Source organism: Cannabis sativa, chromosome 4 (assembly GCF_029168945.1).
Source record: "Cannabis sativa cultivar Pink pepper isolate KNU-18-1 chromosome 4, ASM2916894v1, whole genome shotgun sequence".
NCBI classification, from domain to species: Eukaryota; Viridiplantae; Streptophyta; class Magnoliopsida; order Rosales; family Cannabaceae; genus Cannabis; species Cannabis sativa.
The window spans coordinates 31,075,375-31,219,553 of NC_083604.1; positions in this window are offsets into that span (position 1 = coordinate 31,075,375).

Consider the following 144,179-nt stretch of genomic DNA (forward strand, 5'->3'; position numbering starts at 1 on the left):
AATACAAACACAAGGAAGGAGTTTGGGGCTCAGATCTTGGTGATACTCTGCTACAGAAAGGATACAAGAGTTAGAGATCTGAGTGGAAGGAGTCATTTAATTCTGTTGTACCCACTGTAATGTTTCTCAAACTTTATATGTGTTTCTTTACATTGTTTTAGAAATTCATATTTAGGATGTTAAACAACATACATGGTAGTAAATCTAGATCCTTGTAAAATAATTCCAACAGACAGACCTTTGCTCAAAGGTCAAATGGTGAGAACAGACAGATCCCAGCAATCAGTGGCCTGGGGGTAACTAGGGATCTTTGGCTCAACAACAACCCCCACTGTACGACCATTGGCTGGCCAGCCATCAGCAGGAGTACCCATGGTTGGCCAGGGTACAACACATCCTCCCCAAGGGAATCGAGGTGCGCAGAGGTTGATCTTCGACCGACGAGGAATGAGACTGCGTGGAAACACCAAAAATGGCAATTCAAGAAGTAAAACCTATCACTTCGGGCATCTAGATCCACCTAAACTCCAGTAATTTGTATGATCTACCCCTGATCAACACACATTCAATACCAGTCAACCAAGGAGTCATGGGCGGTCAGATGTTGCCCAATACTGATCTAGCCAGCCATGGAGGCGTCACAGGGAGTCAGACCCTGCCCCTTATAGGTTTGGCCAGCCATGGAGGAGTACTGGGCGGCTAGATACTACTCAATGTAGGTCTGGCCGGCCAAGCACAATATCTGGGCATAAACCTGTCCAGCCTAGGCCAACTCTATACTTGGGGATTGTCGGCCAGGTGATACGAACCACACCAACTTGTGATGAAACCCGACACCAAATATGGAACAGCCACCAAGAACAAACGATGTTGGAATGGAACCTCGACCCAATGCTTAGCAAAGCACGAACCTTGGTATAAGGAAGACGCCACAAACGGGGATGGAAATCCGTTTGATAAGTCAAGTTGAACGTCACAAGGATACCTCCTTGATAAGTTCACAAGTTTCTTCAAGAACTCTAGAAGATAAAATCTCACAATTTGCATATATGATAATCTGATTTTTACAATGGAAAGGTAGTCCCTTTTATAGGACGAAAATGACACCTACAAGACCTTTGGACTTCAACATTAACACACCTAAGACCTTTGGTCTTTCCAATAAAAGCATACTAAATAAGACTCTTGGTCTTCATAATGAAAGCTCCATAATGAAGACCTTTTGACTCCACTCTTGTAACTCCCACACAAAAGAACTTGTAACTTCCACTCTTGTAACTCCCACACAAAAGAACTTGACACATATAAATGTGACAACTACGACCATATGATAAAAACGTGACACATAAAATTAAATAAAACGTGACACATATAATGAAGCTTCAAAATTCAGTCCACTTTGATGAGTATGACCAATCTTTGTTCTCCTTCCGTGTTGACCACGGTCTCTTCTTGATTTAAGACTTTGTGTACTAGGCTGTTAAGCTCTTCCTTGAATCTCTTAGCTCGTGCCCTAGTCACTGGACCCACTGGAATTGGACTTGATACTTGGTCCTTGATGTCCTCATCATTCCCCCCTTCTTTAGAAGGATTTGTCCTCAAATCTTCACCTGTATCAAATGGACTTAAATCAGAAACATTAAATGTAGCACTAACATTATATTCACCTGGCAAATCGAGTTTGTAGGCATTGTCATTGATCCGTTCAAGTACTTGAAATGGACCATCTCCGCGAGGCAGCAATTTAGAACGCCTTTGTGTTGGAAATCTCTCTTTCCTCATGTGTAACCATACCCAATCACCTGGTTCAAAAACTTGCTTGTGACGACCCTTGTTAGCCTGCTTAAGGTATTGTTCAGTCCTCCTTTCTATGTTGAGTCGGGCCCTCTCATGGAATTTCTTCACAAATTCTGCCTTCTTCTCGCCATCTAAATTCAAATGCTCAGAAACAGGTAAAGGTGATAAATCCAAAGGAGTTAGAGGATTAAAACCATACACAATTTCAAATGGTGAAAATTTAGTAGCAGAATGCATTGCACGATTATAGGCAAACTCAACATGTGGCAAACAATCTTCCCAAGTCTTAATGTTTTTACTTATGATTGCCCTTAACAAGGTGGATAGGGTCCTATTAACTACTTCTGTTTGACCATCTGTTTGAGGGTGACAAGTAGTAGAAAATAACAATTTTGTCCCAAGTTTTCCCCACAATGTTTTCCAAAAGTAACTTAGGAACTTAGCATCCCTATCTGATACAATTGTTCTAGGCATACCATGTAATCTCACAATTTCCCTAAAGAACAAATCTGCAACATTAGATGCATCATCAGTTTTATGACAAGGGATAAAATGAGCCATTTTAGAAAATCGGTCTACTACCACAAAGATTGAATCCCTCCCACGCTTACTTCTTGGTAGACCTAACACAAAATCCATAGAAATGTCAACCCATGGTGAACTAGGGATAGGTAGGGGTGTGTAAAGGCCATTTGGCTGCACTCTTGATTTAGCTTGCCTACAAGTGACACACCTACCACAAATTCGCTCAACGTCCCGTTTCATATGGGGCCAAAAGAAATGCTCTTGCAACATAGCTAGAGTTTTAGCAACTCCAAAATGTCCCATCAACCCTCCCCCGTGGGACTCTCTAACAAGCAAATCTCTCACGTAACAATTAGGCACACACAATCTATGTTCCCTAAATAGAAAATCCTCATGCATATAAAACTTTCCTTCGGCGAGCCTTTTCACAAAGAGCATAAATTTCCCCAAAATCATGGTCAGCAGAATACAACTCTTTTATATGTACAAACCCAAGCAATTTAGCATCAAGAGTAGAGATTAGAGCATACCTGCGAGAAAGGGCATCAGCAACCACATTCTCCTTACCTTGTTTATACCGAATGACATAAGGAAAGGTCTCAATGAACTCAACCCATCGTGCATGTCTCTTGTTGAGTTTGTGTTGGCTTTTCAAATGTTTCAAGGATTCATGATCCGTGCGAATCACAAACTCCTTTGGCCACAAATAGTGCTGCCATGTTTCTAAGGCACGCACTAGTGCATACAATTCTTTGTCATAAGTGGGGTAATTGAGGGCAGCCCCACTTAGCTTTTCACTAAAGTATGCAAGCGGTCTCCCATCCTGCATAAGAACAGCGCCAATACCAAGCCCAGAAGCATCACATTCAATTTCAAAAGTGTTAGAAAAGTTAGGCAAAGCAAGTAAAGGAGCATGCGTAAGCTTGTATTTCAGCAGCTGAAATGCCTCCTCTTGAGCTTCACCCCATTTGAATGACACATTTTTTTTTATTACTTCTGTAAGTGGAGCGGCAATTGTGCTAAAATTTTGCACAAACCTCCTGTAGAAGCTAGCAAGTCCATGAAAACTTCTAACATTACCTATCGATGTAGGGGTCGGCCACTCTTGGATGGCTTTGATCTTTTCCTCATCCACCTGAATACCTGTAGCACTTACAACAAAACCTAGGAATACAAGCTTATCGGTGCAGAATGTACACTTGCTAAGGTTAGCGTATAAACTTTGTTTCCTAAGGATTTCCAAAACAGATTGCAAATGCAACACATGGTCATGCAAATTCTTACTGTAAATAAGAATATCATCAAAATACACAACAACAAATTTGCCAATGAAAGCACGCAATACATGATTCATTAAGCGCATGAAAGTACTAGGTGCATTAGTTAATCCAAAAGGCATGACTAACCACTCATACAAACCATGTTTAGTTTTAAAAGCAGTTTTCCATTCATCCCCTTCTTTCATACGTATCTGATGATACCCACTTTTGAGATCAATTTTTGAAAACACACAAGAACCATGCAATTCATCTAACATGTCATCTAAACGAGGAATGGGATGTCGATACTTTACCGTTATATTGTTGATGGCTCGACAGTCAACACACATCCTCCATGTTCCATCCTTCTTTGGAACTAGAATCACTGGAACAGCGCAAGGACTCATGCTTTCTCTCACATGTCCTTTCTCCATCAATTCTTCAATTTGCCTTTGCAATTCCTTTGTTTCATCAGGATTGCTTCTGTAGGCTGGTCGGTTTGGGATGGAAGCACCTGGAACAAAATCAATTTGATGTTCTATTCCTCTAATAGGTGGTAACCCATGTGGTACCTGCTCAGGAAATACATCATCGAATTCCTGCAAAAGAGACACAATGGTACTTGGCAGCGAAGAATCAAGTTGGTTAGCATTTAAAAGAGTCTCCTTATACACTAGTAAAATCATGGGCTGTTTTGTGCACAATGCTCTCTTAATCTCACTTTTTTTTGCATAAAAGTGTTGTTTTCTCTCACTTGATTCCACACTTTTCTCTCTTTTTCTCTCACTCTGTTTCCTCTCACTCATCTTTCCACTCTCTTTTTGCTCACTCAGTTTCTTTTTGTCACTCAATTTTCGCAACCTCGCTTGATCTTCATACACTTGTTTTGGTGTCAAAGGCGCTAGAGTGATTGCCCGCTGACGGAAAGTAAATGAGTACTTGTTGGTGAAGCCATCATGTTGTACTCGTCGATCAAATTGCCAAGGCCTTCCTAGAAGGAGGTGTCCAGCTTGCATTGGAACGACGTCACACAGCACCTCATCTTCATACTTGCCAATGCGAAATGAAACAAGTACTTGTTTTGTAACCTTCACTTCACCACTATCATTCAACCATTGCAACTTGTATGGAGAAGGATGCTTAAGCGTTGTAAGCCCAAGCTTGTCAACCATAGAAGCACTTGCAACGTTAGTACAACTACCTCCATCAATAATGACACTACATACCTTGTCCCTCACATGACATCGAGTGTGAAAGATGTTCTCCCGCTGCACTTCTTCTGCCTCTTCTTTTGCTTGCAAATTCAGGACTCGCCTTGTAACTAGTGCAAGCATCTCTCCAGATTCTGGGCCATATTCATTGTCAGAAGCATCTTCCAATGGTGGCATGTCAGCAAGATCATCTTCATCTTCAGAATCTATTTCTCCACTTTCCCGAATCACCATAACTCTTTGGTTTGGACACTGGCTGGCTATATGTCCCCGCCCCTGACATTTGAAACACCTTATCTCACTAGAATGAGACTTAGTTTGAGTTGTTTTACCTTGAGGTGGCGTGGCTGTAGTGGATGGTTTTGGTGTAGATGATGAACTGGGTTGGTCATCCTTCTTTGGATAGTTCGACCTCCAAGGTGTTGTACTTGGCTTGTGTGTGCTCGGCCTTGATCTCGAACTTGAACTACCCTTCTTGAGCTGTCTCTCAACTTTGATTGCCATGTGAACCAAATCTTCTAACTCCACATAATGGTGTAGCTCGATTGGGTCAGCAATCTCTCGGTTCAACCCATTTAAAAACCTCGCCATTGTTGCCTCCCGATCCTCTTCAACATTGGCTCTAATCATAGCCATCTCCATCTCCTTGTAATACTCATCAACACTTCTGTAGCCTTGACAAAGGCCTTGCAACTTAAGATAGAGATCACGATAATAATGAGGTGGTACAAACCGTCGCCTCATTACCCTCTTCATTGCCTCCCATGTTTCAATAGGGCGATCTCCACTCCGTCTCCTGTTAGTGCACAACTGATCCCACCAAACAATAGCATAATCAGTAAACTCAATGGCAGCAAGTTTTACCTTCTTCATGTCTGAATAGTTGTGACAATCAAAGACTAACTCCATTTTCTTCTCCCACTCTAGGTAAGCTTCAGGATCACTCTTCCCTTGAAAGGCTGGGATTCTCATCTTTATATTCCCCAAATAATTGTCTACTTGGTTCCTATCTTCTCTATTTCCACCATACCTCCTATTGGTACCCGTCGACATCCTATCAACCTCTTCATCAGAAACTACTCCTTCGAAATCTCCTACATTTTCATTCCCCCTTTGGTGTACTCTTCTCCCCCTTGGTCTCCGTTGTGCTCCTTCTTCCACCCTATCCAACCGCTCATGTATTTGCGCACACTCCTCCCTCAACAATCTCCTCATCTCCCCCATAATGGCTTGAAGTTGTAGATTTGGAACTGTAGGTTGTGGATTGTTATCACCCGTGTTTTGTGACATGATTAAAAATTCTGCAAAACAATAAAGTTAGACAAGTATAGAAAGGACCTCACTACACTCCTTCACGTGTTCCACTCAAAGAAAACTGGTCACTCAAAGTCACTCGTGTTTCACTCAATGATGGCTTTTACCCTCAAATAAACTCACACCTCTGCCTTTTCCACTCTTTATCTTCTTTAAGCTCTTTGAAAACTAGTGAAATGGAGGTTCAAGCAGTCAATTCTACCCAATAAAGCAAACGAAAACCGATGAAAAAGTGGCGAAAAGTGGTGATTTTTTTTTTTTGGTGATTTTGGAACACTAGAGTGGGGTTTAGGCAAAAGGGCCTTTAGACTATGAGGAACAAGAATATAACAAAAAAAAAATTAAGATGGGTTTCCAGACTCTTTTTTATTTTTTTATTTTATTTTTTTTTTGCTCTTGGAACCCTTTCCTCTTCCTTCCTTTTTCCTTTACCTTTCCTTTGATTTTTTTTTTTTTTGAATACCAAAAGCCAACCTGAATTCAAGTACGAATTAATACCAAAACGCTTCAATAACAATGCTTCCAAAACTCTTTGACACTAGAGTAAACAATGGGAACAAGGGAAAACAAATGAGTTGAAATGAAGACAGATTAGGACTTAGCAATATCAAACAGATTCGAATTTCAAGGAATTTCACAAGGACAAGAAAAAGAAATAAGGAAAAGGTTGAACAAGGAAACGAGTGTGACAAAGAAATTAACAACAATGGTTACGGATTTGAGTTTTTTTTTTTTTTTGAAATATTGAGACACTAAAAGAATTAAAAGGATAAGCCAAACCGGATGAACCTTTGCTCTGATGAGGAACCAAATGATGAGGACATCAAGGACCAAGTATCAAGTCCAATTTCAGTGGGTCCAGTGACTAGGGCACGAGCTAAGAGATTCAAGGAAGAGCTTAACAGCCTAGTACACAAAGTCTTAAATCAAGAAGAGACCGTGGTCAACACGGAAGGAGAACAAAGATTGGTCATACTCATCAAAGTGGACTGAATTTTGAAGCTTCATTATATGTGTCACGTTTTATTTAATTTTATGTGTCACGTTTTTATCATATGGTCGTAGTTGTCACATTTATATGTGTCAAGTTCTTTTGTGTGGGAGTTACAAGAGTGGAAGTTACAAGTTCTTTTGTGTGGGAGTTACAAGAGTGGAGTCAAAAGGTCTTCATTATGGAGCTTTCATTATGAAGACCAAGAGTCTTATTTAGTATGCTTTTATTGGAAAGACCAAAGGTCTTAGGTGTGTTAATGTTGAAGTCCAAAGGTCTTGTAGGTGTCATTTTCGTCCTATAAAAGGGACTACCTTTCCATTGTAAAAATCAGATTATCATATATGCAAATTGTGAGTTTTTATCTTCTAGAGTTCTTGAAGAAACTTGTGAACTTATCAAGGAGGTATCCTTGTGGCGTTCAACTTGACTTATCAAACGGATTTCCATCCCCGTTTGTGGCGTCTTCCTTATACCAAGGTTCGTGCTTCGCTAAGCATTGGGTCGAGGTTCCATTCCAACATCGTTTGTTCTTGGTGGCTGTTCCATATTTGGTGTCGGGTTTCATCACAAGTTGGTGTGGTTCGTATCACCAGGGTCCGTAGAGCATGGTTGATCTTCACCATACACTCACCTAGAGTATGGCCAGATAGCCCTTGTTCCTTCAAAATCAGCAACCTCCCCAAGGAGCACTAGCCAATCAAGTCCCCACAGCAACAAATCCTTCTGTGCAAGCACAGTTGGACCAACTCAGGGACATGATCCAAGGCATAGCTGGCCCGAAGCCTTCATACCTCTAACTTGATCAGTCAAGGGGATCACCTTTCTCAGCATATAAAAATGCCCTACCTCTACCGAAGTTTAATTTTCTTGTGTTGAAGATGTACACCGGGCGAGAGGACTCACTGGCTCACATCAAATACTTCGAGATGCAACTCAACCTCCAAAAGGTCACTGGTGATGTGCACTGTCACATATTCCCAGCCACACTGTCAGAGACGACCAAATAGTGGTACTTTAAGCTCACCCCAGAAAGGTTCAACTCCTGGGTTGAGTTCTCACGAGAATTTGACACACAATTCTCATCCTCAAGACTTGTACCATCACAGTTGAAAGACCTTGTCGAAGTCTAACAGTGACAAGGGGAACCTCTGAAAGACTATATTCAGAGATTTATGGCCGAGGCTACCAAAGTCAAAGGCCTTACTAAGAAAGTTGATATACAGCCATACTGGGGGGCATACTCCCACTAAGCGACTTTTGAAAGGATATCAAAAGGATATTGTTGGGAATATTTTACCAGGATCTAGATTTACTAACGAATATGTTGATTAACATCCTAAATATGAATTCTCTAAAATAATGAAATTAAACACATAAGGGTTTAAGAAAACCTTACATTGATTGCAGCAGAATATAATGACTCCATCCATCCAGGATCTCTAGCCCTTGATTCGTTTCTATAGTAGAGCATTATCAAGATCTGAACTTGGATCTCTTTCTCTCCTTTGGGTTTGGTTACCACCGTCTTACTCACTATGATTGAGTACTTGACCTGATATGTGTGGGCATGGCACTCATTCACTCAAGGTTTGGAATATGGAAGAACAATGAAGGATGCTGAAATCAATCACTAAGGAAGGAACTCTCTCATCTAGGTTGGTTGAATAGTCAAGCGGATAAGAGTTGGATGAGTGAGAGCATCATGTTCCTTTTATAGTGTTTCAACTAGGGCTGAGGGCTAAAATGTATGGATTAAAAAAGAATAAAAAATTGGGTAAAAATAACACTAGCCAATAAAGGGACCTTTCTCTAGTTACAATTTTGCCACTTTTCCAACCACGTATTCTTCTTCCAATGTATACTCCATACATCCAATACTGGTAAACCTTGTCAATGCCCTGGAAAGGACATAACACTTATCTAAGGTGTAAGTATACCTTATCGTTGGTTATTATGCCAGTCTAAATCCAGTGAACTGACATGTCATGGGAATTAAACTTTTGAACATATAATCATGATTATATTCCACTGTGCTGATGACACTATAATCATGAACAAATATATACATATTTCTATATGTTCTCGACTTAAACAATTTATACATTAAACATAATTATTAAATAAATCATATGAACCATGCAATATAAAAGCGATTATTGATATTTTATTAATTAGTAAATCTGATTATATTGAAATGGGTTTTATTTAGGTCACAAAACCCAATAAACTCCCACTTGCACTAATATAAAACAAAAAGTACATTTCAAATAATTTTAACACCTTTATATCCAAATCAAGTGTAGTATGTAGTATTCTCTCTGTAATAGGATCTGACAGGTTGTATTCAATACAACCTTTCCTCCACCATTACATTTCCTTAATCACAAAATCCTTGATATTGTGAAATTCCTCTCTATATGTCTACTCCTCTAGGGATACTGGATTCTTTACCTTTTGGTAACTACTTTTGTGTCAGTCAGGAAGTAACACTAGTAGTAAGTAAATTGTTGGTACAATGCCAAAAACTGTACAAAACTTTCCATAGACTAAATAATTATCTTTCCTGGAACTTTAACATTCAGTCTCACTAGTAGAGTTAGAGACTCCAGATCGGTTTTTACACTTCTCCAAAATCACTACATCACCCCAAGAGTAATCACCATCTTATCAAAAGACTTTCTAGCATCGAGGCAAGTCTAGAAACCTGATTTGGTGTAGTCTAAGAGTATTGAAATACCACCCTTATCGACAGACATATAGCTCCTCTTCTTGATCTTAAGATTTACTTAATTATCTTCCAATGATCCTTTCCTAGATTAATCTGATACCTACTCATTATACCACCCAACAATAGGTGTCTGGTCTAATGCATATGTTAGGCGAAAATTAGTCTAAGTTTCGGGTCATATTAGGCGAAAATGGTCAAAGTGTTTCCTTATGGAGAGGTGGAACTAAAAGGTGAAAGCCCCGAGACTTTCAAAGTCAACAGGCAGTGGTTAAAGCAATACTTGGGAGGTCAATTTGACCAAGCCAAGTCCACCAAGATTCTGGCGCCACTGTGAAGAACTCGGTCAACGTCTAGCTGAGCGACGATAAAGATAGCGCTATTGGGAGGCAACCCAATTTATTTTGTATTATTTTTTCTTTTGAATTTTTAGAAGACAATTGCAAGTATTTTGTAGCATTTAATTTGTTTCATTACATTTTGATTAAATTTTGTACTATTTTCAGTGTAATCAAAATAGTGAAAATAGTGAAAAAAAATAGAAAACATGAAAAAAAAAATAGTGGTTTGCTACAGTGGTCGCGACGGGGCACATTGCCCATCGCGACGGCACCACACAAAGGCACAGTCGAAAAAAAGGGCCAGGCTACAGTAGTCGCAACAGGGACATTGCCCGTCGCGACTGGGAAAAGCAGGAAAATAATCAAAAATTCTATGCCTATTCCCGTCGTGACGGGGCACCTTGCCCCATATGAATGGTTTTAACCATAGTTCTCTTGGCTTTGCTTCTTAGTTCCTTATTCTGACTATCCATTACTTGTCTAAACTAACAATGGATTTTATCACATCTGTCTCCCAAGTCATACCAGGGTGAGTTCCTTGAAACCCTCTCACTATGACGAGGTACCATGACTTTTTATCTAAGAACACTAAGTGGTATTGTCCTCATCAGTTGTGTCAACACAATAGAGGCAATGGGATCATCTTATGTCGTATAAGATGATAGAACATTTTGGAATCAAGAAAAAAAATATCTCCTCTATTTTGCTACTTTGTTTTCAGACTTAGTCTTAGAAAAGTAGTATTTGTTGAAATAAATACTTTCTTATCTTAATGACAATAGGATGATCCACCCCTAATCACTTAGAATAGCTATCAAACAAGCAAACCTTAGTTAACAGTTCTAGCTTTTCTGAAGATCACGATCAGGTCATCCATGAATCTAGTAATGATTTACACTAAGTACACAACCATTCCATCATTCTGTAATTTTCCTATCACTAGGGTATTTCCCTAGAAGGACCTAAAAATCAAAACCCCACCCGATTTCTTCCCTTTTCTCAGCCACCACAACCCTCTTCTACCATAAATCATCAAATTTGTTTATTCTTTCTTCAATTCTTCCATCTATATCACCAAAAACACAGTTTTTTTCTCATAAATCTTCCTTTTCCTTCAAAAATCACACCACAAATTACCCTTTTCACCCAAATCCGAAATTGCTACTATTCATCATCTTCAACCTTGAGTTTTCCATGGATTTGCAACAATGGAGGTGGGTGGACGGCATTCTCAATTAGTAAATCTATTACTTTTCAAAACTTTGATTAATTAAGCGAGTTTCCCAATAGTTTGAATAGTTTTCTATAGCATTCGGGAATTCGTTGATTTCTTTTGAGGAATTGTTGAATATTGTGAAATATTATTGTTATTGGATTATTGTGGTATGATTTTGGTGAACAATTCAACTTTTAGAAAGTGAAGAAATTAAGGGGAGGTGCTGCCGAATTTTTCTGAGAAAATTTTTTTTGGTGGTAATTTTGAAGTTTGTCATGGGTTCCAAGCGTACTAGAACTGGGCAATCGGGTGCTTCATCGTCAAAATCGCCAACACCGGCGTCAAAGTCCACTTTTGAAAAAGATAGATTTGTCAGTTTGAAAGCACAAGAAAGATACTTTGAATTGCAAAAGAGAGCTTTCATTATGGATCGAGGTATCGAATATGATGACAATCCCATCCCGAATAACCCATTATTCAAGACCATGAGGCAACAAATTCAGAACCGCCACTAGGAGAAGTTTGTGCATGTTCCAGAAAGAATCAATCAAACTCTGGCTCTTGAATTTCTAGCCAATAGGCCTGAGGAACAAAACGGAAGGGTAAGGGTCTGCAAAACAAATGTGCATGTAAACATTGACACCATCCATAAAATGTTTGGCATACGACTAGTGAATGAAGAACACTACAAAATGTTTATGGAAGAAAAGTTTGACCCTGTGGACTTGGCTGAAACAGTTGGTTTTCCGGGGTTAAGATTGCATGAAGTGGATGTAGAACCGCAACTACTTTAGCGCTGTGAATTGAACCAAGTGGCTCGTGCTTGGATGTTTTTTGTGAGTGCTAGGCTTATGCCTAGTAAACATTTATCGGATTTCCCATTGGATAGGCTCAGGGTTGTTTATGCAATAATGTAGGGGATTACTGTGCCAGTTGGGGGTATAATTCTGTAGAGCTTTGATAACATGGTCGCAGGAACTACACATGCTGGAATTGGCCTAGCGGGAGTTGTAACTGAATTGTGTGTTGCTAATGGTGTGCCCCAATATCCTTACAATAATCAAGTACAACCACAACGGAATATTGATTGGACAATGGTGTGCAACCTTAAGCCACCACATCCATATGGTCAACCACCACTTCCTCGTCATAATCAACAGCAAGAAGTTCATGTCCCCAAAGAAGAGGAAAATCCTAACGAAGAAATGCCTCAAGTGGTGCCCACTCCCACTCCTCTTGATGCGGGGATGCAACATATCCATGCTCAACTCAACTACATTATCCAACAAAATAATCATATCAAGAGTTACATGGTGCAAAGGAGTGAATTTGATGAACATCAAGTAAGGCAGTTCAATCATTTGATTTATTCGTGGCATCCTGGGGTCAAGGACCCAAACTACTTCGCATACCCTCCTCGCTTTTATCCGTACGATCAGCCACCACCGCCAAACCCCTTCTGATGGGGTTTCAGGTAAGTCCTTCTCACCTTGAATATAATACCACATTGGGGACAGTGTGAATCTTTAGTTTGGAGGGAGGGATTTAAAATTTTATTTTCTGCATTTTTAATTTTCTGCTTTAATTTTCTGTTTTTAGTTAGGAATGGGCAGAAAGCTAGAGGATGATTGTGTGCTGCTGTTTATTGCAATGTACTCTGAAATTGCAAAATAACTGTGTGCTTAATTCTGTTAACTCTTTGGATTAGTTTGGATGCTTGTATAACATGTGTAAGAATGAAATTTGATGATTTGTGAAATATGTTATAACTGTTTTACTATAGTTTGTGGTAAGATTGACTGGATAGCTTAGAACTTGCATGTCTTATTCTTTTTAGGCGAAATCCATGACAACATTCAATATGAATATGATTTAGGCATTTGTTGGATCGTTTGAGCCTTTCAAGCCTACCATGAAATGATTATCCTTAGTTAACCCTCTTGAGCCTAAATTTGTTTTGCTCTTCACCTGTTGAACCGAAATATGTATCCACACTGTTAATTTTGTCCTCACTATTTTATCAATGATATCATAAGCTATATAATTAGTTTGGGGGAGCAAAATGCATGGTGTGAGAGAAGATAGAAAAAAAAAACTTGCAAGATTGAGAAAAATAGATATTTGGTAAGATCAATATCACTGAAAAAAAATAATAAAAATAATAAAAGAAAAAAAGAAAGAAAAAAAAAACATGATTCAAGAAAAAAAAAAAGTAATAAAATTTAGTGATGTTGGGAAAAGAAAGAAAACAAAATTTTCTCAATCATAATTAGTTGTGGGAACACATTGGGAAATTTGAAATTAAAAGAAGCTTGTGGGTTATTTTTGTGCTGATGATATCTTTAGCCAAAATTGTTTTTCATTTTCAAAATATCTGAGCCATACTTTCTAAACCTCAAAAAGCCCTATTGATTCCGAAAGGATGTTGTCAACATTAGTGGAAATAGGTAAGAATGCAAGCATATGAGTTATCGGGTAGTGGAATGGTTTGAAAGAGTAAAACCATTATAACATTGTTTCGATTGTGAAGTCATCTTGTGTTTGTACAGTATGTGAAAAATTGAGCATCTAAATTAATTGTTAGAGTTGGTGGAATTGAAATTCTAGTTTGAGCAATGGAAGAGAGCAGCACATGAGCAGTAGTATTGTGATTATCTCATAGCATAGTTAGTAGTATTTATCTTACTCGAGGGCGAGTAAGAATCTAGTTTGGGGGAATTTGTTAGGGTATAATTAGTCTAAGTTTCGGGTCATATTTTCGATTAGTTTTGACTCTTTGTTTCTAGTTTAGGGCTATATTACGCTTGATTCTTTTGTTTTCAGGTCCTCGGGTGTTTAAAGAAAGTATGTAGAAGAATTGAGGACAAGTGGTGAAGGAATTGAGAAGAAAAACCATGAAAATGTGTGCTGCCTAATCTCGTCGTGACGGGAAATGTTCCAGTCGCGACGGGGATTGGCAGAAAGAATCTCGAAAAAAGGATGTTTAATTCCGTCGCGACGGGGGCATTGCTAGTCGCGACGGGGACCCCAGTGACGGAATTTTTGGGCAGTTTCGTAATTTCACGAAGTTTAAAGATGAGACTTGGTTTAAATAGAGAGAGCTCAAGAAAATTAATGATTATTCAGATTGGGAGCCCTAGAAACAAAGGAGGAGGCTAGAAGAGCTGCTTGTGGCGACTCAGATCAATTGCCTCAACTAGTTCTTTCTCTTCTCTTTAATTCTTCTATGATATTTTCTGTTTCAATGTTAATTATGGATTTGATTATGGATGTTTTGAACTAAACTCCTATTAAGGGAGAATGATGAATGTTGTTTTAAGTTTTTCCTAGTTAATGAATAATTGCAATTCCTCCATCTTGATTGTGAAATCATCTATATTTGTGCTTAATTCCATGTGTAAGATTGATCACCTTTTACATGTTTTATGATCTCAATTCAAAATTTGAAAAGTGAGAATTGAGAATGCTAAAATTGGATAATCTAGGTTTTGATGTGAAACGAAAGTATTTGCATAGCCTTTGTGACATTTAGATTATTCCTTAATGGTGAATTCATGTTAGTTTAATTATGAGATTAGTTAAAGAGCATGTGATTTAGAACCTAAAAGATCTAAAAAGAGTTAGGTTAATTTATAATCTGTCATTCACTTCAAGAAAAGGATAGCAATTACGCATTAACGATTGGTAAACAGACAATAGGATTCTTCTCCCTATTTTTCTCATCTAGATTAATATTCTTTTGTTATTTTAAGTTTCTGAAAAATTTTATTGAATTCATAAAAAGTATTGATTAGCCAGATAAAATCATAAGTATAATTTAGTAGTAATTAATCCAATTCCCTGTGGTTTGACCTCACTTGCATGAGCTTACTACTTGACTGCGTATACTTGCATAGTGTTCATAATTTTCGTAACATCATACGAAGCATATCTGAGACCTCTCATTGTTGATCCTAAGGAATTCTTTCATCGGCCTTTATCTTTTCTGGAATAGTTATAACTTTTGCTTAAATAAAATCTATGTCTAGAATTCGAAAAGCTTCTATAGATTAAGTCATTAGAAAAATGCTACAACATCTTACTAAAGCAAGTTGCTCGCACTAGAGTAATTAAATCACCAGGTACACCATAACCCATATGTTTAGGTAATTTTAAACCTTTAATACTAGGAACAGGAAGTTTCGTTAAGTCCATTGAATAGAATTTTTTTCAAAAGTTCCTTTCTTGTCCTTGTAATAGAAAACTTTTTGTTACTCCATATGAATGGTTTTAACCATAGTTCTCTTGGCTTTGCTTCTTAGTTCCTTATTCTGACTATCCATTACTTGTTTAAACTAACAATGGATTTTATCACATCTGTCTCCCAAGTCATAACAGGGTGAGTTCCTTGAAACCCTCCCACTATGACGAGGTACCATGACTTTCTATCTAAGAACACTAAGTGGTATTGTCCTCATCGGTTGTGTCAACACAATAGAGGCAATGGGATCATCTTATGTCGTATAAGATGATAGAACATTTTGGAATCAAGAAAAAAAATATCTCCTCTATTTTGCTACTTTGTTTTCAGACTTAGTCATATTCTTAGAAAAGTAGTATTTGTTGAAATAAATACTTTCTTATCTTAATGACAATAGGATGGTCCACCCCTAATCACTTAGAATAGCTATCAAACAAGAAAACCTTAGTTAACAGTTCTAGCTTTTATGAAGATCACGATCAAGGCATCCATGAATCTAGTAATGATTTACACTAAGTACACAACCATTCCATCATTTTGTAATTTTCCTATCACTAGGGTATTTCCCTAGAAGGACCTAAAAATCAAAACCCCACCCGATTTCTTCCCTTTTCTCAGCCACCACAACCCTCTTCTACCATAAATCATCAAATTTGTTTATTCTTTCTTCAATTCTTCCATCTATATCACCAAAAACACAGTTTTTTTCTCATAAATCTTCCTTTTCCTTCAAAAATCACACCACAAATTACCCTTTTTCACCCAAATCCGAAATTGCTACTATTCATCATCTTCAACCTTGAGTTTTCCATGGATGTGCAACAATGGAGGTGGGTGGACGGCATTCTCGCTTTGTAAGTCTATTACTTTTCAAAACTTTGATTAATTAAGCGAGTTTCCCAATAGTTTGAATAGTTTTCTATAGCATTTAGGAATTCGTGGATTTCTTTGGAGGAATTGTTGAATATTGTGAAATATTATTGTTATTGGATTATTGTGGTATGATTTTGGTGAACATTTCAACTTTTGGGAAGTGAAGAAATTAAGGGGAGGTGGTGTCGAATTTTTTTGAGAAAATTTTTTTTGGTGGTAATTTTGAAGTTTGTTATGGGTTCCAAGCGTACTAGAACTGGGCAATCGGGTGCTTCATCGTCAAAACTGCCAACACCGGCGTCAAAGTCCACTTTTGAGAAAGATAGATTTGTCAGTTTGAAAGCACAAGAAAGATACTTTGAATTGCAAAAGAGAGCTTTCATTATGGATCGAGGTATCGAATATGATGACAATCCCATCCCGAATAACCCATTATTCGAGACCATGAGGTAACAAATTCAGAACCGCCACTGGGAGAAGTTTGTGCATGTTCCAGAAAGAATCAATCAAACTCTGGCTCTTGAATTTCTAGCCAATAGGCCTGAGGAACAAAACGAAAGGGTAAGGGTCCGTAAAACAAATGTGCGTGTAAACATTGACACCATCCATAAAATGTTTGGCATACGACTAGTGAATGAAGAACACTACAAAATGTTTATGGAAGAAAAGTTTGACCCTGTGGACTTGGCGGAAACAGTTGGTTTTCCGGGGTTAAGATTGCATGAAGTGGATGAAGAACCGCAACTACTTTAGCGCTGTGAATTGAACCAAGTGGCTCGTGCTTGGATGTTTTTTGTGAGTGCTAGGCTTATGCCTAGTAAACATTTATCGGATTTCCCATTGGATAGGCTCAGTGTTGTTTATGCCATAATGAAGGGGATTACTGTGCCAGTTGGGGGTATAATTCTGCAGAGCTTTGATAACATGGTCGCAGGAACTACACATGCTGGAATTGGCCGAGCGGGAGTTATAACTGAATTGTGTGTTGCTAATGTTGTGCCCCAATATCCTTACGATAATTAAGTACAGTCACAACGGAATATTGATTGGACAATGGTGCGCAACCTTAAGCCACCACATCCACATGGTCAACCACCACTTCCTCGTCGTAATCAACAGCAAGAAGTTCTTGTCCCCGAAGAAGAGGAAAATCCTAACGAAGAAATGCCTCAAGTGGTGCCCACTCCCACTCCTCTTGATGCGGGGATTACCCAACAAAACAATCATATCCAGAGTTACATGGTGCAAAGGAGTGAATTTGATGAACATCAAGTAAGGCAGTTCAGTCATTTGATTTATTGGTGGCGTCCTGGGGTCGAGGACCCAAACTACTTCGCATACCCTCCTCGCTTTTATCCGTACGATTAGCCACCACCGCCAAACCCCTTCTAATGGGGGTTCAGGTAAGTCCTTCTCACCTTGAATATAATATCACATTGGGGACAGTGGGAATCTTTAGTTTGGGGGGAGGGATTAAAAAATTTTATTTTCTGCATTTTTAATTTTCTGCTTTTATTTTCTGTTTTTATTTAGGAATGGGGAAAAAGCTAGAGGATAATTGTGTGCTGCTGTTTATTGTAATGTGCTCTGAAATTGCAAAATAACCGTGTGCTTAATTCTGTTAACTCTTTGGATTAGTTTGGATGCTTGTATAACATGTGTAAGAATGCAATTTGATGATCTGTGAAATATGCTATAATTGTTTTACTATGGTTTGTGGTAAGATTGACTAGATAGCTTAGAACTTGCATGTCTTATTCTTTTTAGGCGAAATCCTTTACAGCATTCAATATGAATATGATTTAGGCATTTGTTGGATAGTTTGAGCCTTTCAAGCCAACCATGAAATAATTATCCTTTGTTAACCCTCTTGAGCCTAAACTTGTTTTGTTCTTCACCTTTTGAACCGAAATATGTATCCACACTGTTAATTTTGTCCTCACTATTTTATCAATGATATCATAAGCTATATAATTAGTTTGGGGGAGCAAAATGCATGGTGCGAGAGAAGATTGAAAAAAAAAAGAAAACTTGCAAGATTGAGAAAAATAGATATTTGGTAAGATCAATATCACTGAAAAAAGAAATACTAAAAATAATAAAAGAAAAAGAGAAAGAAAAAAAAACATGATTCAAGAAAAAAAAAATAATAAAATTCAGTGATGTTGGGAAAAGAAAGAAAACAAATTTTTCTCAATCATGGTTAGTTGTGGGAACACTTTGGGAAATTTGAAATTAAAAGAAGCTTGTGGGTTATTTTTGTGCTGATGATATCTTTAGCCAAAATTGTTTTTCATTTTCCAAATATCTGAGCCAAGCTTTCTAAACCTCAAAAAGCCCTATTGATTCCGAAAGGATGTTGTCAACATTAGTGGAGAGAGGTAAGAATGCAAGCATATGAGTTATCGGGTTGTGGAATGGTTGGAAAGAGTAAAACCATTATAACATTGTTTCGATTGTGAAGTCATCTTGTGTTTGTACAGTATGTGACAAATTGAGCATCTAAATTAATTGTTAGAGTTGGTGGAATTGAAATTCTAGTTTGAGCAATGGAAGAGAACAACACATGAGCAGTAGTATTGTGATTATCTCATAGCGTAGTTAGTAGATTAGTAGTTAGTAGTATTTATCTTACTCAAGGACGAGTAAGAATCTAGGTTGGGGGAATTTGTTAGGCTAAAATTAGTCTAAGTTTCAGGTCATAATTTCGGTTAGTTTGCACTCTTTGTTTCTAGTTTTAGGGCAATATTACGCTTGATTCTTTTGTTTCAGGTCCTCGGGTGTTTAAAGAAAGTATGTACAAGAATTGAGGACAAGTGGTGAAGGAATTGATAAGAAAAACCAAGAAAATGTGTGCTGCCTAATCCCGTTGCGACGGGAAATGTCCCAGTCGCGACGGGGATTGGCAGAAAGAATCTCGAAAAAAGAATGTTTAACCTCGTCGCGATGGGGGCATTGCCAGTCGCGACGGGGACCCCAATGACGGGATTTTTTGGCAGCTTCGTAATTTCATGAAGTTTAAAGATGAGACTTGGTTTAAATAGAGAGAGCTCATGAAAATTAAGGGTTATTCAGATTGGGAGCCCTAGAAACAAAGGAGGAGGCTAGAAGAGCGGCTTGTGGCGACCCGGATCAATCGCCTCAACTAGTTCTTTCGCTTCTCTTTAATTCTTTTACGCTATTTTCTGTTTCAATGTTAATTATGGATTTGATTATGGATGTTTTGAACTAAACTCCTATTTAGGGAGAATGACGAATGTTGTTTTAAGTTTTTCCTAGTTAATGAATAATTGCAATTCCTCCATCTTGATTGTGAAATCATCTATATTTGTGCTTAATTCCATGTGTAAGATTGATCACCTTTTACATGTTTTATGATCTCAATTCAAAATCTGAAAAGTGAGCATTGAGAATGCTAAAATTGGATCATCTAGGTTTTTATGTGAAACGACAGTATTTGCATAGCCTTTGTGACATTTAGTTTATTGCTTAATGCTGATTTCCTGTTAGTTTAATTAAGAGATTAGTTAAAGAGCATGTGATTTAGAACCCAAAAGATCTGAAAAGAGTTAGGTTAATTTATAATCTTTGATTCACTTCAAGAAAAGGATAGCAATTAGGCATTAACGATTGGTAAATTGACAGCAGGATTCTTCTCCCTATTTTTCTAATCTTGATTAATATTCTTTTGTTATTTTAAGTTTCTGAATTTTTTTGTTGAATTCATAAAAAGTATTGATTAGCCAGATAGAATCATAAGTATAATTTAGTAGTAATTAATCCAATTCCCCGTGGTTCGACCTCACTTGCGTGAGCTTACTACTTGACTGCGTATACTTGCGTGGTGTTCATAATTTTCGTCACAGCATACGAAACATATCTGAGACCTCTCAGTGTTGATCCTAAGGAATTCTTTTATCGGCCTTTATCTTTTCTGGAATAGTTAAAACTTTTTCTTAGATAAAATCTATGTCTAGAATTCGAAAAGCTTCTATAGATGAAGCCATTAGAAAAATGCTACAACATCTTACTAAAGCAAGTTGCTCGCACTAGAGTAATTAAATCACCAGGTACACCATAACCCATATGTTTAGGTAATCTTAAACCTTTAATACTAGGAACAGGAAGTTTTGTTAAGTCCATTGAATAGAATTTTTTTCAAAAGTTCCTTTCTTGTCCTTGTAAAAGAAAACTTTTTGTTACTCTATATGAATGGTTTTAACCATAGTTCTCTTGGCTTTGCTTCTTAGTTCCTTATTTTGACTATCCATTACTTATTTAAACTAACAATGGATTTTATCACATCTGTCTCCCAAGTCATAACAGGGTGAGTTCCTTGAAACTCTCCCACTATGACAAGGTACCATGACTTTTATCTAACAACACTAAGTGGTATTGTCCTCATCGGTTGTGTCAACACAATAGAGGCAATGGGATCATCTTATGTCGTATAAGATGGTAGAACATTTTGGAATCAAGAAAAAAAATATCTCCTCTATTTTGCTACTTTTTTTCAGACTTAGTCATATTCTTAGAAAAGTAGTATTTGTTGAAATAAATACTTTCTTATCTTAATGACAATAGGATGGTCCACCCCTAATCACTTAGAATAGCTATCAAACAAGAAAACCTTAGTTAACAGTTCTAGCTTTTATGAAGATCACGATCAAGGCATCCATGAATCTAGTAATGATTTACACTAAGTACACAACCATTCCATCATTTTGTAATTTTCCTATCACTAGGGTATTTCCCTAGAAGGACTTAGGTAACTGCTAGTAACTAATCATAAACCTTATACTATCATCAATTTGCAAATCGAATTTCTAGGGAGGTAAGTTTGAATACAATTCAAAAATTTAATTTAATGATCTTTGAACTGCATATCCACCAATTATTTCTCCACCCCTATCAGTTCGTAAGATCTTTAACCACTTACATTAATGGTTTACCACCATTGCTAGAAATTCATGAAATTTCTCAAACATTTAAAATTTCTTTGCATAAGGTAAAATATAGAGTGATCGTCTTAAGAACATAACAAAAAACTCATATCCACCCCTGAATGTACATCCATATGTCAAATACAGATGATCCTACTTTCAAGTGGGTATAGGTATATTTACTCTTTGCAGAGGATGATCTTGTCAAAACCACAATGAACAAGATACAAATGTCATAGATATATTAGAATGTGGTTGTGGTCTTTTGATGGCTTAAGTCTAGTTACAATAAATAGTTCTTAGAATAATCCAAGTGGATTCTGGTCACAAAATACAAAACTCATATTCCATACATAAACATAAAGTTTAGATCCACTGACAGAAAATGGATATTAAACTTGTGAAAGTCATACTGTAATGTTTAATGTATTCTAGGAAACTGAAATTAAAAAATTTCTATTTGGAATCTAAAATTTAAAGTCAAAGACTTAAATTTATACCAAATATACAATGAGTAATTATTCTAGCTTTGACCACCGCTACTATTCTAACTCTATGTTTAATTTGCCTAAAGTAAACCTATACAAGTAGAAGATTTCTAAGATCGATGATCTATATCATTTCGGGATAGAATGTCAAGAATATAGTCATCTGTGCTATTCAATTTTATGAGAGAAAGTAGAATGACATAATGATATATTATTTAAGCAAATTCTAAATGCAAAAGCTAAGAGGAAAAATTAAAGGATAATTTTGATTAAAATAAGAATCCAACGATGTCCCGGTAGGTAAGAATCAAAGTTATTCTTATTTTATAAATCTCTTCATTGTTTCATTTCTGTAAACACTAGTCTAAGTTATCATCTTTGGATGTACAACTAGATGATGCATTTACAAATATTTATCTGTTGAGATCTAACAATATTATGTTTGTCTAACGGATGACAATCCTTTGGAATTTGTCCCATTAAAAACAACAAGCTAAGTTATACCAACAATGAAGATTCAAAATTAAACTACAACAATTAATAACAGAAAACAACATGGTCCAATATAAATTCATACACATTTAGAAAGTATCATACAATTAACAAGTAAGAAAGACATGTGAAAATATAAAACAAACACATCTTAAATAATTTCCAAGGTTTCCAACAAACTAATACAGTGCTTCGTTTTGAGTCAAGTGTCAAAGATATCATTCATTGAATAGAGTAGTCAACTCATCTAAAATGGAAACCATTCTAGCAACCTTTTATTCGATCGAAAAGAGAATCAGATGTTGCTTCGTTTTAGTCGAGAGTCAAGGTCATTCCTATTTCATGAGCTTCTACCATTGTTTCATACATTGTAAGTCCTACTCATAGAAGCCACTATTCGGATGGACGTTACTAAGAATATCAACACTTACAATAATACTTATCTCTCGAGATTCTACGGCGTTAAATTGCTAATGAACGTCCATCTATTAGGGATGTGATGAGAAAACTAAGGCTAAAGATACAAGTAAAGTTCCAGTTGTGTAACCATACCCAATACCTATAGCACTCACAACAAATCCTAGGAAAACAATCTTATCAGTGCAATGCATTTACTAAGGTTAGCATATAGTTTATGTTTTCGAAGCACATCCAAAAATGATTGCAAATGTGAAGCATGATCATGCAAACTCTTACCATAAATTAGAATATCATCAAAATACACAACAACATATTTTCCAATGAAAGCACGCAAACTATGATTCATTAATCGCATGAAAGTGCTAGGTGCATTAGTTAGTCCAAAAGGCATGACTAACCATTCATTCAATTCATGTATAGTTTTAAATGCACTTTTCCACTCATCTCCTTCTTTCATATGTATTTGATGATGCCTACTCTTAAGATCAATTTTAGAAAACACACAAGAACCATGCAACTCATCTAACATATCATCTAAACTAGGAATGGGATGTCGATATTTTACTGTTATGTTGTTGATGGCTCGACAGTCAACACACATCCTTCATGTTCCATCCTTCTTAGGAACGAGAATTACTGGAGCAGCACGAGGGCTCATGCTTTCTCTCACATGCCCTTTGGTCATCAATCCTTCAACTTGCTTTGTATTTCTTTGGTTTCATCAGGATTAGTTCTATATGTTGGGCGGTTTGGGAAAGAAGCACCTGGAATAAAATCAATTTGATATTCTATTCCTCGAATAGGTGGCACACCATGTGGTACCTCCTTGGGAAACCCATCCTCGAATTCCTGCAAAATAGAAACAACAATACTAGGCAGCGAAGAATCAAGTTGGTTAGTGTTTAAAAGAGCCTCCTTGTAAACGAACAAAAGCATTGGTTGTTTTGTACGCCAAGCTCGCGTACTCTCACTTTTTTTTGCATACAAATTATTTTGTTTTCTCTCTATTTTTTTCTCATTGATAGAACTCTTCTTTCTTTTCTCTCTCACTTGCTTCGATTATTTTCTCTTTTTGGCTCTCTTTTTTCTCATTCTTTTGCTCACTTAAGTTCTTTTTATCACTCATTTTCTTTTTATCACTCAAATTCTTTTGATCACTCAAATTTTTAAATCTCACTTGGTCATCATAGACTTGTTTTGGTGTCAAAGGAGCTAGAGTGACTGTTCGCTGACGGAACATGAATGAGTACTTGTTGGTAAACCCGTCATGTTGGACTTGCCAATCAAATTGCCAAGGCCTTCCTAGAAGAAGGTGTCCAGCTTGCATTGGGACCTCATCACACAATACCTCATCCTCATATTTTCCAATTCGGAAAGATACCAAAACTTGTTTGGTAACTCTCACTTCACCACTATCATTCAACCATTGCAACTTGTAAGGACGTGGATGTTTAAGCGTTGGAAGTCCCAGCTTCTCAACCGTGGATGAACTAGCAACATTAGTACAGCTACCCCCATCAATGATCACACTACATACCTTATCTTTCACATGACAACGAGTATGAAAAATGTTCTCACGTTGTACCTCTTCTTCTTCTTCTTCTTTTGCTTGCGAGTTTAATGCTCGTCTAGTGACTAGTGCAAGCATGTCACCGTATTCTGGCCCATACTCTTCATCTTCTATAGAAGCACCTTCCAATGGTGGCATATCAGGAAGCTCTTCTCCATCTTCAGAATCTACTTCACCATTTTCGCGAATCACCATAACTCTCGTATTTCGACATTGGCTAGCTATGTGTCCTCGCCCTTGACATTTGAGACACTTTATCTCACTTGAACGAGATGAAAGAGGGGCTGCTTTTCCTTGAGGGGTTGTAGTTGCGGTGGCTGGTCTGGGTGCAGAGGATGAACTAGGTTGATCCTCTTTCTTTGGGAAGTTTGACCTCCAAGGCGTTGTATTTGGATTGGGTGGACATGGCCTTGGCTTTGAGCTCGAACTACCCTTCTTGAGTTGTTTTTCAACATTGATTGCCACGTGCACCAAATCTTCCAATTGCACATAATGGTGTAGTTCAACGGTATTAGCAATCTCTCGATTTAATCCATTCAAAAACCTTGCCATTGTTGCCTCCCGATCCTCTTCCACATTGGCTCTAATCATAGCCATCTCCGTCTCCTTGTAATACTCATAACACTCTTGTAGCCTTGACGATGACCTTGCAATTTGAGGTACAAGTCTTGATAATAGTGAGATGGTACAAAACGTTGCCTCATTACCCTCTTCATAGCCTCCCAAGAGTCAATATCTCGTTCTCCATTCCTCCTCCTGTTGATGCACAACTGATCCCACCAAACAATAGCATAGTCAGTAAATTCAATGGCAGCAAGTTTTACCTTTTTAGTTTCAGAATAGTTGTCACAATCAAACACAATTCTATCTTCTTCTCCCACTCCAGGTATGCTTCAGAATCACTCTTCCCTTGGAATGAGAGAATTTTCATCTTTATATTTCCCAAATAATTATCTACCTGGTTCCTAGCTTCTCTATCCCGACCATACCTCCTATGGTTACCTGTTGGTATCCCATCAAACTCTTCATCAGAAATTATCCCTTCCCCATCTAATTCATTATCATCCCTTTTGTGAACCCTATTCCTCCATTGCCTCCGTTGGTTCCCTCTTCTACTCTATCTAACCTTGCATGTATTTTTTCACACTCCTCTCGCATCATCCTCCTCATCTCCCCCATCAAAGCTTGAAGTTGTAAATTTAGAACCGTAGGTGGTGTAGTTTCATTACCAGTATTTTCTTTTGGAGCTTTTGACATGATTGAATTCTGCAAAATAATAATTACACTCATTTCACTCATGTTTTCACTCAAATTCAATGGCTTTTACCCTCAACTAAGCTCACACCTTTGCCTTTTTCCACTCATATTCTTCTTTGAGTTCTTTAAAAACTAATCAAACAATTCAAGAGAGGATTCAAGCAGCCATTCCAACCAAACAAACCAAACAAACACTGATAAAAACTGAAAAAAATAAATGATGATTTTTGGAGCACTTGTGTGGGGTTTTGGCAAACAAGCCTCTAGACTATAGAGACTAAGAAAATACCAAAAAAAATGAAGAGAGGTTTCCAAATTCTATTTTTTTTTTTTTTTGCTCGGTTTCCTTTTCTTTTTTTTTTTTTTAAGAAATTCAATTTTTTTTTACTTGCTAATGACACAAAGAAAAAAAAAAAGAAACCAAGTAGACAAGCTTTATGAAACAATTTTGGGAAACCAATGAGAAACAAAAATAAGGAAACAGATTTGTGACACAAATAGGGAAACTAGAATTCAACAATAACAAATTGGAGTTTTTTATTTTTATTATTTTTGAATTTCAATAACAAAAAGGGAAACTAATTGTCAGAAAAATTTGGAGACACGAAATTAGCCAAAAAAATTAAGAGTTTTGAATTTTCGATTTTTTTTAAGAAGAAAAGAAAAGCAAAGACACGATGTTTGACACGAGAAAATTATCAGAATGTGGTTCTAACAGTTTTCAAATTTCACAAAGAAAAACAAAAGAGATGAAACACGAATTGACAGTAAATAGAACACAAGTTAAACAAGATTATAGAACATGAATTGAAAAGAAAAACACAAAAGATAGATAGGCCAAACCAAATGAAACGAACCACACCAACAGTTGTGATGAAACCCGATACCAATAATGGCAGCCTCTAAGAATTCTCAAAATTTGGATGTGGAACCGTAACTGAATGCTTAGTTAAGCATGAACCTTGGTATGAAGGAAGATGCCACAAACGGTGGTGGAAATCCGTTTGATAAGTCAGGTTGAACGCCACAATGAATACTCCTTGATAAGTTCGAATAGTTCTCTCAAGAACTCAAGAAGGAAACCTCTCAAAATTTTATTCCAAAATAATCTGATTTTTCAAAGTGTTTACAAGGCTTTATATAGCCAACTTATAACCAAGAAAAAAGGAAACTTAAAGAAAGACAACTTTCCAAATAAAACAAAGACAAAATAAAGGAAACAAAATTAAAAAGGAAAGCTGCCAATTGCCTTGGAAAACGTGATCAGCTTAATTTGGGACTAAATTGAGTCTACTTTGAGAAACACAAATTTTTGCTCTCCTTCAGTGTTGACCACGGTATCCTCTTGTTTTAAAATTTTGTTGACTATGCCTCCAAGAACAGCTTGAAGAACATAAATAATACAATTAAGTTGAACCTAACCATATCAAGATTAAGATCCATACCTAAGATCAACCATTGATATGGACTTTGAAAGATGTAACGGTAAGTTTATGATATCTTATGCAAGATCAATATCGGCTCCTTCCAATGTATACTCCATACATCCAATACTGGTAAACTTTTCCAATGTTCTGGAAATGACATATCGCTTATCCAAGATGTAAGTATACCTTATCGCTGATTATCATGCCAGTCTAAATCTAGTGAACCAATAAATCATGGGAATTTAAATTTTAAACATATAATCATGATTATATTCCACTGTGCTGAGGACACTATAATCATGAATAAATATATACATATTAATATATGTTCTGGACTTAAATAAAATTTAAACATTAAACATAATCATGAAATAAATCATGTGAACCATGCAATATAAAAGTGATTTTTGATCTTTTATTAATTAGTAAATATGATTATATTGAAATGGTTTTCATTTAGGGCAGAAAACCCAATAGATATCCACAAACAAAGTGAAGGAGTTGCTCGATAGAGTAGACGGCTTTATCAAATAGAAGAAGTCATATAACAGGCCCAGGCGAGACATGTCAATAGCAAGCAGTCACGAGGCACCCAGCAGCCTCTTCACCCACAAGAGGCGTAGGCAGGCAACAACAATACTGCCTAAACCTCTAGTGGTAAAAATACTAGAAATAAGCACAACACTAAAAACTCTTGGAGGAACAGTGGCAAAAAGGGAAAGTTTAACACTTTTCCATGCCATAGAAGAATAAGGAGGAAAATTATACATGCTCCACTCTCTTGACGGAGAAGCCTGAGACCATCTTTATGGCCACTCAAGGGACAATCCCATACCGAAAGCCATTTCCAATGCCACCAATGTGGCAAGACATCTTTGGGTCATAATAGGTGGCCCCCACAGCGCTGGTGAAACTGGCAAAGCTAGGGAGCACTATGCTTTGACACTCAAAGGCAAAATCCTAGTTGTCGAAGACTTGAGCTCTAAGAAACATAAGCCCATAGAGCCAACGATCTCCTTTAGCGAGAAGATGCAGCACCGGTCAGTTTCTCGCATAATGATCCCCTAGTCATTACTTTGCAAATCAAGAATATGAATGTGGCTAGATGTATGTGTTGGAATTTTATGCCCTAAATAAAACCCATTTCAATTTAATCTGATTTGTTATCAATAAAAGATTAGAAGACATTTATGTTTACATGTAGTTTTCATGTTTATGGTTTAATGTATACAATTTCTGTTAAATCCAGAACATATAGTTATTCACAATTCCAGTGATGTCAACACAGTGGAAGGTAATTTTGATTATATGCTTCAAAAGATAATGTCCCTATATTCATCAGTGCACTGGATTTACAGTGATGTATGTCAGTTTCGAATGTATGGAGTATACATTGGACTGTGACCCATATTGATCTTGGTAAAGATATTATAATCTTACCGTTATATCTTTCTAAGTCAATATAACTGCTTGATCTTAGATCAAAAGATCTTAATCCTGACATGGTGAGGTTTGATCTCAAGAGTGTTATTTGTGTTCTTTGATTTATTAGTTAAGCCTACCTTTCGGTCCGGATGATATGTACATTTTGGGAACATGATAGTGCAATTGAGTGGGAGCGCTAAACATAGATATGGAATCTATAGCTTCTATCTAGACATAGAACTGAAATGATGATTTCCTTCGAGCTTATCTTAATAGAGATAAATGGAAGAGCTCTTATTTCAGTGATTATATTAGTTTACTGAAATATCATTTTTAGGAAGCTAAGTGTTTTAAAGATAAAATACATTGAGGGGTGAAACAATAAATTTGTCCCTACTCGGTGTAAATCATCAATAAAGGATCTTTGATTATTGGGATTAGAACGATGGTTAAATGTTTATAGCGTTTCTATATTGTGGAACATATAGAGCGTTCTATATAATTGAGAGTGGAATTCCAAGTTCTGTAGTGGTTCAATGAGGAATTAATAAGTTTGGGAATTTACTTGGTAAATTCTAGATCTGCTTATTGGAAGCTCGGTTGTATAGGCTCATGGTCCACATAATAGTTGAGACAATACTGCTTGTAAGACTCAGTTAATTGATTTTAATTAATCAATTATAATTCTAAAATTAGACTATGTCTAGTTTATGAATTTTCACTAAGCTAGGGCTTAATTGTGAAGAAAAGAGATTCTAGGGTTTATTTGTTAATTAAGAGACTTTATTAGGTCTAATTAATAAATATGTTAAATGCCAATTTTATTTGATAATTAATTTTAAATATTAAATAAATAGTTTTGGCATTTAAGTGGATGAATTGGAAAATATGGCATTTTTGAGAAAATAAGATAAATAGTTGAAAAATGGCAAAATTGCAAAGTGGTAGGGCCCACATCCGTGGCTGGCCACTTGGGTCTATTTTACAATTTATTTTATCAATTTTTTTAATGCCAAATATATCAAACCTAAACCTAGTTAGATTCCTATAAATAGATAGTGATGATCTCAAAATTGGAAGCTTAATAATTCACTTGCCTTCAATCAAAATTTTGAGCCACCTTTTCTATCTCATTCGAATCCTTCTCTCTCTCTCTTTCTCTCTTCAATTTCGAACCCTATAATGATAGAGTACATGCCCAAACATAACAAGTTGGTACTCAATCATAGTGTGTAAGATTGTGAAGAATCCAAATCAAGTGAAGGAGAATTGGGCTCAGATCTTGGTAATACTCTGCTACAGAAAGGATACAAGGGTTAGAGATCTGAGCGGAATGAGTCATTTAATTTCGCTGCAACCAATGTAAGGTTTCTCAAACTTTATATGTGTTTAAATTACATTGTTTTAGAAATTCATATTTAGGATGTTAAATAACATACATGGTTGTAAATCTAGATCGTGGTAAAACTATAATCCAACAACTAGCCTTAGAGCCATGGTAATGATTTAATTTCATGAAATATGATTTTAAAACGATGTTTGTGTGTATTTGGATGGTTTCATGATGGTTTATGTACAAATTTGATGATTGTAGGGAAATCTCAATGTATGTTGTAAAATATTTTTTGTTTCGTTCTGGAAATATTTTTACTGGAAAGTAGGCAAAACATTAATGAATTTAGGCTTTTACAGAACTCAATTTGGATTTTTTATGAGTTATTTATGATTTGTTGAATTTGGATGAAAATATCTGAAACTAGGTTGCACAATTAGGCGCGCACGAGGGGCTTTACTCGGCATTCACGCGGCTTTAGACAAGCCCTGTCCGATGAATCTCAGACACGAGCTGTCTGAAGCCTGTGTCACGCCGAGTTCTCTCGCCCATTGAGGTTGCGTGCAACCTCCTGTCTCAGTCCAATGCCCAATTCCGCGCGCGCAATGATTGCATACCCTTGTGCCCCAAACTTGTTTTTGTCATATTTTTTGATTCAAAGATCATTTTTCATTGAAAAAAAAAATCAAATTTTGGTAGAATTTTGTGCAAAATCTGAATTTTCTATTAGAAATCTAATTGTCAGAATAAAATTAGTTTTTTTTTAATTAATCAAAACTAGTTTTAGATATTAGCAGTCTTTGAATTTGAAAATTTGATTTTTCCACAAAACTAGCCTTCTGGTTAATTTTCAAATTTTTGATTATTTTATTTATAAGATCAGATATTACTTATTTATTATTAAAATTTGAAATGATCTTATTTTGATACTAAATGTTTTAATTTCAAATTTGCTAACTAAATCAGATTTTCAAAATTTATCATTTTTGAAATATATTTTATTAAACTAAATTATAAGATTAGAAAAATATTAGTTTTTGATATTTTATCTTATTAGATATTTATTTTAATTAAAATTTATTTTTGGCAAAATAACATGAAATTTTGAAAAGTTTGTTAATTTAGGTTTGAATAGAAATTTTAGGGTTTGCTAACCATAAAAATTTTCAAACTTAGGATATTTTGTTTTATTTAATTATTAAATAAAATTGATAATATCCTAACCATAAAATATCTTATTTTTCAAATTATTTATTTTTGTTATATTTAATTCATGAAATTATAAGATTAAGAATATAATATTAGAAATATCTAAATTTTAAATTTAAATATTATATTATACTATCTTATTAGATATTTAATTAATTTAAATTATTTAAATAAACTGAAAATTTGAAAAATTGGTTACATATTTGAATTTCAGTTAGAATTTAGGATATTTAGGAGATTTGTTAGATTTTAATTTTTTTCCAAATATTCTCTAACAACCTCAATTTTAAATTCTAGTCAAGATATATTTTAATATTTTAATTTTAAAATAGAAATATCTTAACCTACTTTCCAGTTATCTGTTACATGTTTGTATTGTTTGTTTATTTATTTATTTATTCAAAAAAAATTTACAAACCTATTATTTATTTGATCTAAATTACTATGATTAACTTGTTGACATATCCAATGATCTGATTTTAATCATAGCCCAATTGTCAATAGATCTTATAAATAATTAGTAACAGGTAAATTTTGCAATTTCTTTCATCTGTGTAAACTAGTAACATGATAGGGCCCATCCAAATCATTTGACCTGTATGAGCCTATATGTTTGCTTTTAGGTTTAGATGCATATAGGAAGCCCATTTAAGTTTTATTAATTAAATAGACTAGGTTGCTAAAATAAAATTTCACATTAGGTAATTTTATTTAAGCCCAATTAGTATTTAGCTTATTCAATGAATAACAATTATTTATTTAATGGTTAAATTCCTCTCCTTTGGGCCTTGTGTGAGAGTTAGGAGGCCAATAGTAGTGGGTACGACATACTGAACCCAGGTCTCCCTCACACGAACAACCCCAATTGTGAAGGCCCATTCTCCTTATTTAAATAAGGGAAATTTGATTTTCTATACTTAGAAAATCTTAAAATTTTTTCCCTAAACCAAAAATTTAAACCCTAAAAAAACTATACCTTTTTTTTTCAAAACCCCAAAAATACCCTCAAACTCTCACAGCATCTCTCTTTCTCTCTCTATCTCGGCATCCCACACCCCAGGTCCGATGGTCGGACCATGGGGTCCGATGGGGTCCGACCAATCGTACCCATCGGACCCCATGGTCCGACCATCTGAGCCGGTTTTTTTTTTTTTTTTTCTTCTTCTTCATTTGATTTGAGAGAGACTTAGAGAGAGGGGGTCCGATGGGTCCGATTGGTCGGACCCCATCGGACCCCATGGTCCGACCATCGGACCTGGGGCTTTTTTTCCTTTTTTTTTGCTTTCGATTTGATGGACCGGCGGTGAAGAGGGGGCCTGGGATTCGTGGGCTTCGACCGTCGGTGATGGGGGGCCTGGGATTCGTGGGACCGGCGGTGAACTGGGCTTCGACCGTCATTCGGGTTGGAGTTGGGATTCGTGGGTGAGGGTGGTTCGGGTTGGGGTTTTCGTGGGTGAGGGTGGTTCGGGTTAGAGTTGATCGTGGGTGAGGGTGGTCGACGACCGTGGGTGAGGGTGGTTCGGGTTGGGGTTGATCGTGGGTGAGGGTTTTCGTGGGTGAGGGTGGTTCGGGTGAGGGTGGGCGGTTGGGTGAGATAGAGAGAGAGAGATGATGCAGAGAGAGAGAATTGTGAGGGGGGTATTTTTGGGGTTTTGAAAAAAAAGGTATAGGTTTCTTAGGGTTTAAATTTTTGGTTTAGGGAAAAAATTTTAAGATTTTCTAAGTATAGAAAATCAAATTTCCCTTTAAATAATTGTATTAGGCTAATTATATTAGTCTAACCTAATTAAAATTAAATTAGCAACATAATTAGCTTTAGAATATATGAAATTTATTTTTCATTTGATTATTTTAAAGTTAATTTTAGAAAAATGCTTTGTTAATGAGATATATTCTAGATAGTTATTTCTACTAACTAATTATATTTTCTAATATTTAATTAATTATGAAAATATATTTAAGTTGATACTTAATTATTTGATTCTTTTATTTAATACATTTAATTAAATTAAAATTACATATTTAAGTTGATTTTATTCTAGACAATTTAATATTAGTTATTTTTAGAATATTTAATTAGATAGAAAATTATATTTAAGTTGGAAATTTTAATTTCAGAACAACTTAAATTAGAATAATTTTCAAAATATATTTTATTAATCATTTTCCCACCAATTTTGATATTGCATTTATCTAATGCAGATAATTTTGAATTTTTTTTAAAAATAGATTAAAGTTGAAAATTAATTATTTTAATTAATTTTAGATCAACCTAAATCAAGTAAATTCTTCAATTAATGATTAATTAAAAGAAATAGACTAAAATATATTATATTTTAATTAGAAAATATGTAATTAATTAGTGAAATATCTAGATAGTTATTTTTTGTATGCTTGAAGTATTTTTTTTAGTTATATTTTATTAAATAAAAAATTAATATTTAAGTTGATTGTATTCAAGATACTTAAATATTTGATAATTTTCTTAGAAATTTAATTAAATAGGAAAATTATATTTGTGTTGAAAATTAATTTATTAATTAATTTTGGACCAACATAAATTAGAATAATTTTTCAAGATTTATTTATTTTATTTTAGGAAAATTTCAAAAATGTATTTATTTTAAATACATTGGATTTCAAATTTTTCTATATATATTTATAGAAAATTAAATTTGAGTTGAAAATTAATTTTAATTAATTTAGGATCAACTTAAATTGAATAATTTTTGAAATATTTATTGAGAATTATTAATAAGATGGAAAATAATTTTATTTATTTTCATATCTATCTAAGTATAATTCTTTAAATATTAAATTAAAATTTATATTTAGAATTTTCTAAATTGGTAATTTTAATTGAATAAATATATATTTTAAAATAAATAGATTAAAATAAATATTAGATGAAAATACACTTTAAATAATGAGCTTTATTCTAAGGATATTAGATCTCCATTGTTGGTTCTACATAGTACTTGTTTTAGTGAGTTATCATCCCTAATAGATGAACGTTCATTAGTAATTTAATAACGTATAATCTCGAAAGATAAGTATTATTTGTAAGTGTTTTATTCTTAGTAACGTCCACCCCCATGGTATCACTGTTGACTGACAACAAGCTCTCTGGAGCTAACTTTATCAAATGGAGAGAGAACATTAATATTGCTCTCATTGGTGAAAATTCCTTGTTTGTATTGACTGAAGAGGCTCCTGAGCAGCCAGGTGAGAATGCGACCAAGGCAGTCAAGGAAAAGTTCGAACGTTGGCTAAATGCTAACAACAAAGCTTGATACTTTATGCTGTCTGGCATGGTCGAAACCTTGAAAACAAGGTTTGCCAATACTTTCACAGCTGCAGATATCATGAACCAGTTGACTGAACTATTTGGGATGGCGGCAATTTAAGCTCGCTTTGAGGCGACCAAGAATTTTATCAATGCACGGATGAAACCTCATCAGAATGTGCGTGATCACCTCCTCCAGATGACTAGTTACTTCCAAGAGGCTGAGATTCATGGAGCTGTTATAAATCAGACAACTCAAGTGAGTTTGATCTTGAATAGTTTGACTACAGCTTTTCTGCCATATACATCAAATTATGTCATGAACAAGTTGGAGCTTGACTTCCATGAGTTAATCAACAACCTTCAAACATTTAAAAATTTGATTGGAGGAGCTAAAGCTCCTAGTTCTGGCACTTCTAATGGTATGACCAAGGCTGAGGCAAACATTACTTCTACTTCGAAACCCAGCAAAAAGAAGAATTGGAAGAATAGCAAAAGCCTCTTAAAACTGTTAAAACGGTTAATAAGAAAAAGGCTGCTAATCCAAATGGAAAGCAAAAAGGAAAGTGCCTCTATTGCAACGAAAAGGGCCACTGGAAACCCCAGTGCCCTAAGTTTCTAGCAAAGAAATAAGGTATTGTTGGGTTTTATGCCCTAAATAAAACTCATTTCATATAATCAGATTTACTTATTAATAAAGATCAGAAATAACATTTTATGTTGCATGGTTCACATGATTTATTTCATGATTATATGTAATGTATGAATTCTTTTTAAGTCCAGAACATATGAGTTGGTTAAAGATTATAGTGTTGTCAGCACAGTGGAATATAATCTTTATTATATGTTCAAAAGTTGATTCCCTGATTTGTCAGAACACTGGATTTAGACTGACATGGTATAATCAGCGATAGGTATTCTTACACCTTGGAAAAGTGTTATGTCCTTTCCAGGACATTGGCAAAGTTTACCAGTATCGGATGCATGGAGTGTGCATTGGAATGGACCGATATTGAACTTTGATTAGATATGTTGAAATTTACCGTAATATCTATTCAATTCAATATCAACTGTTGATCCTAGATCACATGATCGAAATCCTGATATGGTTAGGCTCAATTTCAAGAGTGTTACTCGTGTTCTTTGATTTGTTAGTTAAGCCTAGTTTTGTATCAGGGTAATACGTACATTTTGGGAACACGGTAATACAATTGAGTGGGGGAGCGCTAACATAAATATGGAATCTATAGCTTCTATTTGGCAAATAGAAGTTAAGGATGATTTCCTTCGAGCTTAACCAAACGAAGATAAATGGTGGAGATCTCATTTCACTTAGGTGAAATATCATTTATACAGGGTTAAGTGTTTTAAGGATAAAATACATTGTAGGGTGTTACGGTAATTTAATTCCTGTACAGTGTAAATCATCTATATAGAGGATCATTGATCACATTAGGGTTATAACAATGGATAACTAATGACGTGTCTATATCGTGGAACATATAGAGCGTTTCTATATGACTGAGAGTGCAATTCCAAGTTCTAAGTGTGGATTCAATGAGGAATTAATAAGTTAGGGAATTTACTTGGTAAATTCGGTTCGACTTATTGGAAGCTCGGTTATATAGACCCATGGTCCCCATACTAGTTGAGGCCATACTGCTTGTAAGACTCAGTTAATTGATTTTAATTAATCAATTATAATTCTAAAAGTTAGACTATGTCTACTTTATGAATTTTCACTAAGCAAGGGTAAAACAGTAAATAGAGAGTTTAAAGGGTATATTTATTAATTAGGAAACTTTGATTAGTTTTTATTAATAAATAAAATAAATGACAATATATTATTTAATAATTAATTATAGTTATTAAATAATTAGATTTGACATTTATGAAGTTGAAAGAGAGAATTGGCAATTTTGAGAAAATGGGAAACTAGAAATGATGAAATAGGAAAGTTTGAAAAGTGGAAGGATTTGTTTCCCTCAATGAATGGCCGGCCACTTAATGCTCCTATTTCTCATTTTATTTTTCATTTTTTAAATGCCAAATAATTCAACTTTAACCCTATGTGGTATTCTATAAATAGAAGGTAAAGGCTTCAGTTTTGAGACAGACACTTTACAGTTTATTCTCTCAAACACTATGAAACCGCCACTCTCTCTCTTTCTTTCTTCCTTCTCTGTTTTTCGAATTCCCTTGAGTGATGAGTAGTGCCCACACACATCAAGTGGTATCTCAATCATAGTATGGAAGACTATGGAATTTCTGCATCAAAGAAGGAGAAAAGAAGATCCAGGTTCAGATCTTGGTGATGCTCGCTACGTAAAGGAATCAAGGGCTAGAGATCCGAACGAAGGAGTCATATTATTCCGCTGCACCCACTGTAAGGTTTTCTAACTTTATATGTGTTTATTTTCATTGTTTTAGAATTCATATTAGGGTGTTAATCCAACATACTTGTTAGTAAATCTAGATCCTGGTAAAATAATTTCCAACAACTGGCACCAGAGCCATGGTAATGATTTACTCTCATGTAATATGAATTAAAACGATGATTGCATGTTTCTGTGTTGATTTGGATGGTTTCATGTTGGTTTATGTGCTTATGTGATGAATGTTAATGTTGTACGAAATTTTTCCATGAAATATATTTTTTCAATTTTTGAAAATATTTTATTTGGATTCCTTGTGAAAAATTGAGCAATTTTTGTTTTTACGGAACTCGATTCCGATAAAAATTGAGAAAGATATGAATTTTGAAAAATCGGGATTGAAGGTTGTCAAGGGTGGTGCTCATGCGCACCAGACCCTCGGATCAGCCTCCCCATCCGCGCGCGTCCCTCGGTCCATCACCCTGCAGCTGACTGAGTTTTCTCGGTCAGGCACCCTGCAGGCGCCGAGCTTCCTCGGCGTGAGCACCCCATCCGAGCGCGTGACAGGCTGCTAGTAGCCTCTCCTGGGCTGCAGATGCAGCCTACTGGGCTGCTTTCCCAAATTGCGAATTTTTGGGGGTTTTCCCCAAAAATCCAATTTTTTTTCATGGGATTGTTTCCCAAAATTCATTTTTCCAATTTTAAATATTTCTAAATTGAAATGTTTCCAATTTTAAATATTTTCAATTTGGAATTTTTCCAATTTTAAATATTTCTATTTTGGATTGTTTCCAATTTTTAAATATTTCCTATTATGGTCAGATTTAAAAATTTGTTAAGTTCTTTAATATTTATTTATTATTTAATTATAAGATTAGATATTTTGATATTTAAGATATTTTAAATTAAAAGATAACTTTGTCTTTTTATTTAAAATATTATATTAAAATTATCTTATATGACAAATTAAATAATTAATAAATTTGAAATTAACATAGATATTTTTATAGATATACTTACCATAATGTTTTCAAATTCAGAAATTTGTTATTTTGTTAAATATTTAATTATTTATAAATTATAAGTTTAAAAATGATATTTTTTCCATATATATTATTTTTTTCCTTATTAGAAATTTATAAATCATATCTTAAATATTTAAATAACATAGATATTTTTGTAGAGATTTGAATATTGCTTAATTTGAGATATTTTGACATATAATTATGGTAATTATTATTTAACCAAATCTATTTTAAAATTGGTTTATTTTATTAAATTATAAGATCTGAAAGTGATATTGAAGATTCTTTCCTTTCAAATCATTGATCTTATTAGATATTTAATTTAATTTGATTCAAATAAACCTAGATATTTTAAAATTAGTTTCCTCTATTTGGTTAGTTTAAGAATAATAATTTAATTATATTAATATCTTGATTCACATCTGTTACATGGACAATGTTTGTTTGTTTATATTGTTTATTCAAAACTTTTTAACAAACCTATTATTTATCTGATCTAAATTGCTATGATTAACTTGTTGACAGATCATGATCCAATGATCTGATTTTAGTCATAGTTCAATTGACGATAGATCTTATAAATAATTTGTAACAGGTAAATTTTGTACTTCTTTCATCTGTGTAAACCTAGTAACATGATAGGGTCCATCCAAATCATTTGACCTGTGTGAGCCTATATGTTTGCTTTTGGGCTTAGATACATATAGGGAGCCCATTTAAGTTTTTACTAAGTAAATGGACTAGGTTGCTAAAATAAATTTTGACATAAGGAAATTTATTTAGGCCCAATTAGATTTGGGCTTATTCAATGAATAACAATTGTTTATTTTAAGGTTAAATTCCTCTCTTTTGGGCCTTGTGTGAGAGTTGGGGGCCATAGAAGTGGGTACGACATACTGAACCCAGCTCCCCCTCACATGAACTACCCCAATTGTGAAGGCCCATTTGCCTTATTTAAATAATTGTATTAGGTTAATTATATTAGTCTAACCTAATTAAAATTGAATTAGCAACATAATTAGCTTTTAAAATATATGAAATTTATTTTTCATTGTAATGTTTTAAAGTTAATTTTAGAAAAACACTTAGTCAATGATATATTGTAGATAGTTATTTCTAGTACTAGTTATTATTTCTAATATTAAATAGGAAAATATCATTGATTGTGAAATTAATTGTCTCATAATTAATTTTGGTACAATCTAAGTTTAGTATATTTTCCTAGTATTAAACTAGAATTAATAATTAAGTTTCCTCTTTACTTAATTATTTATTTCTTGAATTTAATACATTTAATTAAATTGAAAATTTCAATATCTAAGTTGATTTTCATCATGATACTTTGATATTGTTATTTTCATGTTATTTAATTAAAGTTGAAAATTATTTTAAGTTTGGAATCTTATTTCAGAATAACTTAAGTTTGAATAATTTTCAGAATATATTTTATTACATTTTATTAATCATTTCCCAAAATTTCGAAATTACATTTCTTTAATGTAGAAATTTCGAATTTTACTTGAAAAATAGATTAAAGTTGAAAATTATTTATTTAATTTTGGACCAACTTAAATCAGTGACTTTTTCATTTGATGGTTAATTAAAATGAATGAACTAAAATATATAATAATTAGAAATTGGATTAATTAGTCTATGAAAGTCTAGATAGATATTATCTGTTTTGCTTGAAGTATTTTTCTAGTGTATTTAATTAAATAGAAAATTAATATTTAAGTTGATTTTTTAATCATGATACTTAAATATTTGAAATTTTTCTTAGATATTTAATTAAATAGGAAAATTATATTTTTTTGTTGAAAATTAATTTTATTAATTAATTTTGGGCCAACATAAAATTAGAGTAATTTTCCAGGATTTATTTTATTTTATTTTAAAGCATTTTCGAAAATGCAATATATATTTATAGAAAATTAAATTTGAGTTGTAAATTAATTCAAATTAATTTTGAAACAACTTAAATTGAATAATTTTCTACATATTTATGGAAATTATTACTAAGATGGAAATAATTCACGTTATTTTAATATCCATCTAAGTATAATTTATAAATATTACATTAAAATTTATATTTAGAATTTTTCATTCTAAATTGGAAATTTTAATTGAATGAATATATATTTAAAATAAATGGATTAAAATAAATATTAGAAGAAAATACACCCTTCATTAAAATAATGAGATTTATTATAAGGATATTCGATCTCCATTGTTGGTTTTACATAGCTATTGTTTTAGTGAGTAATCCTCCCTAATGGAGGAACGTTCATTAGCAAGTTAGCACCGTTTAATCTCGAAAGATAAGTAATCTTGTAAGTTTTTTATATAGTTTATGACCACCCTAATGGTGGCGACTGTATAAGACTTGCAAGAATATGAAACAATGGTGGAAGCTCATAAGATAGAATAGCCTTGACTCTCGCCTAAACGGGACAACGCGGATTCACATCTTGATCGAATAAAAGGTTGCTAGAATGTTTGACATTTTAGATGAGTCGACAACTCTATTCAATGGATGATAGCTTTGACTCTCGCCTAAACGGGACACTGATATCAGTTTGTTGAAAACCTTGGAAATTATTTAGGATTGTATGTTTTAGTATTTTCACTTGTCATTCCTACTTGCTATGTGCTTCATAATTTCTGAATTGTGTATGAATTTGTATTGAACCATGTTATTTTCTGTTATTAAATTGTAGTTTAATTTCGAATCTTCATTGTTGGTCTAACTTGATTTGTTTTTCTAATGAGATAAATCCCTAATGGATTTTCACCATTAGACTAACATAATAGTGTTAGATCTCGAAAGATAAATATTGTAAATGCAACATCTAGCTGTTCATCAATTGATGACGCCTTAGACTAGTATTTTACAATATGAAACAAGAAGATTATATAAATAAGATTACTTTGACTCTCGCTAATCGGAGCATCGTTGGATTCTTATTTAAAACAAAATTATCCTAATTCCTCTTAGCTTATTCATTTTGAATTAGCTTAAAGACATATCATTGGATGAATGGTCTATAAATCATATAAAGTCTTATTTTCTCTTAAGAAATTAGATGACGCGTATGATTATATTCCCGAAATTCTATCCCAAAATGATATAAATCCTCAATCTTAGATATCTCCTACTTGTATAGGCAAATCATAGAGTTAGATTAGTAGTGGTGGTCCAAGAAAGAATTACTAATTATACAGTTACACTTTCACAAGTGTTTAATGACCATTTTCTTTCAATGGATTTAAACTGTATGAGTTTAGTATTCTGTGACCAGAATCCACTTGCACTATTCTAAGAACTCTTTGATGTAACTAACTTAAGTCATCAAAAGATACAACCACATATTTTATAAATCTAAGGCATTTGTATCTTGTTCATAGTGGTTTTGACAAGATTATTCTCTGCAAAGTGTTAATATGCCTATATCCACTGAAAGTAATTTCATCTCATTCGCAGATGGATGTACATTCAGGGGTGGATATGAGTTTTCTTTGTATTCTTAAAACGATCACTCTAGATTTTACCTTATGCACAAGAAATTTAAAATGTTTGAAAAATTTCATGAATTTGTAGCAATAGAAAGTGGTTAAAGATCTTGCGAACTGATAGGGGTGGAGAAAAAGTTAGTAGATATGCAGTTCAAAGATCATTAATTTGATTTTGAATTAAATCCAAACTTACCTCCCCAGAAATTCGAGTTGCATATTGATGATTAGTTACTAGTCGTTGCCTAAATCCTTCTATGGAAATAAAATTTCAGAATGATGCAATGGTTGTATACTTCATGTAAACCATTACTAGATTCATGGATGACCTAATCGAAGTCTCAAGAAAAGCTAGAACTGCTAACCCTGGTTTGCATGTCTGTTAGCTATTCTAAGTGATTAGGGGTGGAGCATCCCATAGTCATTAGATAAGAAAGTGTTTGTTTAAACAAATACTGCTTTTCTAAGAAAATGACTAAGTCTGAAAATAAAGTAGCAAATAAAGGAGATATTTTTTCTTGATTCCAAAAGTGTTCTATCATCTTATTTTACAAGATGATCCCACTGCCTCTGTTGTCTTAACACAACTGAAGAGGTCAATACCATTTAGTTTTCTTTGACATAGTTCACAGTACCTTGTCGTAGTGGGAGAGTTTCAAGGAACTTTACCTTCTCATGACTTGGAAGACACTAGTGATTAAAATCCATTGTGAGTTTAAACAAGTAATGGATTGTCAAGATAAGAAACTAAGAAGAAAGCCAAGAGAACTATGGTTTGATCCATTCACATGGAGTAACCTAAAGTTTTCTATTACAAGGACATGAAAGGAAATTTTCGTTCATAAGTCTATTCAATGGACTTAACAAAAATTCCTGTTCCTAGTATTATAGGTATGAGTTTATCTAAACCTATGGCTTGTGGTATACCTGGAAATTACTTACTCTAATGCAAGCATGAGATGCTGATGCATTTTCTTTCCAATGGAAATCTATAGAAGCTTCACAACTTCTTAGATATAGATTTTATTTATCTAAGGAAAAGTCTCAACTATTCCAGAGAAGATAAAGCCATGAAAGAATTTCTTAAATCAACAGTGAGAGGTCTCAGATATGCTTTAGTATGCCTTAGACCAGACACCTGCTGTTGAGTGGGAGTAATGAGTAGGTATCAGATTAATCCAGGAGAGGAACATTGGAAGACAATCAAGTAAATCTTAAGATTAAGAAGAGGAACTATATGTTAGTCGATAAGGGTGTGTTTGAAACTCTTAGACTACACCACATCAGATTTCGAGACTTGCCTGTGTGCTAGAAAGTCTGCTGATGAGATGGTGATTACTTTGGGGGTGGAGTAGCGATTTTGGAGAAGTGTAAAAACCTATCTGAAATCTCTTGGTCTACCAGAAAGAGACTGAATGTTAAAAGTTGCAGAAAAGATACTTTTTCAGTCTAAGGAAAGTTCTATACATTTGTGGCAGTGTTCCAACTTGCCTTAACTACTAGGGTTACTTCCTGTATAACAAAAGAGTAGTTGCCCAAAAGTATAGAATCCAGTATCCCAAAAGAGTAGACATATAGAGAGAGGAATTTCACATTATCAAGGATTTTTTGATTAAGGAAGAGTAATGGTGGAGAAGAGGTTGTGTTTAATTCAACCTGTCAGATCCCATTACGAGGAGTATACTACTATTACACTTGATTGGTATATCAAGGTGTTAATGATTATTTGAAATGCACTTTTTGTTTTATATTAGTGCAAGTGGGAGTTTGTTGGGTTATATGCCCTAAATAAAACTCATTTCATATAATCAGATTTACTTATTAATAAAGATCATAAATAACATTTTATGTTGCATGGTTCACATGATTTATTTCATGATTATATGTAATGTATGAATTCTTTTTAAGTCCAGAACATATGAGTTGGTTAAAGATTATAGTGTTGTCAGCACAGTAGAATATAATCTTTATTATATGTTCAAAAGTTGATTCCCTGATTTGTCAGAACACTGGATTTAGACTGACATGGTATAATCAGCGATAGGTATTCTTACACCTTGGAAAAGTGTTATGTCCTTTCCAGGACATTGGCAAAGTTTACCAGTATCAGATGCATGGAGTATGCATTGGAATGGACCGATATTGAACTTTGATTAGATACGTTGAAATTTACCGTAATATCTATTCAATTCAATATCAACTGTTGATCCTAGATCACATGATCGAAATCCTGATATGGTTAGGCTCAATTTCAAGAGTGTTACTCGTGTTCTTTGATTTGTTAGTTAAGCCTAGTTTTGTATCAAGGTAATACGTACATTTTGGGAACACGGTAATACAATTGAGTGGGGGAGCGCTAACATAAATATGGAATCTATAGCTTCTATTTGGCAAATAGAAGTTAAGGATGATTTCCTTCGAGCTTAACCAAACGAAGATAAATGGTGGAGATCTCATTTCACTTAGGTGAAATATCATTTATACAGGGTTAAGTGTTTTAAGGATAAAATACATTGTAGGGTGTTACGGTAATTTAATTCCTGTACAGTGTAAATCATCTATATAGAGGATCATTGATCACATTAGGGTTATAACAATGGATAACTAATGACGTGTCTATATCGTGGAACATATAGAGCGTTTCTATATGACTGAGAGTGCAATTCCAAGTTCTAAGTGTGGATTCAATGAGGAATTAATAAGTTAGGGAATTTACTTGGTAAATTCGGTTCGACTTATTGGAAGCTCGGTTATATAGACCCATGGTCCCCATACTAGTTGAGGCCATACTGCTTGTAAGACTCAGTTAATTGATTTTAATTAATCAATTATAATTCTAAAAGTTAGACTATGTCTACTTTATGAATTTTCACTAAGCAAGGGTAAAACAGTAAATAGAGAGTTTAAAGGGTATATTTATTAATTAGGAAACTTTGATTAGTTTTTATTAATAAATAAAATAAATGACAATATATTATTTAATAATTAATTATAGTTATTAAATAATTAGATTTGACATTTATGAAGTTAAAAGAGAGAATTGGCAATTTTGAGAAAATGGGAAACTAGAAATGATGAAATAGGAAAGTTTGAAAAGTGGAAGGATTTGTTTCCCTCAATGAATGGCCGGCCACTTAATGCTCCTATTTCTCATTTTATTTTTCATTTTTTAAATGCCAAATAATTCAACTTTAACCCTATGTGGTATTCTATAAATAGAAGGTAAAGGCTTCAGTTTTGAGACAGACACTTTACAATTTATTCTCTCAAACACTATGAAACCGCCACTCTCTCTTTCTTTCTTCCTTCTCTGTTTTTCGAATTCCCTTGAGTGATGAGTAGTGCCCACACACATCAAGTGGTATCTCAATCATAGTATGGAAGACTATGGAATTTCTGCATCAAAGAAGGAGAAAAGAAGATCCAGGTTCAGATCTTGGTGATGCTCTGCTACAGAAAGGAATCAAGGGCTAGAGATCTGAACGGAAGGAGTCATATTATTCCGCTGCACCCACTGTAAGGTTTTCTAACTTTACATGTGTTTATTTTCATTGTTTTAGAATTCATATTAGGGTGTTAATCCAACATACTTGTTAGTAAATCTAGATCCTGGTAAAATAATTTCCAACAGGTATTTCTATCTATGCTATAAACTCATGTGTTTTAGAGAATTATTATCCCCTTGGGTTATTAATTCTGGATCTACTAACCGTGTTTATTTTCTTCTTATTTCAGCTCCAGCAGCTTAAACTTGGATTGCTATCTTAGCGAGTTGAGTCGGATGAATGGACAAAAGGGTGGAGATTGTCCACGATGAAGATGAAGCTCGAAATCTACTTTTATTTTTGATTTAATTGTTTCAGTTTATGAACAATTTAGTTTCAATTATTTGTTTGGGATTTTATTCCCTATTTCATATTTATGCAGAAAATTCATTATGACTTTTTTTTTGAGATTATTAATAAGTTTTCTCTTTAAGAAATGAATTGCAATTATGGATCTTTATCTTGTGTATGTCAATACCAATTATACTTATATGTTTATCATGTTTTGTATGTATTTGTATTTTATTATTGATACCAAATCTATGGTATATTCATCTCTGTAAAGAGATAATACCAAATAAACACTTGGAGTTTAAAATTCAATGTTTATGAATAATTGTTAATTCTTAAGCTTTTGTTTAATAAAAAATCTTTTGATTTGATAGGGGTGGAAGAAGTTAAAAAGCAATATATGCAGTTCAACGATCTTTTACATCTATTGAACTCTAGATTATATTCATAACTCCACAAGATCTCTACACATAGGGGGTGGAAAAAGCTATTGATATATGTACTTCAAAAAAAATTTCTTTGAACTCTAGACTATACTAAATACACCACAGTATCTCTATGGCACACATATTTTGATTAGACATTGATAATATAATGAACAAATTAGCAAATTATTAAAACTTATTCTTGATCCTGTATTTTGTTCCAATTTATATGTTACTGTTGTAATAGAAATTGATACCAATAAAGTTCTTGGACATAGTATCACAGTACCTTATTTGAGTGGGAGAATTTTAAAATTCTAAGCCCATCTTTATTTGGATGACACTTGTGATAGATTACTATGTTATGATCATGATATGAACTTTAGAATATAACTGAGAAAGTAAATATAACCATTCATATGGATAGAAATAACTTATTAGAATTTTGAGGATAAGATAAGAGAATTTTGCAAAGTCTATTCGAATGACTTGGGCAAAATACCTAATCTTCATGAAATGTTTTATGGTATCTCTAATGATTACTTAATCTTAAGCAAGTATTTTACACTAATGTTAATACTAGAATGTTATGTTGATGACTTAGTCTAGAAGGAACTTATAGTTTCAGACTAAGATAATATGTCATAACAAGATATCCCTAAAAAAACAATAGTAAGAGGTTAAATGTACTTCTATGTATGAATTTAACCAGACTCCTATTGTTGAGTGGGAGCCATCTAAGATGTAATCAAACAAGGAACATTAGGAGACATTCAAGAAAGATCTCTAAAAGTGACCTATATGTAAGATCGTAGGGATGTATATTAGAATCCTTATATCTACACCAACTCAACCTATTCAAGATGGTGGTTACTCTTGGGTGGAGGAATTGTTCTAGAAGGATGTAAAAACCCATCCATGATAATTTAAGCTCCATTAGTGAAGCTACATAACTATGTTGCTTTCGAAAAGTACTGGAAAGTTATTCAACTGAAGAAAGTTCTTAACTGGTTTATCTCTACTCCATTTTTGGATAGAATTAGAAATGTTTTCTGTATATTCAGATGCACTTTATGAACAATATAGAATTCAGTATCCCTAGATGAGTAATGAGTAATGCATATAGAATATGATGTTGCATAATATTTTATGAACACAAAGGAAGTAATGGTGGAGAAAGCAGTAGCTTACCACAGCCTTACAGTTCCAGTAATTTGGGTTTAGTCAAGTATACAACACTTGATCTAGATATGAAGACAATTGATTTATTGAAATGCACTACTTGTTTTATGTTAGTGCAAGTGGGAGTTTGTTGGGATTTTATGCCCTAAATAAAACTCATTTCAATTTAATCTGATTCGTTATCAATAGAAGATTAGAAGTCATTTATGTTTACATGTAGTTTTTATGTTTATGGTTTAATGTATACAATTTCTGTTAAATCCAGAACATATAGTTATTCACAATTACTGTGATATTAACACAGTGGAAGGTAATTGTGATTATATGCTTCAAAAGATAATGTCCTTTGATACATCAGTGAACTGGATTTACAATGATGTGATAGTCAGCGATAACGTATACTTACACATTTGATAAGTGTTATGTTCTTTCCAGAACATTGCAAAGTATGCTAGTTTTGGATGTATGGAGTATACATTGGACTAGGACCGATATTGATCTTGGTAAAGATATTATAATCTTACCGTTATATCTTTCTATGTCAATATCAAAAGATCTTAATCCTGACATGGTTAGGTTCGATCTCAAGAGTGTTATTTGTGTTCTTTGATTTGTTAGTTAAGCCTACCTTTTGGTCCGGGTGATACGTACATTTTGGGAACATGACAGTGCAATTGAGTGGGAGCACTAAACATAGATATGGAGTCTATAGCTTCTATCTGGACATAGAAGTGAAATGATGATTTCCTTCGAGCTTGGCTTAATAGAGATAAATGGAAGAGCTCTTATTTCAACGATTATATTAGTTTACTGAAATATCATTTATAGGAAGCTAAGTGTTTTAAGGATAAAATACATTGAGGGGTGAAACGGTAAATTTGTCCCTACTCGGTGTAAATCATCTATAGAGGATCTTTGATTATTGGGATTAGAATGATGGTTAAATGTTTATAGCGTTTCTATATCGTGGAACATATAAAGCGTTCTATATTCCAAATTCTGTAGTGGTTCCATGAGGAATTAATAAGTTTGGGAATTTACTTGGTAAATTCTAGTTCTGGTTATTGAAAGCTCAGTTGTATAGGCCCATGGTCCCCATACTAGTTGAGACAATACTTCTTGTAAGACTCAATTAATTGATTTTAATTAATCAATTATAATTCTAAAATTAGACTATGTCTAGTTCATGAATTTTTACTAAGCTAGGGCTTAATTGTGAAGAAAAGAGATTCTACGGTTTATTTGTTAATTAAGAGACTTTATTAGTTTTAATTAATAAATATGTCAAATAGAAATTTTATTTTATAATTAATTTTAATTATTAAATAAATTTTATTTGATAATTAATTTTAATTATTAAATAAATAATTTTAATTTTATTTGAGAAAATATGATAAAGAGTTAGAAAATGGCAAAATTGCAAAGTGGTAGGGCTCACATCCATTGTTGGGTTTTATGCCCTAAATAAAACTCATTTCAATATAATCAGATTTACTTATTAATATAGATCAGAAATAACATTTAGTGTTGCATGGTTCACATGATTTATTTCATGATTATATGTACATAATGTATAAATTCATCTGAAACCCTTTTCACATACTTGATCCTGGTTATTGTGCTGTCAACACAATGGAAAGTAAACATGACTATGTGAATAAAGTTTCCTAGATTTATCAGACATAGGGTTTTACTGATATGATAATCTACAATAGAGTTTACTTGCATTTGGAGAAGTGCTATGTTCTTTCCAGAGCATTGGTTAAAGTAAAGCTCAGGTTGGATGCATGGAGTATGCATCGGAAGGGACCGATATTGAACTTTGACTTAGATTTATTAAACTTACCGTAATATCTATTCAAGTCAATATCGCCTAGTTGATCCTAGATCAAATGATCTTAATCCTGATATGATTAGGCTCAATCTCGAGAGGCTATTCGTGTTCTTTGATTTGTTAGTTAAGCCTACTTTTAGGTCAGGGTGATACGTACATTTTGGGAACACGGTAGTGCAATTGAGTGGGAGGGCTAACATAAACATGGAATCTATAGCTTCTATCTGGCGAATAGTAAGCAAAGGATGATCTCCTTCGAGCTTGACCAAACGAACATAAATGGTGGAGTACTCATTTCACATAAGCTGAAATATCATTTATACGGGGTCAAGTGTTTTAAGGAATAAATACATTGTAGGGTGTAACGGTAATTTAATCCCTTTACAGTGTAGATCATTCATATAGAGGATCAGTGATCAAATTAGGATTATAACAATGGATAACTAATGATGTGTCTATATGGTGGAACATATAGAGCATTCTATATAACTGAGAGTGCAATTCTAAGTTCTATGCGTGGATTCAACGAAGAATTAATAAGTTAGTGAATTTTAGTAATAAATTCTTGATCTACTTATTAGAAGCTCGGTTATATAGACCCATGGTCCCCGCACTAGTTGAGATAATATTGCTTGTAAGACTCATGTAATTGGTTTTGATTAATCAATTATAATTCTCAAATTAGACTATGTCTATTTGTGAATTTTTCACTAAGTAAGGGCAAAATCGTAAAGAAAGAGTTTTAGGGGCATATTTGTTAATTATGATACTTTGTATGGTTCAATTAATAAATATGATAAATGACAATATTATTTAATAATTATTTATAGTTATTAAATAGTTAGAATTGGCATTTAAATGGTTGAATTAGAAAATTGGCGTTTTTGAGAAAATCAGATGCAGAAAAGATAAAACTGCAAAATTGCAAAAAGTGAGGCCCAAATCCACTAGTATAGGGCCAGCCACTTTTGTAGGAAATTTAAACTGATATTTTCATTATTTTAATGCCAAATAATTCAAACCTAACCCTAGTGGAATGCTATAAATAGATAGTGAAGGCTTCAGGAAAATTACACTTAAATTTTCTATTTTTCCTTCAGAGAAAAACCTGAGCCTTCTCTCTCCCTATCTTTGGCCGAACCCACTCTCTCTCTCTTCCTCATTGAGATTTCGAAATACTTAGTGTATGAGTAGTGCCCACACACAGCAAGTGATACCTCAATCATAGTGAGGAAGATCGTGAAGAAAGACTTTCAGCAAGAAGGAGTTTCAGCATCAAAGATTCAGAGAAAGAGATCCAGGTTCAGATATTGATAATGCTCTGCTACAGAAAGGAATCAAGGGCTAGATATCTGAACGGAAGGAGTCATTATATTCCGCTGCACCCAATGTAAGGTTTACTAAACTTTATATGTGTTTATTTTATCGTTTTAGAAAGTTCATATTTAGGGTGTTAATCAACATACTTGTGAGTAGATCTAAGATCCTGGTAAAATAAATTCTAACAACTGGCCTCAGAGCCATGGTAATTGATTTACTTGCAAGAAATTTGGACTTTAAAACGATTGTTTGTTTGTTTTTGGATGGTATCATGTTGTATTGAGTGTTATTTGATGATTGATTGATGTTTGTAAATTTTCGTGAAAAATAATTGCGATTCTGTTTCTGGAATTATTTTTATTGGATAGTATGGAAAAAAATTAAGCAAGTTACTTCTTTACAGAACTCAATTTCGATTTAATTTGAATTAGTTATGATTTTTTGAAGATTCGAAAAAATCGGAGCTGTGCTGAAATTTTCCTGCGATCGCGAAAACTGTCCGTACAGCTCACAATTTTTTCGTTTTTCTTCGTTTTTTCATGCTTTTTCATGGAATTAACTTCCAATTTTTTGTGTAGTTCTATATTTATAGTATTACTATTCCTAATTCAATTCTAATTATCATTTTGAATTAATTTAATATTTTTTAAATTTAATTCATGATATTAGTGTAATTTGAATTTGAAAATAGTTAGTATCTATCTTTTTGCTTAATTATCTATCTTATTTTTAAATTTGATTATATCTTATCTTATTTTTAAATTTAAGGTCAGATTTTAAATTTTTTAAATTAAATCTTTTTTTTTAAATAATTTGACCTTATTTAAATTTAAAATAAGATAACAATAATCATGTAATTTTAAATAGATGTAAGATATTTTGCTAACTTTTAAATTTTGTTATTTTATTTATTTAAATTACATTTAAAATCTGAAAAAGATATTCATTTATCTTTTTTTATTTTTTATTTAATTTTTATTTGTAAAATAACATTTAATTTTTAAAAGTAGTTAGCAAATTTTGAAATTATATTTAGGTTGGTTGAAACTTAATTTTTCAAAATTGTAGGTTTAATTTTAAATTTAAATTTTTTTTTTAAATTTCGAATATTTCAAATTTTATTTTAAATTTTTGAAAATAAATATTTTATTTATTTTATTAATTATTTCGAAATTAATAATTTAATTTAAAATTAAATAAATCCTACATCCAACTATCCAGCTAACCTTGTTGCAGGAGTATGTGTTTTAGCTTGTTTGTAAGTTTTCAAAACCTATTATTACTTGATTGCAAATAGTCATGGTTACTTTTTGCCAAATCTAATGATCTGATTTCTACCCTTAGTGGGTGTCCAATCCAATGTTGGTTCCTAAACCCAACAAGAAGTGGAGAGCGTGCATCGACTTCACCAACCTGAATAAAGTATGTCCAAAGGACTACTTCCCACTGCCCAGAATTGACTAGTTGGTGGACGCCACATCTGGCCATGAAGTTCTGAGTTTTATGGACGCATATTCAGGTTACAATCAGATAAAGATGTATTTGCCCAATTAGGAGCACACCACCTTCATGACAGACTTTGGCTTGTACTACTACAAAGTCATGCCCTTTGGGCTAAAGAACGCAAGGGCCACTTACCAAAAGCTGGTGAACATAATGTTCGTAGATCTCATCGGACGCAACATGGAGGTGCATGTGGAAAACATGCTTATCAAGTCCGAAAAGGCTAGGGGCCATGTGGAGGACCTAGCAAATGCTTCAAAATCCTTCACAATAACATGAAGCTCAATCCCCTCAAATGTTCTTTTAGTGTTGGCTCGAGAAAATTCCTTGGCTTCAAAGTCAACGCCAAGGTAATAGAAGCAAATCCAGACAAGATCCAAGCCCTTTTGGACATGAAGTCGCCCATAACTGTCAAGGAAGTACAAAGCCTAACTGGACGCATTGCTACATGTTAGGCTATTTTTAGCCTAAGTTTTGGATCACATTTTATAGTTGTTTTTCTTCTTTATTATTATTTTTGGAATAGAATTACGCTTGTTTTCTTTGGTTTCAGGTTTCTACACTTGGAATGTATAAATTGGATAAATTTCGGAAAACAGTCATCTATAAAATAGAGAAAATTTTGAAAGAGAATAAAGCTAAAACTTTAAGCCTAAATTCGACTATGTTTTGATCCGATTTTGGACAAAGTCAAAACATAAAAGTTTTAGATCTCTTTTTTATCTTTCCAACGCATCTTGAATCAGCTTATTTGGAGTTTTTATAAGAAAGTTATGACCATTTTACTGAAAGAGGTCGAAGCAGAAAATTCTAGTCGCCGCGGCGAGATTTCCATGGCGGCGGCCATAAAGTCTGGGCAGAAACGTGGTTTTTAGAAGCTCATCAAGCCGCGGCAAGATACCCTGTGGCCGCGGCGAGCGTCCGTACGGTCAGGGGTATTTTCGTCCGACGAACTCTAAAAATTAGATATAAATAGAAAACTGCGATTGGAAGTCAGGGGAAGCGATTTGGAGACCTAAAACACAGTAGAGAGCGGCAAGAAGAGCAGAGTAATTCAAAGTGAAGATCTAGAATTCATCCACCAATAGTTTCTTTCTCTATTCCTCTTTAATTTATTTATGTTGAATATTGTCATAGGAATGGTTATGGATTTATTTCTGAACTAAATTTCCCATTTAGGGAGGATGATGAATGTTGTTTAATGTTTTTGCCTAGTTAATGCATAATTGCCATTCCTCCATTCTTTTTTGTGAAATTATCTTTATTTGTGTTTAATTCCATGTGTAAGATTGATCACCTTGTGCATGTTCTATGATCTCAATTCAAAATCTGAAAAGTGAGAATTGAGAATGCTAAAATTTGATAATCAATGTTCTATGTGAAACGAGAGTATTCACATGACTTATGTGGCAAGTAGATTATTGCTTAATGCTGATTTTGTGTTAGTTTAATTAAGAAATTAATTAGAGAACATGTGATTTAGAACCTACAAGATCTGAAAAGAGCTAGGTTAATTTATAATCTGTCATTCACTTCAAGAAAAGGATAGCAATTAGGCATTAACAATTGGGTAAACAAACAACAGGATTCTCCTCCCTATTATCTCATCTTGCTCAACTTTCACTTGTGTTATTTAAGTTTTTTGAATTACATTCATTCTTTCGAATCATAAAAACTTTTGATTTGCCAAATAGAATTATAAGTATAGTTTAGTAGTAATTAATCCAATTCCCTGTGGTTCGACCTCACTTGCGTGAGTATACTACTTGATTGCGTGCACTTGCGTAGTAATTAACAATTTTCGTAACACTACACTAAGAAGATTTGTGTCTAAATCTACGAACAAATGTGTACCCTTCTTCAATATTCTCAGAGGTAACAAAAAGTTTGAGTGGACAGAGGAATGTGAAAACACTTTCCAGGAGCTGAAGAAGCAATTAGCACAACCATCGGTGTTGTCTAAGCCCCTAGACAATGAAGAGCTAGGTGTGTACCTAGCAGTCACAGAGCACGCTGTGAGTGCTATCCTCACAAGAGAAGAAGGCAGGTGTATAGCATCCTATGAACTACATCAGCAAAAGGCTAGGTGACGTAGAGAGTCAATACCCACTCATGGAGAAGCTAACCTACAGCTTTCTCTTGGCCTCTAGAAAGTTGAGGCCCTACTTCCAGGCACACCTCATTAAGGTGTGCACTGATCAACAACTGCAACAGGTTTTGTACAAACATGAAGCATTAGGCCGACTACTCAAATGGGCTATAGAGCTTGGCCAGTTTGAGATCACATACCAGCCAAGAACAGCCATAAAGGGGCAAGCCCTTACAGACTTCGTGGCTAAGTGCAACAACTCAACTCTTGAGGTCTCTCAAGACTCAGGAGAATAGCAAGAGCCAGAGAAGAAGTGAGAGCAAGTTCAATAACAAAATCCTGAAGATCTAACATGGAAACTCCATGTTGATGGAAGTTGCTGTTGGAATTATTTTACTAGGATCTTAGATCTACTCACAAGTATGTTGATTAACAACCTAAATATGAAGTTCTAAAACGATAAAAGGAAAACACATATAAAGTTAAGAAAACCTTACACTGGTTGCAGCGGAATAATATGTCTCCTTCCACTCAGATCTCTTACCCTTGAATCATTTCTGTTGCAGAGTATAATCAAGATCTAAGCCCAAATGTCCTTCTCTTAGATTCAATCCTTCACAGTCTTCCAATCTATGATTGAGGTACTGTTTGCTGTGTGTGGGCACTACTCTCTCACTAGGATGCAAAATTGTATCTCTCTTGTATTGTTGTGTATTGTTCTTTTAGAGGAAGAAGAGATGGGCGGCTATATATAGAGAAAAGGGAAGCTCAACTTTCTGAAAGAGGCAGTTTCCTGAATTATAGAGTAATTGCTTAATTTCCTTATTTGGTGTGTGCCACCACTTTCTATTTATAGATAGCTGCTAGGTTTAGGCTAGTAATTATTTGGCATTAAAAAAATGAAAATAATAATTTAGAAATACACACACAAGTGGCCGGCCATGGGTGTGATGGGCCTCACTTAGATTTTGCAGTTTCCACAATTTTATTTCTATTTTCCCAAAAATGCCAATTTTCTAATTCTAACCATTTAAATGCCAAAATTAATTATTTAATAACTAAAATAGATTAATAAATAATATTGTCATTTAATATAATTATTAATTAGACATATAGAGTCTCTTAATTAATAAATAAACCTAGAATCTCTTTTCTTTACAATTTCACCCTTGCTTATGGAAAATTCATAAATCAATTATTGAGTCTTACAAACAGTATGGTCTCAACTAGAATGGGGACCATGGATCTATATTTCTGAGCTTCCAATAAGCTAAACCGAATTTACTAGCTAAATTCCCTAACTTATTAATTCCTTGTTGAATCCACTCTTAGAACTTGGAATTGCACTCTCAGACTTATATAGAGCATTCTATATGTTCCACGATATAGATATGCTATCTCATTTAACCATCGTTATAATCTTAATGTGATCAAAGATCCTCTATATAGATGATTTACATCGAGATGGGATAAAATTTATCATTTTCACCCCTCAATGTATTTGGCCCCTTAAAACACTTAGATACCTGTAAATGATGTTTTAGTGATCTAATTTATAGTCACTGAAACAAGAGCTCATCCATTTACTTCTATTTAGCTAAGCTCGAAGGGAATCATCACTTGCCTTCTATACACCAGTAGAAGCTATAGTTTCCATATTTATGTTCAGCGGTCCAACTCAGTCATACTATCATGTTCCCAAAATATACGTATCACCTTGACCCAAAAGTAGGCTTAACTAATAAATCAAAGAACATGAATAGCACTCCTGAGATTGAGCCTAAGCATATCAGGATTTAGATTCTTTTAACCTAAGATCAACTAGTGATATTGACTTGGAAAGAAGATACAACGGTAAGTTTATAATATCTTGTCTAAGTTCAATATCGGCCCAGTCCAATGTATACTCTATACATTCGAAACTAGTATACTTTACCAATATCCTGGAAAGAACATAACACTTACTCCAAGTGTAAGTATACTTCATCACTGATTATCACATCAGTGTAAATCCAAAACACTGATGAATAGGGACTTAGTCTTTTGAATCATATAATCACAATCACATTCCACTGTGTTGACAATACTATAATTGTGAATAAATATATGTTCTGGACTTAACTGATTTTGTGTATATTAAATATATATATTAAACCATAAACATGAAAAATCCATGTTAACCTAAACCACTTCAAATCTCTTAAATTGATAACTAATGAGATTGTAATGGGTTTTATTTAGGGCACAAAACCCAACAGCTGCACTGACCAACTGTGTGGTGTAGGCGTTTCCCTAACAACTCCTGGGGGCAACAACTGCACAGAGCAATCGAATTCGGCTTTAAAGCCTCAAGTAAGGAGGCTGAGTACGAAGCCCTGATAGTTGGCCTCAGGCTGGCGCACAAAGTACGAGCTGATCACATAGACATATTCAGCGATTCTCAACTATTGTGAATCAAGTCTTGGGTGAATACACAACTCAAGGTGAGAAAATGGTGGCCTACTTGAGCAAAATCAAAGACTTGTTAAGTCAGCTCAAAGGCTACTCAATCAAGTAGATCCCAAGTGAACAAAATGCCACAGGAGATGCACTTGCCCGCCTAGTGAACAGTACCATAGCTGACAAAGCAAACCTGGTGCCCATCCAGTTCCTAGAAGAACCCAGCATTGTCATCCTAGAAGAGATCGACATGCTAGATAGCACACCAACATGGATGACACCCATTGAGCTTACCTCCAAACTAGTGCCTTGCCAAAAGACAAAAATGAGGCAAGCAAACTAAGAAGAAAAGCTGCTAGGTACCTGATCCTAGACGAAATAATGTACGAATGCAATTTCTCTATGCCTCTCATATGGTGTGTCACCAAAGCCGAAGCTGAACGATTAATGATAGAAGAGCATGAAGGCTTTTGCAACAATCATGCCATGGGGCAAAGCTTGTCCAGAAAGATACTCTGATAGGGGCACTTTTGGCCAATAATGATCGAATACTCAGTAAACTATGTCAAAAAATGTGATAAGTAAGTTGGGAATATTTTACCAGGATCTAGATTTCTAACAAGTATGTTGAATTAACATCCTAAATATAAATATCTCTAATATGATGAAATTAAACACATAAGAGTTTAGAAAACCTTACATTGATTATAGCAGAATAATATGACTCCTTCTGCTCAGATCTCTAACCTTTGTTCCTTTCTATCGTAGAGTATTATCAAGATCTGAGCCTTGATCTCTTTCTCTCCTGCAGGTCTGGTTATCACCGTCTTCTGCACTATGATTGAATACTTAACTTGCTATATGTGGGCATGTCACTCTATCATTATGGGTGAATTGGTTGAAGAACAATGAAGGAGGGATTGAATCACTGTAGAAGGTGTCTCTCATCTATTAGTTGTCAGAGAATGAAAACTAGGTTTGATTCGGTTGAAGTGAATAGTTCAGTTGGATGAGATGAGAGTATCATTTCCTTTTATAGTGTTTTAACTAGGACTTAGGTTTGAATTATATGGATTAAACAATAATAAAATATTGGGCAAAAAACCCACACTAAGGCCGGCCACTAAGGGACCACTTTCTAGTTATAATTTCGCCACTTTATTTCAACCCCTTATTCTTCTTTCAATAATACCATATTTCTAATTTCAATCCTATAAATGCCAAAACTATTTATTGAATAATTATAATTAATTATCAAATAAAATTTCCATTTATATTATTTATTAATTAGACCATACAAAGTCTCTTAATCAACAAATAAATAGACCCCAAAACCTCTTTTCTTCACAATTACGCCCTTTCTTAATAAAAATTCATAAATAAGACATAGTCTATTTTAGAATTATAATTGATTAATTAAAACCAATTAACTGAGTATGCAAGCAGTATTATCTCAACTAGTGAGGGGACCATGGGCCTATATAGTCGAGCTTCCAACAAGTAGAACTAGAATTTACAAAGTAAATTCTCTAACTTATTAATTCTTCCTTGCGCCACTATAGATTTAAAATTGCACTCTCAATTATATAGAATTCTCTATATGTACCAAGATATAGATACGTTATGATTATCCATTATTACAAGCCTAATAGTCAAAGATCCTCTATAGATGATCTACATCGAGTAAGGAGAAATTTATCATTCTACCCTTCAATGTATTTTATCCTTAAAATACTTAGCTACCTATAAATGATATTTCAGTTTACTATATAATTATTGAAATGAGATCTTAATCATTTATCTCTATTCAGCCAAGCTTGAAGGGAATCATCGTTTGACTTCTAAATACTTATAGAAACTATAGATTTCATATCTATGATTAGCGCTCCCACACAATTGAACTACCATGTTCCCAAGATGTAAGTATTTTCTAGAACCATTGGTTAGCTTTCACAAACAACTTGAAGAACATAAATAATACAACTAAGCTTAACCTAACCATATATGGATTTAGATCCATAGACCTAAGATCAACCAATGATGTTGACATAGAAAGATATAACGGTAAGTTTATGATATCTTATCCAAGATCAATATCGGTCCAATGCAATGTATACTCCATATATCCAATACTGATAAACTTTGCCAATGCCTTAGAAAGGTATAACACTTATCCAAGGTGTAAGCATATCTTATCGCTGATTATCATGTCAGTCTATATCCATCGAACTGACAAATCATGAGACTTAAACTTTTGAACATATAATCATGATTATATTCCACTGTGCTGACGACACTATAATCATGAACAAATATATATGTTCTAGGCTTATAGAATTTATACATAAAACATAATCATGAAATAAATCATGTGAACCATGCAACATAAAATAATTTCTGATCTTTTATTTATTAGTAAATCTGATTATATTGAAATAGATTTTATTTAGGGCAGACAATCCAACAAACTCCCGCTAATATAAAACTAAAAGTGCATTTAAATTAATCTTAACATCTTGATATCTAGATCAAGTGTAGTATGTATTATTCTCTTTGTAATAGGATCTAACAAGTTGTATTCAACACAACCTTTCTCCACCAGTACATCTCCTTAATCCCAAAATCCATGATATTGTGAAATTCCTCTCTATATGTCTACTCCTCTAGGGATACTGGATTCTTTACTTTTCGGCAACTACTTTTATGTTATTTAGGAAGCAACACTAGTAGTTAATTTATTATTGGTACAACACCAAAAACTGTATAGAACTTTCCATAGACTGAATAAGTATCCTTCCTGTAATTATGACATTCAGTCTCACTAGTGGAGTTAGAGATTTTGGACCGGTTTTTACACTTCTCCAAAATCATTGCTCCACCACCAGAGTAATCACCATCTCGTCAGTAAACTTTCTAGCAATGACGCAAGTTTAGAAACCTAATTTGGTGTAGTCTAAGTGTATTGAAACACCACCCTTATCGACTAACACATAGTTCCTCTTCTTGATCTTAAGATTCATTTGATTGTCTTTCAATGTTCTTTTGTTGGATTAATCCGATACCTACTCATTTCTCCCACTCAACAGCAGGTTTCTGGTCTAATGCATACTAGAGCATACACAAGACCTCTCACTGTTGATGCTTAGGGAATTCTTTCATGACTTTTATCTTTTCTGGAGTAGTTGACACTTTTCCTTATATAAATAAAATCTATGTCTAGGAGCAAAAGACTTCCTATAGATAGCCATTGGAAGAAAAAATGTTCTAGCATCTTACTAAAGTAAGTTGCTTGCACTAGAGTAAATAAATTACCAGGCATACCACAAACCACAGGTTTTGATAAAATCAAACCTTTAATAATAGGTTCAGGAAGTTTTGTTAAGTCCATTAAATAGACTTATTTTCAAAATTTCCCTTCTTGTCCTTGTAATAGAAAAACTTTTAGTTACTCCATATGAATGGTTTTTAACCATAGTTCTCTTGGCTTTGCTTCTTAGTTCCTTATTCTGACTATCAATTACTTGTTTAAACTAACAATGGATTTTTAATTACAAGTGTCTTAGTCATAACAGGGTGAGTTCCTTGAAACCCTCCCAGTATGACAAGGTACGGTGACTTTTATCTAGGAACATTAATGGTATTATCCTCATCAGTTGTATCAAGACAACAGAGGCAGTGGAACCATCTTATATAGAATAAGATGATAGAACACTTTGGAATATCTCCTCTACTTTGCTACTTTTCAGATTTAGTCATTTCTTAGAAATGTAGTATTTGTTGAAAACGAACACTTTCTTATGTAAATGACCATAGGATGGTCTACCCCTAATCACTTTAGAATAGCTATCAAACTTGCAAACTTAAGTTAACAGGTTTAGCTTTTCTTAAGTTCACGATCAGGACATCCCTGAATCTAGTAATGGTGTACACTAAGTACATAACCATTCTATCATTCTGAAATTTTGGAATCACTAAGGTATTCCCCCAGAAGGACTTAGATAGTTGGTAGTAACTAATCATAGACCTTTCACTTCATCAATATGCAAATCAAATTTCTGGGGAGGTAAGTTTGAATACAATTCAATGTTCAGCTTAATGATCTTTGAACTGCATATCCACCAAATATTTCTCCACCCCTATCAGTTCGTAAGATCTTTAACCACTTACCTTAATATTTTCAACGTTGCTAGAAATTCATGAAATTTCTTAAACATATCAAATTTCTTGGCCTAAGGTAAATTCTAGAGTGATTGTCTTAAGAATATAACAAAAATTCATATCCACCCCTGAATGTATATCCATATTCGAATACAAATGAGCCTTCTTTCAAGTGGATATAGGCATATTTTCTCTTTACAAAGAATCATCTTGTCAAAACCACTATGAATAAGATTTCTTAGAATAGTTCAAGTGGATTCTGGTCATAGAATACAAAACTTAAATTCCATACATAAACATACAGTTCGAATCCATTGACTGAAAATGGATATTAAAACTTTTGAAAGTTATACTGTAATGTTTAATGCATTCTTGGAACTGAAATTTAAAATTTCAATTTGCAATCTAAAATTTAAAGTCAAAAACTTAAATTTATACCAAATATACATGAGTAATTATTCTAGCTTTGACCACCACTACTAATCTCACTCTATTTACCTTGCCTTTAGTATGCACATACATGTAGGAGATTTCTAAGATCGAGGATTAATAAAATTTCAGGATAGAACATCTGGAATATAGTCGTTTGCATCATTAAATTTCATAGAAAAAAAAATAGAATGACACCATAAGCAAATGATATATAAACCATATATCCAATGATATACTATCTAAGCAAATTCTTAATGAAAAAGCTAAGAGAAAAAATAAAGGATATTTTAATTAAAATTAAGAATCTAACGATGTCCCGTTTAGGCCAGAGTCCAAGTTATTCTTATTTTATAAATTTTTTCATTATTTCATATTATAAACACTAGTCTAAGTTGTGATCTTTGGATGTAGAACTAGATGTCGCATTTACAAATACTTATCTGTGAGATCTAACACTATTATATTTGTCTAACGTATGACAATCCTTTGGGATTTCTCCCATTAAAAACAACAAACTAAGTTAGACCAACAATGAAGATTCAAAATTTATACTGCAACATTAATAACAGAAAACAACATGATTTAATATTAATTCATACACATTCAAAAATTATCATACATTTAGCACGTAACAAAGATGTAAAAATACAAAACAAGTACATCTTAAATAATTTCCAAGGTTTCCAACAAGCTGATACAGTGTCTCGTATTAGGCAAGAGTCAAAGATACCATTCATTGAATAGAGTAGTCAACTCATCTAAAATTGAAATCGTTCTAGCAACCTTTTATTCGATCAAAAAGAGAATCCAACGTTGCTTTATTTCAGGCAAGAGTCAAGGTCATTCCTAATTCATGAGCTTCTACTATTGTTTCATACTTTGTAAGCGCTACTCTTAGCAACCACTACTCAGATGGACGTTACTAAGAATAAAAGACTTACAATAATACTTATCTCTGTTGGGTTTTGTGCCCTAAATAAAACCCTTTACAATCTGATTAGTTATCAATATAAGAAATTTGAAGTGATTTATGTTTGCATGAATTTTACATGCTTATGGTTTAATATGTTTATTATATTTATACACAAAATCTGTTAAGTCCACATATGTTTATTCACAATAACAGTATTGTCAACACAGTGGAATGTGATTGTGATTATATGATTCAAAAGACTAAGTCCCTGTTTCATCAGTGTTTTGGATTTATACTGATGTGATAATCAGCGATGATGTGTACTTACACTTGGAGTAAGTGTTATGTTCTTTACAGAACATTGGTAAAGTATACTAGTTTCGAATGTATGGAGTATACATTGGACTGGACCGATATTGAACTTAGTTAAGATATTATAAACTTACTGCTGTATCTTTCCAAGTCAATATCAGTAGTTGATCTTAAGATTAAAATAATCTAAATCCTGATATGCTTAGGCTCAACTCAGGAGTGCTATTCATGTTCTTTGATTTATTAGTTAAGCCTACTTTTGGGTCAGGGTGATACGTATATTTTGGGAACATGATAGTATGATTGAGTGGGAGTGCTGAACATAAATATGGAATCTATAAATCCATGATCTCCATTCTAGTTGAGACTATATTGCTTGTAAGACTCAATAATTGATTTGTGATTAATCAATTATAATTCTAAAGTTAGACTATGTCTAATTTGTGAATTTTCACTAAGCAGTGGTGAAATTGTAAAGAAAAGAGATTCTAGTTTTATTTATTAATTAAGAGACTCTATGTGTCTAATTAATAATTAAATTAAATGACAATATTATTTAATGATCTATTTTAGTTATTAAATAATTAGTTTTGGCATTTAAATGGTTAGAATTGGAAAATTGGCGTTTTTGAGAAAATAGAAATAAAAATTGTGAAAACTGCAAAATCCAAGTGAGGCCCAATAACACCTGTGGCCGGCCACTTAAGCAGCTTTTTCCAATTAATATTTTCATTATTTTAATGTCAAATAATTACTAACCTAAACCTAGTAGTTGCCTATAAATAGAAAGTGATGGCTCAGTCAAATAACAAGTTTTTCAATATAACATTTTTCTCAGAAAATCAAAGATTGCCTTTTCAGAAAAACTGAGCCTTCCACTTCTCTCTCTATAGCCGACCCTATCCCTCTCTCTTTTCTTCTTCTCAATTTCGAACCCTTAGTCATAGAGTAGTGCCCACACACAACAAGTGGTACCTCAATCATAGATTGGAAGACTGTGAAGGATCACACACAAAGAGAAGGACATTCGGGCTCAGATCTTGATAATACTCTGCGACAGAAAGGATACAAGGGTTAGAGATCTGAGTGGAAGGAGACATTATTCCGCTGCCATCAATGTAAGGTTTTCTTAACTTTATATGTGTTTAATTATCGTTTTAGAAAGTTCATATTTAGGGTGTTAAACAACATACTTGTGAGTAGATCTAAGATCCTGGTAAAACAAATTCCAACAACTGGCCTCAGAGCCATGGTAATTGATTTGCTTGCAAGAAATTTGGACTTTAAAATGATTTGTTTGTGATTTGGATGGTTTCATGTTGTGATGTGTGTTATATGATGATTGATTGATGTTTGTGAATTTTTGTGAAAAATAATTGAAACTCTGTTTCTGGAATTATTTTTATTGGATAGTACGGAAAAAATTAAGCAATTTATCTTTTTACAGAACTCAATTTCGATTTAATTTGAATTAGTTATGATTTTTTGAAGTTTCGAAAATATCAGGGTGGTGCAACTACCCACGCGCGCGCATGAGGGGTTTCCCTCAGACAACACGCGCGCGGACAGCATTTTATGTCTGAGAAACGTTCCTACGCACGCGGAATAGGCTGCATACAGCATCCTGCGCCTGCATTTCTCGGTCAGGTCCCCTGATGCGCGCCCATGGACAGTATGCATTAATGCATACTGTCCGTACTGCATGCAATGCATACTGTCCGTACTGCATGCAATGCATACTGTCCGTACTGCATGCAATGCATACTGTCCGTACTGCATGCAATGCATACTGTCCGCACAGCATGTAATTTTTTCGTTTTTCTTCGTTTTTTCATGCTATTTCATGGAATTAACTTCCGATTTTTTGTGTAGTTTTGTATTTAGATTTTTATTTTTCAATTTTCAAATCTAATAACAGAAATAAATTAATTTGAATTTTTAAAAATTAATCTTAGATATTAGTGTAATTTGAATTTGAAAACAAGTAAAAATCTATCTTTTTGCTTAATTTTTTTATCTTATTTTTAAATTTGATTATATTTTATCTTATTTTTAAATTTAAGGTCAGATATTAAATTTTTAAATGAAATATTTTTTTTAAATAATTTGACCTTATTTAAATTTAAAATAAGATAAATAGAATCATGATATTTTGAATAGAAATAAGATATTTTACTAACTTTTAAATTTTGTTATTTTATTTATTTAAATTAAATCATAAAATCTAAAAAAGATATTTATTTATCTTTTTTAATTTTTATTGAATATTTAATTTATAAAATAACAATAAATTTTTAAAAGTAGTTAGCAAATTTTTGAAATGATATTTAGGTTAGTTGAAACCTAATTTTTCAAAATTGTAGGTTTAATTTTAAATATTGTTTTATTTATTTTTTTTAAAATTCAAAAATATATTTTTTATTATTTAATTATTTTTTCGAAATTTAATTATTTAAAATTAAATAAATCCTACATCCAACTATCCAGTTAATCTTGTTGCGGGAGTATGTGTTTTAGCTTATGTGTAAGTTTTATAAAACCTATTATTGCTTGATCTAAATTGCCATGGTTAACTTGTTGACAGATCCAATGATCTGATTTTAACCCATGGTTCAATTGTCAATAGGTCAAGTAAATAATTTGTAACAGGTAAATTTTACAATCTTCTTTCATCTGTGTATGACCTAGCAACATGATAGGATCCATCCAAATGTGTGTCTGTGTGAGCCTATATGTTTATTTCATTATATAGATACATATAGGTTGTTGCTAAATAAAATATCACACCATAATAGATTTTATTTAGGTCCATTTAGTTTTTGGACCTATTCAATTAATAACAGTTATTTATTTTAAGGTTAAATTCCTCTCTTTTGGGCCTTGTGTGAGAGTTGGGGGCCAATAGAAGTGGGTACGACATACTGAACTTAGCTCCCCCTCACATGAACTACCCCAATTGTGAAGGCCCATTTGCCTGATTTGAATAACTGTGCTAGGTTAATTAAATTAGTTTAACCTAATAAAATTGATTAGCAACATAATTAACTTTTAAAATATACGAAATTTATTTTCATTTTAATATTTTAAAGTTAATTTTAAGAAAAACACTCTTAGTTTTAGATATTAATTCTAGACAAGCTATTTGTATTTTTCTTGTATTTAATTAAATAAAGAATTTTAACTAACTAGATTCTTTCTGAAGCTTATTTAATTAAATATTCCTATTTAAGTTATAAATTAGTTACTTTAACTGATTTTTCTTATCTAACTTAAATTTGAATATTTTTTTTTTAAATTTAAAATTAAGTTGAGGAATTCTAGGCATTAGTTATTGAAGATTCTTAAGATATTTTTTAAGTTAGTTTTAAACTTAAAATGGAATATTTTTCAAATAAAGTGGTTACAACTTAATTTTTGATATTTAATTAAATTTAAATTTGAAAATATTTAAGTTCTAAATTTTTTCTATAACAACTTAAATTAGATTTATTTTTTCAAATTTTTATTGAAAAGATACTTAGTTGAAATAAGATATTTTTTAGATAGTAATTTCGAGATTACTTATTATTTCTAATATTAAATAGGAAAATATTATACATTATGAAATTAATTATTTAAATAATTAATTTTAGTACAATTTAATTTAAGTATATTTTTTCCTAGTATTAAACTAGAGATTAATAATTAAGCCTTCTCTACACTTAATTATTTATTTTTTTGAATTTAATACATTTAATTAAATTGAAAAATTAAATATCTAAGTTGATTTTCATCATGATACTTAAATATTTCTTTTTCATGACACTTAATTAAATAGAAAATTATTTTTTAGTTGAAATTTATTATTTCAACTTAAATTTAAATAATTTTCAAAATATGTTTTCGTTATTTTATTAATCAATTTCGAAATTGCATTTAATTATGCAAGATGATTTTGAATTTATCTTGAAAAATAGATTAAGTTGTAAATTAATTATTTATTTTAATTAATTTTTGGACCAACTTAAATCAATGATTTTTTCATTTAATGATTAATTTAAAATAAATGAATTAAAGTATATTATTAGAAATTAATTAATTAGTCAAAAGAAAATCTAGATAGGTGATATTTTTGCTTGAAGTATTTTTTCTAAGTAATTATTATTTAAGTATTTCGAAAATAGTAAAGTTTTATACTTTCTTTTTCAAAATACAATAAATATGTTCTCATGAAAATTTAAATTTGAGTTGTAAATTAATTTAAATTAATACAACTTAAATAATTTTCTTAATATTTATATATAAAAATTACTACTAAGATGGAAATAATTCAATTTATTTCAATCACCATCTAAGTATAATTTTATAAATATTAAATTAAATTCTAATTTAGAATTTTAATTCGATATTTAATGAATATATTTTATTATAAATAATAAAGAAAATACATTTTAAATAATGAGCTTTATTATTATTAAGATATTCGATCTCCATTGTTTGTTTTACATAACTTTTGTTTTAGTGAGTAATCCTCCCTAATGGAGGAACGTTCATTAGCAAGTTAGCACCGTTTAATTTCGAAAGATAAGTAGCTTTGTAAGTATTTCATATGGTATGGATCACCCTAATGGTGGCGACTATATTTGACTTACAAAATATGAAACAATAGTAGAAGCTCATAAGATAGAATAGCCTTGACTCTCGCCTAAACGGGACAACGCTGGATTCCAATCTTGATCGAATAAAAGGTTGCTAGAATGTTTAACATTTTAGATGAGCTGACAACTCTATTCAATGGATGGTAGCTTTGACTCTCGCCTAAACGAGACACTGATATCAGTTTGTTGAAAACCTTGGAAATTATTTAAGATTGTATTTTTTAGTATTTTCTCTTATCATTCCTACATGCTATGTGCTTATAATTTCTGAATTGGATTTTGTGTTAAACCATTATTGATTTCTATTTATTATTTTGTAGTATCCTGTATAACCATGTTGAATCCCATGTTATCACTCTTGACCGAAAATAAGCTAAATGGATCTAACTTTCCAAAATGGAATGAGAACATTAATATTGCTCTCATAGGAGAAGGAGCCTTGTTTGTGTGAACTGAGCCGTCTCCTGAAGTGCCGGGTGACAATGCAACCAAAGCTGTTAAAGAGAAGTACGAGCGTTGGCCAGAATGCTAACAATAAAACTTTATACTTCATGCTTTCCAGCATGGTTGACACCCTTAAAACTCAGTTTGCAAAAACCGAAAAGGCTGCTGAAATTATGACGAAGTTAACTGAGCTATTCGGTAGGGCATCTCTTCAGTCTCGCTTTGACGCGACTAAGAAATACATCAATGCACGAATGGAACCCCATCAGAATGTGTGTGATCATGTTCTCCTAATGGCAAGTTATTTCCAAGAAGCCTAGGATCATGGTGCTGAAATGGATCACACTACTCAAGTAAGCCTTATCTTGAATAGTTTGACTCCAGCTTTTCTGCCCTATACATCAAATTATGTCATGAACAAAAAAGACATAGACTTTCATGAGTTAGTCAATGACCTTCAGACATATGAAAATTTGATTGGAGGCCCCAAGAAGAAAGGGGGTAAACCTCAAAATTCTGGCAATGGTAATGGGGACGGTTAAACCTGAGGCACATGTTGCGTTGCCTCTACTTCGAAACCCAACTCTAAGAAGAAGTGGAAAAACACCAAGAAGCGAGCCAAAGCTATGAAAAATAAAAAGGCTGCTGCTTCTGGTGATGCACTAAAAGGAAAGTGTTTCTACTGCAATGAGAAAGGTTATTGGAAATCCCAATATCCTAAACTTCTTGCAAAGGTTATTGGAAATCCCAATATCCTAAACTTCTTGCAAAGGTTATTGGAAATCCCAATATCCTAAACTTTTTATAAACTTTAAGAGTTTTAGTGAATTATTATCCAATTGGATTTTTGATTCTGGACTAACTTTGTTTATTTGTTCTTCTTCTTATTATAGGCCAAGCTACTTGAACTCAGATGCTATCTTAGTGAGCTGGATCGAAAAGCTGGACAAAAGGGTGAAGATCTTCCAAGATGAAGATGAAGCTCATTTATTTATCTATTTTTTTGAATTAATTTTTTTTTAGTTTCAAAAACAATTTGGATTTTGAATTTTTTAGTTTGGGATTTTCATCACTGTTTTTCTCATAATGTTGCAATACATTTTTTTATTATTAATAATATTTTTTTTCTATTACAAATAAATTGCAATTTATGAGATTGAGCTTCATTTACTTTATCTTAAACCATAATTACCACATTATATTTATATGTTTGTATGTGTAAGTGTTTTTATTATTGATACAAATTCTATAATATTTACAACTCTTCATAGAGTTATATTAAATAAACACTAGAAATTATTTCTATGTTTATAAATAATTATTAATTCTAATACAATTATTGAGAATTTGTTTAATAAAAGGATCTTTTGATCTGATAGGGGTGGAGAAAAGTTAAGAAAACTATGCAGTTCAACGATCTTTTATATCTAATAAACTATGGATTGTATTCAACTCCACATAATCTCTATAACACTTAGAGAATCATGATCTTTATAACCTTTAGGGGTGGATCATAATCTCTATATACTTAGGGGTGGAATTTATCCACAATACCCTATGTAACACATATTTTCTTTAAAACATGGAAGTAATATAATGAATTAGCTATTATCTGTATAAATCCTTGATCTTGATTGTATGTTCCAATTTAGTTTTACTGTTGTAGTAAATAAAGATACCCATAAAAGTTCTTTGATAAAGTATCACACTACCTTAATTGAGTGGGAGAATTTGAAAATTCTTTACCCATCTTCATTTGGTTGACACTTGTGATAGGAACTTAAGAACACTACTGAAAAGCAAATCTAACCATTCATGTGGATAGAAATAACTTATCAGATGACTTGAGCCAAGATTTCTTAATTCTCATAACATTTTATGGTATCTTAATTTTGATTACTTAATCTCTAGCAAGTATTTTTCACTTCAAATACTAGTTTGCTATGTTGATGATTTAGTCTTAAAAGAAACTTAAAGTTTCAGACTAATACAATAAGTCACAACTAGATAACTCTACAAACAATAAGAGGTTAAAATTAATTATGTTGCTAATTCAAATTTAGTTAGGTTAAACTAACATGATTAGCCTAATACAATTATTTAAATAAGGAAAATAGGCCATCACAGTTGGGATTGTTCATGTGAGGGAGGCCTGGGTCCAGTATGTCGTACCCACTACTAATGGCCCCCTAACTCTCACACAAGGACCAAAAGAGAGAAATTTAACCTTTCATTAAGTAATTGTTATTCATTAAATAAGCCCAATACTAATTAGGCCTAAATAAAACTATCAATGGTGATATATTTTATTTTAGCACCCTAGTCTATTTTAATATTTTGAAATAAATAGGCTTACTATATGCATCTAAGCCCAAAAACAAACATATAGGCTCACACAAGTCAAACTGATTTGGATGGGCCCTATCATTTTTGTAAGTTTACATAGATGAAAGAAATACAAAATTTACTGGATCTGTCAACAAGTTAATCATAGGAATTTAGATCAAAAAATAATAAGTTTGTTAAAAAAAAGTTTTTGAATAAATATTAAATAAAACAAGCTAGGGCTTAGGATGGGCCCTTCAAAGGAACTCTCTCATCAAGTTTGGTTGAATAGTCAAGTTGACATTAATTGGATGAGTGAGAGTATCATGTTCCTTTTATAGTGTTTCAACTAGGGCTTAGGGTTGAATTATAGGACTTAAAAAAGAATAAAATATTGGGCCAAACAACTTCATGGCCGTGCACATTAAAGACCAATTTCTAGTTACAATTTTGCAACTTTTTTCAACCACTTATTCTTCTTTTCATTAATACTATATTTTCTAATTTAACCTTATAAATGCTAAAACTATTTATTTAATAATTATACTTAATTACTAAATAAAATTGTCATTTATGTAATTTATTAATTAGACCATACAAAGTCTCTTGATTAACAAATTGACCCAAAACCTCTTTTCTTCACAATTAAGCCCTTGCGTAGTGAAAATTCATAAATAAGACATAGTCTAATTTTAGAATTATAATTGATTAATTAAAATCAATTGACTGAGTCTACAAGCAGTATTATCTCAACTAGTGAGGGACCATGGGCCTATATAACCGAGCTTTCAATAAGTAGATTTAGAATTCAGTAAATTCTCAACTTATTAATTCTACCTTGCCACTATAGATTTTGAATTGAATACACTCTCAGTTATATAGAACGCTCTATATGTACCATGATATAGATACGTTATGATTATCCATTGTTACAATCCTAGTAGTTAAGGATCCTCTTTAGACGATCTACAATGAATAGGGTTAAATTTACCGTTCTACCCTTCAATGTATTTTATCCTTAAAACACTTAGCTACCTATAAATGATACTTCAGTAAACTAATATAATTACTGAAATGAGGCCTCAATCATTTATCTCTATTCAGCCAAGCTCGAAGGAGATCATCATTTCACTTCTATGTACAAATAGAAGCTATGGATTCCATATCTATGATTAGCGCTCCTACTCAATTATACTATCATGTTCCCAAAATGTACGTATCACCCAGACCAAAAATTAGGCCTAGCTAACAAATCAAAGAACACAAATAACACTCTTAAGATCGAACCTAACCATGTTAGGATTGAGATCCATAGACCTAACATCAACCATTGATATTGACTTAGAAAGATATAACGGTAAGTTTATGATATCTTATCCATGATCAATATCAGGCCCTTCTAATACATTCGATACTGGTAAACTTTTCCAATGCCCTAGAAAGGACATAACACTTATCCAAGGTGTAAGTATACCTATCACAGATTATCATGCCAGTCTAAATCTAGTGAACTGACAAGTCATGGGAATTAAAGTTTTGAACATATAATCATGATTATATTCCACTGTCCTGTGCTGACAAATACATATGTTCTAGACTTAATAAAATTTATACATTAAACATAATCATGAAATAAATCATGTGAACCATGCAACATAAAAACATAAAATGTGATTTTTGATCTTTATTAATTAGTAAATCTGATTATATTGAAATGAGTTTTATTTAGGGCACAAAACCCAAAAAACTCCCACTTGCACTAATATAAAACAAAAAGTGCATTTAAAATAATCTCAACACCCTGATGTCCAGATCAAGTGTAGTATGTAGTATTCTCTCTGTAATAGGATTTGACAGGTTGTATTCAATACAACCTTTCCTCCACCATTAGATTTCCTTAATCACAAAATCCTTTATATTGTGAAATTCCTCTCTATATGTCTACTCCTCTAGGGATACTGGACTCTTTACTTTTTAGCAACTACTTCTGCGTTAGTCAGGAAGTAACACTAGTAGTTAATAAATGTTGGTACAATCCAAAAAAATGTATAGAACTTTCCTTAGATTGATTAAGTATCTTTCCTGCAACTTTAACATTCAGTCTCTCTGGTAGACTTAGAGACTTCATATAGGTTTTTACACTTCTCTAAAATCACTACTCCACCCCCAGAGTAATCACCATCTCATCAGTAGACTTTCTAGCACTAAGGTAAGTCTAGAAATCTAATTTTGTGTAGTCTAAGAGTATTAAATACCACCCTTATCGACTAACATATAGTTCCTCTTCTTGATCTTAAGAGTTACTTGATTGTCTTCAAATGTTCATTACTCCCACTCAGCAACAGGTGTCTGGGCTAATGCATACTAAAGCATATCTGAGACCTCTCACTGTTGATTCAAGGAATTATTTTCTTGGCCTTTATCTTTTCTAGAATAGTTGAAACTTTTGTTGGAAATTATTTTACCAGGATCGTAGATCTACTCACAAGTATGTTATTTAACATCCTAAATATGAACTTTCTAAAACGATAATAAACACATATAAAGTTAAGAAAACCTTACATTGGTTGCAGCGGAATAATATGTCTCCTTCCACTCAGATCTCTAACCCTTGTATCCTTTCTGTCGCAGAGTATTATCAAGATCTGAGTCCGAATGTCCTTCTCTTTGAATTGGAATCTTCACGATCTTCCAAACTATGATTGAGGTACCACTTGCTATGTGTGGACACTACTCTTTCTGTAAAGACCGCTTAGTTTAATTTGGAAATTAGCAGTTAATCACGTTTAATTATGAAAATTATTTATAGCTATTTAAATAATTATTATACTGTTATTATTGAATTCAGAGATGCATTTTTTAATGTCATTTAGTAATTTCATAATTTTGGATTTCCGGTGCCCGGTATTTTGGAACTCGGTGTTTGGCTCAGTAAAATCACAACTTAGTATGTTAGTAGTTTGGGACGGTTTATTAGACATTGGGAATGTCGGGAATGGTCGGGAATTTAGAGTTTTCCCAAAATACCCCTTTAGTGTTAGTTATGCTATTTTAGTGAGAAGGGGCAAAATGGTCATTTTGCCCCATTGTTATTTTGTCCTTTAGTGGACTTTATATGGTGAAATTATATGAGTATGTGGCATTTCTTTTGGCTGAAGTAAAGAGTTAAAATAGCATTTTTACTTTCTCATTATTCAAAAATTTCAAAGTTAGAAAATTAGAATTTTTCAAAGCTCTTTCTCTCTCTCCTTTTCGGCCAAGCTTGGGAGCTGCTAGGGCTGGGTTTCTTTGGTTGATTCTTGTGATTTTCAGCAAGTTCTTAGTAATCTTGTAGAGGTAATCCTTGTCCTAGCTTCTTTTCTTTTAGTTTCTTGATTTTTGGATGAAAAAGAAATGGTTTGCATGCTTATTTTTGAGTTGTTCTTGCTGCTGTATTTTGATGTTGATTTCAGAGGTTTATTTTTGATTTAAAATGTTGATTCAAGCATGTTAGGGCTGGTGATTACTTGATTTTATTAAGTTATGAAATTTTGGCTCAAAACTATGGTTTTCAAAGAAAATTGTTGAAATCTGTTGCTGCTGTTTTGTGATATTTGTTGTAGTTTTCAGAGGTGATTTTATGCATGTTTAAGTAGATTTGAGTTGGTTTGGATGCTTGTTTGTTAGATTTAACCAAGTTTGAGTTTTGAAATCAAAGCTTGGAGCTTTAATGGTGGATTTTGATTTTGTGCATGAAGCTTTGTTTTACCACTTGGAAAATGTTTATTAGGGTCTAATTAGAAGGTCTGGAAAGTTTGGTTGAGTTTGGAAACGTTTTGGTTGGTGAATTGATTTTTGTGGGTTTTCTGGGTAAAACCGGCTAACCGGTTTTACACTGCTTGTAAAACCGGTTACCCGGATTTTACAGTAGGGTGAGAAACCGGTTTTTCTCAACTGGTCGTTTCGTGCTAGTTTCAGGTTTTCAGGCAGTTTGTTTCCTGCTAGTTTGGGGTATTTTTGTATCAAGTTACAGTAGGTTACGTTTGGTTTTAAAACCTTTGTCCCCGTTGTGATTTAGCGTGTCACTTATCAGTGTTGTGATTTTTACGGTTTAGGAGCCTGTAATCCGCCGCGCAGTTCGTTCCAGTCAGGTTGACCGATACACCTGAATTCGGAATTGAGGTAAGATTAGTATAACAGTATGCATATGTAGATTACATGTTTAGCGTGCATGTAGGAAGCCTGTTAGATTACATTAGATATGTATGTTGGCTTCGAACCATCCAACTGTGTCACGTCGGTACAGGCTGGTGTATGACCAGCAGCCAGAGTATGACAGGTTCGACCGATTAGGCTGATACTTAGGTTGGTGGTTCCGTACTATTTGACGTATCACGTCGGTACAGGCTGGAGTATGACCAGCAGCCGGAGTATGACCGGTTCGACCGATCAGGCTGATACTGTAACACGTCGGTACAGGCTGGAGTATGACCAGCAGCCGGAGTATGACCGGTTCGACCGATTAGGTTGTTACTTGTCAATAGTACCGTCCCTATGAACGTTCAGAACTCAGTACCGTGTTGGACACGGCAGTTAGGGGGACTCAGTATCGTGTTGGACACGGCAGTTAGGGTTATGATCAGGGGTATGGGCGTCTGATCATGACCGGGGTTTTATGTATGAATATTATTATGCTTTTCTTACTGAGTCTGTTGACTCATAGTGCTATGTTTATGTGTAGGTAAGGGCAAGGCTAGAGCTGATGGACCGTGAGCGAGCCGTTGAAGATTGTACATGTCGGGGCGGTTAGGCCTGGAGCGTACGATCATCGGGACAGCGAGGCTATTTTGTAATTAGTCGCTAGGCGACAAGTATTTGTATAATCAGTAAACTTTTGTAAATGGTTTTGTAATCGGGATCCCGAGTCTTTTGTATAAATATTTTACAAGTTTAATTAATAAGCAAAATTTTAATTAATCACTTTTTCCATAAACCTCGTTGATCAGCAACGAGCTGCACAATATGTTTGAAAAATCACGTAATACGCCTATGCTAGTTAGGGTGTTACAATTTGGTATCAGAGCCGCCAGGTTGTCTTTCGAAGATCGTCACGACATGTACAATCATCATCAGCAGTTAGCTCGTTCCACGGTTCAGTATACTTTTATTGCTTTAGTAGTTTATTTATTTATTTTATGAAATAAGAAAAGCCTGATATGAAGCATGTTAGTAGCCTGATAGTAGAATAGGTGCATGTTTCGTTTTAATTTCCAAATTAAGCGGCATTAGTAAGCTCTTCTTGAATACGACCTGATATGCCAACTCCTTGTTTCGCAGGCGGTCCGACTAGATGGACACCAGGCAGACTACCAGGAGCCAGGGCAATTCGGTAGGGTCGAATCAAGGTCAGGGAGCTCAGTTTCCCCCGCCAGTTAGGGGCCGAGGTAGAGGTCCCTGAGGCAGGGCTCGTGGTCGGGGTGATGAGAACCCGCCACAGGCTGGCCAAGCTCCCCAAGCCGATCAGGGAGCCCAGAATTGGGAAGTTAGGTTTGCTAAAATGCAAGCCCGGATAGAGGAGCAAGACCTCGAGATTCAGAGGTTAAGGCAGCAGGGTGCTCCTGCAGTGCCTGTGCCAGTAGTTCCAGTGGCACCCGCCCCTGGTGCTCAGGCCGAAGTAGTTGTGGCGGCCAACAGATTGGAACCTTTGTGTGAACGGTTCCGGAAACAAGCACCTCCGGTCTTTCTGGGAGGTCCAGATGTGATGAAGGCCGAGGAGTGGCTAACGGTGATCACCAAAATCCTGAATTTTATGGGTGTCACCGGGAACGACAGAGTAGTGTGTGCCACTTTCCAATTCCAGGAAGACGCTCTGGTCATGTGGGACATGGTGTCTCAGATCCATGACGTCACTACTATGACCTGGGAAAGGTTCCAGGAACTCTTCAACGCCAAGTATTATAATGAGGCGGTCAGAAGCGCCAAGAGGAAAGAGTTCGCTCACCTGACCCAGCGTGAGAATATGAGCGTGACCGAGTATACTACTCAGTTTGACCGGTTGGCGAGGTTAGCCTCGGGAATAGTGCCAACCGACTTCAGCAAGAAAGAAAAGTACCTGGACGGGTTAAATGCGAAGATTAAACATGACTTGATGATCACCACCGACGACAAGACCACCTATGCTGAGATGGTAGAGAAGGCACTGCGAGCTGAGGGCGCAGTTGGGTGTATGTCGGAGTCAGCTAGTACTCCAGCGAGTAGCGGGGCTCCTACCCCTCCTGCATCAGGCTTTAGCAGGGGGAGTAGTGGTTCGGCCATGGACCAGAAGAGAAGAGCATCCACTGCATCCAGAGGTTTGAGTCAGAACAAGAGGTTCCCGGGGAACCAGAATAGAGGTAGTCGTCCTGGTGGTGCAGAGACCCGGTTCTCCTATCCCGAGTGCCCCAGCTGCAAAAGGCACCATCGGGGTGAATGCAAAGGTCAGGGATGCTTTCACTGTGGCATGCCCGGACACTTCAAGAGGGATTGTCCCCAGCTCCGCTCAGAGGCACCGAGGGCTCCGGCGATACCCACTCCAGCTAGGGTGTTCGCCATCACTCAGGCAGATGCAGATGCCAGCCCATCAGTTGTAACAGGTCAGCTTTCTGTTAATAACTCGCTTTACTCAGTACTGTTTGATTCTGGGGCTACACATTCTTATGTGGCAGCCAGAGTCTTTAGTAAATTGGATAGACCGTATGATAGATATGAACCAAGGTTTGGAACCCTTTTACCTGGCAGAGAGTTAGTTATCTCCAAAAGGTGGATTAGGTCTATGCCGATCAGGATAGATGGTAGAGAGTTAACTGCTGACTTGATAGAGATGAGCTTAGTAGAGTTCGATATTATTTTAGAATGGATTTCCTATCTAAATATTCGGCGAGTATCGATTGCAAAAGGAAGATGGTGATCTTCCAACCGGAAAATGAAGAACCATTCGTGTTTGTTGGTTCAGTTCGGGGATCTCGGATCCCGGTGATTTCGGCCATGTCAGCTAGAGAATTATTGCATGGCGGTTGTTTAGGGTTTCTGGCCGTGGTGGTGGACACCACTCGGCCAGATACCATTCAGCCAGAGGACATCAAGGTGGTTTAGGGTGGACACCACTCGGCCAGATGACATCAAGGTGGACACCACTCGGCCAGATACCATTCAATCTTCCCGGGATCCACCTTGATCCCATCTTTACTCACTATGTGCCCTAGGAAGGACACCTGAGACAACCAGAACTCACATTTCTTGAACTTGGCGTAGAGTCTATGTTCTCGAAGTCGTTGCAGTACCATCTGAAGATGTAGCTCATGCTCCTCTTCTGACTGAGAGTACACGAGGATGTCGTCGATAAACACAATTACACAGATATCGAGGAAATCCTTGAATACTCTGTTCATCAGGTCCATGAATGCTGCAGGAGCATTGGTTAGTCCGAATGACATAACCAGGAACTCGTAGTGTCCATACCTAGTGCGGAAAGCCGTCTTTGGAATGTCCTCCTCTCGGATCCTCAACTGATGATAACCCGAACGGAGATCAATCTTAGAAAAGACCGTCTTCCCCTGAAGCTGATCGAACAAGTCATCGATCCTAGGTAATGGATATTTATTCTTCACCGTCAGCTTGTTCAACTCTCTGTAGTCGATGCACATCCTCATAGAGCCATCCTTCTTCTTCACGAACAAAACCGGGCTCCCTGTGGTGACACACTGGGCCGAATGAACCCTATGTCAAGCAACCCTTGGAGCTGAATCTTCAATTCCTTAAGTTCAGCTGGAGCCATCCTATACGGGGCTTTGGAAACCGGATCCACCCCTGGTGCCAAGTCAATCACGAAGTCGATCTCCCGATGAGGTGGTAACCCTGGAAGTTCTTCGGGAAAAACGTCCAAAAATTCCCGAACCACGCTGATGTCCTCTGGCCGAATGGTGTCTGGCCGAGTGGTGTCCACCACCACGGCCAGAAACCCTAAGCACCCACCGTGCAATAAATCTCTCGCTGACATAGCCGAGATCACCGGGATCCGAGATCCCTGAACCGAACCCACAAATACGAACGGTTCTTCACTTTCTGGTTGGAAGACCACCATCTTCCTCTTACAGTCAATGCTCGCCGAATATTTAGATAGGAAATCCATTCCTAAAATAATATCAAATTCGACTAAGCTCATCTCTATCAGATCAGCGCTTAACTCTCTACCGTCTATCCTGATCGGCATAGATCTAATCCACCTATTGGAGATAACCAATTCTCCGCCAGGTAACAGGGTTCCAAACCCTGATTCATATCTATCAAAGGGTCTACCCAACTTACTAAAGACTCTGGCCGCCACATAAGAACGTGTAGCCCCAGAATCAAACAAAGACGAATAAAACGAGTCGTTAATAAGAATCGACCCGTAACAACCGATGGGCCGGCATCCGCGTCGCCTGCGTGATCGCGAATACCCCGGGCCGGAGTGGGTATCGCCGGAGCTCTCGGTGCCTCCGGCCGAGCCGGGGACATTCCCTCTTGAAGTGCCGGGCATGCCACAATGGAAGCATCCCTGCCCCGTGCACTCTCCCCGATGATGCCTCTTGCAGATAGGGCACTCGGGGTAGGAGAATCGGGTCTCATTACCACCAGGACGATTCCTCTCGTTCGGTTCCCCCGAACCTCTTGTTCCGACTCGAGCCGCCGGCGGTGGGTGCCCTCTTCCTTCGATCAATGGCCGAACCACTACTCCCCGCTAAATCCCGATGCAGAGGGGTAGGAGCTCCGCCACTAATCGGAGTACTAGCCGACTCGACATGCACCCCACCGCGCCCTCGGCTCGCAAAGGCCTTCTCCACCATCTGAGCGTAGGTGGTGCTGTCGTCTGTGGTAATCATCAGGTCATGCCTGATCTTGGGATTCAACCCGTCCAGATACTTCTCCTTTCTGCTGAAGTCGGTCGGCACGATACCCGAGGCTAACCTCGCCAACCGGTCAAACTGAGTGGTATACTCAGTGACACTCATGTTCTCCCGCTGGGTCAGGTGAACGAATTCCTTTCTCTTGGCGCTTCTAACCGCCTCATTGTAGTACTTCGCGTTGAAAAGTTCCTGGAACCTTTCCCATGTCATGGTGGTGACCTCGTGAATCTGAGACACCATGTCCCACCATACCAGGGCATCCTCCTGGAACTGAAATGTGGCGCACACCACTCTGTCGTTGCCGGTGACACCCATAAAGTTCAGAATCCTGGTGATCACCGTAAGCCACTGCTCGGCTTTCGACACATCTGGACCTCCCAGGAATACCGGAGGTGCTTGCTTCCGGAACCGCTCATACAAAGGTTCCAATCTATGGGCCGCCACTACCATCTCGGCACAGGGCAGGGCAGGTGCCGCTGGAACTACTGGCACTGGAACTGCAGGAGCACCCTGCTGTCTCAACCTCTGTATCTCGAGGTCTTGCTCTTCGATTCTGGCTTGCATCTCCGCAAACCGTATCTCCCAGTTCGGGGCTCCCTCATCGGCTGGGGGAGCCTGGGCAGCCTGTGGCGGGTTCTCATCACCCCGACCACGAGCCCTGCCTCGGGGACCTCTACCTCGGCCCCTAGCAGGTGGGGGAAACCGAGCTCCCTCTCCCTGATTCGACCCCACTGAGTTGCCTCGACTCCTGGTAGTCCGCCTGGCGTCCATCTAGTTAGAACCGCCTGCGAAACCAAGAGTTGGCATATCAGGTCGTATTCAAGGCGAGCTTACTAATGCCGCTTAATTTGGAAATTAGAAATGAAACATGCGCCTATTCTACTATCAAAGCTACTCACATGCTTCCTAACAGGCTTTTCTTTTTCATAACTGAATAAAATAAACTACTAAAGCAATAAAGGCTTACTGAACCGTGAACCGAGCTAACTGCTGATGATGATTGTACATGTCGTGACGATCTTCGGAAGACAACCTGGCGGCTCTGATACCAAATTGTAACACCCTAACTAACTTAGGCGTATTACGTGATTTTTAAACATACTGTGCAGCTCGTTGCTAATCAACGAGGTTTATGGAAAAACGTGATTAATTAAAATTTTGCTTTTTCATTAAACTTATAAACCATTTTACCAAAAAAATCTCGGGATCCCGATTTATAAAAATATTTACAAACGTATTCACTGTTCAACTTTTACATCAAAATAAAGTCGTCTAACGACAATTACAAAATCTCAGCCGTGCTGTCCCGAGGATCGTACGCTCCAGGCCTAACCGCCCCGACATGTACAATCTCATAAGCTCGCTCACGGTCCATCAGCAACTGCCTTGCCTTTACCTACACATGCAACGTAAACTGTGAGTCGACAGACTCAGTAAGAAAAGCATAATAATATCATACATAAAACTGACTGCCGTGTCCAACACGATACTGAGTCCCGCTACTGCCATGTCCAACATGGTACTGAGCACTACTGCCATGTCCAACATGGTACTGAGTTTTGAACGTTCAGGGGACGGCACTATTGACAAGTATCCTCCTGATCGGTCGAACCGGTCATACTCCGCCGCTGGTCATACTCCAGCCCGTACCGACGGGATAGGTCAATAGCACCGAACCACCAACCGGTGTCGGCTGATCGGTCGAACCGGTCATACTCCGCCGTCGGTCATACTCCACTCGTACCGACGTGACAGGTTGGGTGGTTCGAAGCCTAAATACATATCTAATGTAACTAACAGGCTTCCTACATGCACGCTAAACATGTAAACTACATATGCATACTGTTATACTAATCTTACCCGGATTCCGATTTCGTGTGTGCCGTCAACCCGACCGGAACCGAAGCCGAACGGCGGACATCGGCTCCTAAACCATAAAAATCACAACACTATAAGTGACACGCTAAATCACTTCCCGGGGACTAAAACTTGAAACTAAAAGTTTCCCTATCGATAAAAAGCATGGCAATACCCCTAAAAACCCAAAAACGAGGAAAACTAGGGTTCTGAAAAATCCCCCATCCGGAAGTCCGGTTGCCCAACCGAATTCCGGTTCTGGAAAATCTGAACCCCCATCCGAATTCCGGATGCTCAACCGACCCGGTTCCTCGCAGCAAGAACCAAAAATTCCCATATCTTGACCAATTCGAACCCAAATGGTCCCAAACTTTCCAGACCTCCTACATAGGTCCCAAATGACCATTCCAAGGCCTCAAACCTACCCAGAAACCTCACAAGCAAATTTCACCATTGAAGACCAAGCTTTGAGTTCAAGAACTCAAACTTGGTTAAACCCTCTAGCATGCACCCTAGCCTAGTTAATTCTACTTAACTAAGCATTAAAACACCTCTGCAAATTAACAATAACAACCAGCAACAACACAGAAACTAAACATGGCATTTTCTCACAAAAATCATCAATTTTCACATATAATTTAAAAGCTTGAACAATCTAGCTACTCATGCTTCACACAACTCATTTAACATCAAAAATCATGCTTTGAACAACATAAATCAACAACAAAACACAGCAGAAACAACTCTCAAAAATCACATGCATAATCATCCAATTTCATCATTTTTCTTCAAGAATTTAAGGAGAAAGGGACTAGGAAACACATACCACACAAGAGATCAATAAAGTTTGCAAACCCAAGCTTGAATCACCACAAAATCCAGCTCTTGAACCCCAAAGTTCTCAGCCGAAAAGGGAGAGAGAAAGGAGAGTTTCTTTTTGAAAATATTCTATTTTTTTCTAAGTTAAATGAAAATGAATAAAAGGAGTCTTTACACACTAATTCTTTCAGCCAAATAACATGCATAAATTAAACATTTAATTCCAATTAAAAGTCACATAAGACAAAATATCATTGGGGCAAAAAGACCATTTTGCCCCTCCATACTAAAACCACATAAAAATCACTAAAGGGGTATTTTTGGGACATTCTAAATTCCCGGCCATTCCCGACATTCCCAATGTCTAAAACCCGTCCCCAAAATACTAACATACTAAGTTGTGATTTCTACTGAGCCAAACGCCGCGTTCCAAAATACCGGACACCGGAAATGCGAAATATAAAAACTGCTGATAACATAATTATGCATATCTGAATTCCATAATAACAATGATAAATTATTTAAATAGCTATAAATAATTTCCTGATTAACATAAATAACTGCTAATTTCCAAATTAACTAAGCGGGCTTTACAACTATCCCCCCCTTAAAAGGATTTCGTCCCCGAAATCTAACCTGAATAACTCTGGATATTGAGCTCGCATATCAGATTCTAGCTCCCAAGTGGCTTCTTCCACCTTACTGTTTCTCCAGAGAACCTTGACCAACGCTATGGTCTTATTCCGAAGGACTTTATCCTTTCTATCCAGGATCTGCACTGGCTGTTCCTCATAGGACATATCTGACTGAAGCTGAAGGCTCTCATAACTGATTATATGAGAGGGGTCTGAAACATATTTTCTCAACATTGAGACATGAAATACGTTGTGCACTGCTGATAAAGCTGGAGGCAATGCTAACCGATATGCCACTTGACCTATCTTCTCGAGAATCTCGAAAGGTCCTGTAAATCTAGGGCATAACTTGCCTCTTTTCCCGAAACGTTTAATCCCCTTCATCGGAGATACTCGCAAAAACACATGGTCCCCTACTCGGAACTCAACATCTCGACGTTTCGGATCTGCGTAACTCTTCTGTCTGCTCTGGGAGGCAAGCATTCTAGCTTTAATCTTCTCTATTGCCTCATTGGTCCGCTGAACTGACTCCGGACCTAGATATTTCCTCTCCCCCGTCTCATCCCAGTGGATAGGGGATCTACATTTCCTACCGTACAACAGTTCATAGGGTGCCATCCCTATCGTACTCTGATAACTGTTGTTATATGAGAACTCTACTAACGGTAGGTATTTATTCCATGAACCCTCAAAGTCCATAACACAGGCTCTCAGCATATCCTCCAATATCTGTATTGTCCTTTCGGACTGACCGTCTGTCTGAGGATGAAATGCTGTACTGAATTTTAGCTTCGTACCCATTGCCCGTTGCAAACTCTGCCAAAATTTGGAGGTGAATTTCGGATCCCTGTCCGAAACAATAGACTTCGGTACCCCGTGAAGTCTCACTATTTCCCTGACGTACAGTTCTGCCAACTGATCCACTGAAAGTGTTGTTCTGACCGGCAGAAAATGAGCAGATTTTGTAAATCGATCCACCACTACCCAGATGGAGTCATACAAACCCGTGGTCCTAGGTAACCCGACCACAAAATCCATCGTAATATCCTCCCATTTCCATTCTGGTAGGGTTAGAGGCTGCAACAACCCTGCTGGTCTCTGATGTTCAGCCTTGATCTGCTGACATGTGAGGCATCTCGATACGAATTCTACCAAATTCTTCTTCATACCGTTCCACCAGAAGTACGGTTTCAAGTCTTGGTACATCTTGGTGGTGCCGGGATGCAGAGAATACGGAGTAGAATGAGCCTCCTCAAAGATCTCGTTCCTCAAGTCCACACTGTTCGGGACACAAACCCTGGCTTTATACAAAAGCATCCCGTTATCTGACACTGAAAAGTCTTTGGCTTGACCAGCCAATACCTCATCTCGGATCTTCACTAATTCTGGATCTGTTGTCTGAGCAACTTTTATTCTTTCTAACAAATCAGATTGCAGCGTTAAGTTGTGAAGCTGACCTACCACAAACTCAATGCTGGATCTCACCATATCCTCTGCTAGCTGAGGTGAGATCTGAACCATGCTAGCCACTTGCCCGGGACCCTTTCTGCTCAGGGCATCGGCCACTACATTGGCTTTCCCGGGATGGTAAAGAATCTCACAATCATAGTCCTTCACTAACTCCAACCAACGCCTCTGTCTCATGTTCAAATCTTTCTGAGTAAAGAAATACTTGAGACTTTTATGGTCGGTATAGATCTCGCACTTCTCACCATACAAGTAATGCCGCCAAATCTTCAGTGCAAAAACCACTGCGGCCAATTCTAAATCATGAGTCGGGTATCGCTGTTCATAATCCTTTAACTGACGGGAGGCGTAAGCGATAACCCGATCGGCTTGCATCAATACGCACCCCAAACCCTGTTTGGATGCGTCACAATAGACCACGAACTTCTCCTCGTCCGAAGGCAAAGCTAGTACCGGAGCAGTAATCAACCTCTGTTTCGGCTCACGAAAACTAGCTTCGCATTTATCCGACCGGATAAATCGCTGATTCTTCTTTGTAAGTTCGGTTAGGGGCATTGAAATTTTGGAGAACCCCTCCACGAACCTACGGTAATACCCAGCTAATCCCAAAAAGCTTCTGATCTCTGTCACTGTCTTCGGTCTCGGCCAATCCCTGACGGATTCAATCTTCCCGGGATCCACCTTGATCCCATCTTTACTCACTATGTGCCCTAGGAAGGACACCTGAGACAACCAGAACTCACATTTCTTGAACTTGGCGTAGAGTCTATGTTCTCGAAGTCGTTGCAGTACCATCTGAAGATGTAGCTCATGCTCCTCTTCGGCGAGAGTACACGAGGATGTCGTCGATAAACACAATTACACAGATATCGAGGAAATCCTTGAATACTCTGTTCATCAGGTCCATGAATGCTGCAGGAGCATTGGTTAGTCCGAATGACATAACCAGGAACTCGTAGTGTCCATACCTAGTGCGGAAAGCCGTCTTTGGAATGTCCTCCTCTCGGATCCTCAACTGATGATAACCCGAACGGAGATCAATCTTAGAAAAGACCGTCTTCCCCTGAAGCTGATCGAACAAGTCATCGATCCTAGGTAATGGATATTTATTCTTCACCGTCAGCTTGTTCAACTCTCGGTAGTCGATGCACATCCTCATAGAGCCATCCTTCTTCTTCACGAACAAAACCGGGGCTCCCCAGGGTGACACACTGGGCCGAATGAACCCTATGTCAAGCAACCCTTGGAGCTGAATCTTCAATTCCTTAAGTTCAGCTGGAGCCATCCTATACGGGGCTTTGGAAACCGGATCCACCCCTGGTGCCAAGTCAATCACGAAGTCGATCTCCCGATGAGGTGGTAACCCTGGAAGTTCTTCGGGAAAAACGTCCAAAAATTCCCGAACCACGCTGATGTCCTCTGGCCGAATGGTGTCTGGCCGAGTGGTGTCCACCACCACGGCCAGAAACCCTAAGCACCCACCGTGCAATAAATCTCTCGCTGACATAGCCGAGATCACCGGGATCCGAGATCCCTGAACCGAACCCACAAATACGAACGGTTCTTCACTTTCCGGTTGGAAGACCACCATCTTCCTCTTACAGTCAATGCTCGCCGAATATTTAGATAGGAAATCCATTCCTAAAATAATATCAAATTCGACTAAGCTCATCTCTATCAGATCAGCGCTTAACTCTCTACCGTCTATCCTGATCGGCATAGATCTAATCCACCTATTGGAGATAACCAATTCTCCGCCAGGTAACAGGGTTCCAAACCCTGATTCATATCTATCAAAGGGTCTACCCAACTTACTAAAGACTCTGGCCGCCACATAAGAACGTGTAGCCCCAGAATCAAACAGCACTGAATAAAACGAGTCGTTAATAAGAATCTGACCTGTAACAACTGATGGGCTGGCATCTGCGTCAGCCTGCGTGATCGCGAATACCCTGGCTGGAGTGGGTATCGCTGGAGCTCTCGGTGCCTCTGGCCGGAGCTGGGGACATTCCCTCTTGAAGTGCCCGGGCATGCCACAATGGAAGCATCCCTGCCCCTTGCACTCTCCCCGATGATGCCTCTTGCAGATAGGGCACTCGGGGTAGGAGAATCGGGTCTCATTACCACCAGGACGATTCCCTCTGTTCTGGTTCCCCCGGAACCTCTTGTTCTGACTCGAGCCGCCGGAAGCAGTGGGTGCCCTCTTCCTCTGATCAATGGCCGAACCACTACTCCCCCTGCTAAATCCTGATGCAGGAGGGGTAGGAGCTCCGCCACTAATCGGAGTACTAGCTGACTCTGACATGCACCCCACTGCGCCCTCAGCTCGCAGTGCCTTCTCCACCATCTGAGCGTAGGTGGTGCTGTCGTCTGTGGTAATCATCAGGTCATGCCTGATCTTGGGATTCAACCCGTCCAGATACTTCTCCTTTCTGCTGAAGTCGGTCGGCACGATACCCGAGGCTAACCTCGCCAACCGGTCAAACTGAGTGGTATACTCAGTGACACTCATGTTCTCCCGCTGGGTCAGGTGAACGAATTCCTTTCTCTTGGCGCTTCTAACCGCCTCATTGTAGTACTTCGCGTTGAAAAGTTCCTGGAACCTTTCCCATGTCATGGTGGTGACCTCGTGAATCTGAGACACCATGTCCCACCATACCAGGGCATCCTCCTGGAACTGAAATGTGGCGCACACCACTCTGTCGTTGCCGGTGACACCCATAAAGTTCAGAATCCTGGTGATCACCGTAAGCCACTGCTCGGCTTTCGACACATCTGGACCTCCCAGGAATACCGGAGGTGCTTGCTTCCGGAACCGCTCATACAAAGGTTCCAATCTATGGGCCGCCACTACCATCTCGGCACGGCGGCGGGCAGGTGCCGCCGGAACTACCGGCACCGGAACCGCAGGAGCACCCCGCCGTCTCAACCTCTCGTATCTCGAGGTCTTGCTCTTCGATTCGGCTTGCATCTCCGCAAACCGTAACTCCCGCCGGGGCTCCCCCGATCGGCCGGGAGCTGGGCAGCCTGTGGCGGGTTCTCATCACCCCGACCACGAGCCCTGCCTCGGGGACCTCTACCTCGGCCCCTAGCAGGTGGGGGAAACCGAGCTCCCTCTCCCTGATTCGACCCCACTGAGTTGCCTCGACTCCTGGTAGTCCGCCTGGCGTCCATCTAGTTAGAACCGCCTGCGAAACCAAGAGTTGGCATATCAGGTCGTATTCAAGGCGAGCTTACTAATGCCGCTTAATTTGGAAATTAGAAATGAAACATGCGCCTATTCTACTATCAGGCTACTAACATGCTTCCTAACAGGCTTTTCTTTTTCATAACTGAATAAAATAAACTACTAAAGCAATAAAGGCTTACTGAACCGTGAACCGAGCTAACTGCTGATGATGATTGTACATGTCGTGACGATCTTCGAAGACAACCCGCGGCTACGATACCAAATTGTAACACCCTAACTAACTTAGGCGTATTACGTGATTTTTAAACATACTGTGCAGCTCGTTGCTAATCAACGAGGTTTATGGAAAAACGTGATTAATTAAAATTTTGCTTTTTCATTAAACTTATAAACCATTTTACCAAAAAAATCTCGGGATCCCGATTTATAAAAATATTTACAAACGTATTCACTGTTCAACTTTTACATCAAAATAAAGTCGTCTAACGACAATTACAAAATCTCAGCCGTGCTGTCCCGAGGATCGTACGCTCCAGGCCTAACCGCCCCGACATGTACAATCTCATAAGCTCGCTCACGGTCCATCAAGAATCGCCTTGCCTTTACCTACACATGCAACGTAAACTGTGAGTCGACAGACTCAGTAAGAAAAGCATAATAATATCATACATAAGACTGACTGCCGTGTCCAACACGATACTGAGTCCCGCTACTGCCATGTCCAACATGGTACTGAGCACTACTGCCATGTCCAACATGGTACTGAGTTTTGAACGTTCAGGGGACGGCACTATTGACAAGTATCCTCCTGATCGGTCGAACCGGTCATACTCCGCCGCCGGTCATACTCCAGCCTGTACCGACGGGATAGGTCAATAGCACCGAACCACCAACCGGTGTCGGCTGATCGGTCGAACCGGTCATACTCCGCCGCTTGGTCATACTCCGTACCGACGTGACAGGTTGGGTGGTTCGAAGCCTAAATACATATCTAATGTAACTAACAGGCTTCCTACATGCACGCTAAACATGTAAACTACATATGCATACTGTTATACTAATCTTACACGGATTCCGATTTCGGGTGTGCTTGGTCAACCCGACCGGAACTGAAGGCCGAACTACGGACATCGGCTCCTAAACCATAAAAATCACAACACTATAAGTGACACGCTAAATCACTTCCCGGGGACTAAAACTTGAAACTAAAAGTTTCCCTATCGATAAAAAGCATGGCAATACCCCTAAAAACCCAAAAACGAGGAAAACTAGGGTTCTGAAAAATCCCCCATCCGGAAGTCCGGTTGCCCAACCGGAATTCCGGTTCTGGGAAAATCTGAACCCCCATCCGGAATTCCGGATGCTCAACCGGAATTCCGGTTCCTCGCAGGCAGCAACCAAAAATTCCCATATCTTGACCAATTCGAACCCAAATGGTCCCAAACTTTCCAGACCTCCTACATAGGTCCCAAATGACCATTCCAAGGCCTCAAACCTACCCAGAAACCTCACAAGCAAATTTCACCATTGAAGACCAAGCTTTATGTCAAGTTCAAGAAATGTCAAACTTGGTTAAACCCTCTAGCATGCACCCTAGCCTAGTTAATTCTACTTAACTAAGCATTAAAACACCTCTGCAAACTAACAATAACAACCAGCAACAACACAGAAACTAAACATGGCATTTTCTCACAAAAATCATCAATTTTCACATATAATTTAAAAGCTTGAACAATCTAGCTACTCATGCTTCACACAACTCATTTAACATCAAAAATCATGCTTTGAACAACATAAATCAACAACAAAACACAGCAGAAACAACTCTCAAAAATCACATGCATAATCATCCAATTTCATCATTTTTCTTCAAGAATTTAAGGAGAAAGGGACTAGGAAACACATACCACACAAGAGATCAATAAAGTTTGCAAACCCAAGCTTGAATCACCACAAAATCCAGCTCTTGAACCCCAAAGTTCTCAGCCGAAAAGGGAGAGAGAAAGGAGAGTTTCTTTTTGAAAATATTCTATTTTTTTCTAAGTTAAATGAAAATGAATAAAAGGAGTCTTTACACACTAATTCTTTCAGCCAAATAACATGCATAAATTAAACATTTAATTCCAATTAAAAGTCACATAAGACAAAATATCATTGGGGCAAAAAGACCATTTTGCCCCTCCATACTAAAACCACATAAAAATCACTAAAGGGGTATTTTTGGGACATTCTAAATTCCCGGCCATTCCCGACATTCCCAATGTCTAAAACCCGTCCCCAAAATACTAACATACTAAGTTGTGATTTCTACTGAGCCAAACGCCGCGTTCCAAAATACCGGACACCGGAAATGCGAAATATAAAAACTGCTGATAACATAATTATGCATATCTGAATTCCATAATAACAATGATAAATTATTTAAATAGCTATAAATAATTTCCTGATTAACATAAATAACTGCTAATTTCCAAATTAACTAAGCGGGCTTTACAGGCACATTGTGAGCAAAGATGGGATCAAGGTGGATCCCGGGAAGATCGAATCTGTCAGGGATTGGCCGAGACCGAAGACTGTGACAGAGATCAGAAGCTTCTTGGGTTTAGCTGGGTATTCCGTAGGTTCGTGGAAGGGTTTTCAAAAATTTCAATGCCCCTAACCGAACTCACAAAGAAGAATCAGCGGTTTGTCTGGTCAGACAAGTGCGAAGCTAGTTTTCAGGAGCTGAAGCAAAGGTTGATTACCGCTCCAGTGCTAGCTTTGCCTTCAGACAATGAGAAGTTTGTAGTTTATTGTGATGCATCCAGACAGGGTCTGGGGTGTGTGTTGATGCAAGCCGATCGGGTCATCGCTTATGCCTCCCGTCAGTTAAAGGAAGATGAACAGCGAAGATGAACAGCGATACCCGACTCATGACCTAGAGTTGGCCGCAGTGGTTTTTGCATTGAAGATTTGGAGGCATTACCTTTACGGAGAAAGGTAAGAAATCTATACCGACCATAAAAGTCTCAAGTATTTCTTTACTCAGAAAGATTTGAACATGAGACAGAGACGTTGGTTGGAATTAGTGAAAGATTATGACTGTGAGATTCTTTATCACCCTGGGAAGGCCAATGTAGTGGCCGATGCCCTGAGCAGAAAGGGTCTCGGGCAGGTAGCTAGCATGGTTCAGATTTCTCCTCAGCTAGCAGAGGATATGGTTAGATCCAGCATTGAGTTTGTGGTAGGTCAGCTTCATAACTTAACGCTGCAATCTGATCTGTTGGAAAGAATTAAGGCCGCTAAGATGACGGATCCAGAATTAATGAAGATCAGAGATGAGGTTTTGGCTGGTCAAGCCAGGGATTTCTCAGTTTCAGACAACGGGATGCTTCTGTATAAAGCTAGGGTTTGCGTTCTGAATAGTGTGGAACTCAGGAATGAGATCTTTGAGGAGGCTCATTCTACCCCGTATTCTCTGCATCCCGGCACCACTAAGATGTACCAAGATCTTAAACCGTACTTCTGGTGGAGCGGTATGAAGAAGAATTTGGTAGAATTCGTATCGAGATGCCTCACTTGTCAACAAATTAAGGCTGAACATCAGAGACCAGCAGGGTTGTTGCAGCCTCTAACCCTACCAGAATGGAAGTGGGAAGATATCACGATGGATTTTGTGGTCGAGTTACCTAGGACCACGGGTTTGTTTGATTCCATCTGGGTAGTGGTGGATCGATTCACGAAATTTGCTCATTTTCTGCCGGTTAGAACAACATTTACAGTGGATCAGTTGGCAGAATTGTATGTCAGAGAGATTGTAAGACTTCACGGGGTACTGAAATCTATAGTTTCGGATAGGGATCCGAAGTTCACCTCCAAATTTTGGCAGAGTTTGCAACGAGCAATGGGTACAAAGTTGAAATTCAGTACAACATTCCATCCTCAGACAGATGGTCAGTCTGAAAGGACAATTCAGATATTGGAGGACATGTTGCGAGCCTGTGTTATGGATTTTAAAGGCTCTTGGAATAAATATCTACCGTTGATAGAATTTTCTTACAACAACAGTTATCAGAGTACGATAGGGATGGCCCCCTATGAACTGTTATACGGTAGGAAATGTAGATCTCCCATCCACTGGGATGAGACAGGGGAGAGAAAGTACTTAGGTCCGGAGTCAGTGCAACGGACCAATGAGGCAATAGAGAAGATAAAAGCTATAATGCTTGCCTCACAGAGTAGACAGAAAAGTTATGCAGATCCGAAACGCGGAGATGTTGAGTTCCAAGTAGGGGACCATGTGTTTTTACGGGTATCTCCGATGAAGGGGATCAAATGTTTCGGGAAAAAAGGCAAGTTATGCCCTAAGATTTACAGGACCTTTCGAGATTCTCGAGAAGATAGGTCAAGTGGCATACCGGTTAGCGTTGCCTCCAGCTTTATCAGCAGTTCATAACGTATTCCATGTCTCGATGTTGAGAAAATACGTTTCAGATCCCTCTCATATACTCAGTTATGAGAGCCTAGAACTGCAGCCAGATAAGACTTACGAAGAACAACCAGTGCAGATCCTGGATAGAAAGGATAAAGTCCTTCGGAATAAGAGCATAACATTGGTCAAAGTTCTCTGGAGAAACAGCAAGGTGGAGGAAGCCACCTGGGAGCTAGAGTCAGATATGAGAGCTCAATATCCAGAGTTATTCAGGTTAGATTTCGGGGACGAAATCCTTTTAAGGGGGGAATAGTTGTGAAGACCGCTTAGTTTAATTTGGAAATTAGTAGTTAATCACGTTTAATTATGAAAATTATTTATAGCTATTTAAATAATTATTATACTGTTATTATTGAATTCAGAGATGCATTTTTTTTATGTCATTTAGTAATTTCATAATTTTGCATTTCCGGTGCCCGGTATTTTGGAACTCGGTGTTTGGCTCAATAAAATCACAACTTAGTATGTTAGTAGTTTGGGACGGTTTATTAGACATTGGGAATGTCGGGAATGGTCGGAAATTTAGAGTTTTCCCAAAATACCCCTTTAGTGTTAGTTATGCTATTTTAGTGAGAAGGGGCAAAATGGTCATTTTGCCCCATTGTTATTTTGTCCTTTAGTGGACTTTATATGGTGAAATTATATGAGTATGTGGCATTTCTTTTGGCTGAAGTAAAGAGTTAAAATAGCATTTTTACTTTCTCATTATTCAAAAATTTCAAAGTTAGAAAATTAGAATTTTTCAAAGCTCTTTCTTTCTCTCTCTCTCTCTCTCTCTCTCTCTCTCTCTCTCTCTCTCTCTCTCTCTCTCTCTCTCTCTCTCTCTCTCTCTCTCTCTCTCTCTCTCTTTTCGGCCAAGCTTGGGAGCTGCTAGCGCTGGGTTTCTTTGGTTGATTCTTGTGATTTTCAGCAAGTTCTTAGTAATCTTGTAGAGGTAATCCTTGTCCTAACTTCTTTTCTTTTAGTTTCTTGATTTTTGGATGAAAAAGAAATGGTTTGCATGCTTATTTTTGAGTTGTTCTTGCTGCTGTATTTTGATGTTGATTTCGGAGGTTTATTTTTTTATTTAAAATGTTGATTCAAGCATGTTAGGGCTGGTGATTACTTGATTTTATTAAGTTATGAAATATTGGCTCAAAACTATGGTTTTCAAAGAAAATTGTTGAAATCTGTTGCTGCTGTTTTGTGATGTTTTCTGTAGTTTTCAGAGGTGATTTAATGCATGTTTAAGTAGATTTGAGTTGGTTTGGATGCTTGTTTGTTAGATTTAACCAAGTTTGAGTTTTGAACTCAAAGCTTGGAGCTGTAATGGTGGATTTTGATTTTGTGCATGAAGCTTTGTTTTACCACTTGGAAAATGTTTATTAGGGTCTAATTAGCAGGTCTGGAAAGTTTGGTTGAGTTTGGAAACATTTTGGTTGGTGAATTGATTTTTGTGGGTTTTCTGGGTAAAACCGACTAACCGGTTTTACACTGCTTGTAAAACCAGTTACCCGGATTTTACAGCAGGGTGAGAAACCGGTTTTTCTCAACTGGTCGTTTCGTGCTAGTTTCAGGTTTTCAGGCAGTTTGTTTCCTACTAGTTTGGGGTATTTTTGTATCAAGTTACAGTAGGTTAAGTTTGGTTTTAAAACCTTTGTCCCCGTTGTGATTTAGCGTGTCACTTATCGGTGTTGTGATTTTTACGGTTTAGGAGCCTGTAATCCGCCGCGCAGTTCGTTCCAGTCAGGTTGACCGGCACACCTGAATTCGGAATTGAGGTAAGATTAGTATAACAGTATGCATATGTAGATTACATGTTTAGCGTGCATGTAGGAAGCCTGTTAGATTACATTAGATATGTATGTTGGCTTCGAACCATCCAACTGTGTCACATCGGTACAGGCTGGAGTATGACCAGCAGCCGGAGTATGACCGGTTCGACCGATTAGGCTGATACTTAGGTTGGTGGTTCCGTACTATTTGACGTATCACGTCGGTAAAGGCTGGAGTATGACCAGCAGCCGGAGTATGACCGGTTCGACCGATCAGGCTGATACTGTAACACGTCGGTACAGGCTGGAGTATGACCAGCAGTCGGAGTATGACCGGTTCGACCGATTAGGCTGTTACCTGTCAATAGTACCGTCCCTATGAACGTTCAAAACTCAGTACCGTGTTGGACACGGCAGTTAGGGGGACTCAGTATCGTGTTGGACACGGCAGTTAGGGTTATGATCAGGGGTATGGGCGTCTGATCATGACCGGGGTTTTATGTATGAATATTATTATGCTTTTCTTACTGAGTCTGTTGACTCATAGTGCTATGTTTATGTGTAGGTAAGGGCAAGGCTAGAGCTGATGGACCGTGAGCGAGCCGTTGAAGATTGTACATGTCGGGGCGGTTAGGCCTGGAGCGTACGATCATCGGGACAGCGAGGCTATTTTGTAATTAGTCGCTAGTCGACAAGTATTTGTATAATCAGTAAACTTTTGTAAATGGTTTTGTAATCGGGATCCCGAGTCTTTTGTATAAATATTTTACAAGTTTAATTAATAAGCAAAAATTTTAATTAATCACGTTTTCCATAAACCTCGTTGCTCAGCAACGAGCTGCACAGTATGTTTGAAAAATCACGTAATACGCCTATGCTAGTTAGGGTGTTACACTTTCACTAGGGTATCTCGAAATTGTGTGGAAGAGAAGAAGGAGAGGAGGGTCGGCTATAGAGAGAAAAGGAATGGCTCAATTTTCTGAAAAAAGGAAGTTTCCTGAATTACTGAATAATTGCTTAACTACTTGATTTGGTGTGAGCCATCACTTTCTATTTATGGGCAACTACTAGGTTTAGGTTATTAATTAATTCACATTAAAATAATGAAAATAATAATTGGAAAATGCTTGAATAAGTGGTCGGCCATTGTGTTAATGGGCCTCACTTGGATTTTGCAGTTTTCACAATTTTTATTTCTATTTTCTCAAAAACCCCAATTTTCCAATTCTAACCATTTAAATGCCAAAACTAATTATTTAATAACTAAAATAGATTATTAAATAATATTGTAATTTAACATAATTATTAATTAGACATATAGAGTCTCTTAATTAATAAATAAACCTAGAATCTCTTCTCTTTACAATTTCACCCCTGCTTAGTGAAAAATTCACAAACTAGACATAGTCTAAGTTTAGAATTACAATTGATTAATTATAAATCAATTATTGAGTCTTACAAGTAGTACGGTCTCAACTAGAATGGGGACCATGGATCTATATTACTGAGCTTCTAATAAGCCAAACCAAATTTACCAAGTAAATTCCCTAACTTATTAATTCCTTGTTGAATCCACTCTTAGAACTTGGAATTGCACTCTCAGACTTATATAGAGCGTTCTATATGTTCCACGATATAGATACGCTATCTCATTTAACCATCGTTATATTCTTAATGTGATCAAAGATCCTCTATATAGATGATTTACATCGAGAAGGGATAAAATTTACCGTTTTCACCCCTCATTGTATTTGGCCCCTTAAAACACTTAGCTACCTGTAAATGATGTTTAAGTGATCTAAAATATAGTCACTGAAACAAGAGCTCATCCATTTACTTCTATTTAGCTAAGCTCGAAGGGAATCATTGTTGGATATATTTTACCAGGATCTAGATTTACTAACATCCTAATATGAATTCTAAAACAATGAAATAAACACATATAAAGTTTAGGAAACCTTACATTGGGTGCAGCGAAATATAATGACTCCTTCCGTTCAGATCTCTAGCCCTTAATTCCTTTCTGTAGCAGAGCATCACCAAGATCTGAACCTGGATTTCTTTCTCTCCTTCCTTTGATGCTGATTCTCCTTCTTGTTGGATGGTTTTCCACAGTCTTACACACTATGATTGAGATACCACTTGATGTGTGTGGGCACTCACTCATTCACTCAAGGATTTCGAAATTATTGAAGAAGAAAAGAGAAGATGAGGTTTCAGCTATAGAGAATAGATAGAGGCTCAGTTTTCATCTGACAAAAGTTCTCGTGTGAATCAAAGCCATCACTATCTATTTATAGGTAACCACCTAGGTTTAGGTTAGAATTATTTGGCATTAAAATAATGAAAAAATAAATGATAAAACCCATAAAGTGTGGTCAGCCATGGGCTTGGATAATGGGCCTCACTTATGCAATTTTGCTGTTTTATCATTCTCGCATCTGATTTTCTCAAAAACGTCAATATTCAAATTCAACCATTTAAATGCCAATTCTAATTATTTAATAACTAAAATTAATTATTAAATAATATTGTCATTTAATATATTTATTAATTAGACATATAAAGTCTCTTAATTAATAAATAAACTTAGAATCTCTTTTCTTTACAATTTCGTCCTTGTTGAGTGAAAATTCATAAAGTAGACATAGTCTGACTTTAGAATTATAATTGATTAATTAAAATCAATTAACTGAGTCTTACAAGCAGTATGGTCTCAACTAGTATGGGGACCATGGGTCTATATATCCGAGCTTCCAATAAGTTGATCAAGAATTTATATCTTAAATTCACTGACTTAATAATTCTTCGTTGAATCCACGCATATAACTTAGAATTGCACTCTCAGTATATAGAACGCTCTATATGTTCCACGATATAGACACGTCATTAGTTATCCATTGTTATAACCTTAATGTGATCAATGATCCTCTATATAGAAGATTTACACTATAAAGGGATTAAATTACCGTAACACCCTACAATGTATTTTATCCTTAAAACACTTAACCCTGTATAAATGATATTTCAGCTAAGTGAAATGAGATCTCCACCATTTATTTTTGTTTGGTTAAGCTCGAAGGAAATCATCCTTTACTTTCTATTCGCCAGATAGAAGCTATAGATTCCATATTTATGTTAGCACTCCCACTCAATTGTACTACCGTGTTCCCAAAATGTACGTATCACCCTGACCCAAAAGTAGGCTTAACTAACAAATCAAAGAACACGAATAACACTCTTGAGATTGAACCTAATCATATCAAGATTAAGATCATTTGATCTAGGATCAACAGGTGATATTGAATTGAATAGATATTACGGTAAATTCTAATATATCTAATCAAAGTTCAATATCGGTCCCTTCCGTTGTATACTCCATACATCCGACGCTGGTAAACTTTGCCAATGTCTTGGAAAGGACATAACAGTTATCCAAAGTGTAAGAATACCTATCGGTGATTATACCATGTCAGTCTAAATCCAGTGTTCTGACAAATCAGGGAATAAACTTTCGAACATATAATTAAGATTATATTCCACTGTGTTGACAACACTATAATCATTAACAAATTGATATGTTTTGGACTTAAATAGAATTCATACATTATGTACATATAATCATGAAATAAATCATGTGAACCATGCAACATTAAATGTTATTTCTGATCTATATTAATAAGTAAATCTGATTATATTGAAATGAGTTTTATTTAGGCCATAAAACCCAACAAACTCCCACTTGCACTAATATAAAACAAAATGTGCATTTCAAATAATCTCAACACCTTGATATACAAATCAAGTGTAGTAGTAGTAAACTCCTCGTAATAGGATCTGAAAGGTTGAATTAAACACAATCTTTTCTCCACCATTACTCTTCCTTAATCACAAAATCATTGATAATGTGAAATTCCTCTCTATATGTCTACTCTTTTGGGATACTGGATTCTATACCTTTGGCAACTACTTCTTGGTTATTCAGGAAGTAACCCTAGTAGTTAAGGCAGGTTGGAACGGTTCCACAATTGTATAAAATTTTCCTTAGACTGAATAAGTACCTTTCCTGCAACTTTAACATTCAGTCCCTTTCTGGTAGACCTAGAGACTTCAGATAGGTTTTTACACTTCTCCAAAATCACTATTCCACCCCCAGAGTAATCACCATCTTATCATCAGACTTTCTAACACAAAGGCAAGTCTTGAAATCTGATGTGGTGTAGTCTAAGAGTTTTAAACACACCCTTATCGACTAACATATAGTTCATCTTCTTAATCTTAAGATTTACTTGATTGTCTTCCAATGTTCCTCTCCTGGATTAATCTGATACCTACTCATTACTCCCACTCAATAGCAGGTGTCTGGTCTAAGGCATACTAAAGCAATCTGAGACCTCTCACTGTTGATTCAAGAAATTCTTTCATGGCTTTATCTTTTCTAGAATAGTTGAGACTTTTCCTTAGATAAATAAAATCTATGCCTAGAAGTCGAGAAGCTTCTATAGATTGCCATTAGAAAGATAATGCTTCAGCATCTTACTAAAGTAAGTTGCTTGCACTAGAGTAAGTAATTACCAGGTATAGCACAAGCCATAGGTTTAGATAAACTCAAACCTATAATACTAGGAACATGAAGTTTTGTTAAGTCCATTGAATAGACTTATTAACGAAAGTTTCCTTTTATGTCCTTGTAATAGAAAAATTTAGGTTACTCCATGTGAATGGATTAAACCATAGTTCTCTTGGCTTTTCTTCTTAGTTTCTTATCTTGACAATCCATTACTTGTTTAAACTCACAATGGATTTTAATCACTAGTGTCTTCCAAGTCATAAGAAGGTGAGTTCCTAGAAACTCTCCCACTACAACAAGGTACCGTGAATTATGTCTAAGAAAACTAAATGGTATTGATCTCTTCGGTTGTGACAAGACAATAGAGGCAGTGGGATCATCATATGTCAAATAAGATGATAGAACACTTTTGGAATCAAGAAAAATATCTCCTTTATTTTCTACTTTATTTTCAGACTTAGTCATTTTCTTAGAAAAGTAGTATTTGTTTAAACAAACACTTTCTTATCTATTGACTATAAAATGTTCCACCCCTAATCACTTAGAATAGCTAACAAACCATGGTTAACAGTTCTAGCTTTTCTTAAGATTTTGATTAGGTTATCCATGAATCTAGTAATGATTTACACTAAGTACCAAACCATTGCATCATTCTGAAATTGTATTACCATAGAAGGATAGGCAACGACTACTAACTAATCATGAATATGCAAATCGAAATTTCAGGGGAGGTAAGTTTGGATATAATTCAAAAATCAATTTAATGATCTTTGAACTGCATATCTAACTATTTCTCCACCCCTATAAGTTCGCAAGATCTTTAACCACTTACCTTAATGGTGTTCTGATACGAACCACACCAACTTGTGATGAAACCCGACACCAATATGGAACAGCCACCAAGAACAAACGATGTTGGAATGGAACCTCAACCCAATGCTTAGCGAAGCACGAACCTTGGTATAAGGAAGACGCCACAAACGGGGATGGAAATCCGTTTGATAAGTCAAGTTGAACGCCACAAGGGTACCTCCTTGATAAGTTCACAAGTTTCTTCAAGAAATCTAGAAGATAAAAACTCACAATTTGCATATATGATAATCTGATTTTTACAATGGAAAGGTAGTCCCTTTTATAGGACGAAAATGACACCTACAAGACCTTTGGACTTCAACATTAACACACCTAAGACCTTTGGTCTTTCCAATAAAAGCATACTAAATAAGACTCTTGGTCTTCATAATGAAAGCTCCATAATGAAGACCTTTTGACTCCACTCTTGTAACTCCCACACAAAAGAACTTGATACATATAAATGTGACAACTACGACCATATGATAAAAACGTGACACATAAAATTAAATAAAACGTGACACATATAATGAAACTTCAAAATTCAGTCCACTTTGATGAGTATGACCAATCTTTGTTCTCCTTCCGTGTTGACCACGGTCTCTTCTTGATTTAAGACTTTGTGTACTAGGCTGTTAAGCTCTTCCTTGAATCTCTTAGCTCGTGCCCTAGTCACTGGACCCACTGGAATTGGACTTGATACTTGGTCCTTGATGTCCTCATCATTCCCCCCTTCTTAGAAGGATTTGTCCTCAAATCTTCACCTGTATCAAATGGACTTAAATCAGAAACATTAAATGTAGCACTAACATTATATTCACCTGGCAAATCGAGTTTGTAGGCATTGTCATTGATCCGTTCAAGTACTTGAAATGGACCATCTCCGCGAGGCAGCAATTTAGAACGCCTTTGTATTGGAAATCTCTCTTTCCTCATGTGTAACCATACCCAATCACCTGGTTCAAAAACCTGCTTGTGACGACCCTTGTTAGCCTGCTTAAGGTATTGTTCAGTCCTCCTTTCTATGTTGAGTCGGGCCCTCTCATGGAATTTCTTCACAAATTCTGCCTTCTTCTCGCCATCTAAATTCAAATGCTCAGAAACAGGTAAAGGTGATAAATCCAAAGGAGTTAGAGGATTAAAACCATACACAATTTCAAATGGTGAAAATTTAGTAGCAGAATGCATTGCACGATTATAGGCAAACTCAACATGTGGCAAACAATCTTCCCAAGTCTTAATGTTTTTACTTATGATTGCCCTTAACAAGGTGGATAGGGTCCTATTAACTACTTCTGTTTGACCATCTGTTTGAGGGTGACAAGTAGTAGAAAATAACAATTTTGTCCCAAGTTTTCCCCACAATGTTTTCCAAAAGTAACTTAGGAACTTAGCATCCCTATCTGATACAATTGTTCTAGGCATACCATGTAATCTCACAATTTCCCTAAAGAACAAATCTGCAACATTAGATGCATCATCGGTTTTATGACAAGGGATAAAATGAGCCATTTTAGAAAATCGGTCTACTACCACAAAGATTGAATCCCTCCCACGCTTACTTCTTGGTAGACCTAACACAAAATCCATAGAAATGTCAACCCATGGTGAACTAGGGATAGGTAGGGGTGTGTAAAGGCCATTTGGCTGCACTCTTGATTTAGCTTGCCTACAAGTGACACACCTACCACAAATTCGCTCAACGTCCCGTTTCATATGGGGCCAAAAGAAATGCTCTTGCAACATAGCTAGAGTTTTAGCAACTCCAAAATGTCCCATCAACCCTCCCCCGTGGGACTCTCTAACAAGCAAATCTCTCACAGAACAATTAGGCACACACAATCTATGTTCCCTAAATAGAAAATCCTCATGCCTATAAAACTTTCCTTCGGCGAAATCTTTTCACAAAGAGCATAAATTTCCCCAAAATCATGGTCAACAGAATACAACTCTTTTATATGTTCAAACCCAAGCAATTTAGCATCAAGAGTAGAGATTAGAGCATACCTGCGAGAAAGGGCATCAGCAACCACATTCTCCTTACCTTGTTTATACCGAATGACATAAGGAAAGGTCTCAATGAACTCAACCCATCGTGCATGTCTCTTGTTGAGTTTGTGTTGGCTTTTCAAATGTTTCAAGGATTCATGATCCGTGCGAATCACAAACTCCTTTGGCCACAAATAGTGCTGCCATGTTTCTAAGGCACGCACTAGTGCATACAATTCTTTGTCATAAGTGGGGTAATTGAGGGCAGCCCCACTTAGCTTTTCACTAAAGTATGCAAGCGGTCTCCCATCCTGCATAAGAACAGCGCCAATACCAAGCCCAGAAGCATCACATTCAATTTCAAATGTGTTAGAAAAGTTAGGCAAAGCAAGTAAAGGAGCATGCGTAAGCTTGTATTTCAGCAGCTGAAATGCCTCCTCTTGAGCTTCACCCCATTTGAATGACACATTTTTTTTTATTACTTCTGTAAGTGGAGCGGCAATTGTGCTAAAATTTTGCACAAACCTCCTGTAGAAGCTAGCAAGTCCATGAAAACTTCTAACATTACCTATCGATGTAGGGGTCGACCACTCTTGGATGGCTTTGATCTTTTCCTCATCCACCTGAATACCTGTAGCACTTACAACAAAACCTAGGAATACAAGCTTATCGGTGCAGAATGTACACTTGCTAAGGTTAGCGTATAAACTTTGTTTCCTAAGGACTTCCAAAACAGATTGCAAATGCAACACATGGTCATGCAAATTCTTACTGTAAATAAGAATATCATCAAAATACACAACCACAAATTTGCCAATGAAAGCACGCAATACATGATTCATTAAGCGCATGAAAGTACTAGGTGCATTAGTTAATCCAAAAGGCATGACTAACCACTCATACAAACCATGTTTAGTTTTAAAAGCAGTTTTCCATTCATCCCCTTCTTTCATACGTATATGAGGATACCCACTTTTGAGATCAATTTTTGAAAACACACAAGAACCATGCAATTCATCTAGCATGTCATCTAAACGAGGAATGGGATGTCGATACTTTACCGTTATATTGTTGATGGCTCGACAGTCAACACACATCCTCCATGTTCCATCCTTCTTTGGAACTAGAATCACTGGAACAGCGCAAGGACTCATGCTTTCTCTCACATGTCCTTTCTCCATCAATTCTTCAATTTGCCTTTGCAATTCCTTTGCTACATCAGGATTGCTTCTGTAGGCTGGTCGGTTTGGGATGGCAGCACCTGGAACAAAATAAATTTGATGTTCTATTCCTCTAATAGGTGGTAACCCATGTGGTACCTGCTCAGGAAATACATCATCGAATTCCTGCAAAAGAGACACAATGGTACTTGGCAGCGAAGAATCAAGTTGGTTAGCATTTAAAAGAGTCTCCTTATACACTAGTAAAATCATGGGCTGTTTTGTGCACAATGCTCTCTTAATCTCACTTTTTTTTGCATAAAAGTGTTGTTTTCTCTCACTTGATTCCACACTTTTCTCTCTTTTTCTCTCATTCTGTTTCCTCTCACTCATCGTTCCACTCTCTTTTTGCTCACTCAGTTTCTTTTTGTCACTCAATTTTTGCAACCTCGCTTGATCTTCATACACTTGTTTTGGTGTCAAAGGCGCTAGAGTGATTGCTCGCTGACGGAAAGTAAATGAGTACTTGTTGGTGAAGCCATCATGTTGTACTCGTCGATCAAATTGCCAAGGCCTTCCTAGAAGGAGGTGTCCAGCTTGCATTGGAACGACGTCACACAGCACCTCATCTTCATACTTGCCAATGCGAAATGAAACAAGTACTTGTTTTGTAACCTTCACTTCACCACTATCATTCAACCATTGCAACTTGTATGGACAAGGATGCTTAAGCGTTGTAAGCCCAAGCTTGTCAACCATAGAAGCACTTGCAACGTTAGTACAACTACCTCCATCAATAATGACACTACATACCTTGTCCCTCACATGACATCGAGTGTGAAAGATGTTCTCCCGCTGCACTTCTTCTGCCTCTTCTTTTGCTTGCAAATTCAGGACTCGCCTTGTAACTAGTGCAAGCATCTCTCCAGATTCTGGGCCATATTCATTGTCAGAAGCATCTTCCAATGGTGGCATGTCAGCAAGATCATCTTCATCTTCAGAATCTATTTCTCCACTTTCCCGAATCACCATAACTCTTTGGTTTGGACACTGGCTGGGTATATGTCCCCGCCCCTGGCATTTGAAACACCTTATCTCACTAGAATGAGACTTAGTTTGAGTTGTTTTACCTTGGGGTGGCGTGGCTGTAGTGGATGGTTTTGGTGTAGATGATGAACTCGGTTGGTCATCCTTCTTTGGATAGTTCGACCTCCAAGGTGTTGTACTTGGCTTGTGTGTGCTCGGCCTTGATCTCGAACTTGAACTACCCTTCTTGAGCTGTCTCTCAACTTTGATTGCCATGTGAACCAAATCTTCTAACTCCACATAATGGTGTAGCTCGATTGGGTCAGCAATCTCTCGGTTCAACCCATTTAAAAACCTCGCCATTGTTGCCTCCCGATCCTCTTCAACATTCGCTCTAATCATAGCCATCTCCATCTCCTTGTAATACTCATCAACACTTCTGTAGCCTTGACGTAGGCCTTGCAACTTAAGATAGAGATCACGATAATAATGAGGTGGTACAAACCGTCGCCTCATTACCCTCTTCATTGCCTCCCATGTTTCAATAGGGCGATCTCCACTCCGTCTCCTGTTAGTGCACAACTGATCCCACCAAACAATAGCATAATCAGTAAACTCAATGGCAGCAAGTTTTACCTTCTTCATGTCTGAATAGTTGTGACAATCAAAGACTAACTCCATTTTCTTCTCCCACTCTAGGTATGCTTCAGGATCACTCTTCCCTTGAAAGGCTGGGATTCTCATCTTTATATTCCCCAAATAATTGTCTACTTGGTTCCTATCTTCTCTATTCCCACCATACCTCCTATTGGTACCCGTCGACATCCTATCAACCTCTTCATCAGAAACTACTCCTTCGAAATCTCCTTCATTTTCATTCCCCCTTTGGTGTACTCTTCTCCTCCTTGGTCTCCGTTGTGCTCCTTCTTCCACCCTATCCAACCGCTCATGTATTTGCTCACACTCCTCCCTCAACAATCTCCTCATCTCCCCCATAATGGCTTGAAGTTGTAGATTTGGATCTGTAGGTTGTGGATTGTTATCACCCGTGTTTTGTGACATGATTAAAAATTCTGCAAAAAAATAAAGTTAGACAAGTATAGAAAGAACCTCACTACACTCCCTCACGTGTTCCACTCAAAGAAAAGTGGTCACTCAAAGTCACTCGTGTTTCACTCAATGATGGCTTTTACCCTCAAATAAGCTCACACCTCTGCCTTTTTCCACTCTTTATCTTCTTTAAGCTCTTTGAAAACTAGTGAAATGGAGGTTCAAGCAGTCAATTCTACCCAATAAAGCAAACGAAAACCGATGAAAAAGTGGCGAAAAGTGGTGATTTTTTTTTTTGGTGATTTTGGAACACTAGAGTGGGGTTTAGGCAAAAGGGCCTTTAGACTATAAGGAACAAGAATATAACAAAAAAAATTTAAGATGGGTTTCCAGACTCTTATTTATTTATTTATTTTTTTTTTTTGAATACCAAAAGCCAACCTGAATTCAAGTACGAATTAATACCAAAACGCTTCAATAACAATGCTTCCAAAACTCTTTGACACTAGAGTAAACAATGGGAACAAGGGAAAACAAATGAGTTGAAATGAAGACAGATTAGGACTTAGCAATATCAAACAGATTCGAATTTCAAGGAATTTCACAAGGACAAGAAAAAAAATAAGGAAAAGATTGAACAAGGAAACGAGTGTGACAAAGAAATTAACAACAATGGTTACGGATTTTAAGAAAGAGAACAAGAACAAGACTAACAACAAATAAAGAACACGAATAGAGTTTTTTTTTTTTTGAAATATTGAGACACTAAAAGAATAAAAAAAATAGGCCAAACCGGATGAACCTTTGCTCTGATACCAACTGATACGAACCACACCAACTTGTGATGAAACCCGACACCAAATATGGAACAGCCACCAAGAACAAACGATGTTGGAATGGAACCTCGACCCAATGCTTAGCGAAGCACGAACCTTGGTATAAGGAAGACGCCACAAACGGGGATGGAAATCCGTTTGATAAGTCAAGTTGAACGCCACAAGGATACCTCCTTGATAAGTTCACAAGTTTCTTCAAGAACTCTAGAAGATAAAAACTCACAATTTGCATATATGATAATCTGATTTTTACAATGGAAAGGTAGTCCCTTTTATAGGACGAAAATGACACCTACAAGACCTTTGGACTTCAACATTAACACACCTAAGACCTTTGGTCTTTCCAATAAAAGCATACTAAATAAGACTCTTGGTCTTCATAATGAAAGCTCCATAATGAAGACCTCTTGACTCCACTCTTGTAACTCCCACACAAAAGAACTTGATACATATAAATGTGACAACTACGACCATATGATAAAAACGTGACACATAAAATTAAATAAAACGTGACACATATAATGAAACTTCAAAATTCAGTCCACTTTGATGAGTATGACCAATCTTTGTTCTCCTTCCGTGTTGACCACGGTCTCTTCTTGATTTAAGACTTTGTGTACTAGGCTGTTAAGCTCTTCCTTGAATCTCTTAGCTCGTGCCCTAGTCACTGGACCCACTGGAATTGGACTTGATACTTGGTCCTTGATGTCCTCATCATGTTCCACCATTGCTAGAAATCAGAAATTTTTCAAACATTTCAAATTTCTTTGCATAAGGTATAATCTAGAGTTATCGTTTTAAGAATACAACGAAAAAACTCATATCCACCCCTGAATGTACATCCATCTACTAATGAGATGAACAACTTTTAGTGGATATAGGCATATTAACTCTTTATAGAGATTGATCTTGTCAAAACCACTATGAACAAGATACAAATGCCATAGATTAATAAAAATGTGGTTGTGTCTTTTTGATGACTTAGATTTAGTTACATCAAAGAGTTCTTAGAATACTGCTAGTGGATCCTGGTCACAGAATACTAAACTCATATTCCATACAGTTTGAATCCATTGATAGAAAATGGTTATTAAACACTTGTGAAAGTGTAACTGTATTGTATCCTGGAATTACAAATATAAGAAAATTTCTGTTTGGAATCTAAAATTAAAGTCAAAGACTTAAATTTATACCAAATATAATGAGTAATTCTTTCTTGGACCACCACTATTAATTTAAACTCTAAGTCAGATTTTCCCATACAAGTAGGAGATTCCTAAGATTGAGGACTTATATCATTGTGGAATAGAATTTCGGGATTATAATCATATGCGTCATTTAATTTCTTAAGAGAAAATAGAATGACATGAAATGATATATAGACCATTCATCCAATGATATGTTATTGAGCTAATTCGAAATGAATAAGCTAAGAGGAATTAGGATAATTTCATTTATTAATAACAATCCAACGATGCTTTCATTAACGAGAGTCAAAGTAATCTTATTTATACAATCTTCTTGTTTCATATTGTAAAAATACTAGTCTAAGGTGTCATCAATTGATGAACAGCTAGATATTGCATATATAATATTTATCTTTCGAGATCTAACACTATTATGTATGTCTAATGGTGAAAATCCATTATGGATTTATCTCATTAGAAAAACGAACCAAGTTAGACCAACAATGAAGATTCGAAATTAAACTACAATTTAATAACAGAAAATAACATAGTTCAATATAAATTCATACACAATTCAGAAATTATTAAACATATAGCAAGTAGGAATGACAAGTGAAAATACTAAAACATACAATCCTAAACAATTTCCAAGGTTTTCAACAAACTGATATCAGTGTCCCGTTTAGGCGAGAGTCAAAGCTACCATCCATTGAATAGAGTTGTCAGCTCACCTAAAAATGTTAAACATTCTAGCAACCTTTTATTCGATCAAGATTGGAATTCAGCGTTGTCCCGTTTAGGCGAGAGTCAAGGCTATTCTATCTTATGAGCTTCCACCATTGTTTCATATTTTGTAAGTCAAATACAGTCGCCACCATTAGGGTGATTCATACCATATAAAACACTTACAAAGCTACTTATCTTTCGAGATTAAACGGTGCTAACTTGCTAATGAACGTTTCTCCATTAGGGAGGATTACTCACTAAAACAAAAGCTATGTAAAACCAACAATGGAGATCGAATGTCCTAATAATAAAGCTCATTATTTAAAGTGTATTTTCTTTAATATTTATTTTAATCAATTTATTTTAAATATGTATTTATTTAATTAAAATTTCCAATTTAGAATGAAAAATTCTAAATATAAATTTTTATTTAATATTTATAAATTTTACTTAGATGGATATGAAAATAACATGAATTATTTCCATCTTAGTAATAATTTCCAATAAATAATTAGAAAAATATTCAATTTAAGTTGTTACAAAATTAATTTAAATTAATTTACAACTCAAATTTAATTTTCTATAAACATATATTGCATTTCGAAAAATTGAAGTATTTAATAATACAATTTTTGAAATTGCTTGTTAAAATAAAATAAAAATAAATCCTGGAAAAATTATTCTAATTTAATGTTGGCCCAAAATTAATTAATAAAATTAATTTACAATAAAAAATATAATTTTCCTATTTAATTAAATATATAAGAAAAATTTCAAATATTTAAGTATGATGGTGAAAATCAACTTAAATATTAATTTTCTATTTAATTAAATACACTAGAAAAATACTTCAAGCAAAAACAGATAATATCTATCTAGATTTTCATGGACTAATTAATTCATTTTCTAATTAAATATATTTTACTTCATTTATTTTAATTAATCATTAAATAAAAAAATCATTGATTTAAGTTGGTCCAAAATTAAAATAAATAATTTACAACTTTAATCTATTTTTCAAATAAAATTCGAAATTTTTGCATTTAAAAAATACAATTTCGAAATTGTGGGAAAAAGATTAATAAAATAAAATATATTTTGAAAATTATTCAAATTTAAGTTATATGAAATAAGATTTCAAACTTAAAATAATTTTCAATTTTAATTAAATAACATGAAAATAATAATATTTAAGTATCATGATGAAAATAAACTTAAATATTTAAATTTTCAATTTAAGTAAATGTATTAAATTCAAGAAATAAATAATTAAGTATAGAGGAGACTTAATTATTAATTCTATTTTAATACTAGGAAAAATATACTTAACTTAGATTGTACCAAAATTAATTATTAAACAATTAATTTCACAATCTATGATATTTTCCTAATTAAATATGAGAAAAAATAACTAGTTCTAGAAATAACTATCTAGAATAATTTCATTTACTAAGTGTTTTTCTAAAATTAACTTTAAAATATTAAATGAAAAATTAAATTTCATATATTTTAAAAGTTGATTTTGCTAATTCAATTTTAATTACGTTAGACTAATATAATTAACCTAATACAATTATTTAAATAAGGCAAATGGGCCTTCACAATTGGGGTAGTTCATGTGAGGGGGAGTTGGGTTCGGTATGTCGTACCCACTTCTATTGGCCCCCAACTCTCACACAAGGCCCAAAAGAGAGGAATTTAACCTTTAAATAAACAATTGTTATTCATTGAATAAGCCCAAATCTAATTGGGCCTAAATAAATTTACTTATGTCAAAATTTATTTTAGCAACCTAGTTCATTTACTTAGTAAAACTTCAATGGGCTTCCTATATGCATCTAAGCCCAATAGCAAACATATAGGCTCACACAGGTCAAAAGATTTGGATGGGCCATATCATGTTACTAGGTTTACACAGATGAAAGAAATTGCAAAATTTACCTGTTACAAATTATTTATAAGATCTATTGACAATTGTACTATGATTAAAATCAGATCATTGGATCTGTCAACAAGTTAATCATAGCAATTTAGATAAAACAAATAATAGGTTTGTAAAAAAAATTTGAATACATAATAATATAATCAAACAATACAAACAAATAACTGATCTGGAATATCTGGAAAGTAAGCTAAAATATCTTAATTTTAAAATTTAAAATAAAATTAAATTTTAAAATAAATATCTTAACTAGAATTCAAATTTAGGTTGTTAGAGAATATTTGATAAAATTCAAAATTCAACAAACTCCTAAATTTCTTAAATTCTAACAAAAAATCAAAAATATCTAACCAATTTTTCAAATATCAAGTTTATTCAAAATTTAAATTTATTTAAAATTTCTAATAAGATAATATAATAAAATATCTTGAATTTAATATTTAGATATTTCATTATTATATTCTGAGTCTTATAATTTAATAAATTTAAATATTACATAAATAAACTAATTGAAAAATAAGATATTTTATATGGTTAGAATATTTTTTAAAAAGAATAATAAGTTTAAAAAATTTATGGTTTGAAACCCTAAAATATCTATTCAAACTAAACTAACCAATTTTTCAAATCTTCATGTTATTTTTGCCAAAATATAATTTTAATATTAAAAAAATGTCTAATAAGATAAAATGTTAAACCTAACATATTCCTAATCTTATAATTTTAATTAATAAAATATATTTTGAAAATAACAAATTTGAAAAAGATATGATATGGTTAACAAATTTTAAAATTAGTATAAGATTATTTTTAAAAGATAATATTTTAATATCAAAGTAAGATCATTTAAAATTTAAAAAAAAAATAATATCTGATCTTATAATTAAAATAAATAAAATAATCTAAAATTTCAAAAATAACCATAAGGCTCCTTTGTGAGAAATCAAATTTTCAAAATTCAAAGCCTACTAATATCAGAAACTAATTTTAATTAATTAATAAAAATTAATTTTATTCTGAAAATTAGATTTTTAATTGAAAATTCAGATTCTACACAAAATTCTACCAAAATTTGGTTTTTGTTTCAATGAAAAATGATTTTTGAATCAAAAGTTATGACGAAAACAAGTTTGAGGCACAAGGGTATGCATTGCATACCCCTGCGCGCGCGGAATGGGGTGTCTGGCCCAGCAAAGAGGCTGCAAGCAGCCTCATTTGACCGTGGGACGTGGGCGCGAGCTGCCCTTCAGACAAGGAGCTGCCCGATCGTCCGCGCGCGCGTGTGTGGATTCAAATCCTGATATTTTCGTTCAAATTCAAAAAATCATAACTAATTCATTAAAAATAAGAATTAGGTTCTGTAAAAGCCTAAATTTATTAATTTTTCGTCTACTTTCCAGAAAAAATAATTCCAGATCGAAATAAAAAAATATTTCGGTAACATATATTGCGATTTCTAAACTATCATCAAATAAGCACATAAACCACATGAAACCATCCAAATCAACATATAACATCGTTTTAATTCATATTTCATGGAAGTAAATTATTACCATGGCTCTGAGGCCAGTTGTTGGATATATTTTACCAGGATCTAGATTTACTAACAAGTATGTTTCAATAACATCCTAATATGAATTCTAAAACAATGAAATAAACACATATAAAGTTTAGGAAACCTTACATTGGGTGCAGCGGAATATAATGACTCCTTCCATTCAGATCTCTAGCCCTTAATTCCTTTCTGTAGCAGAGCATCACCAAGATCTGAACCTGGATCTCTTTCTCTCCTTCCTTTGATGCTGATTCTCCTTCTTGTTGGATGGTTTTCCATAGTCTTATACACTATGATTGAGATACCACTTGATGTGTGGGGCACTCACTCATTCACTCAAGGATTTCGAAATTATTGAAGAAGAAAAGAGAAGAAGAGGTTTCAGCTATAGAGAATAGATAGAGGCTCAGTTTTCATCTGAAGTTCTCGTGTGAATCAGAGCCATTACTATCTATTTATAGGTAACTACCTAGGTTTAGGTTCGAATTATTTGGCATTAAAATAATGAAAAAATAAATGATAAAACCCATAAAGTGTGGCCGGCCATGGGCTTGGATAATGGGCCTCACTTATGCAATTTTGCTTTTTTATCATTCTTGCATCTGATTTTCTCAAAAACGCCAATTTTCAAATTCAACCATTTAAATGCCAATTCTAATTATTTAATAACTAAAATTAATTATTAAATAATATTGTCATTTAATATATTTATTAATTAGACATATAAAGTCTTTTAATTAATAAATAAACATAGAATCTCTTTTCTTTACAATTTCGTCCTTGCTTAGTGAAAATTCATAAAGTAGACATAGTCTGACTTTAGAATTATAATTGATTAATTAAAATCAATTAACTGAGTTTTACAAGCAGTATGGTCTCAACTAGTATGGGGACCATGGGTCTATATATCCGAGCTTCCAATAAGTAGATCAAGAATTTATATCTTAAATTCACTGACTTATTAATTCTTCGTTGAATCCATGCATAGAACTTAGAATTGCACTCTTAGTATATAGAACGCTCTATATATTCCACGATATAGACACGTCATTAGTTATCCATTGTTATAACCCTAATGTGATCAATGATCCTCTATATAGATGATTTACACTGTAAAGGGATTAAATTACCGTAACACCCTACAATGTATTTTATCCTTAAAACACTTAACCCTGTATAAATGATATTTCAGCTAAGTGAAATGAGATCTCCACCATTTATTTTCGTTTGGTTAACCTCGAAGGAAATCATCCTTTACTTTCTATTCGCCAGATAGAAGCTATAGATTCCATATTTATGTTAGCGCTCCCACTCAATTGTACTACCGTGTTCCCAAAATGTACGTATCACCTTGACCCAAAAGTAGGCTTAACTAACAAATCAAAGAACACGAATAACACTCTTGAGATTGAACTTAATCATATCAGGATTAAGATCATTTGATCTAGGATCAACAGGTGATATTGAATTGAATAGATATTACAGTAAATTCTAATATATCTAATCAAAGTTCAATATCGGTCCCTTCCGATGTATACTCCATACATCCGATGCTGGTAAACTTTGCCAATATCCTGGAAAGGACATAACACTTATCCAAGGTTAAGAATACCTATCGCTGATTATACCATGTCAGTCTAAATCCAGTGTTCTGACAAATCAGGGAATAAAATTTCGAACATATAATTAAGATTATATTCCACTGTGTTGACAACACTATAATCATTAACAAATTAATATGTTCTGGACTTAAATAGAATTCATACATTATGTACATATAATCATGAAATAAATCATGTGAACCATGCAACATTAAATGTTATTTCTGATCTATATTAATAAGTAAATCTGATTATATTGAAATGAGTTTTATTTAGGGCATAAAACCCAACAATCATCACTTGACTTCTATACACCAGTAGAAGCTATAGATTCCATATTTATATTTAGCGCTCCCACTCAGTCATACTGTCATGTTCCCAAAATATACGTATCACCTTGACCCAAAAGTAGGCTCAACTAATAAATAAAAGAACATGAATAGCACTCCTAAGATTGAGCCTAAGCATATCAGGATTTAGATTCTTTTAATCTAAGATCAACTAGTGACATTGACTTGGAAAGATACAACGGTAAGTTTATTTTATCTTGTCTAAATTTAATATCGGTCCAGTCCAATGTATACTCTGTTGGAATTTATTTTACCAGGATCTTAGATCTACTCAGAAGTATGTTTATTAACACCCTAAACATGAACTTTCTAAAACGATGAAATAAACACATATAAAGTTTAGGAAACCTTACATTGGGTGCAGCGGAATATAATGACTCCTTCCGTTCAAATATCTAGCCCTTGATTCCTTTCTGTAGCAGAGCATTATCAATATCTGAACCTGGATCTCTTTCTCTGAATCTTTGATGCTGAAACTCCTTCTGCTGAATGTCTTTCTTCACGATCTTCCTCACTATGATTGAGGTATCACTTGCTGTGTGTGGGCACTATTCTCACACTAAGATTTTCGAAATATTGAAGAAGAAAAGAATAGGGAAGTGGCGGCTAAAGATAGGGAGAGAGAGAGGCTCAGTTTTTCTGAATCAGAAGTGTAGAAATTTTAGTGTCAATTTCCTGAAGCCTTCACTATCTATTTATAGCATTCCACTAGGGTTAGGTTTGAATTATTTGGCATTAAAATAATGAAAATATCAGTTTAAATTGCCTACAAAAGTGGCTGGCCATGCTTAGTGGATTTGGGCCTCACTTTTTACAATTTTGCAGTTTTATCTTTTCTGCATCTGATTTTCTCAAAAACGCTAATTTTCTAATTCAACCATTTAAATGCCAATTCTAACTATTTAATAACTATAAATAATTATTAAATAATATTGTCATTTATCATATTTATTAATTGAACCATACAAAGTATCATAATTAACAAATATGCCCCTATAAACTCTTTCTTTACAATTTCGCCCTTACTTAGTGAAAAATTCACAAATAGACATAGTCTAATTTGAGAATTATAATTGATTAATCAAAACCAATTACATGAGTCTTACAAGCAATATTATCTCAACTAGTGCGGGGACCATGGGTCTATATAACCGAGCTTCCAATAAGTAGATCAAGAATTTATCACTAAAATTCACTAACTTATTAATTCTTCGTTGAATCCACGCATAGAACTTAGAATTGCACTCTCAGTATATAGAATGCTCTATATGTTCCACCATATAGACACATCATTAGTTATCCATTGTTATAATCCTAATGTGATCAATGATCCTCTATATGAATGATCTACACTGTAAAGGGATTAAATTACCGTTACACCCTACAATGTATTTATTCCTTAAAACACTTGACCCCGTATAAATGATATTTCAGCTTATGCGAAATGAGTACTCCACCATCTATGTTCGTTTGGTCAAGCTCGAAGGAGATCATCCTTTGCTTACTATTCGCCAGATAGAAGCTATAGATTCCATGTTTATGATAGCACTCCCACTCAATTGCACTACTGTGTTCCCAAAATGTACGTTTCACCCTGACCTAAAAGTAGGCTTAACTAACAAATCAAAGAACACGAATAGCCTTTCAAGATTGAGCCTAATCATATCAGGATTAAGATCATTTGATCTAGGATCAACTAGGCGATATTGACTTGAATAGATATTACGGTAAGTTTAATAAATCTAAGTCAAAGTTCAATATCGGTCCCTTCCAATGCATACTCCATGCATCCAACCTGAGCTTTACTTTAACCAATGTTCTGGAAAGAACATGGCATTTCTCCAAATGCAAGTAAACTCTGTTGTAGATTATCATAGTAAAACCCTATGTCTGATAAATCTAGGAAAGTTTATTCACATAGTCATGTTTACTTTCCAATGTGTTGACGACACAATAATCAGGATCAAGTATGTGAAAAGGGTTTCAGATGAATTTATACATTGTGTACATATAATCATGAAATAAATCATGTGAACCATGCAACATTAAATGTTATTTCTGATCTATATTAATAGGTAAATCTGATTATATTGAAATGAGTTTTATTTAGGGCATAAAACCCAACATACTCCATACATTCGAAACTAGTGTACATTACTAATGTCCTGGAAAGAACATAACACTTACTCCAAGTGTAAGTATACTTCATCGCTGATTATCACAACAGTGTAAATCCAAAACACTGATGAAACAAGGACTTAGTCTTTTGAATCATATAATCACAGTCACATTCCACTATGTTGACAATATTGTAATTGTGAATAAATATATGTTCTGGACTTGACTAATTTTGTGCATATATTAAATATATATATATAAACCATAAACATGAAAAATACATGTTAACATAAACCACTTCAAATCTCTTAAATTGATAACTAATCAGATTGTAATGGGTTTTATTTAGGGCACAAAACCCAACAAACTCCCACTTGCACTAACATAAAACGAGTTGTGCATTCCAATCAATCTGTTGTCTTGATCTTCAAATCAAGTGTAGTATATTTGAATCCATTCAAACTTCTGGAACCAGGTTCATAGATTATTATGAAACATCCTTAACTATATGCTTTACTCATCAAGGTATACTGAAATCCTTACTGCTTATTAAGTACATCTGAACACACAGAAGACATATCTCTCATACTTTAAAATTTGGAACTGAGATAATACAGTGTACAATTTTCTTCAGTAGAATAATTTTCTGGTAATTTTGAATTTACAAAGTTATATATATATCTTCTCTGGTGGAGCTTGAATTATTATAGAAAGGTTTTTACACTCTTCTAGAATAACTCTTCCACCCCAGAGTAACCACCATCTCAAATTCTTAATGACAACCAAATGAAGATGGGTAAAGAATTTTAGAATTCTCCCACTCAATTAGGGTAGTGTGATACATTATCAAAGAACTTTATTGGTATCATTATCTATTAGAACAGTAAATCTAAACTGGAACATATAATCAAGATCAAGGATTTATTCTGATAATAGCTAATTTATTATATTACTTCCATGTTTAAAATTATGTGTCTCAAAGAGTACTGTGGAATATAGTCCACCCCTAAGTATATAGAGATTATGATCCATCCCTAAAGGTTATAGAGATCATGACTCTCTAAGTGTTATAGAGATTATGTGGAGTTTCGAATAATCCAGAGTTTATTAGATATAAAAGATCGTTGAACTACATATTATTCTTAACTTTTCCTCCACCCCTATCAGATCAAAAGATCTTTTTATTAAACAAATTCTTAATAATTGTTTTGGAATTAACAATTATTCATAAGCATAGAAATAATTTCTAGTGTTTATATAGTAATAACTCTATAAAGAGTTTAAGGAACTATAGAATTTGTATCAATAATAAAAACACATACACATACAAACATAATAATTTGGTAATTGTTATATAAGATAAAGTAATGAAGCTCAACTCATAGATTGCAATTTATTTGTAAAACAAAAAACTTAATTATAAAATCATAAAAAAAAAAAAGTTTGCAACATAATGAGAAAAGAACATGGAATAAAATCCCAAACTAATAATTGAAATCCAAATTGTTCTGAAACTGAAACAATTAATTCAAAATTAAATAAATGAGCTTCATCTTTATCTTGGACGAACTCCACCCCTTTGTCCAGCTTTCTGATTCAACTCGCTAAGATAGCACCTGAGTTCAAGCAACTTGGGCTGTAAGAAGAAAACAAATAAACAAGGTTAGTAGTCCAGAATTAATAATCCAAATGGATAATAATTCACTAAAACACATCAGTTTATAGAAAGAAATACCTTGTTTCTTTGCAAGAAGCTTAGGACATTGGGGTTTCCAGTGACCTTTCTCATTGCAATAGTTTCACTTTCCTTTTAGTGTATCACCAGGAGCAGCAGCCTTTTTGTTCTTAGCTATTTTCACAGCTTGAGCTCGCTTCTTGGTATTTTTCCATTTCTTCTTATTCTTGGGTCTGGAAGTAGAGGCAACATGTGCCTCAAGTTTAATCGTTCCACGACAATTCCCAGAATTCTGAGGTTTACTCTCTTTCTTCTTGGGTCCTCCAATCAAATTTTCATATGTCTGAAGGTCATTGACTAACGTGTGAAAGTCTTGTTCCTTCTTATTCATGACATAATTTGATGTATAGGGCAGAAAAGCTGGAGTCAGACTATTCAAGATAAGACTCACTTGAGTTGTCTGATCCATTTCAGCACCATGATTCTGGGCTTCCTGGAAATAACTTGCCATTTGGAGAAGGTGATCACGCACATTCTGATGGGGTTCCATCCGTGTATTGATGAATTTCTTAGTCGCGTCAAAGCGAGACTGGATAGATGCCATTCCGAATAGCTCAGTTAACTGCGTCATTATTTCTACAGCCGTGACAGTGTTAGCAAACCTTGTTTTCAAGGTGTCAACCATGCTGGAAAGCATGAAGTATCGAGCTTTCTTGTTAGCATTCTGCCAACGCTCGAACTTCTCTTTAACAGCTTTAGTTGCATTGTCACCCGGTTGTTCAGGAGACGGCTCAGTCAACACAAACAGGGCACTTTCACCGATGAGAGCAATATTAATGTTCTCTTTCCATTTAGGGAAGTTAGATCCATTTAGCTTATTTTCAGTCAACAGTGATAACATGGGATTTGACATGGCAGTATAGGATACTACAAAATAATAAATAGAAATCAATTATGGTTTAACACAAAATCTTATTCAGAAATTATTAGCACATAGCAAGTAGGAATGACAAGAGAAAATACTAAAACATACAATCCTAAATAATTTCCAAGGTTTTCAACAAACTGATATCAGTGTCCCATTTAGGCGAGAGTCAAAGCTACCTTCCATTGAATAGAGTTGTTACCTCATCTAAAATAATAAACATTCTAGCAACCTTTTATTCGATCAAAAAGAGAATCCGACGTTGTCCCGTTTAGGCGAGAGTCAAGGTCATTCCTATTTCATCAGCTCCCACCATTGTTTCATACTTTTGTAAGTCAAATACAGTCGCCACCATTAGGGTGATCAATACTAATATAAAACACTTACAAATAATACTTATCTCTCGAGATTAAACGGCGCTAACTTGCTAATGAACGTTCCTCCATTAGGGAGGATTACTCACTAAAACAATTGCTATGTAAAACCAACAATGGAGATCGAATATCTTAATAATAATAAAGTTCATTATTTAAAATGTATTTTCTTCTATTATTTATTTACTTTAAATATATATTTATTTAATTAAATTTAAATTTAGAATAAAATTCTAAATAAAATTTAATTTAATATTTATAAAATTAAACTTAGATGGTTAAGAAAATAAAATGAATTATTTCCATCTTAGTATTAATTTTCCAATAAATATTAAGAAAATTATTTAATTTAAGTTGTATTAATTTAAATTAATTTAAAACTCAAATTTAAATTTTCTAAATATATATATATATTGTATTTCGAAAAATTAAAGTATAAAATTATACAATTTTCGAAATACAAAAAAAAAAAAATTAATCTTTACTAGAAAAAATACTTCAAGCAAAAATACTATCTATCTAGATTTTCTTTGACTAATTAATTCAATTTCTAATAATAATATATTTTAGTTCATTTATTAATCATTAAATGAAAAAAAAAAATCATTGATTTTAGTTGGTTCAAAAATTAATTAAAATAATCAATTTACAACTTTAATCTATTTTTCAAGATAAATTCAAAAACATCTTGCATAATCAAATGCAATTTCGAAAATATTGATTAATAAAATAAATAAAATATATTTTGAAAATTATTTAAATTTAAGTTGTTATAAAAAAAATTTCCAACTTAAAATAATTTTCTATTTAATTAAATGTCATGAAAATAGCAATATTTAAGTATCATGATGAAAATCAACTTAAATATTTAATTTTCAATTTAATTAAATGTATTAAATTCAAGAAATAAATAATTAAGTATAGAGAAGGCTTAATTATTAATTCTAGTTTAATACTAGGAAAAATATTCTTAACTTGAATTGTACCAAAATTAATTATTAAACAATATGATATTTTCCTATTTTAATATTAGAAATAATAACTAGTATAGAAATAACTATCTAGAAAATATCTCAATTTAACTAAGTATCTTTCAAAATTTGGAAAATATCTAATTTAAGTTGTTATAGAAAGAATCTAAAATAACCAACTTAAAAAATTTCCAAATAAAATTTAATTAAATATCAAAATTAAGTGGTAACAACCTAATTTAAGAATATTCCATTTTAAGTTTAACAACTTGAAAAATATCTCTAGAATCTTCATAACCAACTCTAGAATTCCTCAACTTAATTTTAAATTCAAAAGATATTCAAATTTAAGTTGATAAGAAAAATTAGTTAGTAATAACGAATTTGTAACTTAAATAAGAATATTTAATGAAAGAATTAAAATAAGCTTCAGAAAGAATCTAGTTAGTTAAAATTCTTTATTTAATTAAATATAAGAAAAATACAAATAGTTTATCTAGAAATAATATCTTAAACTAAGAGTGTTTTTCTTAAAATTAACTTTAAAATATTAAAATAAAAATAAATTTCATATATTGTAAAAGTTAATTATGTTGCTAATCAATTTTATTAGGTTAAACTAATTTAATTAACCTAATACAGTTATTCAAATCATTCAAATGGGGCTTCACAATTGGGGTAGTTCATGTAAGGGGGAGTTGGGTTCAGTATGTCGTACCCACTTCTATTGGCCCCCATCTCTCACACAAGGCCCAAAAGAGAGGAATTTAACCTTAAAATAAATAACTGTTATTAATTGAATAGGTCCAAAAACTAAATGGACCTAAATAAAATCTATCAGGTTGTGACATTTTATTTAGCAACAACTTATAATAAAATAAACATATAGGCTCACACAGGCACAAGATTTGGATGGACCCTATCATGTTACTAGGATGAAAGAAGAATGTAAAATTTACCTGTTACAAATTATTTACTTGACCTATTGACAATTGAACCATGGGTTAAAATCAGATCATTGGATCTGTCAACAAGTTAACCATAGCAATTTAGATCACGCAATAATAGGTTTTATAAAACTTACACATAAGCTAGAAACACAAACTCCTGCAACAGGTTGAATTTGGATAGTTGGATGTAGGATTTATTTAATTTTAAATAATTAATTAAATTTCGAAAATAATTAAATAAAAAAAAATCGGATTTTTAAATGAAATAAAATAACATTTAAAATTAAACTTACAATTTTTAAAAATTAGGTTTCCGCTAACCTAAATATCATTTCAAAAAAATTTGTTAACCATCTTTTAAATTTCATGTTATTTTATAAATTAAATATTAAATAAAACAAAAAAAATGATAAATGAATATCCTTTTCTGATTTTATAATTTAATTTAAATAAAAAAAATAACAAAATTTAAAAGTTAGCAAAAATATCTTATTTCTATTCAAACTATCATGATTATAGTAATCTTATTTTGAATTTAAATAAGGTCAAATTACTTAAAATAGAATAATTTTTTAAAAAATTAATATCTGACCTTAAATTTAAAAATAAGATAAAATAATCAAATTTAAAAATAAGATAAAAAAAAAAAGCAAAAAAGATAGATTTTTACCTGTTTTCAAATTCAAATTACACTAATATCTAAAATTAATTTTAAAAAATTCAAATTAATTTATTTCTGATAATTAGATTTGAAATATGAAAAGTAAAAATCAAAATAAAAAACTAAACAGAAAATCGGAAGTTAATTCCATGAAATAGCATGAAAAATCGAAGAAAATAAAAAAAAAATTGCAAGTGGTACGGACAGTAAATGCATACTGTCCACGCGCGGATTGGGAAGGTTTGGCCGAGGTCCCTCGGCGCAGGAGGTTGCATGCAGCCTCTCCGCGCGTGCATGGGGCCATTTCAGACAAGCCCTCCTTGTCCTGACTGAGGATGCTCGGTCATGCACCCTGCTTGAGCGCATGCATCCGAGGGAAGCACCCTCATCCGCGCGAGTAGGGTAAGTGACACCATCTTGATATTTTCTGATTTTCAAAAATTCATAACTAATTCAAATAAAATCAAAATTGAGTTCTGTAAAAAAGTAAATTGCTTAATTTTTTTCCAAACTATCCAATAAAAATAATTCCAGAAACGAAAATTCACAAACATCAATCAATCATCATATAACACATAGATCAACATGAAACCATCCAAATCACAAACATATCGTTTTAAGTCCAAATTTCTTGCAAGCAAATCAATTACCATGGCTCTGAGGCCAGTTGTTGGAAATTATTTTACCAGGATCTTAGATCTACTCACAAGTATGTTATTTAACATCCTAAATATGAACTTTCTAAAACGATAATAAACACATATAAAGTTAAGAAAACCTTACATTGATTGCAGCGGAATAATATGTTTCTTTCAACTCAGATCTCTAACCCTTGTATCCTTTCTGTCGCAGAGTATTATCAAGATCTGAGTCTGAATGTCCTTCTCTTTGATTTGAAATCTTCACGATCTTCCAAACTATGATTGAGGTACCACTTGCAGTGTGTGGGCACTACTCTTTCACTAGGGTATCTCGAAATTGTGTTGAAGAGAAGAAGGAGAGGAGGGTTGGCTATAGAGAGAAAAGGAATGGCTCAATTTTCTGAAAAAGGCAGTTTCCTGAAATACTGAATAATTGCTTCACTACTTGATTTGGTGTGAGCCATCACTTTCTATTTATAGGCAACTACTAGGTTTAGGTTAGTAATTAATTGGAATTAAAATAATGAAAATAATAATTGGAAAATGCTTGAACAAGTGGCCGACCATGGTGTTAATGGGCCTCACTTGGATTTTGCAGTTTTCACAATTTTTCTTTCTATTTTCTCAAAAACGCCAATATTCAAATTCTAACCATTTAAATGCCAAAACTAATTATTTAATAACTAAAATAGATTATTAAATAATATTGTCATTTAACATACTTATTAATTAGACATATAGAGTCTCTTCATTAATAAATAAACCTAGAATCTCTTTTCTTTACAATTTCACCCCTGCTTAGAGAAAAATTCACAAACTAGACATAGTCTAAGTTTAGAATTACAATTGATTAATCATAAATCAATTATTGAGTCTTACAAGTAGTATGGTCTCAACTAGAATGGGAACCATGGATCTATATTACTGAGCTTCCAATAAGCCGAATCAAATTTACCAAGTAAATTCCCTAACTTATTAATTCCTTATTGAATCCACTCTTAGAACTTGGAATTGCACTCTCAGACTTATATAGAGCGTTCTATATGTTCCACGATATAGATACGCTATCTCATTTAACCATCGTTATAATCTTAATGTGATCAAAGATCTTCTATATAGATGATTTACATCGAGAAGGGATAAAATTTACCGTTTTCACCCCTCATTGTATTTGGCCCCTTAAAACACTTAGCTACCTGTAAATGATATTTTAGTGATTTAAAATATAGTCACTGAAACAAGAGCTCATCCATTTACTTCTATTTAGCTAAGCTCGAAGGGAATCATCACTTGACTTCTATACACCAGTAGAAGCTATAGATTCCATATTTATGTTTAGCGCTCCCACTCAGTCATACTATCATGTTCTCAAAATATACGTATCACCCTGACACAAAAGTAGGCTTAACTAATAAATCAAAGAACATGAATAGCACTCCTAAGATTGAGCCTAAGCATATCAGGATTTAGATTCTTTTAATCTAAGATCAACTAGTGATATTGACTTGGAAAGATACAACGGTAAGTTTATAATATCTTGTCTAAATTCAATACCGGTCCAGTCCAATGTATACTCCATACATTTGAAACTAGTATATTTTACCAATGTCCTGGAAAGAACATAACACTTACTCCAAGTGTAAGTATACTTCATCGCTGATTATCACAACAGTGTAAATCCAAAACACTGATTAAACAAGGACTTAGTCTTTTGAATCATATAATCATAATCACATTCCACTGTGTTGACAATACTGTAATTGTGAATAAATATATGTTCTGGACTTGACTGATTTTGTGCATATATTGAATATATATATATAAACCATAAACATGAAAAATACATGTTAACATAAACCACTTCAAATCTCTTAAATTGATAACTAATCAGATTGTAATGGGTTTTATTTAGGGCACAAAACCCAACAACTTTTTGTTACATAAATAAAATCTATGTCTAGAAGTCGAGAAGCTTCTATAGATTGCCATTAGAAAAAAGCTCTAGCAACTTACTTTAGTAAGATGCTAGCACTAGAGTAATTACCACAAGCCATAGGTTTAGATAAACTCAAACCTAGGAACAGGAAGTTTTGTTAAGCCCATTGAATATACTTACTAATGAAATTTCCTTTCTTGTCCTGGTAATAGAAAACTTTTGGTAACTCCATATAAATGATTTTAACCATAGTTCTCTTGGCTTTACTTCTTAGTTTCTTATTCTGACAATCCATTACTTGTTTAAACTAACAATGGATTTTTATCACAAGTGTCTTCCAAGTCATAACAAGGTGAGTTCCTTGTAACCCTCCCACTAGGACGAGGTACCGTGACTATCTGTCTAAGAATCTAAATGGTATTGTCCTCTTCAGTTGTGTCAAGACAACAGAGGCAGTGGGGCCATCTTATTTCGAATAAGATGATAGAACACTTTTGGAATCAAGAAAAAATATCTCCTCTACTTTGCTACTTTGTTTTCAGACTTAGTCATTTTCTTAGAAAAGTAGTATTTGATAAAACAAATACTTTCTTATCTTAATGACCATGGGATGGTCCACCCCAAATCACTTAGAATAGTTATCAAACATGCAAACCTTAGTTAATAGTTTTAGCTTTTCTGAAGATCACGATCAGGTCATCCTTGAATCTAGTAATGGTTTACACTAAGTACACAACCCTTTCATCATTCTGAAATTTTCTTATAACTAGGGTATTTCCTTAGAAGGACTTAGGCAACTGCTAGTAACTAATCATAGACCTTATACTATCATCAATATGCAAATCGAATTTCTGAGGAGGTAAGTTTGGATACAATTCAAAAAATCAACTTAATGATCTTTTAACTGCATATCTACCAAATATTTCTCCACCCCTATCAGTTCGCAAGATCTTTAACCACTTACCTTAATGGTTTTTCACAATTGTTAGAAAGTCATGAAATTTCTATGCATAAGGTAAAATTTAGAGCGACCGACTTAAGAATTAACGAAAACTCATATCCACCCGTAAATGTACATCCATTTTCGAATATAGATGGTCTTACTTTCAAGTGGATATAGGCATATTGACTCTTTACAAAGAATGATATTGTCAAAACCACTATGAACAAGATGCAAATGCCATAGATGTTGGGTTTTATGCCCTAAATAAAACTCATTTCAATATAATCAGATTTACTTATTAATATAGATCAGAAATAACATTTAATGTTGTATGGTTCACGTGATTTATTTCATGATTATATGTACATAATGTATAAATTCATCTGAAACCCTTTTCACATACTTGATCCTGTTTATTGTGCCGTCAGCACATTGGAAAGTAAACATGACTATGTGAATAAAGTTTCCTAGATTTATCAGACATAGGGTTTTACTGATATGATAATCTACAACAGAGTTTACTTGCATTTGGAGAAGTGCTATGTTCTTTCCAGAGCATTGGTTAAAGTAAAGCTCAGGTTGGATGCATGGAGTATGCATCGGAAGGGACTGATATTGAACTTTGACTTAGATTTATTAAACTTACCGTAATATCTATTCAGGTCAATATCACCTAGTTGATCCTAGATCAAATGATCTTAATCCTGATATGATTAGGCTCAATCTCGAGAGGCTATTCGTGTTCTTTGATTTTTTAGTTAAGCCTACTTTTAGGTCAGGGTGATACGTACATTTTGGGAACACGGTAGTGCAATTGAGTGGGAGCGCTAGCATGAACATGGAATCTATAACTTCTATTTGGCGAATAGTAAGCAAAGGATGATCTCCTTCGAGCTTGACCAAACGAACATAAATGGTGGAGTACTCATTTCACATAAGCTGGAATATCATTTATACGGGGTCAAGTATTTTAAGGAATAAATACATTGTAGGGTGTAACGGTAATTTAATCCCTTTACAGTGTAGATCATTCATATAGAGGATCAGTGATCACATTAGGATTATAACAATGGATAACTAATGATGTGTCTATATGGTGGAACATATAGAGCATTCTATATACTGAGAGTGCAATTCTAAGTTCTATGCGTGGATTCAACGAAGAATTAATAAGTTAGTGAATTTTAGTGCTAAATTCTTGATCTACTTATTGGAAGCTCGGTTATATAGACCCATGGTCCCCGCACTAGTTGAGATAATATTTCTTGTAAGACTCATATAATTGGTTTTGATTAATCAATTATAATTCTCAAATTAGACTATGTCTATTTGTGAATTTTTCACTAAGTAAGGGCGAAATTGTAAAGAAAGAGTTTTATGGGCATATTTGTTAATTATGATACTTTGTATGGTTCAATTAATAAATATGATAAATGACAATATTATTTAATAATTATTTATAGTTATTAAATAGTTAGAATTGGCATTTAAATGGTTGAATTAGAAAATTGGCGTTTTTGAGAAAATCAGATGCAGAAAAAATAAAACTGCAAAATTGCAAAAAGTGAGGCCCAAATCCACTATGTAGGGCCGGCCACTTTTGTAGGGCTTTTCCCTCTGATATTTTCATTATTTTAATGCCAAATAATTCAAACCTAACCCTAGTGGAATGCTATAAATAGATAGTGAAGGCTTCAGGAAAATTATACTTTTCTTCTGACACTTTCTGAATCAGAAAAACCTGAGCCTTCTCTCTCCCTATCTTTGGCCGAACCCACTCTCTCTTTCTTCCCTCTCAAATTTCGAAATCCTTAGTGTATGAGTAGTGCCCACACATTGCAAGTGATACCTCAATCATGGTGAGGAAGATCGTGAAGAAAGACTTTCAGCAAGAAGGAGGTTTCAGCATCAAAGATTCAGAGAAAGAGATCCAGGTTCAGATATTGATAATGCTCTGCCACAGAAAGGAGTCAAGGGCTAGATATCTGAACGGAAGGAGTCATATTATTCCGCTGCACCCAATGTAAGGTTTCTTAAACTTTATACGTGTTTATTTCATCGTTTTAGAAAGTTCATATTTAGGGTGTTAATCAACATACTTGTGAGTAGATCTAAGACCCTGGTAAAATAAATTCTAACAACTGGTATCAGAGCCATCGTAATTGATTTACTTGCAAGAAATTTGGACTTTAAAACGATTGTTTGTTTGTTTTTGGATGGTATCATGTTGTATTGAGTGTTATTTGATGATTGATTGATGTTTGTGAATTTTCGTGAAAAATAATTGCGATTTTGTTTCTGGAATTATTTTTATTGGATAGTATGGAAAAAATTAAGCAAGTTAATTTTTTACAGAACTCAATTTCGATTTAATTTGAATTAGTTATGATTTTTTGAAGATTAAAAAAAAAATCGGAGTTGTGCTGAAATTTTCCTGCGATCGCGAAAACTGTCCGTACAGCTCACAATTTTTTCGTTTTTCTTCGTTTTTCATGCTTTTTCATGGAATTAACTTCCGATTTTTCGTGTAGTTCTGTATTTATACTATTACTATTCCTAATTCAATTCTAATTATCATTTTGAATTAATTTAATATTTTTTAAATTTAATTCAAGATATTAGTGTAATTTGAATTTAAAAATAGTTAGTATGTATCTTATTTGCTTAATAATCTATCTTATTTTTAAATTTGATTATATCTTATCTTATTTTTAAATTTAAGGTCAGATTTTAATATTTTAAATTAAATCTTTCTTTTTAAATAATTTGACCTTATTTAAATTTAAAATAAGATAACTATAATCATGTAATTTTAAATATATGTAAGATATTTTGCTAACTTTTAAATTTTGTTATTTTATTTATTTAAATTACATTTAAAATCTGAAAAAGATATTTATTTATCTTTTTTATTTTTTTTTTAATTTTTATTTATAAAATAACATTTAAATTTTAAAAGTAGTTAGCAAATTTTGAAATGATATTTAGGTTGGTTGAAACCTAATTTTTCAAAATTGTAGGTTTAATTTTAATTTTTTTTTTAAATTTTGAAAATTTTTTAAATTTTTTTACGAAAATAAATTTTTATTTATTTAATTAATTATTTTTCGAAATTATTTAATTTAAAATTAAATAAATCCTACATCCAACTATCCAGCTAACCTTGTTGCAGGAGTTTGTGTTTTAGCTTATGTGTAAGTTTTCAAAACCTATTATTACTTGATTGCAAATAGCCATGGTTACCTTTTGCCAGATCTATTGGTCTGATGGCTCCCTTGGTCAAGATAATAATTTGTAACAGGTATATTTACAATCTTCTTTCATCTGTGTATGACCTAGCAACATGATAGGACCCATCCAAAGTTTGCCTGTGTGAGCCTATGTGTTTAATTTCATTATAGATGCATATAGGTTGCTGTTGCTAAATAAAATGTCATAGTTCTTGATAGATTTTATTTAGGCCCATTTAGTCTTTGGGCTTAGTCAATTAATAACAGTTGTTCATTTTAAGGTTAAATGCCTCTCTTTTGGGCCTTGTGTGAGAGTTGGGAGCCATAGTAGTGGGTACGACATACTGAACCCAGCACCCCCTCACATGAACCATCCCAATTGTGAAGGCCCATTTGCCTGATTTGAATGATTGTACTAGGTTAATTAAACTAGTTTAACCTAATAAAATTGATTAGCAACATAATTAATTTCATTTATTTTGAAATTAATTTAAGAAAATTATAGTTTAAAGAATTTTTTATTCTAAGCTAAACTATATGTATTTTCTTGTATTTAATTAAATGTAGAATTATAACCATCTAGATTCTTTCTGAAGCTTAATTTAAATTTTTCATTAAATATTCCTATTTAAGTTGATATTTAGTTATCTAACCAACTTAAATCTGAATATCTTTTGGATTTAAAATTTCAAAATTAAGTTGAGGAATTTTAGGCATTGGTTATTAAGATTCTTTAAGATATTTTTTAAGTTAATATCTTTTCGAATATTAACTTAAAATGGAATATTTTAGATATTTTTTAGGTTAATATCTTTTCGAATATTAACTTAAAATAGAATATTTTTAAATTAAGTGGTTACAACTTAATTTTTGATATTTAATTAAATTTAAATTTGAAAATATTTAAGTTCTAGATTTTTTCTAATACAACTTAAATTAGATATTTTTTCAATTTTTTTGGAAAAGATACTTAGTCAAATAAGATATTTTCTAGATAGTTATTTCTAGTGTAATATCCCAGAAAATAAATAATATTTAAATAGACATATTTTATTAAATATATAATTACTTGGGAAATGAAGTAGGATTATGATCTTACTTAGGTAAATTGTTGAGAAATTATTTAATGAAATACGTTATTTTCGGGCCCGGTAATTGTGGAAATTTAGCGATGTGGTTAGTAATGTCACGGCGTTAATGGAAAAATTATTTTGAGAATATTCCGGATTAGGTTAGAATTTTATTAGAATGTCGGGTTGAGGGCTTAGTGAAATTACCAAAATGCCCTTAGGTTATTTTAGAGATTTTTTTTAGCTTTGTGGGTAATTTAATTATTCTTTAAATAATTATACTTTTATTCCTTTTTATTTTTTTATTTAGGGGCTGAGACTTTTTTTTTAAAAAAAAATAAATAGAAATAGAAAAGAAAGAAAAAGAAGAGAAAATCTTATTATTTAAGTTACTTGGAGGCTAAGTAACTTCATCATCTTCAACTCCTCTCATTCCCTCTCTCGAGCAAGCTTGAGCCAGCCATTAGGAGACTTCTTTTCCTCAGCAAATCCACCATTTCAGAGTTGAATTCAACCCCCAAGCCAACCTAGAACCTTGAGGTAAGTTCCTCCTTATGTTCTTGGTGATTTCCTAGGTTTTAAGCTAGGTTTTTATTAGTTCTTTATGGGTGTTCATGGATGTAGGCTTAGATGAGTTCTAAGCATGATTTCTTAGTTGAATTAGGTTTGTTTGTGCATGTTTTATTTGATTTCATGGCTGTTGAGATTGTGTTGTGTTTGAAGAAGCTAAAGAAATTGATTTTCTTTCACTTGAGTATATGAATTTGAGTTAGAGATTGAACTATTGTAATTTGAAGATTGGGGTATGTTATATTTATGTTATTATACTGTTTTGGAAGGTTTGAGCAGGTTTGGTGGAGGTTTGATTGGTTTTTGGGGTGAAAAACCAGAAATCACCATGGCTGCCAGGAAAAAAAAGGCAGGCCGTTTTTCTGGGTGCCTGAAAAACGGCCGACCGTTTTTCCCAGGAAAGGGGGATTTTCGGTTTTTCTCCTCAAGTCCGATCTGATTCGGGGTGTCTTTCGGAGTGGAATTCAGGGTATTTTAGAGACGGTTAAGTTAGTTTGATCAGGGGGAAAGTAGGGTGTGTTCGATTGTGAGAATTAAAGTTGATTATCAGAAATTTGATTATGGTTTTTATTGAGTTTTGGTTGTCGTGACATAGGACCAGGATCGCCTAGCTTGTTTTCCACTCGAGTTGGCCCGTACGCTTGAGTTCAGAACTAAGGTAAGAAAAGTGGTAAGCACTGTATGTGGTTAAATATTAATGGTTGAAAGGTTATGGCCTTGATTATTATCAAGACTTTGATTAAATATTTGTTGAGCCTAGGTTATGACCTAGGGTTGGAAACGGTTATTACCGTTACGAGTAATTACTCTTGAAACCGCGGTTAGGTTTCTTACTTATCGTTTGCTTTATCGGGCAACGATAGTGACATATTCAGCTCGTGGTTAACGAGTGGTAAAGGGGTACTTTATAAAGTACCAAGATTGTGTAATGTGTAAAGGAATACTTTATGATATTGTATAATGAGTAAACATATTGGTATGAGATTAAATTGATAATCATTTTCAGTTAACGTTTTGGTTACTTTTCTTGCTGAGTCTCTGTGACTCACAGGTGCTTTATGGTGCAGGTAAGGGGAAAGCAAAGGTTGAGCAGCCATGAGTTCGGGGTCGTAGTAGCAATGTACATATCAGCCGCAGTGTTTCGGCCCAGTGAACATGATGTTTCATTTTGATAGTATTTTGGGATTACAAAGTTTATAATGTAAAAGTACTAATAAACTAGTTTGTAATATTTTGAAAACAGGGGGTCCCCATAGTTCTCGTTACTTATCTTCTACTATAAAGAAGTTTATACATGCTTGATTTTAATTACAAAAAAAAAAAAATTTAATTACCCACACTTTTGGTATAATATAGTATCTATATAAGTATTTTATTAAATTGCACACACGTGGCGTCCCTGTTGGACAGGGCGTTACATCTAGACTACTTATTATTTCTAATATTAAATAGGAAAATATTATACATTGTGAAATTAATTATTTATATAATTGATATTTTGGTACAATTTATTTTAAGTATATTTTTCCTAGTATTAAACTAGAGATTAATAATTAAGCCTTCTCTACACTTAATTATTTATTTCTTGAATTTAATACATTTAATTAATTTGAAAATTAAATATCTAAGTTGATTTTTATCATCATACTTAAATATTTCTTTTTCATGACATTTAATTAAATAGAAAATTATTTTTAGTTGAAATTTATTTTTTCAACTAAATTTAAATAATTTTCAAAGTATATTTTTTTTCTTTATTTTATTAATCAAATTTCGAAATTGCATTTCTTAAATGCTGGAATTTCGAATTTTATTTGAAAAATAGATTAAAGTTGTAAATTATTTATTTTAATTTTGGACCAACTTAAATCATTGATTTTTTCATTTAATGATTAATTAAAATAAATGAAGTTATATATATTTTTCTTTATTTTATTAATCAATTATTGAAATTGCATTTCATAATGCAAGATGATTTTGAATCTATCTTGAAAAATAGATTAAGTTGTAAATTAATTATTTATTTTAATTAATTCTTGGATCAACTTAAATCAATGATTTTTTTTATTTATTGATTAATTTAAAATAAATTGAATTAAAGTATATTATTAGAAATTGAATTAATTAGTCAAAGGAAAATCTAGATAGATGATATTTTTGCTTGAAGTATTTTTCTAGTGTATTTAATTAAATAGAGAATTAATATTTAAGTTGATTTTCAGCATCATACTTAAATATTTGAAATTTTTCTTATATATTTAATTAAATAGGAAAATTATATTTTTTGTTGTCAATTAATTTTATTAATTAATTTTGGGCCAACATTAAATTAGAATAATTTTTCCAAGATTTATTTTTTATTTTAATATGCATTTTTCGAAAATTGTATTCTTAGATACTTTAATTTTTCGAAATGCAATATATATTTATAGAAAATAAAATTTGAGTTGTAAATTAATTTAAATTAATTTTGTAACAACTTAAATTGAATATTTTTCTAAATATTTATTGGAAATTATTACTAAGATGGAAATAATTCATGTTATTTTCATATCCATCTAAGTAAAATTTATAAATATTAAATTAAAATTTATATTTAGAATTTTTTATTCTAAATTGGAAATTTTAATTAATAAATATATATATTTAAAATAAATAGATTAAATAAAGAGAATCAAAGAAAATACAACTCTCTTTAAATAATGAGCTTTATTATTAAGATATTCGATCTCCATTGTGGGTTTTACACCGCGTTTGTTTTAGTGAGTAATCCTCCCTAATGGGGGAACGTTCATTAGCAATTTCGCACCGTTTAACCTCGCATGATAAGTAGTTTGTAAGTGTTTTGTATGGTATGGATCACCCTAATGGTGGCGACCATACTTGACTTGCAAATTGCGAAACAATGGTGGAAGCTCATAAGATAGAATTGCCTTGACTCTCGCCTAAACGGGACAACGCTGAATTCCAATCTTGGTCGAATAAAAGGCTGCTAGAATGTTTAACATTTTAGACGAGCTGACAACTCTATTCAATGAATGGTAGCTTTGACTCTCGCCTAAACGGGACACTGATATCAGTTTGTTGAAAACTTTGGAAATTATTTAGGATTGTATGTTTTAGTATTTTCACTTGTCATTCCTACTTGCTATATGCTTATAATTTCTGAATTGTGTATGAATTTATATTGAACCATGTTATTTTCTGTTATTAAGTTGTAGTTTAATTTCGAATCTTCATTGTTGGTCTAACTTGGCTTGTTTATCTAATGAGATAAATCCCTAGTGGATTTTCACCATTAGACATACATAATAGTGTTAGATCTCGAAAGATAAATATTGTATATGCAACATCTAGCTGTTCATCAATTGATGACACCTTAGACTAGTATTTTTACGATATGAAACAAGAAGATTGTATAAATAAGATTACTTTGACTTTCGCTAATCAAAGCATCGTTGGATTCTTATTTTAAACGAAATTATCCTAATTCCTCTTAGCTTATTCATTTCGAATTAGCTCAATCATATATCATTGGATGAAAGGTCTATAAATCATTTCATGTCATTATATTTTCTCTTAAGAAATTAAATGACGCATATGATTATAATCCTAAAATTCTATTCCCAATTGATATAAATCCTCAATCTTAGAAATCTCCTACTTGTATGGGCAAATCTGACTTAGAGTTTGTATTAGTAGTGCTGGTCCAAGATAGAATTACTCATTATATTTGGTATAAATTTAAGTCTTTGACTTTAATTTTAGATTACCAATAGAAATTTTCTTATATTTCTAATTCCAGAATACAATACAATTACACTTTCTCAAGTGTTTAATATCCATCTTATATTAATGGATTAAAACTGTATGGAATATGAGTTAGGTATTCTGTGACCAGGATCCACTTGCAGTATTCTAAGAACTCTTTGATGTAACTATACCTAAGTCATCAAAAGACACTACCACATTCTTTATTAATCTATGGCATTTGTATCTTGTTCATAGTGGATTTGACAAGATCAATCTCTGCAAAGAGTTAATATGCCTATATGCACTGAAAGTAGTTCATCTCATTCGCAGATGGATGCACATTCAGGGGTGGATATGAGTTTTTCGTTGTATTCTTAAAACGATAACTCTAGATTATACCTTTTAGCAAGAAATTTGAAATGTTTGAAAAATTTCATAAATTTCTAGCAATGGTTAAAACCATTAAGGTAAGTGGTTAAAGCGAACTGATAGGGGTGGAGAAATAGTTAGTAGATATGCAGTTCAAAGATTATTAATTTGATTTTTGAATTATATCCAAACTTACCTCCACAGAAATTTCGAGTTGCATGTTGATAATTAGTTACTAGTCATTGCCTAATTCCTTCAATGGTAATACAATTTCAGAATGATTTAATGGTTGTATACTTAATGTAAATCATTACTAGATTCATGGATGACCTAATCAAAATCTTAAGAAAAGCTAGAACTGTTAACCATGGTTTGTTAGCTATTCTAAGTGATTAGGGGTGGACCATCCCATAGTCAATAGATAAGAAAGTGCTTGTTCAAACAAATACTACTTTTCTAAGATAATGACTAAGTCTGAAAACAAGTAGCAAATAAAGGAGATATTTTTCTTGATTCCAAAAGTGTTCTATCATCTTATATAACATATGATGATCCCACTGCCTCTGTTGTCTTGTCATAACCGAAGAGATCAATACCATTTAGTTTTCTTCGACATAATTCACGGTACCTTGTCGTAGTGGGAGAGTTTCTAGGAACTCACCTTCTTATGACTTGGGAGACACTAGTGATTAAAATCCATTGTGAGTTTAAACAAGTAATGGATTTGTCAAGATAAGAAACTAAGAAGAAAGCCAATAGAACTATGGTTTAATCCATTCACATGGAATAACCTAAAGTTTTCTATTACAAGGACATAAAAGGAAATTTTTGTTTATAAGTCTATTCAATGGACTTAACAAACTTCCTGTTCCTAGTATTATAGGTTTGAGTTTATCTAAACCTATGGCTTGTGGTATACCTGGTAATTACTTACTCTAATGCAAGCAACTTACTTTAGTAAGATGCTGAAGCATTTTCTTTCTAATGGCAATCTATAGAAGCTTCACAACTTCTTAGACATAGATTTTATTTATCTAAGGAAAAGTCTCAACTATTCAAGAAAAGATAAAGCCATGAAAGAATTTCTTATATCAACAGTGAAAGGTCTTAGATATGCTTTTGTATGCCTTAGACCAGACACCTGCTGTTGAGTGGGAGTAATGAGTAGGTATCAGATTAATCCAGGAGAAGAACATTGGAAGATAATCAAGTAAATCTTAAGATTAAGAAGAGGAACTATATGTTAGTCTATAAGGGTGTGTTTAAAACTCTTAGACTACACCATATCAGATTTCGAAATTTGCCTTTGTGCTAGAAAAACTTTCTGATAAGATGGTGGTTACTCTGGGAGTGGAATAGTGATTTTGGAGAAGTGTAAAAACCTATCTGAAGTCTCTAGGTCTACTAGGAAGGGACTGAATGTTAAAGCTACAGGAAAGGTACTTATTCAGTCTAAGGAAAGTTCTATACATTTTTGGCACCATTCCAAATTGCCTTAAACTACTAGTGTTATTTCCTGATTAACCAAAAGTAGTTGCCAAAGATATAGAATCCAGTATCCCAAGAGAGTAGACATATAGAGAGGAATTTCACATTATCAATGATTTTGTGATTAAGGAAGAGTAAGGGTGGAGAAAAGGTTATGGTTAATTCAACCTTTCAGATCCTATTACGAGGAGTTTACTACTACTACACTTGATTTGTATATCAAGGTGTTGAGATTATTTAAAAGCACTTTTTGTTTTATATTAGTGCAAGTGGGAGTTTGTTGGGTTTTATGCCCTAAATAAAACTCATTTCAATATAATCAGATTTACTTATTAATATAGATCTGAAATAACATTTAATGTTGCATGGTTCACATGATTTATTTCATGATTATATGTACATAATGTATAAAATCATCTGAAACCCTTTTCACATACTTGATCCTGTTTATTGTGCCGTAAACACATTGGAAAGTAAACATGACTATGTGAATAAAGTTTCCTAGATTTATCAGACATAGGGTTTTACTGATATGATAATCTACAACAGAGTTTACTTGCATTTGGAGAAGTGTTATGTTCTTTCCAGAGCATTGGTTAAAGTAAAGCTCAGGTTGGATGCATGGAGTATGCATCGAAAGGGACCGATATTGAACTTTGACTTAGATTTATTAAACTTACCGTAATATCTATTCAGGTCAATATCGCCTAGTTGATCCTAGATCAAATGATCTTAATCCTGATATGATTAGGCTCAATCTCGAGAGGCTATTGGTGTTCTTTGATTTTTTAGTTAAGCCTACTTTTAGGTCAGGGTGATACGTACATTTTGGGAACACGGTAGTGCAATTGAGTGGGAGCGCTAGCATAAACATGGAATCTATAGCTTCTATCTGGCGAATAGTAAGCAAAGGATGATCTCCTTCAAGCTTGACCAAACGAACATAAATGGTGGAGTACTCATTTCACATAAGCTGAAATATCATTTATACGGGGTCAAGTGTTTTAAGGAATAAATACATTGTAGGGTGTAACGGTAATTTAATCCCTTTACAGTGTAGATCATTCATATAGAGGATCAGTGATCACATTAGGATTATAACAATGGATAACTAATGATGTGTCTATATGGTGGAACATATAGAGCATTCTATATACTGAGAGTGCAATTCTAAGTTCTATGCGTGGATTCAACGAAGAATTAATAAGTTAGTGAATTTTAGTGCTAAATTCTTGATCTACTTATTGGAAGCTCGGTTATATAGACCCATGGTCCCCGCACTAGTTGAGATAATATTGCTTGTAAGACTCATATAATTGGTTTTGATTAATCAATTATAATTCTCAAATTAGACTATGTCTATTTGTGAATTTTTCACTAAGTAAGGGCGAAATTGTAAAGAAAGAGTTTTAGGGGCATATTTGTTAATTATGATACTTTGTTGGTTCAATTAATAAATATGATAAATGACAATATTATTTAATAATTATTTATCGTTATTAAATAGTTAGAATTGGCATTTAAATGGTTGAATTAGAAAATTGGCGTTTTTGAGAAAATCAAATGCAGAAAAAATAAAACTGCAAAATTGCAAAAAGTGAGGCCCAAATCCACTATGTAGGACCGGCCACTTTTTTAGGGCTTTTCCCTCTGATATTTTCATTATTTTAATGCCAAATAATTCAAACCTAACCCTAGTGGAATGCTATAAATAGATAGTGAAGGCTTCAGGAAAATTACACTTTTCTTCTGACACTTTCTGAATCAGAAAAATCTGAGCCTTGTCTCTCCCTATCTTTGGCCGAACCCACTCTCTCTTTCTTCCCTCTCAAATTTTGAAATCCTTAGTGTATGAGTAGTGCCCACACACAGCAAGTGATACCTCAATCATAGTGAGGAAGATCGTGAAGAAAGACTTTCAGCAAGAAGGAGGTTTCAGCATCAAAGATTCAGAGAAAGAGATCCAAGTTCAGATATTGATAATGCTCTGCTACAGAAAGGAATCAAGAGCTAGATATCTGAACGGAAGGAGTCATATTATTCCGCTGCACCCAATGTAAGGTTTCTTAAACTTTATACGTGTTTATTTCATCGTTTTAGAAAGTTCATATTTAGGGTGTTAATCAACATACTTGTGAGTAGATCTAAGATCCTGGTAAAATAAATTCCAACAATAGATATATAAGAATGTGGTTGTGGTCTTTTGGTGACTTAGGTCTAGTTACAATAAAGAGTTCTTAGAATAGTCCAAGTGGATCCTGGTTACAGAATACTAAACTCATATTCCATACATTACGGTTTGAATCCATAGATAGAAAATGAATATTAAAAACTTGTGAAAGTCATACTGTAATGTCCATTGTATTCTAGGAAACTGAATTTTCTATTTAGAATCTAAAATTTTAAAGTCAAAGACTTAAATTGATACCAATTATACAATGAGTTTTATTCTAGCTTGGATCACCACTACTAATCTAACTCTAAGTTTAATTTTCCAATAGTAAGCATATACAAGTATGAGATTTCTAAGATCGAGGATTTATATCATTTCAGGATAGAATGTCGGGAATATATTCATTTGCACCATTCAATTTCATAAGAGAAAACAAAATGACTTCATAAGAAAATGATTTATAAACTATTCATCCAATGGTATGCTATTTTAAGCAAATTCGAAATGAATAGGCTAAAAGAAAAAATTAGGATAATTTTCATTTAAATTAAGAATCCAACGATGTCCCAGTAGGCGAGAGTCAAAGTTATTCTCATTTTTACACGAAATTTACAAGTACAATTAATAACAAAAAACAACATGGTTCAATATCAATTCACACACAATTTAGAAATTATTGAGCATTTAGCAAGTAACAAAGACATGTGAAAATACAAAACTATCATATCTTAAATAGTTTCAAAGGTTTTCAACAAACTGATACGGTGTCCCGGTAGGCGAGAGTCAAAGTAATCATTCATTGAATAGAGTTGTCAGCTCATCTAAAATGGACACCATTCTAGCAACCTTTTATTCTATAAAAATAAGAATCCAACGTTGTCCCGGTAGGCGAGAGTCAAGGTTATTCTTATTTTATGAGCTTCTACCACTGTTTCATACTTCGTAAATTTATCTCTAAGTAGTCACAGTAAGGGAGAGTCTAATAGAGATTAAAACTTACAAAATAATTATCATAAGAGATCATTACGGTGTTAAATGCTTCAGCGAATAACCATCCATAAGGGGGACGAAGTCTAGCGTCTCAAGGTTATATTGAAAACAAATTAATCATGGAGGATCAACAATGGAGATCGAATATCCTTATAACTCATTATTTTAAAGAGTTGTATTTTCATTTGATACTTATTTTAATCTATTTATTTATTTGATTAAAATTACTAATTTAGAAAACTTTAAATTTTAATTTTAATTTAATATTTATAAAATCATACTTTAGGAAGATCTGAAAAATAAAAATTTAGTTTCCTTCCTTAGTATTAATTTCTCAATAAATATTATGAAAATTACTTAAATATATTTTTCTACTTAATTAAATATTAAAAAAAAATATAAATTAGTTACTAGAAATCACTATCTAGAATATTTCATCAAACTAAGTGTATTTATCTACATTAATTTTAAAATAATCCAATGAAAAATTAATTTTGTTAATTTTAAAATTAATTATGTTACTAATTCAATGTTAATTAGTTTAAACTAATATAATTAGCCTAATACAATTATTTAAATAAGGAAAATGGGCCTTCACAATTGGGGTTGTTCATGTGACGGAGGGTTGTGTCGTACCCACTACTAATGGCCCCCTAACTCTCACACAAGGCCTAAAGGAGAGGAATTCAACCTTTCATTAAATAATTGTTATTCATTGAATAAGTTCAATACTAATTGGGCCTAAATAAAACTATCATGGGTTGATATTATATTTTAGCAACATAGTCCATTTAAATATCTAGAAATAAATGGGCATCCTATATGCATCTAAGCTCAAAAGCAAACATATAGGCTCACACAGGTCAAATTGATTTGGATGGGCCCTATCATGTTTCTAGGTTCACATATATGAAAGAAGTACAAAATTTACCTGTTACAAATTATTTATAGGATCTATTGACAATTGGACTATGATTAAAATCAGATCATTGAATCTGTCAACAAGTTAATCATAGCAATTTAGTTCAAATAAATAATAGATTTGTTAAAAAAATTTTGAATAAACAATTAAATACATAACAAACAATACAAACATGCAACAGATAACTAGAAAGTAGGTTAAGATATTTCTATTTTAAAATTAAAATATTTAAAATATATTTTATTCTAGAATTTCAAACTTAGGTTGTTAGAGAATATTTGAAAAAAAGTTTAAAATCTAACAAATCGCCTAAATATCCTAAATTCTAAATGAAATTCAAATATCTAACCAATTTTTCAAATTTTTAGTTTATTTAAATAATTTAAATTAATTAAATATCTAATAAGATAATATAATATAATATCTTAATTTAAAATTTTGATATTTCTAATATTATATTCTTAATCTTTAAATTTAATGAATTAAATAAAAAAAGAATCAATTTGAAAAATAAGATATTTTATAATAGGATATTATCAATTTTATTTAAGATAAATAAAATAAAATATCCTAAGTTTAAAAATTTTATGGTTAGAAACCCTAAAATTTCTATTCAAACCAAAATTAACAAACTTTTCAAAATTTCATGTTATTTTGCCAAAAATTAATTTTAATTAAAATAAATATCTAATGAGATAAAATTTTAAAACCAACATTTTTCTAATATTATAATTTAATTTAATAAAATATATTTCAAAAATAACAAATTTTTTAAAATCTGAGATGGTTAGCAAATTTTAAAATTTAAACTAGATTATTTCTAAAATTTATTAATATTTTAATATCAAAATAAGATCATTTCAAATTGTAATAATAAAATAAGAAATATCTGATGTTACAATTAAAATAAATAAAATAATAAAAAAATTTGAAAATTAACCATAAAGCTATTTTTGTGGAAAAATCAAATTTTCAAATTTAAAGGCTACTAATATCTAAAACTAATTTTAATTAATTAAAAATTAAGAAAAATTAATTTATTCTGATAATTAGGGTTTTATTTGAAAATTTAGATTATACACAAAATTCTACCAAAATTTGAATTTTGTTTCAATGAAAAATGATTTTTGAATCAAAAGATATCACAAAAACAAAATTGCACTAGGGGAGTAATGCATACTCCCCATGCGCACACAAGGCTGCATTTGGGCAAGGAAAGGGCTGCTAGCAGCCTCTTGGGGGAGAACCTCAGTCAGGAGGGGCTTAGGACAGCCCTTGTTCGAGTAAATTGGGACGTAGGTGTGTCTAAAGCCGTGTCAAGCCATATCCGCGCGCGCACAGGGTGTTGCTCGGTTTCAGATATTTTTATCAAAATCAAAAAAATCATAACTAATTCATAAAAAAATCTAAATTGAGTTCTCTAAACCCTAAATTCAATAATTTTTTGTCTACTTTCTAGTAAAAATATTTCCAGAATGAAACATAAAATATTTAACAACATACATTGTGATTTCCATACAATCATCAAATTTGCACATAAACTAACATGAAACCATCCAAATCAACACAAACATCGTTTTAAATCCATATTTCGTGAAAGTAAATCATTATCATGGCTCTGAGGCTAGTTGTTGGGAATATTTTTCCAGGATCTAGATTTACTAACAAGTATGTTGAATTAACATCTTAAATATGAATTCTCTAAAACAATGAAATAAACACATAATGGTTTAAGAAAATCTTACATTGATTGTAGCGGAATATAATGACTCCTTCCATTCAAGATCTCTAGCCCTTGATTCCTTTCTGTAGCAGAGCATTATTAAGATCTGAACCTGGATCTCTTTCTCTCCTTCGGGTTCGGTTACTACCGTCTTACTCACTATGATTGAGTACTTGACTTGCTATGTGTGGGCACGACACTCATTCACTTAAGGTTCGAATGGTGAAGAACAATGAAGGAGATGAGAAAACACTAAGGAAAGAACTTGAGTTTGGTTGAATAGTCAAGTTGACATTAATTGGATGAGTGAGAGTATCATGTTCCTTTTATAGTGTTTCAACTAGGGCTTAGGGTTTAATTATATGGATTAAAAAAGAATAAAATATTGGGAAAAATAACTTCATGGCTGTGCACATTAAAGACCAATTTCTAGTTACAATTTTTCCACTTTTTTCAACCACTTATTCTTCTTTACAATAATACCATATTTTCTAATTTAACCGTATAAATGCCAAAACTATTTATTTAATAATTATACTTAATTACTAAATAAAATTTTCATTTATGTAATTTATTAATTAGACCATATAAAGTTTCTTAATTAACAAATTTACCCATAACCTCTTTCCTTCACAATTAAGCCCTTGCTTAGTGAACATTCATAAATAAGACATAGTCTAATTTTAGAATTATAATTGATTAATTAAAATCAATTGACTGAGTCTGCAAGCAGTATTATCTCAACTAGTGAGGGGACCATGGGCCTATATTTGGAATTGAATACACTCTCAGTTATATAGAACGCTCTATATGTACCACGATATAGATACGTTATGATTATCCATTGTTACAATCCTAATAGTCAAGGATCCTCTATAGATGATCTACACTGAATATGGATAAATTTACCGTTCTACCCTTCAATGTATTTTATCCTTAAAATACTTAGCTAACTATAAATGATACTTCTACCCTTCAATGAGGCCTCAATCAATTATCTCTATTCAGCCAAGCTCGAAGGAGATCATCGTTTCACTTCTATGTACAGATAGAAGCTATGGATTCCATATCTATGATTAGCGATCCCACTCAATTGTTCTATCATGTTTCCAAAATGTACACGTATCACCCAAACCAAAAGGTAGGGTTAACTAACAAATCAAAGAACACAAATAACACTCTTGAAATCGAAGCTAACCATGTAAGGATTGATATCCATAGACCTAAGATCAACCGTTGATATTGACTTAGAAAGATATAACGGTAAGCTTATGATATCTTATCCAAGATCAATATCGGTCCCTTCCAATGTATACTCCATACATCTGATACTGGTAAACTTTGTCAATGCCTTGGAAAAGACATAACACTTATCCAAGGTGTACGTATACCTATCGCAGATTATCATGCCAGTCTAAATTCAGTGAACTGACAAATCATGGGTGTTGACCTTGCTTTTTAGCCAACGACAACGAGTCTAATTTAGTAAGCGATAAGTGATTTATAGAAACCGATATATAATAAAGCAATAAAGACACAAGAATTTTATAGAGGTTCTGCCCCGAGCAGTTCGGTAATAGCCTAATCCTCGTTACTTGTATTGACTTAAGAACAAGGAGAAAGGTTCCTTTTCTTATAGCTCTTACAACAGTATCTTTGAATATTTATTGTTAAATAATATCTTTAGGGTATAGTCTTGACTATACTGTTTCAACCTTTTGCCCAGTGAACATGCATCACTATTTGTAGGGCTATGAACTTGGAGAGGAAGTCTTTGCCCTCTCGTTACAATGGATATAAGCAGAAAGATTGCACGATCCATACAGTATACATTGATCATGGGATATATGCGGAATACATTGATTGTGGGATAAATGTAGAATACACTGATCGTGGGATCGTGAGTATGCCATATCTTTGTAATTTGATCCCCAAGTTATAGGGATTTTGTTGATGACTCACAATGCAAAAGCTGAATTCGCTAAGCGTTGGTTGCCCTGCGCGGATTGCTGATTGCTTTGCTCTGGTCATGCCAGCGAGGCATCCCTCTCGGACTGTACCCTCCGAGCAGATACTCCAAGTGGATTCCATGTGTCACCATTATGCGATGCCACGTCAGAGTGCAAAAATTGGGACAACATTTTCCCCCCAACTTTGTACGGGACTTCTGAAGTTGCGTGTAGACTTTATCCGAGTTGCTTCTGTCTTTAGATGGGGACACGTGTCAAGCGCAACTGTTTGAGACTCAATGTGAGGCTGACTGGGCATCCCTTCGGTTTTCGGCTAATAAATACTCTGACAATTAATATTTCGAGATCTAATTTTCTCTCACCACGGCTGACGGCTGCACTTGATTATTTTTTATTTCCCATATTTGCTTTTAAGGAGGGAAACTGAGGCGTCTGAGGTTTCTTTAAAATGATTACCTCTTTTCGTGACTTGCCTATAAATATCAACCAGCATTGGCACATAAACTCATTTTCACCATCCTTCTTTGCTAAGTGAGTTCAGAGCGAAAAGAGAGGTTCTTGGCTTCAAGTTTGCTGAAGTGCCTTCATCAAACTGCTTGTTGAATTGATGTTGCTCGAACCTAGATATCTAACTCTTGAGTAAGTTTTCGATTTCCTTTATGCTTACTTTTGCATGTCTCATTTCCAATGTACCTTCGACTTTGCTGTAGAAAATATTTAGGAAACCCTAGGTTTAGAAACTCTGCGATTCTTCTTTTTCATGGCTTCATGTGATTTTACAGTCCATAATGCTTGCTTTCTGAACTGCATAACGTCTGTCTTTCATCTTGCTTATTCTAAGCTTCATGAAATTTTTTGCCCTAACTCGAGAAAATTTCAAACTTCTTGAGTTTTGACTTTTCTTTGAACATTCTTGCTCTTTAATATGTTGAGTACTCCTGGTGCGCATATTTGCTTGTTTATCGTTTGATATTTCGACCAAACACTAATCTTGTGTGTTGTCTTTTGTAGATGAACCCAGGTGAGTTTTGGGAGAGCGAACATCGGATCGACTAGGACCTGCTTCAACTTTTGCACGAGGATCATCCTCGTCTTCATTTTAGCCTACCTTCTTCTAGTGAAGGACATTCTCCCCCAAACCTTATACCTAGCCATAGAATGATAGCTCGTACAAAGGAAACAATGCGTTTGGCTGACGCATCTGATTCCCAAGTGGCTCGGCACGCCACTTTGCCCAGCGCTGAACAGGATCCAGCCTTCTAGGTGGAGGGGGATCATGAAAGGGACGCTGAGGTCCAGGAGATTGAGGAGCAGGGTGATGTACGTCCTAGCAGTTCCTTCGAGGTGGAGGATGAGGTAGAGGTTGAACCCCCAAACTACTTGGAGTACAATGAGGCTGGGCAGCCAGTGGATGCTGACGGAGACATCCTGGTTGAGGGCGTGGACTACGTTAGTGAGAGCTTACTGCTGCGGTTCCTCATAGATGGCAAGGTGCCTTGGGCGCCCGATGGGTAAGCCCTCCGTCCAGGGTTACTGAGGCGCGCCTTCGGACTCTCGACCAGGGCAAATACCTGGGCAAATTGGATTGCTACATTCCCGCCAACAACAATCGTGCCACAAACCCTAAAAGGAGGATGTGCGCCTGGTCGGGTGCCCATGCCCAGCAAGGGGCATTGATGCCTTTGCATCGATACTTCAAGAATGTGGTAGACTTCTTCGGCCTTTGCCTAGCAAGTTCACTCCTAAGGGCATTAAATATCTGTCTGCCCTCTTCATCCTCTACGCTTTTCAGAAGTGGGGTATTCCTTCTCCTCACGAAGTCAGCTGGTTTTTTGATTTGAAGTCCACCCCTAAGCAAGGCAGGTCGGGGTACTTCTATTTCTCTCAACCAAACTTCAAGTGGTTGACGGGCACCGATGATTCGGCCATTAGAAAAATTGGGGGTTTTGCTGATGAGTACTTCATGGTGGATGGCACGGGCATCACTCGCACTCGGTTCTATCAGATTCCGACATATCACTGCCCTCCCCTCACTCTTGCTCTCCGGGATAGAGCTCAAAAGCTTGCTCGACTACCGGGGGAAGACTGGAATATCATCCAATTAATCTCCGAGGATAACTTTGTGAAGTACGGGCTCTATCCAAAGGACTTCATTCCCAAACCAGTGAAGGGGAGGAAGAGGAAATTTGATGCTGGACGAGTTGAACTAGCTCATTCGGAGAATGAGCTGATTCAACTGAAGCGCGAGGCTAAGTTGAAGGGAGGTGCATGGGCCAAGCAATATGCTCAAGAGCCCTTGAATCCTGAAGATGAGGCTAAGGAAGAACAGGTGACTCCGCTCAAGAGGAGGAAGAAACTTCCGCCCCCGCCCAGGCGTGTTGAACATGCAATTCGCATAAGGGAGCCCATCTCACCAGCTCGGCCGTCCCCTCCCGTGTTCGGAAAAGAGAGTTGTTATGTCTGAAATAAGAGCGATGTCAGGTGATGATGGACTTTTGATCCTTACTTGGGCAATCACTTTTCATGCCATTTCGTCTTATTTTTAAGCTTCTTGACTATTATGCCTCATGTTTTTGATGTCTGTTTTCTATAACCATGTTGTTTTTTATTCCTTGCAGACATGTCTTGGCAGATGCTTGACGCTCTGAAGAAGAGAATGGGCGGAAGCTCTAGCATCTCTCCTCCGCCCAAGAAGTCTAAAGGCGGTGAGGGGTCCTCTTCTAAGGAAAAGATGCCTGCTGGGGAAGTCATTGATCTTTCCGAGGAGCTAACGGCTGCAAACCCCTCTACCCCAAAAGCTGCTAAGTCCAAGGAGTCTCGAGGAGGAAGCTCGGACAGGTCTGAACTACCGAAGGGTGGGTCTGAGCTAGTCAGAAGTGAACCCGAACAGGTGCGGGCCCCTACTCCACCTTTTGTCGGTGCTTCCAGAGACCAAGAAGGGTAAAGAGATGCTTGCCCACTATATGAACCGGTTGGTTCCTGAGGTTAGTGAGCAACTGGCTGGTGCTGACAATGACTCTTCTTTGGAGCTGTTGATGGGCGGAGTCTTGAAGGAATTCACCATGGTAAGTCTTTCTTAACACTTTCCTTTAATTTTCTTTACTTAGCTCAAATGCTAAAGTTTTTTCTCTGTGCAAGCTAGTCTGAAGTTGGCCTACACTTACTCCCGGGCTAAGTCTGCTGCTTCCAGGAACATGGCTCTATCTAACACCATGAGGGCGCAGGTGGACTTGGCCAAGAAGGATGCTAATGACGCCCGGGCAGAACTTGGAGCTGTTTGGATGGAGCTGGGTGAAGCCAACAAGAAACTCTTTACCAGCCAGAAGAAGATAGCTGAGCTGACTAAGGATCTCGAGGTTTCTAACCGTCTTGAAGAGACCATCGAGAACTTATCATCTGAAGTGAATAGTCTTCAGGATGAGAGGACTTCTCTTTGAGCAGTTCTTCATCGGGTGGTGGAGGAGAAGAAGTCTAAGGAGGAGGAGCTTTCGGCTGAGGTGACAAAGCTGAAAGAGAAGGTTAATGCGCTAGAGACAGCCGATATTGGGCTCTTCTTTGACTTTTGGAAGGCTAATCCTCAGGCCAACTTTGACTACTTGGGTGATGCTAAGGACATGTACCTCGAGTTCTGAGCTTCCCAAGTAGCCTATCGTGAAACTGAGGAGGTTGCTTCTACCTCTGGC